The sequence below is a fragment of the Tenrec ecaudatus genome, chromosome 4 (genome assembly GCF_050624435.1).
Source record: "Tenrec ecaudatus isolate mTenEca1 chromosome 4, mTenEca1.hap1, whole genome shotgun sequence".
NCBI classification, from domain to species: Eukaryota; Metazoa; Chordata; class Mammalia; order Afrosoricida; family Tenrecidae; genus Tenrec; species Tenrec ecaudatus.
This window is the reverse complement of record NC_134533.1, coordinates 80339453-80483631: the sequence shown is the minus strand read 5'-3', so window position 1 is coordinate 80483631 and position 144179 is coordinate 80339453. Positions and strand designations below refer to the sequence as shown.

General features: G+C 41.0%; 2 protein-coding genes, 1 long non-coding RNA gene, 1 other non-coding gene and 1 pseudogene across 15 annotated transcripts; 2 read left to right on the top strand and 3 right to left on the bottom strand.

Annotated features, from left to right (window-relative positions):
* Nucleotides 1-46828: 46828 nt before the first annotated feature.
* LOC142444965 (uncharacterized) lies at nt 46829-51135 on the bottom strand. Its single transcript, XR_012783944.1, has 3 exons — nt 50903-51135; nt 49256-49426; nt 46829-46897 (listed from the first exon to the last, which is right to left on the bottom strand). It is a non-coding gene; the product is annotated as an uncharacterized LOC142444965 (long non-coding RNA).
* Nucleotides 50850-68328, top strand: CCDC90B (coiled-coil domain containing 90B). 3 transcript variants are annotated; one of them, XM_075546387.1, is made up of 9 exons: nt 51026-51297; nt 53956-54075; nt 55350-55453; nt 60139-60240; nt 61098-61139; nt 61232-61303; nt 61404-61457; nt 64418-64532; nt 67882-68323. In XM_075546387.1, the coding sequence occupies exons 1-9, from the start codon at nt 51201-51203 to the stop codon at nt 67935-67937; spliced, it is 762 nt and encodes a 253-aa protein (XP_075402502.1). In that variant the 5' UTR covers nt 51026-51200; the 3' UTR covers nt 67938-68323. The 3 variants fall into 3 exon arrangements, with proteins under 3 accessions (XP_075402500.1, XP_075402502.1, XP_075402501.1); XM_075546386.1 differs by lacking the exon at nt 51026-51297 and adding an exon at nt 59540-59741 and having other exon boundaries at nt 54058-54075; nt 67882-68328; XM_075546385.1 differs by lacking the exon at nt 60139-60240 and having other exon boundaries at nt 50850-51297; nt 67882-68325.
* ANKRD42 (ankyrin repeat domain 42) lies at nt 55350-141497 on the bottom strand. Of its 10 annotated transcripts, none has more exons than XM_075546380.1 (15): nt 140820-141490; nt 135300-135466; nt 132225-132332; nt 124588-124707; nt 122974-123109; nt 116645-116845; nt 113478-113603; nt 98458-98563; nt 96826-97001; nt 92586-92712; nt 89615-89768; nt 88803-88831; nt 86024-86068; nt 76077-76159; nt 55350-55573 (listed from the first exon to the last, which is right to left on the bottom strand). In XM_075546380.1, the coding sequence occupies exons 1-14, from the start codon at nt 140854-140856 to the stop codon at nt 76114-76116; spliced, it is 1578 nt and encodes a 525-aa protein (XP_075402495.1). In that variant the 5' UTR covers nt 140857-141490; the 3' UTR covers nt 55350-55573; nt 76077-76113. The 10 variants fall into 10 exon arrangements, with proteins under 10 accessions (XP_075402495.1, XP_075402491.1, XP_075402498.1 ...); XM_075546379.1 differs by lacking the exon at nt 55350-55573 and adding an exon at nt 68777-74260; XM_075546376.1 differs by lacking the exon at nt 88803-88831 and having other exon boundaries at nt 55364-55573; nt 140820-141489.
* LOC142446967 (DNA-directed RNA polymerase II subunit RPB3 pseudogene) lies at nt 94413-95331 on the bottom strand (annotated as a pseudogene).
* Nucleotides 119102-119208, top strand: LOC142447522 (U6 spliceosomal RNA). The gene has a single exon (XR_012784219.1). It is a non-coding gene; the product is annotated as a U6 spliceosomal RNA (small nuclear RNA).
* Nucleotides 141498-144179: the final 2682 nt, after the last annotated feature.

Below are 144179 nucleotides of genomic sequence, written 5' to 3'. Positions count from 1 at the left end.
ATATTGAAAATTGGACTCAAAGTATTAAATTTGTCAGCACAGAGTCACAAAGATAGAGTACTTAGGTCAGTCTGGCCACAACACTTTTGTCCTTGGTGAGAGGAGATGAGTAAAGTAGTGAAGCTTTAAGATAGCAGGTAAAGTGCTCCCTGCTTCAGATCTCTCCAGTGGCAAATTGCCAGCCATTTCAACCACCTGCGTACCTCCAATAATCACTTCAGAATCCACTTCTCCCAAAGATGCAGTAAGAGTAGAGTACAATTTTTGAACTACAGTCCTTTTAGATGGCCACTTATCTCAGGTGAGCCACATTTCTGAGAAGCACTCCTAATGCTTCCCCACAAATCATTTGTAACTTCCAAAGAACCACCATACAGTGACTCTGGCTTCAATAAAATGATGTAAACTCATGATACGATGGAGACTTTTATGACTAGTGGGGGTTATACAAACACACCCCACTTTCTGTACTACATAAAGAACCTGCAAAAGGAAACCTGGTAGTGCTGCGGGTCAGGCGTTGGACTGAAATAAAAGGTCAGTGGTTCAAACTCACCAGCCACTCATTGGAGAAAGATGAGGTTGTCCACTCTCATAAAAGTTTACAGTCTTATCTGTGCTCCACTGTTCATCGTGGCACAGTTCACAATTGCAAGCAGTTGGAAACAACCCAAACTTCCATCAACAGACAAATGAATCAAAAAAACTATGGTATATAAAGTATATATTTGAGGATAAACTGACCCGAATATCAGCTGAGGCACCTAATTTACCACAAAAAATGGCATTAAAAATGAGCTGAAAAATTCAGCTTAGACATGAGTATATATAATACATACAATGGAGTACTATGTGTCACTAAAAAGCAGTGATGAATGCATGAAGCACATTGCCACATGGGAAGAGCTGGGGGAAATCATGCTAAGTGAAGTAAGCCAAGTACAAAAGGACAAGTACAACATGAGTCCACTGAGGTAAGCTTAAAAATGCAAAAGGGGCATAGGGAAAAAGCTACTGTATACATACATTTGTTGGGTGAGGTCCAGGTAGTATGGCAGGGGCCAGACCCAATCCGGGCATACATATGGTATCCAACTAAAAAGGAGAGGAAAAGAAAAAAATAAAAAGACATGGGTAGCAGGGGACCAGGGCACTAACCTACCCAAGAGGAGGGTGTTGTTTATATCTCCACAGGAGAGGGAGAGAGGAGCCAGACTTCAACCAGGTGCGCCAAGATGTACATACAACATACCAGCATGTAGCAGGGAACCGATAGAGAGGTCTGAGGGGCTGGACCCAATCCCAACTATGTGGACACTCCTCCCCTTCCCCCAGAAAAATTCACTTCAGAGGACAGCACTGAAGCTGCAGCTCAGGGAGAGGGGCATGTCTGATCAGAGCGCAGGGGAGCAAATGAAGGAGGAGGAAGAGAGAATAGAGCACATCCCGGTCCACCAAGCCTTGGGAATGATATTCCAGCCAATTCACAGAGAGGAGCATAGAGCCGGCCCCACCATGAGAAATGATGTCCCTCACTGACCCTTTGAGGGACAACACTAGAGTCACTTTGAGGGACAACACTAGAGTCACAGTGTGGGAATTACGCCTGATCTGAGCACACCACACTGGGGTGAAATGCTAAGGGCATGCAACAGAACATCAAGGGGAGCAAAGCAATGAAGTCCCCTGGAATACCAAATGTCGACTTTGTGGCCAGGGCATGGCACCCCATCAGACTGAACTGGAAAACACTCCTAAAGGTCAACAAACAGATCTTGAAATATTTATAGGCTTTTCATTTTTTTGTCCTCGGTTTTTGTTGTTGTTGTTGTTGTTTTGCTCTGTTTTTTGTGTGTGTGTGCTTATTATTGTCTCTACATGTCTATCTAGATAAGTGGGGTAAATAATCCAGAGAAGAAAACAATGAGACCAACAGTTTGGGGGGACATGGGAGAGAGGAAGGCATGGGAAAGGAAGTGAGTGTTAACAAACCCATGGGCAAAGGAACATGTGATCTAAAATCGATGGCGAGGAGGGTGTAGGATGCCTGGTAGGGCTTGATCAAGAGCAATGTAACCTAGAGGAATTACTGAAAGCCGAATGAAGGCTGAACATGATAGGGGGCAAGAGGAAAGTGAAAAGAAATAGAGGAAAGAACTAAGAGGCAAAGGGCACTTATAGAGGTCTAAATACAGGCATGAACATATGTAAATATATTTATTTATAATGAGAGGGAAATTGAGATATATATATATATAGGTTTCATATTAAGGTAGCAGATGGACATTGGGCCTCTACTCAAGTACTCCCTCAATGCAAGAACACTTTGTTCTAATAACCTGGCATTCTGTAATTCTCACCATCCCGACACAATCGCTGAAGACAAAATGGGTGCATAAGCAAATGTGGTGAAGAAAGCTGATGATGCCTGGCTATTAAAAGATAAAGCATCTGGGGTCTTAAAGGCTTGAAGATAAACAAGAGGCCATCTAGCTGAGAAGCAACCAAGTCCACATGGAAGAAGCACACCAGTGATCACAAGGTGTCGAGGGGGTCAGGTATCAGACATCAAAGACCCAGAACAAAAAAATCATATCACTGTGAATAAGGGGGAGTGCAGAGTGGAGACCCAAGGCCAATCTGTAGACAATTGGACATCCCCTTACAGAAAGGTCACAATGAGGAGACTAGCCAGTCAGGGTGCAGTATAGCACCAATGAAGCATACAACTTTCCTCTAGTTCTTTAATGCTTCCTCCCCTCCCCCACACTAACATGATCCTAATTCTACCTTACAGATCCGGCTAAACCAGAGGATGTACACTGGTACAGACAGGAACAGGAAACACATGAAATTCAAGACAGATGATCTCTTCAGGACCAGTGGTGAGAGTGGCAATACCAGGAGGGTAGAGGGAAGGTGGAGTAGAAAGGGGGAACCAATTATAAGGATCTACATATAACCTCCTCTCTGGGGGATGGAAAACAGAAAAGTGGGTGAAGGGAGATATCAGTCACTGTAAAACATAATAATAATAATAATAATAATTTATAAATTATCAAGGGTTCATAAGGGAGGGGGTGGAGGGAGTAAAAAATGAGAAGCTGATACCAAGGGCTCAAGTTGAAAAAAATGTTTTGAAAATGATGACAACAAATGTACAAATGTGCTTGACCCAATGGATGGATGGATGGATTGTGATGAGTTGTATGAATGCCCAATAAAATGATTTTTTTTTAAGTTTACAGTCTTAGAAACCCTAAATAGGATCACCACGAGCTATAATGATGGTGGTGGTGGTGGTGGTGGTGGTGGTGGTGGTGGTGGTGGTGGTGGTGGTGGTGGTGGTGGTGGTGGTGGTGGTGGTGGTGTGTGTGTGTGTTGTGTGTTTCTCAAAAGTTTATGTAGGGGCAGGAGGAAGGTAAAAGGAAACAGATGAAAGATCTAGGAAGCAAAGTTGCGGATAGAGGTATAAACATAGGTGTGCACTTATGTAAATATATGAATTCATTAAAATAGAGGTATTGGCCTATGTACATATATGTATATGTCAAGGCATTAAGGAAGTGGACAGACTTTGGGTCTCTGCTCAAGCCCTCCATCAACACCAGAACACTTTGTTCTAACAACATGGCATTCTGTGATGCTCACCCTCCTGACACAACTGCTGAAGACATAATGGGTGCATAAGCAAATGAAGAAAGCTGATGGTGCCTGTTTATCAAAAGTTATATTGTCTGGGGTCTTAAAAGCTTGAAATTAAACAAGCAGCCATCTAGCAAGGAAGTAACAAGCCCACATAGAAGAAGCACACCAGCCTGTACAATCATGAGGTGTTGACATCCTCTCACAGAAGGGTCACAAGGAAGGGATGAGTCAACCAGAGTGCTGATAGCACCAATGAAACACACAATATCCCCCTGGTTCTTTGAGGCTTCCTCACCCCCATTATCATGACCCCAGTCCTGCCTTTCCGTTCTGGCTGGAGCCAGAATGACTTTGACTGGAGCATGCACACTGGTACAGAGAAGAGCTCACCATACATGGACTCCAGGTCAGATAAACCCCTCAGAACAGAAATGGGAGCAGCGATACCAGAGGGTAGGGGGGAGGAAAGGAAGAATGGGGATCCGATTGCAATGATGGATACATCACCATCACCACCCCGGGGGATGAGCCACAGAAACATGAGTGAAGGGAAAGGCGATCAGTTTAAGATATGAAAACAATAATCATTTATCTAGGGGGTCTGAAAGAGGGGTGGGCAGAGGGGAGAGGAGTTAATACCAAGGGCTCAAATAGAAAGTAAGTGTTTAGAAAAAGATGATGGCAACATATGTACAAATACACTTGCTACAATTAATGTGTGTAATTAGAGCTGTAAGAGCCCCCAACAAAATGATTTCAGTTTGTATAAAAATTCCATTATCTTTTTATTCCATTTCTCCACAGTCGTAAGCCTCCTTGCACAAGAGAAGCCTGGAAGGAGTAATGTCCAACAACACAAACAAACAAATTGATGAGACACCATATCCACTGACATGGACAATAGACATAAGCCCTCACGTTCTCTTTTAAAACTTCTGAATAGTTGCTTAGAAAAGCAGTTCTGAACCACAAACATGAGTAAAACAGAAATCTTCTTATATTCCAAATCTCCATAAATAACAGTAATATGTGACCAACTGCCGAAATCAGAAACATAGGAGCCAACCCAGATTTTTCTCATCTCACCTACCTGCACACTCAAATACTGAAAATATGAATTCCCAATTATTCCTAGATAAGTTTATTACTCTTCACCCTTGTTCTTACTGCCATGATTTATTAAAATAATTACATGGATTATTTAACATAACCACAAACAGGTCTCTTTGCCCTGAGTCTTATCCTCCTCACATTTCAGAATCATCAAACCATTAAATTAATTTCCTATCCTAATTGGAATGAGCCCTGATAGTGTAGTGGGTTACCCATTTGACTGCTAACTACAAAGTCAGTAGCGGGAAACAAGCCACCCTAAGGGAATCACAAGAGGCTTTATACTCCTGTGAAAAAAGTTCAAGTCCCAGAAACCCAAAGGGACAGTTCTACCCTATCCTTTGGGTTGCTATGGCTCAGAATTGACTCAGTGGCAGTGGGTTTTGTTTTTTGTGTATCCTAATTAGTAATTCTTCATTATTTACTTTGGGAATTTTTCATCAGTGAGTCTTCACTGTTTATTAAATAAAATCTAAGCTCCATAAAGCCTATCATGATGTGGCCTCACTTGCCTTTCTAGTTTTATCTCCTACCACTTAGCCATATTTATATCAAGCGTAGACCACTACTACATTCACTAAACATCCTGTGAGTTTTTAAAATGATGATTGTATTTTTTACTTTATACATCTTGGTATCCTCAGCTTAAAAGCCAAAACACATCATTTAGTAAATACCCAATAAATGTTCATAACAGTCTATTTAACATATTTCTTCAAACGTAAGCCCCTTGGGAAAATAATGTTGTCTATTTGGTGTATAAAGTGGCTAGCATAATACCCGGCATACAGGAGACAGTAACACAGATTTGTCAAATAAGGGAACATCTTCGCAATTAAACTCAATCATCTCAATCTGAATTATCCTCTCAATTTTTCTTGTGCTAAAGGTTTCAGCTAATTAGAAAAGTTATCCTGGTCACAGACTAATCTACTTTTTTTGATTAAATGATGAATAGGTTTTACATTTTATGCATTCATTTGGCTGAATCAGAGCTTCCTTGTGTCACCACTTATCCCTGATCCGATTGTGGTGAACTGTGGAAAATCAGGTTGAGTGAATCTATCCAGCTAGGTCAACTCTGCCCAGGAGAGATGGAGTGCATGTAGCTTGTAATTAACCTGTACACATCTCAGGGAGGCACTCATATTCTCCAGGAAGAGTATCTCGTCCTGATGATCGGATAAAGGATGAAGGCAGCAGGAATCAGAGTGAGGAAAGCCACTGGAGAAGAAACGAATTCCATGTGTGTAAACTGAAAAGAAAATGGAGCCAGAGCTAACTGATGTTAATTAAGGCTATGAAATGTGGGCTTCATCTAAAACCAAAAGCCCAAAACACACCAGGCCACTGGGGTGAGGAAGCACCCGGAAGGTGAAAAGCAAAAGCTCTTCTCATGGAGTGCCCATCAGAGTCTGGGCCTCCCAGCCCTATTCACAGCTGAAGTCCTGGACTTCCACGTCTCATTCCCACCTCTGCTCCTCACTTCTATTCCTTTTGGCTGGATCTTCTCTCATGAGGCCCAAGGTCGACTCTCCTTAAAAAACAAATATTCCTTATGCAGCGTGACCCTGAATCCTATTTCTTGGATATGCTTTTATAGCATAAGTGTTGTAGGTGAACAGAAAAAGCAGGAACTTTGCAAATCTGAACTTCAAACCCATTCAGAGGGGTGACCTTGGGAAAGCACCTTAATGCCCCTGAGCTTCTGTTTCTTAATGCATTAAAACAGATTTAATAATGTCTACATTGTATGGCAGCTTTCAGAAGAAAGCCAAGGCTTTGTGCCCTCCTAAAGAGTCAGTCTTAGAAAAGCAGAGGAGCAAGTCTACCCCGACTTACGATGGGCCAGGAATGGCCTGAAGGCAATGAGCCTGATGTTTGGAGCCGGCTCCTTTGTGTGCTAAATGAGATAAACAACATTATTAGCATTGCCAACATTATCATTCACGGTCTCTATCTGTCTCTGTCCTGCGGTAGTTGTCAGTCCCCGCTTGGCTTCAGTTCCAAGGATGCAAACCTATGTTCCCAGATCCCCCTGAGATTGTTACTCTGTGCCACCAAGTTGATGCCAACTCACTGTAGGTCAGAGGAGAAAAGAGTTGTTGTTGTTTGTGTTAGGTGCATCACAATCCTCCCAAATCAGTGACTCTATGCACAATGCAGTGAAGCACTGCCTGGTCCCGTGCCAGCCTCATGATTGTTGATAAGTTTGGGACCAGTCACAGCATCAATCTCCTTGAGAGCCCTCGTTTTTTTGGCGGACATGTCCAAAGTACATCAAAGTCTCACATCAAAGGAACGTTCTGGCTGTACTTCCAAGATGGATGTTTATTCTTCTGGTTGTCTATGGTGCTTTCAATATTCTTCACCAACACCATAATTCAAATGTATCAATTCTTCAGTGGAATTTCCTGTTTGAAAGCCTTATGCAAAGAGTAGAACCAAAACAAACAAAAACAGTCTACCAGGTCTCCTTAGAGTAGAGTTCACAAAAACCAAACTCACTGCCATCAAGTTGATGTCAACTCATAGCGACCCTGTAGCACAGAGTAGAACTGCCCCTGTGAGTTCTTGAGACTGTGACTGTTTACGGGAGTAGAAATCCCCTCTTTTTCCTATGGAGCAACTAGAAGTTTCAAACTGCTGACCTTGTGGTTAGGAGTCCAACACAGAACTACTTTACCATGAGGGTTCCGGGGGGTAAATGAGACAGCACATTTCTCTATTCACATCATTGTTGGTTCCCTTGGATGCTGTGGTTATGCGTTGGACTGCGATCTGCAGGGTCAGCAGTTTGAAACCAACAGTAGCTCCTCAGGAGACAGACTGGGCTTTCTCTCTGATGACTTTAGGCACTGACCTTACAGGCAGCATAGCTTCCCCCAATGGTCCCACCAAAAGGACTCAACGTGGAAACCTAAATAAAGGGCCCTACCTCAAAACTACCTGTACCCCCCCCAAAAAAAAGATATAAGTGTGTGTATGTATATATATGTGTGTGTATGTATGTGTATGTGTGTGTATATGTATATATGTATATATATATACATATACACCATATTAAATGAAGGGGGAAGCGCAGAGTGGAGACCCAAGGCCCAAGTGTCGGCCAATGGAGATCCCCTCATAGAGGGGTTTAGGAGAGGAGATGGGTTAATTAGGGTGCGAGGTAGTACCGATGAAGAACACAGCTTTCCCCCAGATCCTGGATGCTTCCTCCCCCCAACTACCATGATCCGAATTCTACCTTGCAGGGCTGAATAGGGCAGAGGCTGTACACTGGTACATATGAGGGCTGGAGGTACAGGGAATCCAGGGTGGATGATACCTTCAGGACCAAGGGTGTGAGGGGCGATGCTGGGAGAGTGGAGGGTGAGTGGGTTGGAAAGGAGGAACTGATTACAAGGATCCACATGTGACCTCTTCCCTGGGAGAGGGACAGCAGAGAAGGGGGGAAGGGAGACTCCGGATAGGGCAAGATATGACAAAATAACGATGTATAAATTACCAAGGGCACATGAGGGAGAGGAGAAAAGGGAGGGAGGGAAAAAAAAAAAAAAGAGGACCTGATGCAAAGGGGTTAAGTGGAGAGCAAATGCCTTGAGAATGATTGGGGCGGGAAATGTATGGATGTGCTTTATACAAATGATGTATGTATATGTATGAACTGTGATAAGAGTTGTATGAGCCCCAATAAATTGTTTAAAAAATTAAAATTAAAAAAAAAGTAAAAGACCCAAAAAAACAACTACCTGTACCCTTGGACTTAGGACTGAAGCATTCTGAGGGGGGAGGAAGAAAAGGATGACCACTCCAAGCCTGTGGAGATGTCTCTCAAGGGACTTGGGTGAGACCCTAGCTTAGGGAGTATCTAATGAAAGTACCTTATATTTAGTACCTTAACGCTCCCCTTTCATTAATATGACAGGTTTTAATCTAATAGGCCAGGGTCTGCGCTTGTAAGAAATGATACAGGAAAATTTCCATGAGCACCAAGTCCATGCTCAATCAATTAAGAAATTAATCTGTATATAGAAGGCAGTTGGACTATAAACTCCACATACCAAGAGTATCTTAAATTCTGTCATTGGATAAATTATTGATATTATCAATGCAATTGCCTTAGATCCCAGGAAGATGATTGACCATATTTCTCTTTTTTGTTTCTTTGTTTCTCTGCCTTTTGTTCTTGTTGTTGTTTGTTGTTGTTGTTGTTGTTCTTTTGGTTACTGTTTTTGTCACAATATGACCACCACAGAAAACTAGAGTTGTTCATAACCTGTAGACAAGCAGATGGATTCTGGGCTCCCACAAATTCTAGCCTAATCCAAGAGCAGTTAATTCTTATAACATGGCCCTACTCAATATTCACCTTCATGAAGAGATCATTGACGGTAAGGATGCTATAGCAAAATGTGGTGAAGAAAGCAGATGATGCCCACTTGTGTTAGTCTGAGTTGACTGGAGAAACAAAATTCATATACACTCATACATGTAGAAGAAAGAGCTTTACACTAAGAGGTGAAGAAGGGGGAACAGGAATGCGAATAGAGATGACAAAAGGGTAGAGGGAAAAGGGGAGACTTGGAGAGGGAAGGGGGCACCAATCGAAATGAATGGTAAATAACCACACACCCCCATCCAGGGGGAAGAACAACAGAAACCAGAGGGGAAGGGAGACAGTGGTCTGTGTGAGATTTGAAAATAATTAACAATCTACAATCTATCAAGGGGCCACAAGGTGTGGGGGGTGGGGAAGAGGGAGGGAAAAAAAGAGGAGCTGATCCCAAGGGCTCAATGGAAAGTAAATGTCTAGAAAAGAAGGATGGAATATATGTAGGAATATGTCAAATACAATTGATATATGGATTGTAACAAAAGTTGTAAGAGCCCCCAATAAAATGATTATTTTTTTAAAGAGCTTTATATAAAGAGTAATTATATATTAAGAAAACATACCAGTCAAATCAAGTCCATAAATCTGATATTAGCCCATATTCCCAATACCAGTCTATAAATTACTCTTCAGATTTATGCAGCCATGCAATGATGCCAAAGGTGGGAAGATCATAGGGCAGTAGATGAAAAGTTTTGTGGATCTTGTAGTGGTAGAAGCATCTCAGCACTGGTGTGGGTCACCATGTAGCTCCTCCAGCTCCAGGGCTCTGGCTGCATCAGTGTAGCTCCATGTGGCTTGTCAGCAGGAAAATGAAGCAGAGTTGTGTGTATCTGGCCTCCAGGGAGCTATTTTTCTCCCGGGCACCTCCAAATGAGGCCATCATGCTGCAACCTGATTGACAGGCTAACCTCCACCCATTCACAAGTTGACACCAGATTATGTAACTACCACACTGGTTATCAATTGAAATTGTGTCTGGGGTTTTAAGGTTTGAATTCAAATAAACAACCATCTAAGTGAGGCTTCAACTAGTCCACATCAAAGAAGCACACACCAGCCTGTGTGATCCAAAGATGACATTAACAAAATGCACATATGATGAAAGGTACAGTATCAGAGCTTAAATTGTGGACAACCAATTTATAGAAGACTATAGAGGACCAGGAGAGCCAGATTAACCCTCTGCCCAGTCCCCTCTAGCCACAGGCAAGGGACTCAGATTTGCTATCAGACAGAGAATATTGTAAAACTTGATTATGGTGGATCAAACCATGGTAGAATATGATACTTTAGCCAACTTGAATTTGCTCTAGCTCAAATATTTCTTGCTTGTTCCACTACAGAAATTTCTTCTCTGACTTTTAAAATATTGTCGGTGGTCTTTTCTTCCTTACTCTTCATTTTTATTCTTATCTTTATATTGTTACTATTTTCTTCTTGCTGTTTCATTATGATTTTGTCTTTTATTGTTTCTGTTGGGTCTCCCAGTTTGGGAAGTACAGAAGGAGCAGATACACAAAGACAATAACGCATGCAATGGTTTACTGGTTACATGGGAGTGGGTGGGGTAGTGAGGAGGGTGAGGGGATTGGAGAAGCAAACAATGAATGCCAGAGGGGGGACAAGGAGCATTAACACTGATTATATATGTATATATATATATATGTATATATGTATGTATGTATGTATATGTATATATATATACACACACACAACTCTTTAAAAAAGCAATGTAACAAAAATGCATGATCTGTGAATATTATATCAAGAAAACTACTAAAAAGAAAGACTGGAGAGAAGTAATCTTTGGTTCTATTTTTAGCTTTCTGTTGTGAACAGGGTGAAGGTTACAGAGTAGATCAGTTTTCCATTCAACAATTCATACACACTTTGCTCCATTTCACTGATTGAAATCCTTACAGTGTCACTTTACTTATCCCACTTTCTCCATTGTTCTCCCTGTGGTTCCTATTCCCAGTGCTCCTTCTTTCCCAACCCTTCTGAACTTGGTCTGGAGGAAGTGCTGCCCTTTTTATCTCAAATGGTTAACTATTCTAAATTGTGGGTTCTTCCCCGGCATCATTGCTCCCCTTAGAGACAGAGCAATTGTTTGGCTGAAAATTGAGCCATGTGGGTTAGTTTATTTCCCAACCTAAAGGGTGACTAAGGTCCAGAGTCTTGGGAGTTCCATCAGCCCCTCTCCAGCCAGTAAGCCTGGTCTCTTTTATGGTTCTGAGTTTTGTTCCACATTTTTCTCTCACTCTATGCCCACATAGGAGAGGCTTTGAAAACATGAGTGTTTATTGTGTGCCTTAGTGGACATTCCCCTCTGCTTTAGACATTGATAAGTAAGAGAAGGTATCCTGGCCCCAGGTGGGTGAGAAAGCCCCACCTTCCCAGACAGCAACTGAAAGCCCAGACTGACAATCTGCCTGTGGGCCAGATTGATTGACAGAGATCCAAAGGCTGCCCTCTCCCTTCTCCTTCCCTGCTGTTTCCATGACAACCCAGAAAGTATGACCTTTGAGCTCTCCAGTTTTCTGGTTATAAATCACAATCCCTTAGAAAATCAGCACCCTAAGGGGCATCAATCATTTCTCTTTGATTAAATGTTGTCTGTACTGAGCCTGAACAGAAAACTCTCTTTAAATTTATCTGTATTGTAAGGTGATGCCTTTTCATTTTCAGTTTCATGGAAATGTCTTTTCACCCAGGGGTGCAGCTTGAATTCTGGGTATTTTCCATTATTTACTATGTAATTCAGAGATTCATAGAAATTTCAGAGGACAGCACTGAGGCTTCAGCTTGGGGTGAGGGACATGTCTGATCAGAGCATACGGAGCAGATGAAGAGGGAGGAAGAAAGTGGAGCACATCCTGACCCACCCAAGCCTTGATGATGAGAGTCCCACTCGGGACAGCCAATCCACAGAGAGGACCATGTGGCCGGCCCCATTATTATACACGACATCCCTCACTGGCCCATAGCCCTATAGGAGACAACACTGGAGACACAGTGTAGGAATTGCACCTGATCTGAGCCCACCACACCGAGGCAAAACACTGAGGGCGTGCAACAGAACAGCAAGGGGAATACCAAAGTCCCCAGGGAATACCAAAAAAAAGACTTCGGGGCCAGGGCTTGGCACCCCATCAGACTGGACCGGAAAACACTCCTAAAGGCCAACAAACAGTCCTTGAACTAACTACAAGCTTTTCTTTCTTGTTGTTGTTGTGTTGTGAGTTTCTTTTGGGCAGGTTGTCATTGGCATTTTATTGTTTTGTTTTATTTTGTTGCTTGGTTTTTCTCTGTCTTGTTTTTGTGCATGTTATTATCTCCGCAGGTCTGTCTAAATAAGATAGGTTGGATGAACAATCTTGAGGAGAAAACAATGGGACCGACAGTTCCTAGGGAGACATAGGAAAGGGGGGTGGCGGGGAAAGTAGTGGTGTTAACAAATCCAGGGACAAGGAAACAACAGGTGATCCAAATCAGTGGTAAGGAGGGTGTAGGAGGTCTGGTAGGGCGTGATGAAGGGTAATGTAACCAAGAGGAATTACTGAAACCCAAATGAAAGGCTGAGCATGATAGTGGGACAAGAAGAAAGTCAAAGGAAATAGAGGAAAGAGCTGAGAGGCAAAGGGCATTAATAGAGGTCTAAATAAAGGCATACACATATGTAAATATATTTATATATGAGGTTAGGGAAATAAATCTATATGCATATATTTATAGGTTTAGTATTAAGGTAGCAGATGGACATTGGGGCTCCACTCAAGTACTCTCTCAATGCAAGAACACTTTGTTCTAAGAAACTGGCATTCCATTTTGCTCACCTTTCTGACACAATTGCTGAAGACAGGGTGGGGGCATAAGCAAATGTGGTGAAGAAAACTGATGGTGCCCAGCTATCAAAATATATAGCTTCTGGGGTCTTAAAGGCCTGAAGGTAAACAAGCAGCTATCTAGCTTGGAAGCAACAAAGCCCACATGGAAGAAGCACACCAGCCTGGGTGATCACAAGGTGTCAAAGGGATAAGGTATCTGGCATCAAAGAACAAAAAAAATCATATCATTGAGAATGAGGGGGAGTGTGGAGCGGGGACCCAAAGCCCATCTGTAGGCAACAGAACATCCCCTTACAGAAGGGTAGCAAGGAAGAGAAGAGCCAGTGAGGGGGCAGTGTAACAACGATGAAACATACAACTTCCCTCTAGTTCCTAAATACTTCCTGTCCCCCTAGCCCCCCATCCACTATCATGATCCCAATCCTACCTTATAAATCTGGCTAGCCCAGAGGATGTACACTGATATAGATAGGAACTGGAAACACAGGGAATCCAGGACAGATGATCCCTTCAGGACCAGTGCTGAGAATGGCGATACCGGGAAGGTGGAGGGAAGGTGGGGTAGAAAGGGGGAACCAACTACAAGGATCTACATCTGCTCCCTGGGGGACGGACAACAGAAAAGTGGGTGACGGGAGATGTCAGACAATGTATGATAAGACAAAATAATAATTTATAAATTATCAAGGGTTCATGAGGAAGGGGGAAGCAGGGAGGGAGGGGGAAAATGAGGAGCAGATGTCAAGGACTTACGTGGAAAGCAAATGTTTTGAGAATGATGAGGGCAATGAATGTACAAATGTGCTTTATACAGTTGATGTATGTATGGATTGTGATAAGACTTGTATAAGCCCCCAATAAAATGATTTTTAAAAAGAAATGAAGAGATATTAAAAATCATGTAGTTCAACTTCAACATTCCAAATAGTGAGAATTGAACCTCAACTAAAGAATGAAAAACAGAGGCTCAGAGCTGGAAAAGAACATGAGCCAGAGACAGAGCTTGAATCTATCCAGCTGCCCATCCCATCAGAAAAAGGCAACCACCTATTTGCAAGATCACTGATCATATAACTTAGAATACGTCAGATGTTGGGAACTCATACAGCTCTTATCACAATCCATACATCCATCCATTGTGTCAACCACATTTGTACATTCATTGCCTCATCATTCTCAAAACATTCTCTTTCTACTTGAGCCCTTGGTATCAGCTCATTTTTCCCCTCCCTCACATGTCCTCCCTCTCTCATGAACCCTTGATAATTCATAAATTATTATTTTTTCATGTCTTACATTGACTGATGTCTCCCTACACACACTTTTCTGTTGTCTTTCCCCCTGGAAAGGGTTATATGTAGATCATTGTGATCAGTTCCCCCTTTCACCTGCCCACCTTTCCCTTACCCTACTGGTATTGCTACTCTCATTGTTGGTCCTGAGGGGTTTATCTGTCCTGGATTCCCTGTGTTGGGAATTTTTATCAGTACCAGAGTATATGCTCTGGGGTAGCCGGATTTGTAAGGTAGAAATGGGGTCATGATAGAAAGGGGGGTGGGGGCAATGGGATGGGAGGAAGCATTAAAGAACTAGAGGAATGTTGTATGTTTCGTGGGTACTATACTGCACCCTGTCTAGCTCTTCTCTTCCTTGTGACCTTTCTGTAAGGGGATGTCCAATTGTCTGCTGATGGGCTTTGGGTCTCAACTCCACCCTCTCCCTCGTTCACATTGATATGATTTTTGTCATCAGCATCACCTGCGAGCTGGTTCAAAGGGCAGAATCTTGGACTCCAACAAAACCTACCAAATCAGAATCTGAATTTCACAAAAGCCCTTGATGACTTGTTTATTCATTAAACTTTGTAAAGGGTTGACTTAAGTTACCTGAACCTCAATTTCTTCATTTCTTAAATGGGATAAGAACACTTGTTTTTGCAAGATCTCATTCCTAAGAAGCACTCAAGGTGTACTTCTCTCAAAATAGATTTATTTATTCTTCTGGCATGGTCGAATATTACATGACAAAACCTCACTGCCACAGAGTCGATTTGGCAAAGATGCCATGAGGGGCAGTGAGTTTGGCCCCTGTAAGACAAAGTAGAACTGTCCTTGTGAGTTTCTGAGCTGTATATCTTTAGGGGAACTGAAAGTCTCCTCTTTTCCCCCTGCTGAGCAGCTGGTGGATTCGAACTGCAGACCTTGCTGTTAGCGGCCCATTTTATAACCCACTATTACACCTGGGTTCCAGAGAATTACTGATAGGATATGAAATAATCTTGGATTTTTAAAATTTAACTTTCATTCTCATTGTTGAGAATATGCACAGCACAACATACATCAATTCAAGAGTTTCCGTTGTTCTTGTTAAGTGCCGTTCAGGTGGTTCTGACGTCCAGCCACACAGTGGTCAACAGAATGAAACACTATCTTCACAAAGCATTGCTGTGTCTGAGCTCATCGTTGCGGCCACTATTTTCACCTAAGTGGAAGGGTTCCTCTTTTTCCCTGCCTTCTGCTTTACCAAGCAGTATGTCCTGCCCCAGGGACTGGGCCCTCCTAATACTATGTCCAACGTACTTAGGATAAAGTCTCACGCCCTCGTTTCTAAGAAGCATCCTAGCTGTACTACTCTCAAGATAGATTTACTCATCCTTCTGGCAGTGACAGGGTAGAATGTTGCAAAACCAAGCACAGAATCATTGCACGTGCCTTTTTCTTTCTTTTTTTTTTTTAATTTTTTTTATTATCTGTATCTTTTTTTTTTATTTTAACAATTTATTGGGGCTCCTACAATTCTTTTCACAGTTCATACATATACATACATCAATTGTATAAAGCACATCTGTACAGTCTTTGCCCTAATCATTTTTTTCTCTTTTCTTCTTTTACATTTTATTAGGGACTCATACAACTCTTACCACAATCCATACATATACATACATCAATTGTATAAAGCACAGCCATACATTCTCTGCCCCAATCATTCTCAAGGCATTTGCTCTCCACTTAAGCCCCTTGCATCAGGTCCTCTTTTTTTTTTTCCCCTCCCTCCCCATTCCCCCCTCCCTCATATGCCCTTGGTAATTTATACATCGTTGTTTTGTCATATCTTGCCCTATCCGGAGTCTCCCTTCCCCCCTTCTCTGCTGTCCCTCTCCCAGGGAAGAGGTCACATGTGGATCCTTGTAATCACTTCCCCCTTTCCACCCTCCACTCTCCCAGCATCGTCCCTCACACCCTTGGTCCTGAAGCACGTGCCTTTTTCAACAACATAAACATCTAGGTAATAGATCTCACTAAGCGGACTACACCGGAGTTAAATTGGCTATCTGCCAAAAGAGATGGTGTGGTTCTCAACCTTCCTAATGCTGCGACCTCATGTTGTGGTGACCCCACATGTGGGAGTATCTGCATGTGGGCAGACTTGCCTGGAGATAGCTAGAGGAGTGGTGTCTCGGTTCCTAAGACCATCAGAAATATGGTATTAGGTGACCCCTGTGAAAGGGTCTTTCAACCCCCAAAGGGGTTGCGACCCACCAGGTACGAACCTCTGGTATAGAACTTCCATATCAGGTTTACAAGGCTGTATATATTTATGGAAACAGACTGTTAATCTTTTTCCTATAGAGCAACTAGAGCAGTGGTTCTCAACCTGTGGGTCGAGACCCCTTTGGGGGAGTCAAGCAACCCTTTCACAGGGATCGCCTAAAACCATTGGAAAACACATATTTCCGATGGTCTTAGGAACCGAGACACCACTCCTCTATCAATCTCCAGGCAGGTCCGCCCACATGCAGATATGCTGATCTGGTGAGAAAGAGGCTGTTTCAATCGTTGCACTGACATTGGCTTTTTTACGCATACTGTCGCAAAATGTAACAATGTAATTGACTGTTATATTAAGACTGTTATCCATGCTACACCATGCTTCAAGACAAAATTTCATTTATTTTTAATTAGAAATAAATATTTCACAATATGTAGTTACATAATGTTTTCTTGATTAATCACTATGCTTTAATTATGTTCGATTTGTCACAATGAAAATATATCCTGCAAAAGAAAAAAGAAAATATATCAGATATTTACATTATGATTCATAACAGTAGAAAAATTGCAGTTATCAATAATTTTATGATTGGGGGTCACCACAACATGAGGAACTGTATTAAAAGGTCACAGTGTTAGGAAGGTTGAGAACCACTGTTCTACACTATCTTACAAGGTCCCTATGAATCATAAGTAAGCTGACAGTAGTAAGCTTGCAAGAGCACAGTGTTCAAAAAAAAGTATTAATCTAAAAACTCAGAGAATCAGTTATTTAAACTTTTATTGTGAATTGAGTGAAGGTTTACAGATCTTATCAGGGTTCCATTCAACAATTTATACATGTTTTGTTGCCTTTCACTGATTGCAGTTCCTACAAGGCAACATCAAATTTCCTACTTTCTCCCTGTGGTTCCTGTTTCCATGCCTCCTCCTTTCCCAGCCCTTCTGAACTTTGTCCTTAAGTAGATGTTGCACTATTCATCTGAAATGGTCATTCATTTTAAGGTGTGCTTCTTTCAACAGTGTCTTTGTTCCCTTATAGACATCTCTACAGTTGGGCTGAAAATTGAGCCAGAGGGTAAGTTCATTTCCAGACGTGAAGAATGACTAAGGGTCATTGTCTTGAGAATTCTACCTGTCTCTGTCCAGTAAGCTTGGTCTCTGCTATGATTTTGAATTTTTTTTGCACATTTATCTCCCACTCAGTCCAGAACCTTCTAGTATGATCCCCTTCAGAACACTTGGTAGTGGTAGCCAGCCACTTCAGATCTCAGACTCCCAGAGACTGTTGAATGGTCATTATTCCACTGGACTAATTGTTTCCCTGTGTCTTCAATTTTTATCATTCTTCTTTCTTTCACACAGGAAGAGACCAACAGGTGCACCTTAAATGTGGATGGTGAGCCTTTAAGACCCAGTCACTGCTCACCAAGTAGGATGTGGAGCATTGTCTGCGTGGATAATCTTATGCCAATTGATGTGGTGTCCCTAGAGACTGTGACCTGAGCCCCAGCCCAGCAACTCATTCCCTCAAGGTATTTGGCTTTGTCTAAGGAGTTCTCAAGAAACCTTTGCCCCTAATGACTCAGCTACATTCATGGATATATTTGTAGCAAAAGTAAATACCCCTGTCTGTCAAGGCTCTCTATCTATCTATCTATCTATCTATCTATCTATCTATCTATCTATTTATATATATATATTCCCACTCTCCCTCCTATGCCATTTCAGCTTGTGTGTGTCCATAAAACTACGTGTAGGATTGTGTACATCAGAGTATTTACCTCTGTTGCCTCTCTCTCTTGCACCCCTCCCAAGTCTTCCTCCCTCTTATTGTAACTTGCCTTCGCCTTCACCCAAGGGAACGAGTCGGTAACTTATCCTTTATGCTTCTTCCACCCCAGGTAACCATCAAAGAATCCTTCTTTTAGTTAGTTAGTTAGTTAGTTAGTTAGTTAGTTAGTTAGTTAGTTAGTTAGTTAGTTAGTTAGTTAGTTAGTTAGTTAGTTAGTCTATCTAGTTATTTATCTTCAAAAGGTTTCTTTTCCTTTTATTATTTTCCCCCTTTCAAAGAATAATGAAATATCACTAAATTGAACCTAAACTTAGAAAGCTGTAATTGTGATGCGGCAGAGGACACCTCCAAATATATTTCAATTCCAAAATGTATAAGTAGCTTTTACATTAGAAATTTCAAAGGACATTTTTACTTAAGACTAAGATAACGGAGAAAGGGGACAGAATCCTTCTTGTAGCTGGAAACCTTTTCTTGACTTTTTATAACAATGGTGTCCTATAACATTTGTCCTTTTGTGGTTAACGAAGTTCACTCAGCATAATCTCTCCACGTTCATCACACCGTGAAGAGTTTCACAAAGGCACCCTTATCCTTGCGAGGCATCCGTGTGTGCACCTTAGTTTGTTGATACATTGTCCCTCTGGTGAGCATTTAGGTTGTCTCCTCTTTCTTTCCCCGCAGTATTGTGAGTCGTGCTGTGGCTAACAGGATTCTGTGCAATCTATTGCTCTTCTGTCTCTAGTTTCCCAGAGATTCTTTTAAAGGAGATTTAAAACTCGGTGATCTAGAAGCAATAAAATAAAGGAAAACTCCGTAGTCTGCTTCAATTTAATGCAGAACAAGAGCAAGAATGTAACTCAGAATTAAGAGCTTCTGTATGTCTGTGGGCTCTAAGGTGCCGTCCACTTACTGGCGCAGTAACCTTGAGCGAAGCACACATTTACCCTTCTTTAACGTCCCTTTCTGCATGTGTAAAGAGAGGATAACGAGGCAAGATGCGTCGATGAAAATTCAATGAGATATTCCATGTGAAGCACTTATCTCCGCCCCATGGTACATTCCCCGTGAAGATCAGCTCCCATTGCAATCACCATCGTCTCTGTGACCATTCACAATCACGTTCTCCATTATGTCACTGGAGGCCTTCGGCTTGCAAAGATCACAGCACAATGGCTTCTGATGAGGGACAGGACAGAAGCAGCTTCCTCTTTGAATCATCAATCCAAACCTTTTATTTTCCCCTTGATGAAAATGACCCTATTGGATGGCAATATGTAAAGCAGACTTCTCAAACTATTTAATAATTCACTTTTTCCTATCTAATTAAGTAAAATATATTTTTGCCAAACGTTTTCTTGGGGAGAGCTCAACATGGTCACATAGAGCCAACAAAATGCCTTATTTATCTCCTCGGACAGAGTACAGCTGACGACATTTCAGCTGGTGAACTGCTCCATGCATTTTCAGAATTAGAGTTTTTCTCCCAGCAACTTTTCTTCCCATCTGCAAAGTGACTTCGCCATAGGACTCTGTTGATTAGTAGAATTCTACTTGTTTAATTGTTCTCTCTTTCGATACTGATCTCAAATTTCATGAGGTATGTCACTGGATAAGTATTCATAATATAAATGTGAAGACAATAATATGTCTACCTTTGTTAGGTTCTCTAATATGAACTGCAACTCATTAGCTATGCAAGCTGTAAACAAGTTACTTAGAAAATATCTGAAATTCTATAACATAGAAACATAGAAGCCTGTGAAGTATGTAATGAATGTAAACAACTGTTTTTTAATCATTTTATTGGAAGCTCTTACAAATATTATAATAATCCATAGTTCAATTAGATCAAGCATAATTGTACCATTACTGTCACCATCATTTTAAAAACATTTTCTTTCTTCTTGAACTCTTTGATATCAGCTCCCCTTTATTCCCTTCCCTCCCCCACCCTGTCCCCAGGAACCCCTAATTCTCATAAAAAAATTTTTTTTTGCCACATCTTACACTGTCCACTGCATCCATTGACGTAGAAAAGACTAGAGGTAACACACCTTTCTCTTCAATCTGTCATTCCCAACATTGCAAACAATATGATTTTCCTATTCAAAATGGCAATACCAGTCCATTTCAGCCCACCAACACCTAGAATATCTGTCGGGATGTGTGCCACTTTGTTATTTTACAACTTCCTATCTTTCTAGATTTGGAATGCTTCGTACATTCCAAATTCCAATTATTAATTAACGTTTGCAGCTGTTCCTTCCCTTTCTCAGTAGTGCCCCATCAGCAAATGAAGGCCCCGCAGGCTTCACTCCTGCAGGCTTCACTCCACCTATGTCATTATGATCCATTCTCCTTTGAAAGGGCAGGTCCTCCTCAGTCCTATTGTGAGTTCCTTCTGACGAGAGGGGCTCATCTTTGAGCGCTGTCTCTGACAAAGTTCTGATGCTATTCATGAAGTTTTGGGTATCCGACAATGTTTCAAAGCTACCCACAAGGTTTTCAGTGACTAACTCCAAAGTGGCCAGCCTATTCCTTCTTAACAGTCTATCCTCAGTCAGGAAGCTCTGCGGAAACCTGCTCATTGTGGGTGACCCGGCTGGTATTTGAAATACCGGTGACATAGCTTCCAGCATCACAGCCACACAAGGCAGCATAGCAGCACAAACTGACAGACAAGGGCTGGAACTGAAGCCTAGAGACCCTCAGACCGTCCGCACACAGTAGCTGAGTGACTGTGGTGGCATGCACACGGCCATACAGGTAGGCAGGAGGTACAACAGCCAGCTCTCCTGAAGTGTCTTCTTCAGCAGTACAGTCCATTGTCTTCCCATCCATAATGCAACCTAATCTCCCCTGCTTTAGTCCAAGTCCATTAGTTCACCCAATGCTGTCATTAAGTACTTTCAAGTTGATTGTAGCGACTCCATGTGACAGACTGAAACTATACTATACAGTGATGACGGTGATGCACAGTTCTGTCTCCAAGCATCAGAGAGCATGCCCTATTGAGTCTGCTTGACAAGTGTCAAGGCGTTTCTATGTCCTATTGAGTTTCAAACCCTCCCAAGAAGAGGAAAAGGCAGGAATTCAGATGCCTCATATGTTCAGCCTAGTAAAATAATGCCCAGGAAAGTTAAGTGATTTTCCAAATATCACAAAGTTAAGAATCGGAATGAGAACAGAAGTGAGACCAGCTATTTTTCCCAGGGCCTTTTCTCACACATTAGAAAAGAAAGCTCACAATAGATCATGCTCTAAACTATTATTAGAAACCCTCTGATCATCAGTTGATGCTTTAATGGGAATGATCTTACAGTGTGCTGAGTACAAGATTGGTACACAAACCCACAAATCACACACACACACACACACACACACACACATTTTATGGAGAAACCTGGGTGGGGGGAGAGACTAGGATGAATTAAAGGGGGCAAGGGGAAAGCTCCAAGGACAAATGTCTCAAACAACATTATTTTACTGAAGGCAAATTGGACCTGCCAGGCCAAACCATTTGCAAGCTCTTCTTTATATACAAGAGCAATTGAATATTGAGAAAACATCCCAGCCCAGTCCAAATCAAGTCTGTAAGTCCAATATTAGCCCATATGTCCGATAACAATCTATAAATTGCTCTTCAGACTCATGCAACACAAGCAATGGCACCAAATGCCGGAAGATCACATGTCAGTGGGTGGAAAGTTTTGTGAATCCAGTGGCAGTGGAAGCATCTCAGCACTGGCAGGGGTCTTGATGTGGCTCCTTCAGCTCACAAGACTATGGATGCTCCCAGCATAGCTCCATCAGGCTTGTCGTCAGCAATGTTTTGCAGAGAGTGTGTGTGTGTCCCACCTCCAGTGAGTTATTTATCTGCCTAGTGCCTCCAAATGAGGTCATCAAGCTGAGACACAATTGACAGGTTAAATTCCACCTCTTCACTTTTAAGTCTCAAATTGACAACAAATTATGTAACTACCACACACTTACTAGTGAAGATCAAAGACTACAGCTTTCATATGAATTAGATCTCAACATAAACGAAATCTTCCCAACTGGACTAACAAGGAACATCATGATAAATGAAGGAAGAAACCTGAAATTGTCAAGTATTTCATTGTACTTGAGTCCACAGTCAGTGCTCACAAAAGCAGCAGTGAAGAAATCAAATGATGTAGTTGAGCAAATCTGCTACACAAGTCCTCTTTAAAGTAGCAAAAGGAAAAAGGCCCTCTGGAGTATGAAACTGTTCCTAACTGGAGCCATGGTATTTGCATTTACATTTGCACGCGGATTATGAAAAAGACTAAATGAGAATTAATGCCTTTGAATGGTGGTGTTGGCAAAGAAAATTGACCATATCACAGAACTGGAAACCCTAAGAATAAGTCTACTTTGTCCTATAGGGTTGCTATTAGTCACAATGACTTGACTGCAATGGGAGTTTGGACTGCCAAAAAAACAAAGAATTTGTTTGGAAGAAGTACAACCAAAGGGTCCCTGGAAGCAAGGGTGATGAGACTCGGTCTAGCTACTTTGAACGGGTTATGAAGAGGATCTAATCCTGAATGAAGACATCATGATAAGGAAAACAGAGTCTGAGAAAAAGAAGCCCCTCCACAAGAAGGACTGACGCAGTGGCTACAGCGATTGGCTCAAAAACCATGGCGAGGCTGGTGGAAGACGTGGCAGTGTTTCACTCTGCTTTACATAGGTCACTACGAGTTGGAACTCACTTGTCAGTGCAAAACAATATCACAACATGCTAGATTTGCTCTTTCTCAGATAAACTTGCCCTAGACTCAATTTCACCCAACTCGGGCCGATTCTGAAATAACGAAGAGATGCTTTCTATGTTCTCCAATCCCTCGATCCTCTCTCCTCTCTCCTAAGCACCAACATCATACTGTAAACCATGCCTCTCGCCACTGCTTACACTTCTGCATGAGCTCTTAATCTCTCTTCAGGTTCCAGGCTCTGTCATTTAGCCCTCCCACTTCCTGATCTGAGTTTTTCTACTTTATAAGACGGGGCTTTCTACTCTCGTAAACAGTTAGTCTTGGAAATTCACAGAGGCAGTTACACCCTTCCCTACAGGGACACTATGAGTCAGTATCTACTCGATGGCATTGAGACAATGGAGTCCTGGTGGCATAGTGGTTATGCAAGTTGGGCTTCTCGCTGCAAGGTCAGCAGTTCAAAACTGCTGCAGCATTCAGCCCCCTTGTTAGTTTTTCTTGCTGTGATAGTTTGCATGTTGCTGGGATGCTGGGAATTCTGTCAAAGATCAGCAAGGCCTGGAGTTAGAAAATCAAAAAGGAAGGACACACTTGCCATTTCTCAAGCTGAAAGAAAAAGAAAGAAAGCTTTGAGCTGCAATGTGAAAGGATTCTATGGTCAAAGCCCCGGTGGGTTCTGGAATGCGCTAAACACAAGTTAGCAGCTGGAAGCCAGCAGCCATTCGATAGGAGACAGATGAGGCTTTCCACTTCTACAAGGATGCACAGCAGTGGTTCTCGACCTTCCTCATGCCACGATCCTTTAAGACAGCTCCTCATGTGGTGGTGACCCCATAAAAATATTTTTGTGGCTACTTCATCACTGTAATTTTGCTACTGTTATGAATCGGGCAACTCCTGTGAAAAGGTTGTTCGACCCCCAAAGGGGTCGTGACCCACTGGTTGTGATTTGAGACTGCTGATTTGCAGTCTCAGAAACCCACAGGTCTATTCTGTCTAATTGGGTCACTATCAGTCAAAATTGACTCAATGGCAGTGAGTGGAGTGGAGTGATGGGCAAAACACTGAAGATTGCAGGGAGCCTCAACAGAAGAGAAAGTCGCCGTACCAAAAAGAAACCATCAATATTCAGCCATTCCAAGAGGTAGTATATGACCAAGAGCTGATGGCTTTAATATCTTACCTTTTGTTTTTCCTTTTAACTCATTTTCATCTTATTTTAGTTTTTATTACATTCTTCTGTGTTTGGGATTGGAGTTCTATGTTTTATTCTGTTGTAGTTACTAAGTTTTCTTCTTGTTTCATCTCTCTTTTTTTACTTGAATAATTTGCTTTATATGAAACAGGATAGATAAGCCTATAGAAACAGCAACTAGATTAATAGTTTCTTAGGGTTATGACAGGGAAAGTAGAGAAGAAATAGGGAGCTAATAATAATAAATACAAGAATGAAGAAAATGTTCTAAAATTGAGGTGAGAATGCTCAACTTTCTTTAATACACTTTTATGCTGAATTGTATTATATATAAATTATATCTCCATAAAACTGTTTCGTTTTTGCTTTTTAAGAGAGAGAGAGCTGATGGTAGCAAAAGAAGAAGTGTAAGCTGCACTAAAGTCACTGGTAGAAAAAGGGGCTCCAGGAACTGACAGAATACCAATGGGAATGTTTCAAGCTGAAGAAGCACTGGCAGCACTCAGAAGTCCATGCTAAGACATCTGGGAGAACGCAGCATCAGGACTGGAGGATGGCTCACTCACAAGCTGTGATATGCACATGACACAAGCTTGCTCTCTGAAAGCTAAGAGGGTTTAAGCACTTACCGATGATGAGCAAACACTGCAACCTTCAGTATGGATTACATTTCGATGTAAATAATAATAATAACAAAAAATCCTCACAACCAAGAGACAACATCATGATACACAGGAAGAAAATTTACGTTGTCAGGGATTTCATTCTCCCTGTATCCACAATCAACAGTCATGGAGACAACACTCAAGAAATCAAATGGTGTAGTGCAGGAGGCAAACCTGATGCACAAAACCTCTTCGATGTGTTCAAGAGCAAAGTAACACTTTAAGGACTGTGGTTGGAGGGGGTGCCAGTGCCAGCTCCCCACCACTAATCACAGGTTCGATAGGCACGATTGTACAGTTAGGATATATAAATATTATCTTAAAGTCATAAGGAGCGTGAGAGATAAAAGAAAGACTGAAATAATCGAGTCAGAGACATTTCATGGTAGCTATGCTCACTTCAGCCCCGCTTGGTGGTCCACGTGGACAGAGGGAGAGGGGAAGGAGGACAAGGGGAAAGGGAACAGGGGAGGAGAGAGGGGTGACGAGAGGCCAAGGGAGGAAGAGAGAGAGAGAGAGAGAGAGAGAGAGCTCTATTGCTAACCCAGGCCTGTATATCTTTGGCGGGGAGAGCAAGGCCACTAATTACAGGTAAAGACATACGTCACAGGAAGGGGTTGCACTATAGGTTGTACAGCAATGAGAGGGGGACAATCTACAGATATACATGCAATAGGAAGAGGAGGGATTGGGGGTATACATGTGACAAGATGGGCGGATCCTAGATCTAGGATGGCAGCTTAACTTTGGATGCCATGGAGCCAGCCCCTTTGACCTGTTCCCTGGCACCATTATCAGTAGGGTGTAAACTCCACCTATAGGAACCAAATCCATGACTGCAGGCCTCTAGAGAAGTAGCCCATTGTCCTTAACAGCAGGGAATGGGGTCTACCTGTCTGATGACTGACTGTCTTCAGGGAGGATGTCTCTAAGCATCTGACCTCCCACCATATGCTGGCAAAAAGCTCCTAAGGTTTGGCATGTTTTGAGGGAGACAAAGATGAGGAAAGTCTCTTTATAATCCCACAACGGATGAAGGTGTGTCTGGTACAAGCCATGTGGTATTTTCAATCATCTCCTATGCGTGTGAAAGCCGAACAATGAGTAAGGAAGACCAAAAAGGAATTGATGCATTTGAGTTATTGAATTGGCAAAAATACTGAATATACCATGGACTTCCAGAAGAATGAAGAAATCTGTCTTGGAAGAAGTACAGCCAGTTTTCTCTTTGAAAACAAAGACTTTGTCTCATATACTTTGGACATTGTCATGAGACTAGTCCCTGGAGGAGGACATTACGCTTGGTAAAGCAGAGGATCATCCAAAAAGAGAAAGACCTTCGATAAGATGGACTGAAACAATGGCTGCAACAATGGCCTAAAATACTGCGAGGGCTGTGAGATGGTCCGAGACAGGGCAGTGTTTCATTCTGTGGGAGCTGGAACTGTCTGGAAGGCACCTAGAACACAATGCCACTCATAGTCCGTCACGATAGGACCTGAGTCAGTTCTCGCTCACAGCCTTCTTAGCCAGCACATAAATTTGCCCCCTCAAAGCCTTTACCCATGCACGTTTCCCCGCCTACAGTACCTTTCCCTACTTTTCACTAGGACACCATCTACTCAGCTTTTAAGGCTTTCTTCTTCTGCAAAGCCACCCCCCCCCTCAAAGGCCACAAAGGCAGGTTCTTTTTGTTTACTGATTTGTGTATCCCATCTGATGAGTATGGAATCATACTTTAGACGGCACTGAATACCCCAGGCAGGCCTATCATAGCTTCAGTGCCAGGCATGTTGACCTGCACATAAAGAGCTATTAAAGAGTGCTCAAACCTCCGGAGAACTCATAAGCTACTAATTCAGGTCAATCAGATGCTACCTGCCCAGAAAAGCTATTGAAACTTATGAAGCACAGTCATGAAAGTACAGAAATTTAATAAGACATTAGTTCAGTAGAATAATAGGATGCTTCAACATTTTAAGTAAGTAAACTCCTCAACTCTACAGCTCTCTTCCTTGGAATTTTCCCCACAGGCACGCAATGAGAACTAGTCTTCCCTGCAAGAATGTGCATTGCAGCCTAGTCTCTAATAACCAAATAAAGGGAAGTGGGGGCGGGTATCCATTTATAGGAGCACCAGTTACATCGCATGCTATTCAATCTCATGCTATCCAGTCACTAAAAAGAATGAACTGGGGTGCACTGACCTGGAGAGATGTTCACAATAAATAATAGTGATACATGAAAAAGGCAAGTTACTGTACAGGGGAAAGAAAAGCACCACACTGTTAGCCAATAGTTACATGTGTTCTTGCTATGTGCCAACGAGTTGGTTACAACTCGGTACTATAGAACTATCCCACAGGATTGTCCAAGCTGCAATCCTGCAAGGAAGTGACCCTGGGGGCACAGTGGTTAAGCTCTTGGCAACCAACAGTGAGGCTAGTGGTCCACACCTACCAGCCCTTCTGCTCCATGGGAGAAAAATGATGCTGTATTAAGATTTCAGTCTTGGAAATTCTCGAGGGCAGTTCTACTCTTTTCTATATGGTCACTATAAATGGGAATCCACATAATGGCAATGGGTAACCTTTACAGGAGGAGAGCTTCAAATCGTTTTTCCCTCACAGGGTAACTGGAAGGTTTAAACCATTGATCTTTGGTTACAAAGATGGCTTAACCATGGGGTAACCGGATCATCTGAAACTCACTCTCACAGAGTCGATGCTGACCCTCAGAAGCCCTGCAGAACAGAGTAGAGCTACTCCTGTGAGTTTCCAGGGTGTAAATCTTCACAGGAGTAGAAAGCCTCATCTTTCTCTGAAGGATCGGCTGGTGGCTTCAAATTGATGACCTTGGTGAGCAGCTCAACAAATTATGGGGAAATTTCACTCTCAACTCTCTAGACTTCAACGTTTTGTTTTTTACCAAGGCAAGCAATATATTTACAGTGAAATATATGCATTTTTGTAAAAACCAGAAGCTCCCCCAGCTTCGTTCCTGGAGGCCGTGGACAGTAAGCCTGCAGCTAATATCAGGTGCTAGCACCTGCTTTTTTCCAGGTTTCCACGAGGGAGGCACAGCTCAGATTGCTACCCCCTCCCACCGATCAACCACACCCCTCCACCTCTGCTGATGCTGGAGGCAGGGAGGGGGGATAAAAAGATGGGAATGAGACAAGTAGGTGGGAGAGCTCTGACATCAAGAGCTGTCTCTGCTTCTCTCCCTTTTACCCTCAAAGGCTGCAGAACAGCAAGGAAATGAAGTACAGGTACATCCATTAACTGCAGAAACAACCCTCTACTTTTCAGTGTCAACCCATGTCCTGGCAGGCTCCTGCCTAGCAAAGTTCTACAGACACACAGACTGACCAACCCAGACCTACCCAGATGGTGACAAAGCTCTTGGGTGAAGAAAGAAGAAGACTACCACCCCCTGCCCCCCCAAAAAAATCATATATAGCATCTGGGGTATTAAAGGCTTGAAGATAAACAAGCGGCTGTCTAGCTAAGAAACAACAAAGTCCAAATGGAAGAAGCCCACCAGCCTGTGTGATCATGAGGTGTCGATGGGATCAGGGATCAGGCATCAAAGACCCAGAGCAAAAAATCACAATGTGAATGAGGTGGGGAGTACAGAGTGGAGGCCCAAAGCCAATCTGTAAACAATTGGACATCCCCTTACAAAAGGGTCATGGGGAGAAGACGAGCCATTAAGGGTGCAGGCTAGCACCAATGAAACATACAGCTTTCCTCTGGTTCTTTAATGCTTCCTTCTCCCCCTCCTGCCCCACTATCATGGCCCTAAATCTGCCTTACAAATCTGGCTAGACCAGAGCATGTACATGGGTACAGATAAGAGCTGGAAACACAGGGAACATAGGACAGATAAACTCCTCAGGACCACTATTGAGAGTGCCTATACCAGGAGGATTAGGGGAAGGTAGGAGGAGCAAGGAGGAACCAATCACAATGGTCCCTATAACCCTTATAATTCCTTCCCAGGGGGATGGACAAGACAAGGGGGTGGGGGAGACACCGGACAGTGCAAGACACAAAAAAGTAATAATAATTTGTAAATTATCAAGGGTTCATGAAGGAGGAAGGGAGGGGGAGGAAGGGAAAAAAATGAGGAGCCAATACCAAGGGCTCAAGTAGAAAGAAAATGCTTTGAAAACAATGATGGCAACATATGTACAAATGTGCTTGACAGAATGGATAGATGTATGGATTGTAATAAGAGTTGTATGAGCCCCCAATAAAAATGATTTTAAAAAGAAAAGAGGCAGAAAGAGCTTAACAAACGCACCAATACCAAGTGGATTCTGACTCACAGCAATCCTACGAAGGGTTTCAGAGGTTTTGTAAGGTTTTACAGGAGCCATGTGGCTCATCGTTTTTCACAAGGAGTGACTGGTAGCTTTGAATCACCAACCTTTCAATGGCAGAGCCATCAGGGATCCATAAATAATTGAATTAAAAAACAAAACACCAAACTCATGAATAATGGAACCATTATTCTTGCGTCTCGGAGGGTTCGTCTATCTTGACTACCATGTACTGAGCAATCTTAAATGTACAAATGAACATACACGTCTAAAATGAACAATGGATCATAATAGTAAAAGAAGAAAATCTTAAAAGAACTAGAGGATGGTGATGTGGTTCATCAGAGCCACACCGCACCCTGGATTTATCCTCCTTTCCATGGGACCCTAAGAGGGGCTGTCCAATTGTCTTGCTGGTGGACTTTATCAATTTGGCTTTATTGTTTGGTTGTTTGTTTTGAAACATTTTATTGGGGGATCTTACAGCTATTATAATAATCCATAAATCAATTAGATCATATGTACATATGTTGCCATCATCATTTTCAAAACATTTGGATGCCTGTTTTTGAACTTGTAATACCTTTTCCTGTTGACACCTCATGATTACACAGCCTGATATGCTTCTTCCGTGTGGGCTTTGTTGCTTCCCTGCTAGATGGCTGCTTGTTTAACTCCGAGTCTCTAAGACCCCATACCCTATAGCTTTTGATAGCTGGGCTCCATCAGCTGTCTTCACCACATTTGTTTATGCACCCATTTGTCTTCAGTGTTTGTGTCAGGCAGGTGGGCATCATACAGTGCCTCATTATTAGAACAAACCATTCTGGTACGGAGGCAAGATTTAAGTAGAGATTCAAAGTCCATCTGTTTCCTTGGTGCACATTCATATATACATATATATATACACAAATATACACATATTAATATATGTATATTTATGCATGCATACACACATATAGGGTTTGGGTTTTGTTTTTCCTCCTACCCCACTTTGTGCTTGCCAGTCATTCACCTTTCAGTAACTCCTCTCAGATACAATTCGATTGATCAAGCACACCCAGAAAATCTATACCCTCCTCATGGTCCATTTTAGAACTTACTATTCCCCTGTACCCATCATTGTTGGTTCCCCATTCACCTACACCACCACCTCCCTTCTCCCCTCAAATGGCCCCTAAGAACCATGGGTCTGGCTGCTGTCTCTGGACAACTGTCCATCCTGCTTTTCTTGTATAGATCAACAACAACAACAAACTAATAATAATAATACTTTTTTAAAACCACCAACATACAGATAGCCACCAGACTAACAGGGTCATAACCATAATATTGAGCCACATTATGTCTAAAAGGTGAGTTTCCCATAGGTTCACGTTGACATTCCCACAGTCCATGATGGAATGTCCCATGCCCCCCCTCCCCTGCCCATTTATGCCTTGACTTTAGGTGTGCTCCCCTTGTAAGTAACCCCAATCAGTCTGGTGGGGTGCTAATTGCTGCCCCTCCAAATCAGAAGTCCACACTTGGGGTTCCTTGGGGACTTGTGACCTTGCTCCCATCACTGTTCTGTTGCACTCCCCGCCTAGTCTGCCCCATGTGGGTGGGTCAGACAGGTCGCTCTCCCAGCTATAGCTTCAGGGCTGTCCTCTGTGGTGCTGTTATCTAGGGAGAGGCCTTCACCTCTCCGGCTGAGGTCAGCCCTGTAGTCATCTCTGGGACTGAGCTGCTCCACTCAGGAACCTTGCTCTCATAGATTGGTGCCAAAATGAGGTCCATGTCCGCTCTCCCTTGCCAATGGAGACACAAATACCCTCCCCTTGGGTCGGTTGGTGCCCTGACTGCCCATTGCCTCCGTTTTCCTCCTCCCGCCCCTGTGTGAGCCTCAAAGGTACATGAGGGGAGGGCAGGGGGAGAAGATGCCTTTCATCACAGGTGCTCTCCACATGTGTTGTTGATGATGTATGAACCTTTGGGTTTGGTCTGGCACTTGGCATGCTATCTGGTCATCAGCCTGGGAATTGTTATGTGCATTTCCACTTATGCCCATTCTGCTGTTTGAGCTTACCTCAGGGGACTCATGTTGTGCTTGTCCTTTTGTGCTTGGCTTACTTCACGCAGCATAATATCCTACAACTCTTTACACAAGATTTCACCACTATTTTTCAGGGATGTGTAGTATTCCATTGTGTGTATACACAAGAGTTTTTAAGTCCATTAATCTATTAATGGAAATGTAGGCTATTTCCAATTTTTTGTAATTGTGAACTGAGCAGCGACAAATACTGGGGAGCAGTTTCTTACTTCTTGTGGGTATACGCCCCGTAGTGGGATTGCTGGGTCGGATGGTAACTTGATTTCCAACTGATTTGGGTATCACCAAATTGCTTTCCACGGTGGCTGTATGTATCTACATGATCATCAGCAGTGAATGAGAGTTTCTATCTCACCACACCCCCTCCAACATTTTTTGCTTTTTTTAAAATTGGGATATCTTTGAGTGTGTTAGGTGGTAATTCATAGTTGTTTTGATTTGCATTTCCCAGATGATAGTGATCAGGTACATTTTCTCATATGTTTTTATTGGCCATGTGGATTTCCTCTTTTGTGAATCTTCTGTTCAAGTCTTTGCCCCACTTCCTCCATAGGCTATTCATTTTTTTCTTGTTAAGCCTGCAGGATTCTGCAGATTTTAGTAATAAGCTTTTTATTTGATCTGCCTTTACTAAATACTATTCTCAGTCTCTGGGCTCTCTTATGACTCTCTTGATAAAGTCTTCCAATGTGTTTTCTCTTTAGAATATCCCCACTCATCTATTTTATCCTTCTCTGGGTGTGCATCCTTCCAAATTTCTGATGGCCCATGTCTTCCCTGTGCTACGGTTCTTACCTTTGTCCCAATCCTCTCATTGATGATCCTAATAGCTTGGGGAATTTTCCTTGAGGTCTGTGATCCACCTGGAATTTGTACTTGTGAAAGGAGTGAGATAAGGGTCTTGTTTCATTCTTCTGCAGGCTAATATCCAGTTTTTCCAGGACCATTTGTTGGGAAGGGCAGCTGCTTCCCATTTGATATTTTGGGGGCCTTTGTCAAAGATCAGTTATCTCCATGATGCTGTTTTTATTTCTGAATATTCTGTTCTTATCTAGTGGTCTGAGTATCACATGTATGGTATGACAGCCTTCCTTTTTCCTTGACTGACTGATATTCATGAAGCAACTGAAAATACCACGACTTGGTTCGAGTGCATCTTAGTCCTCAAATGACCTCTTTGCTCCTCAGTACTTTAAAGAGGTCTTCAGTGTCAGATCTGCCCAATGCAGAAGTCACTGGATTTCTTGACTGCTGCTTCCATGAGTATTGTCTGTGGATGGAAATATAATAAAATCCTTGACAACTGCAGTCTTTTCTCCATTTGCCCTGATGTGGTCTGATGGTCTGCTTGTGCGACTCTTGTCCCTGCACATGGAGTGGCAATCCATCCTGAATGCTGTAATCTTTGATCTTCATCAGCAAGTGCTTAGAGTCCTTCTCACTTTCAGCAAGCAAAGTTGGATCATCTGTCTATCTCACGTTGTAAATAAACCTTCTTTTGTGTTTCTCTTCACATGGTCCAAATTCTCAAAATATCTGTTCTGTTGTGCACAAGGTCACTATGAATCAGAACCAATGAGATGGCACCTAGTAACAACAGCGGCAACATGGCACTGATCACACCCAGGGAACTTATCTGGAGTTCCTCAGGAAACAATTCTTATTGATGTTTGATTTGCCAGTTTCCGCAGCAGCAATGATACATAGGAAAGTATCAGAAACCGCAAGTTTGGGCCCCATTATTACAAAGGAATTCCCCCCCACCCCGCCGTCTTATGGCTGCACACCTACTAAGTTCACCGCTTCAAATATCTGATACATTAACTAAGCTACGATGAGAGCACAGCTCTTATGAGTCTGTGATGCCCTGAGTTTATTAACATTTGTAAACAGCCTGTTGCTTCCTACACCTGTCTGCATATTTTATCTGTGAAGCAACATTCCACAGGGTGTGGACCTATAAAATAAGAACCTCAAAGTCAAAAATAGCCAAGAGTCTGGATAAAGTACAAAATAATTGTGAGCTTCCTTTAGAGATGCTACCAATAATGGGCCTCGCACTGAGTTTCTAACCACAAGGTCAGTAGTTCGATCCCACCAGATACTCCATGGGAAGAAAGATGAGGCTTTCTACTCCCATAAAGAGTTATAGTCTCAGAAACCCACAGGGACAGTTCTATCTTGTCCTATAATATTGCTATGCAATGAGAAGATCAGGAAAGACGTTTGTGCTATCACCATAGGGGTTGGTCTAACTAAGATCCAGGTTCCTTCCAACTCTAAGAAATTTAAGTGCCTTTGAATAATGTGTTATCATATTCTGGAGTACCAAGTTTCATTCATTGCCACTGCCTGTACCCCATATCCTCCAGTGTGGGGTGCTATTTAATTCCTACTTTCTGCCATCTTCACCCAGTATCTGGAGTTCATCAGGTCCTGAAGTTAGTGTGTTGTCTCCTAACATATTTTTACTGTTCCTTTGGATTATCAATGCCTCAAAAGTCTCTCTGTTCCTCTTCTGCCTCAATATGTAACCACAGCAGGTTTTCAGTGAATGTTCACTGAATGACTAAGAGAACGCGGCTCCTGCCTAATTCATAAATGGTCCCATTGTGTGTTGCTTGTTCCTTTTGATGGAGGTTCCAAAACTGAAAACACGATCTCCCAAATTTCTAGTTACCCAGTTTCTAAATGTGATTTTGTTCCTCTACTTTAATGTGCTGTATGAAACTTAAATTCAGCACTAATCTGCATGGAGAAAGAGATAAAACACGAGGCATCAATTTTGGGGTGTAGACAAGAGCACAGCAGACTTGGCTCTTGGGTCAACAGTTGTGTCAGCAGCTTCAGATTCTGCACCTCTCTGATTTGGGCAGAAGACGCAACTGCAGTGTGATTTGGGGAGCCATCTTAAGTACTCAATTTAGATTCTGTTTCTTCAGTCTTCCCAACAATTCTGTAGCCTTAAGTGCTTTAATAAGTACCGCTTAACCAGATATAATACTTTTCTACTTAACCAGATATAATAGACCCTGTTATTGCTAATAATAAGCTGTAACTAGCCCTTTCATGCTTTCTCAGAATGCTCCTGACCTTACTGCTTCCAAAATCATTCCACCAACTGTGAATCCTATCCTCTTTGACAACAGAGAGTACTTTAGGCACCTATTTTTCTCTGAGTGCCTGTACTAGATGCTAGCATTACTGACACAAATATGGCCCATTTTCTGCCTTCCTTAAGGTAACAGTCCAGTGAGGAAACAGTGTAAAATAACCCATTGACAGGAGATTGGTTTTAAATGGGAGATACTTACGTTTGGGAAAGATCCTTTGAAAGACCACTCATCTTCATCCTATAAATATCCATTGAGCATGACCCTCCCATCTCTTTGGGAAGTGAAACAAGGACCCAAATCAAACCAAAACCGCAGTTGTGGAGTTGATTACATTGCAGCAACCCAATAGAACAGAGTGGAACTGCCCTCAGCCTGTTTCCCCAACTAAAAATCATCACAGCTTGGCCAAGCTTTCAGTTAGCATCGGAGAGCTTCAACCACTGAGCCACCGGAGCTCATAGGAACGAGGACAAGTAAAAGTTCTGGGTGGTGATCCCAGACCCACTGCCATGGAGTAGAGTCCAACCCACAGTGACCTGAGAGAGAGCTTCTGAGGCTGTAAATATCAAATCAGAGGAAAGACTCATGTTTCTCCTGATAACTGGTGAGTTTGAACTGCCGATCCTGTGGTTGGGAGCCCAACACTTAACCCAACAGTACCCCAAACAACACTTCCTACTACAGAATCAGGCTGATTTTTCAAGGGGCAATGTGATACCAATATCCTATATCTTTCTTTAAAAAAATAAAAAAAGATCCCCACTAATTGCTTACAATGGTACAAGGGATGCTGAAAATCTTACCCACATGAGGCTGCTGAGGCAAAAAAGTGGTTTGTCTTGGTGGGGTTTGGGGGTGTCTTAAGAGTTTTATACCATTCCAACCATATCTCCATTCACCTTGTTCTACCATTCCTAAAATGTGATCTGATTTCTTCCCTGATTCCATCCTCGCTCTGATCTTCCATACTGCAATCGGCCTTGTCAAACTCTACCCCTCCTGGTCCCTTATACCAAAGAGCCTTGAAGCAAACACTAGCGACAGAGCTGGTAATTTGTCCCACATCCACTCAACAGACCCTTGACTTGAATGGATGTTTAACAGTCTCCATCATGACCATTTTCAAACCACTCTCTGAGTGCACTAATTCAGAATTTTATTGAGCTTAGAGAATTTCAATCGAAGCTGCTATGAGGCAGACATACAGAGAAATATCACAGGGAATGAGGGTGGCGAGGCTTGGTATAAATAGGAACCCAAAAACTAAACAAGACAAGATAGCAAAGCTTCCTATTTTCCATCCTTACCGTGACACCATCCAGTTAAATCAGAAAAGGTTAGTAAAGAACTGGAATCATGCCCCAGTGAAAGCATCTGGGACTATCGGGAGGTACAGATCAGGTCCTATAATAAGGAAAAGGCAGCGGCTGTGCAGTGGGAGTGGCCTAGAACCAAAACAACCCAACTGAAGCACTGCCAATTAGGCCCCTGCTGTCGAATAGGAGCCCGAGGCCTCAGTCGGAGAGCTGATATACCTTCTCTATACTCCATATTCCACTGATGGAACCTGATGGGTTCACAATGTTTTTGTTGAAATTTTTTCAGCATTCTGTGAGGGAATGTGTAGCTATAGAGGAATCCTTGAGTGTGGCGTTCACAAAGGTCTTGAGGCATGTTTCTGAAATGCAAAAATGTACTGGACTTGGTGAGCGCTTCCACCGCTTGGACAAATTTGGGACCTTGCCTTCTCAATTAAACCGGTCAAGAACATTGTCTAATTGATGAGGGCAAAGAATATACAGATGTGCTTTACACAATTGATATATGTATGGATTGTGATAAGAGTTGTATGAGTCCCTAATAAAATGTTTTTAATTAAAAAAAAAAGAACGTTGTCTAACAGTCCTTGTGTCTAAAGGGGCCTTATGTCGGACATATGTCACCATATTTTTCTGGGACTTTCTACCCTGATACCTACCTGCTAGTTAGGCGTATCCAGGGTTTTAAATGTTGGCCTCCTGATCACTGATCAAACTGGACTAGTCATCTCCTGGGTCCACCTGACCTTGGTTATTGGTCTAGGACTGAAATGTTTTAAACTGGTTTATTGTGAGAACAGAACTGGGAAGAGAGTGTATGCAGGCACACTCTCAACATTTATACATTGTCTGGAAGGCCAAGGCTCCCAGGAAGGGAGCCTTCAACTTTGTGGGTTGGAAATGGGGCCCACTCATATTCTCCTAAGTAAAAATTATTCCCCTCAATGTCCCCATTTAAGGTGCTACTTGCAAGCACATGGCTGCTAATATATAGTCTTGAAGGTCAATGGCTTGAAGGATATCCGCCTAAAGTTTGTCTGCCATCAAAGGCAATCAGATCCTTTTATCTGTCCCTCCCTAAGTAGGGCCCACTTCCTTCTAATAAGGATCATAGATTGTTGTCCTGGCTGGAGAAGAGCTCAATTACACCTAAGGTCAAACCAACTCAGGGATGACCAAGGTTAGGCTGCCATACTGACTCTAGAACCCTCCCATCTCGTCATGTATGTGCCTTCTTGTCACATGTGTGCCTCAAGTACCACCCCTTCCTATTGCATATACACCCTAGCTCGTCCCCCCATGTTATGTGTATGCCTCTTATACAACCCCTTCCTGTTACATACATGCTTATCGTGCCTGGCTTGCTTGCCCGAGATTATATAAGTCTGTGAGTCAATAAAGTACCCCCTCATTCTGGTTCCGGTCATCATGGAGAGGTGAGCCCTTGCATGCTTTGTCTGAGGTCTCTTTAATTTATCCCTCAATTACACAACTGCCCCTTGGGCCCATTCGGTTGAAGGGAAGCTTGTCCCCACAGTTCATGAGTCATTTCCCTTCTGGCTTTGTTGTGTGTGTGTGTGTGTGTGTGTGTGTGTGTGTGTGTGTGTGTGTGTGTGTGTGTGTTGATTTGGTTTAGTTTGGGGATTTGTAATTATAAAAAACTCTGTATTCTGGCAGAGGTTGTTTGCCAATCACATGGGGAAAATAATCTTCAATCAAGTAATAAAAAGACTAATACTATATGCCACTTTGTGAGCACCTTTAATTTAGTTGGCACTACTCACAATCCTTTACGTCTATCAGTGTATTTCATTTTCACAAGTACCCTCAGAAGATAGCTAATATTATTTATCCTATTTTATAGATAAGGAAATTGAGACATAGCTAGGTTAAGTAACTTGCTCAGTGTCACAGGGCTAGGAAATCACAAACCCTAAGGTAGTGTGGCTCCAGAGTCCATCCTTTTAACCACGGCTCCCTGCCTCATAGAGCTGGCAAGCAGAGGATGGCAGAAATGGCCATGTTCAAGCCCTCATTCCACTTTTTCCTGAAGCCAGACTGTATCTCAAACCATGTAGCCATGTGTTTCTTCAACACTTTCTTGGGAGGAGCAGTACATTTTCCTTTCTATTGAAGTCAGTTCAAAATAAGTTTCCATCACTGGCTCTGAAAGAAATTCCTGCGAAAGACATCATCTCCTACGAATGTAACATAGCATCTCCCCATGAGCCTTTTACTCCAGATGCCCCTCTCCCTCTGCACTGGACAGCCCCACTAGGGTTCCAATTCTGAATGCAACCGCAGCATTCTTCATCATTGGCTTTAGTGGTCAATGTGTAACTTTGAATAATAGTGGTATCATCTTGTTCTTCCTTGAGGACACATACATATTTTCCTATCACAGATAACGTTGTACTTCTTGATAGATCTTGAAATGTTCTCTTTGATGATGAATGTGATAGAAATCCTCTTGAATTTGTAAATCCTGGCAAAGTAAACCATGTGACTGTCCAAGGCCATTTCAGCTCACTAGTGCCTATATTATTAGTCTTTTGTGTTCCACTTCATTTTTAATGACTTCCAATCTTCCTAGATTCACGCTTTATTTCTTCTCATTTTCAGTCTTACCTCATATGAAAGTGCTAAAAGCTTTGCTTCATACACACAATTAAGATCGCATCTTCTTTGAGGAGGATGGTCTTACTCAGTTGTGTATTGAATGTCTTCCAGTGTGAGGGCCTCATCTTCCAGCATTGTATCAGGCAATGTTGTGTTGCTATTCATAAAGCTTTCAGAAGCTGCGTATGTGAAGCACATACTAAAGAAGATAAAAGGTGTCAGCCTAGATTGCAACTCAGTGTAAAGAAGATAAAAATTCTCACAACTGGATCAATAGACAATAATGAGATAAATGGAGAAAAGACTGAAGCCATCAAGGGTTTCATGTTACTTAGATCCACAATCAATGCTCAGTCGGGAAATCAAAGGGCACATTGCATGGGGCAAATATGCTGCAGAAGAACTCTTAAAAGTGTTAAAGAACAAATTTGTCACTTTGAGGACCAGGGTGTGCCTCATCCAAGCCATGGTATTTCCAATAGTCTCATAATCATGTGAACACTGTACAGTGAATAAGGAATCCTTCAGAAGAAATGATGCCTCTGAATTGTGGTGTTAATGAAGGGTATTGACTGTACCAGGCAGTGCCAGAACAAACAAATCTGACTTGAAAGAAGTGCAACCAGAATGCTCCTTACTTTGGACATATGATCAAAAGGGATCAGTGCCTGGAAAAGAATATCATGCTTGGTAAGGTAGAGGGTCAGTAAGAAAGGACGACCCTGGATGAGATAGATGGGCGAAGTGGCTGCAGCAATGTGCTGGATCATAACAATTATGCAGAGGACCAGTGGTGCTTCATTCTGTTGTTTATGGGTCAGAATGAGTCAGAACTAATTGGACAGCACCTTCTTCCTAGTCTGTTCTTGTTTGGGCTGGGTCCGGACCATGCAGCCGCCTCCCCTAGCTCTCCCAGTCAAAGATGGCCTGCTGGACTATGCGGCCCCTTCCCCCCACGCCTCAAGGCCAGAGCTGGACTGTGCAGTCCCTGCCTCCAGCATTCCTAGGGGCTTATCTCTCCAGGCCGGGTCTGTACAGCCCCTTCCTTCAGCATTCTGGGACCATTTACTCACAGACCACATCCTGACTCAGACCCTGCAACTGCAGCACCAGAAGGCCTTCCTTCCCCTTACCAGTATGTATGACCCTGGCTCAAGCCCTATATATGTCCCACTGCCTAGCTGCCAGGCACGATTTCCCTGACCTTGGGTCGCAGAACCCACCGGGGGCTCAAGATGCCCCGTCCTCTTCTCTCCCTTCCCTCCCGGGAGTTCTTTGCCTGCCTCAATAAAATCTTTCTCTACTTCACATTCCTGGCTAAACTCTATCTCTATTCCGCTCCTCCGTCTCCAACATCTCATCATGGTTCCAAAACCGGGGACTGACAGGAGGGGCCTCTGTGGTGCCCTGGCCTTCCTCTGGCCAGTGCACAGCCCCATCCTCCATTTCAGCCTCTCAGTTCTCAGTCTGGAAGCTCCGCTGAAACATGTCCATCAGGGGTGACTCTGTTGGCATGTAAAAGATCAGCAGCCCAGCTTCTAGCATCACAGAAGCATGTAAGCCGCCAAACTGACAGACAAGGGCAGAGCATGTCTACTAAACAGTGATATTTTTCTCCATGCCCCTCTTCTTTATGGTAGCCATCTCAGAATGTTTCTTTAAGTGAATAAACCTTTTCCTAACTTTTTATAATAGTACTCTCATATCTGTACTTTTGTGATCGAGTTATTTCACTCAGCATAATCTCCTCTGGGTTCACCCATTGCGTGAGTAGTTTTATGGATTCACTGGTATTCTTCAGTTTTGTACAGTATACCACTGTATATGTGTGCCATCATTTTCTATCTTTTTGGTTTTACAATTTATACACATTTTATTTCAATCCTAATTCACTTATCCAACAACTTCACTGTGTTTCCTGCTTTCTTTTTTTAAATCATTTTTATTGGGGGCTCATACAAGTCTTATCACAATCCATACATCCATCATGTCAAGCACACTTGTACATCTGTCGAACCATCTTTTTCTTATCCATTCATCCATTGATAGCACAGGTTATTTCCATCACCACTATTATAATTTCAAAATGAACATACATGTGCATATACCTATTGGTGTTGTTACTCTTACTGCTCTAGGACAGATACCTACTAATGGGATCATATGGTATCTCTGTTTCTAACTCTTTACGGAAGCGCCATACCATATTCCACAGTGGCTGAGCCATTTTACAATTCCATCAGCAGTATATGAGGGTTCTGTTACTCCCATGCCCTTGCCAGTATTTCTTGTTTCCTGTTTTGTTTTAATCACTGGTATTAATGCCAGAGTGAGACAGCTCCTTGTTGTTTTTATTTGTATCATCTCTCTGACTTGTGTCTGTATTTTTTTATCTATGTTGAAGGCACTGTGTCAAGCTCTTTTCATATGTCAACTCAATTAGGTTTGGGTGTCAGCGCTTTAACTGACTTCTGTTACTCCCTATTCCAGGGGTAGGAAACCAAAGACTGAAGTTCTCAGCATCATAGTACTATCAGATAAAAATTACTCACCTGAAAACTTCCAAATACTGCCTACATATTAACCCATGACTTCTGCCCATTGTGCTTGAACTACCTGGCATTCTGCTACCTGGCTGAGACTCCCTAATTATACTGCTACAAGTGCACAGCAGCACCTCTGAAACTAGCAAGTCACCTAATCTGGGATCTGACAAGAATGGATTCAATATGAGCTATAATAAAAAGACATATGCATACCCATGTTCATTGCAGCACTATTCACAATACCAAGAAGATAGAAACAAACTAAAGGCCCATCAGTAGAAGAAATAATGAAGAAACTTTGGTACATAAATAAAATGGGAAACTAAGTATCATTAATAACAATGATGATACTATGAGGCAAATCATGGCACCCATGGAGATCATTATGCTGAGTGAAGTTAGCCAACCACAAAAGGGCAAATATTATATAAGAGATTATCATGATAAGGGGGAAGGAGAATGTTCATACCAAAGGGAACAGACCTTGGAGTTCTACAGGGGCTCAAGGGGAGGAGATGAGGAAGGCAAAGGAGGGAAGATAAAGCAGTAGACTTGACAGTAGATGGGTGTCAGCTTGGGTCAAGTGAGGGATGGAGGTCCACAAGAGGAAACAGAAACAAGGAGCTGGGTAGGGGTGAATTATGGGGGGATTTGATTGGTAGTTTAAATTGTGGAATCCAAAATGGACTATCTGAAATGTAAAACTCCACCTAATCTACAATTAACAAATTAAAAGGAAGGGTTTTTCAGTCCTAATACCTTGGATCAAGGTGGGTCCGTTTGGGTCAAAGGGTCAGTCCTGAGGGCTGGGCGTGTGACTGCCAGTGGATGTCAGCAGGCACAGCTATGACGAGGAAGCGCTTCAGCGGCTGACAACCCAACAGCCCCTGCAAGGCCAGCCCACACAGCACCTTTCCCTGACCCTGGATGTACCATAAAAAGAACGCACTTGAAGCAAGCTGTTCTAGAAGCACTGTTCCGTCTTTGTGGCAATTCTATTTGTGTCAGCAAAAGAAAGAGGGGCTGGAGCAACACATACTGCTACAGTTGGAACAATTACCCCTTAAATGTGATAATTGCAGCTTGATCATTTTGTAGGCAAAGGAAAGATTGGTTCCAAAATTTTTCTCCACGTTAGAACTCTCTGTGAAGAAAATGCTTATGTTTAAAGGCCACTGGCTTCATATTTCAACCAGATGTAAATGTCTTCCTGTGTCTACCTTTCCACAAAGACATACGTAGTTCTGGAATTTCCCATTTGTGCTGTGCTGCTAAATGTAGGGGTACACTAGGGCAATTTGCTGGATAACTTAAACCAGGAAGACTAGACCCTTTGCTTGTGTCCATATACTTTAGGACCTGGCTGACTTCTCACAAACTATGCTGACATCTTGGCATCTCTTTGACCAAGGTGGCAATGTAAATAGTGCTCAAGCTCTGAATACAGAAAATACCTCATACAGATCCCATTTTGTATGGCATGCTACATCAGAGGCTGATAATCTGTAAGAGTCATGATGTAGAGATTTATAAACAGGCTGCAAAAGATACTATTAAACAAGCCCAACCTTTGGCTATACGCAGATTACGATGCAAATTATTTAAGCATGATTTTATACAAAACTAATTCTAAATACCTTCCAGTGAGATAGGAGGTCATCTTCACATTTAGTCTTGCTAAGGGATGATGAAACCTTTTGCTCCACAGCCAGGTATGTCAACAAGAAATGCTCCTCCCTTTGACCCTGCTCCCACCCCCACTCCCACCCACCCCCCAAAAAAAAAACTCTACTTGGTATCCCTGTAGGTTCATCAGTCCTGGGTTTCCTGTATCAGAAAACATTTAACACAACTTCAAGAGCATGACCACAAAGGGCATAACACCTCTAAGATATACCTTAATATAAACAAACACAAACAAAACAAAAATACAGAAAATGTTGAAAGCCAGATCAGGTCCAGCATGCATCACAGGGGGAATCAAATGGCAGAGTTGTAACTGTTCAAGTCCAGAAAGAAAAAGAATGTTTGGAAACTGACTGTGGCAATTCTGCTTGACGTGATTGAACTATGGAATGACACGATCTATATATGAATTCCAAATAATAAATTATTTAAAAATAATAAAAATACTGGGGGGAAAGGTTTCTCCCCTGCTCTAGTCAGAATGTCTGCATTTGTCACCTTGAGTCTGCACTCAGCGTCCACAGGAGTCAAGTCCCACCCAAGTGAGCCTTTAATAGCCATCTCCGAGTTGGGAGGTTTAGAGAACTTCTCAGTCTATCTTCTGCTGTTCCAAGTTCATGCCCTAAGCACTGATAGAGCCCTTCTAGCAGTATCCTTCCAGTTCTACTTGTCATTATTCCTAATTTGCCACTACAGCTATCTACAAAATGCTCAAACACGAGGAGGCTTGGAAGCCTGCTGGTCTCTCTGCTGCTGCAGTGCATGTGAGAAGCCATGTATGTGCCACTTGGGTTTCTGGGAAGTAGAGGAGGGAAGAACACCGCTTCCAAATGAGAGCCCACCTTGGAGCATCTCACACCAACCCAGAGGTCCTCTCCCCGGGCTACTTCCCCTCTCTCACAAACATCCTCTCCTGCCTATAGCAGCTCGAAGGAATGCTGGCTCTTCATTTCAAGTTCATCCAAGTCTGTCTACACACGTTTTTGCAAATATGTAGAAGATATCGTGGCTGAGTCTTCCACAAATAAACACCCACCCATTTTAGAAGGAATTCTCCATCCACTCCCCTCCACATTATCTCAGGGGACACAGGGCAACTTTGCCTATAAAGTCATAGTTGTCAAAGGTTCCCTTCTCTGGCAATTTGAAATTGCAAGTAAGAGATTCCACTCACTGGGCTGATCTCTTGAACAAGGGAGACACAATAGAGGTCTTGTGGCATGGTCATTTTCTGTCCTGTGCACTATCGGGAAAGCCTATCTATGTAGAGAGATAGACACAGAGAGAACTAGGCACAAGAGATGGGAAGAGAAAGAATCCCTCCTAGTCCTGGTCCAATCCTTCCTGAGACCCCAAGGGATCACTGCCCTTGGTTTTCCTGTACCATCGCCATACATTCCGTATGTTCTTCTTTTTGGATTAAGAATAGCTTCAGGGGATTTCAAAACAGTCTTCGTAAATACTTTGTCTTTTAATGTGAAAAACAAGGCTCGATTACACTTACTTCCAACTTTTGCAAATACTATTGACTTTTGTACTTATCATACTCCACAGAAAACTCAAAAAAGCAAACTCACTACCATCGAGTGGATTCCGATTCATAGTGACCCTACAGGACAGGGTAGAACTGCCCTATGGGTTCCCAAGAGAGTAACTCTTTACAGGAGTAGAAAGCCTTGTCTTTCTCCCAAGAAGCAGCTGGTGGTTTCCAACTGCTGACCTTACAGACCATAGTCCAACAGGTACCAACTATGCTACCAGGATTCCTATATACCCCACACTACCATCTATAAAATCCATGTAACTAAACTCTTTATAACTCATTCTCCCAAACTAAAATCTTCCCAGAGCTCCCCATTTTTGGAGGTATAATACTCTGTGTTCCCTTGGCAGCTTGTACTTCCTTCATCATAGTTTTTATTACATTACACTAAGGCCAACGGAGGACTGTTATCTTTTTTTTAAGGACTTATATCTTATCATTCTTTTATCTGTTCTTTTATCTGGCTTGATAATAATCACGCAGTAAAGTTTAGTTGCAAGAATAATAATTAACAGGAGGAAGGAGCATTAGGATTGATTGTGATGATGTATATACAACTATTTTTTAAACTATTTGAAAGTATATAATATGTGAACATTATAGCAAGAAAACTACTTTTAAAAAAAGAAAGAAAAAACCAAAACGAGCAATGGTTACCATGGGTTAAGTAAGAATAGTTTCTGCTTAGGGGGCATTGAGCTTATGTTAACGGTGATGAAATAATTTGGAAAAGGATATAAATAATGATTGCATGACATGACGAATATAATCAATGCTACTGAATTATAGATGTCAAAATTATTGAATTTGGGAATGTTTTGTTGTGCATATTTTTGTCACAATTAAAAAATAATTACATGAATAGCAATGAGCACAAGGAAGAAGAAAATGTTCTAGAATTGCTTGCTTGTAGTGGTAATTGTAAAACTCTTCTTGATATAATTGAATTATTGAATTATATGGCATGTGGTGTGCCAATAAAACTGTGGGGCGGAAAAAAATAAAAAAAAAAGAAAGAGCAAAAAAAAATTATACCTACTCAATTTATGTGTATAAAAATAAAAACTGTGGGGCAGGGGAGAATAATAATTACCGAGAGACAATACAAGGTACTGCATAGTACATTATGCTCCAACATTTTCGTCTTTTTTGAAAACTCATGCATTCAGTCCTTTGACTCACCGTCATCAGCAGGCACATTGGGGTACTACTGCTAGCAGCGCTAGCGCAGTCAGAAAAAAACTTCTCCCCAGATCTGTCAACCCATAGAAATGGGATGTCACCATAAGAAAAAAATATTTAGAAACAGAGTTTTTTGTACCAATGGACACCTCTTGCTCAAGGATTACAAGCACACACACCATGAATATCCAGAAACAAAAGTGGAGGCTGGGCTCTATTCGTTCCACACACTCCCCCTAGTGTCAAGAACTCAGAGTAAACTAAGGAAGAAGACCAAGTCCACTGCTCTTTCTTCTTTGCACAATGCTTCTTCACCTGCTTGAAAAACAAACAAAACAAAAGATAGAGCATCTGGGGTCTTAAGGGCTTGAACATAAACAAGCAGCCATCTAGCTCAGAAACATCAAAGCCCACATGGAAGAAGCACACCAGCCTGTTGGTTACCGAGGTGTTAAAGGGACCAGGTATCATGCATCATCACAACAAAAAAGCATATCATTGTGAATGAGGGGGAGTGCAGATTGGGGACCCAAGACCCATCTGTAGGCAACTGGACATCCCTTACAGAAGAGTTGCGGGCAGGAGACAAGCCAGTCAGGATGCAGTGTAGCAATGATGAAACATACAACTTTCCCCTAGTTCTTAAATGGATCGAGCTGTATCTTGTCTTCTTGAAATCCAGAGTCACAGAGCTGGGTGGCCTATAAAATCATGCCCAACCTGAACCCTCAGACCCTGTGATTCAGAGAAAAGCGTGTTGGGGCCTGGAAAGTGCTGCGGTATTTCAAAATGCCTCAGGAAATTATGAGGAGGCCTGACGGTACTGCGGGTTCAGCATTGAATTCCCATCACAAAGTCAGAAAACAGATGAAGCTCCTGGAAAGATTTACCATCTTGAAAATACAGTTCTACTGTGTCCGACTAGACTGCTAAGAATCAGAATTGACTCAACGGCAACAGATGGTTGGATATATAGTAGCATTATAGTTATTTTCCTGGCTCTAAAATTATTTCTCAACTCTAATACCCAATGATTGTATAATATTCCAACTTGGCACATTTCTTCAAGTTATTAAATTTTTTTAGATTGAGATTAGTACTTCCAAATACTTTTACTAGTATAAAAACCACCGCAATAGTTATTTTTATCCATCTTAGCTACCATTGTGACTGTTCTCTTAGAAGCAGAATTCTGGCTATTTGCTTTTTGAAAATCTATGTATATTGCTAAATTATTGTTCACATATATTGTATAATTTACACTCCTGTTAACTGCATAGTTGTTCCTATCTAATTACATATTTGTAAACATTGAACATTATCTTTTTTTAAACGTTTGATAAGTGAATATGACTCACTTATTTTTAAATGATATGTTTATCTTTTTTAATACTTGTGAGATTAAGCCTTTTTTGTATTTTGAATATCCACTTACCTGTTTCTTCTCCATGAATTGTCTATTCAAGTCTTTGCTGGGGAGAACCATGCTTTGTTCTTCTTGCCTGTGCATGACAGTGAAAGCCCAAGTCATTGGCAAGGTTCTCAGGAGGGTCAAGCCCCCAGTGAGTCCCCTCTGACCACTGAGCAGGATGTGAGTAGTCATGCTATCAGATGGAGTGCATTGGAAAATAGATTCTTGCAAACATAGCTAGCTTAAAAAGTTAGGGTCATATATATTTTTCAATATGTGAAATCCAGAATAGCTAAATCTCTAGAGAGAGTAACTGGATTAATAATTTCTTAGGGGGTTGGGGGGGAAATGGAGTTTTTTGGGGGAAATGGGAGCTAATAACAATGAGTACAAGAGTTTTTTTTATGTTCTAAATATCACGGTGGTGACGATTCCACTAGTCATTAAATTACCGAACTATTGAATTATATGTGATTTGTATGACAATCAAACCGTTAAAGAAGAGGAATCAAGCTTCCCTGGTGAAAGGATAGGAGCCCTAATCGTGCAGTGGGTTACCAGGTGAGCTGCTAACCACAAGTTCAGCAGGTCAAAAACACCAGCTAGTCTTCAGGAGAAAGATGAGTCTTTCTACTGCCACAAAGAGTTACACTCTTACCAGGACTTTAGATCCTGTTATTTTGAGGCACACTACATCCTTCATAGCCACACCAGGAGGACTCTATGTGGAAACCCCACTAAGTGAACGAGGCTCTACCTCAAACTCCCCTGCAGCCCTTGAGCTTAAGGCTGAAACTTCCTAGTGTGAGAAGAAACAGATAGCTGTTATACAGCAGGCACAGAGCTAGTCATCAGATCATCAGACCTTGGCTCATATCTCGTGCCTTGAGGTGCCCAATGAATGGTGGCCTGGAACTACCATATACTTGCTATTTTAAAGGCCTCCTTGCTTTATTGAGATATTTATTAATCTAGTAGGCCAAGTTCTGCCACCGTCGATGAATATTATAAAAAGTGTTGCCTGATTGCCAATCCTGATTGCTTAAATAGTATCCAGTTGCTTAAGAGTTTAATCTGTACAAATCAATAATTCATGTACTACAGTTCATAGCCAGGTTATATTCGTAGAATCTTCTTTTTTCAACTGTACTTTAAATTCAATACCAGTGGTCGCAAACTTCAGCTCTCGAACCTTTTGGTACATACATGTGATGTGAATTAAAACTGAAAACTGTTAAAGGGCATTATTCAGATAGTGGTGATTTCATTTGTTTGTGAGTATATATTTATGGCTCTCGATTTTTAAATTGTTGTGAAGGACAAGATTGGCTCGTCTTTCTCATAAGTTTAACGACTCCTGTTCTAGAATATTGACTAAATTAAGGACACTATCAGTGAAATTATGTTAAAACCAGGGAAATGATTGATAATATTCTGATATGAAATGACAATGATGTCTATAAACCAGAGATATATATAAACCATAAATATATGAATGGGGGGGAGCGGGGAGGGAGGGGGGAAAAAAAGAGGACCTGATGCAAAGGGCTTAAGTGGAGAGCAAATGCTTTGAGAATGATTGGGGCAGGGAATGTGCGGATGTGCTTTATACAATTGATGTATGTATATGTATGGATTGTGATAAGAGTTGTATGAGCCCCTAATAAAATGTTTTAATATATATATATATATATATATATATATATATATATATATATATATATATGAATGGACCTTGGGCTCACAGTTAAATTCTAACCTTAATCTAAGAACAATTAGTTCTTCTGACATAGCTCCACTTGATACCTTCATGAAGAGATCACTGAAAATATAAGTGCTAGAAAAAAGTGTGAAGAAACTAGATGGTGCCCAGCTAAAAAAAAAAGAATAGTGTCTGAGATCTTAAAGGTTTTTCTCCAAACAAGCAGTCATCTAAGTAAAGCTTTAAAGTCCACATTAAAGAAATACACCAGCCTGTGTAATTGTAAATAATACCACTCAAATCGATAGGAGGAAATGGAATCAGAGTTTAAATTGTGAAGACCTGTTTGCAGAAGGTTCTGGATGACAATGAAATCCCAAGTTCATGTGCAGAGTCCACATATAGATTAGCCTCTGGTGGTACCCTCAGACCAAAACTGAGGGATGTAAATAGCCTTGTCAAGACAGAGTACAGGAGTATAGTAGAACCCCGACCCTGGACACTAATCTGTTCTACAAGGAGCATCGAGATGTGATGCAATCGAGTTCCAAATCAATTTTTCCCATAAGAAATAACTGAAAACAGATTAAACTGTTCTTGACCACCAAGTTTTTACTCTAATCTTGCATTTTTATACACAACATTACACCGAAATTTCAAAGGAAATAAGTTCGGAGTGGAATAATATAATTTAAATAAGAAACACAACATTAAAAATGTTTTTAACAACCACAGTATGGCCCATACCTTGAGACAGATGAGGATGTGGATCTGTGGACACTGATGTGGAGAGGAGGGAGGGATGGAGAGTCAGTGTTGAGAAGGGGAATCCCCTTCCATGACATCAACTGGCAGCAGATTTTCAGGAGGTTTTTTCCCCTTCTTTGCCTTCTTTCACTAGGGCCTGGCTGACTTTCTCTAAAAAAAAAAAAAATCTGTCTAATGTGGTCTGCTGCTGCCATTTCCTTCACTGTTTTCTAAAATGGTTTACTAAATTATCATCGACAATATCGATAACATGGTTATCATGATGTTTCTTTACAAAAAACTCTTTCCTGTGCTTGACACAATGGATGGATGTATGGATTGTGATGAGTTATACGAGCCCCCAATAAAATGATTTTTAAAAGGAAAAAAAAGCTGTAAGAGCCCCCCAATAAAATGATTTATTAAAATAAAGTTTCTAAAACGCTTCAAAAAATATTTTTCTTAGGACCCATGTTTTTTATCTAAAAACAGTACAAAAAGCCACAGAAACTAAGAAAATTGTAGCAAAACACTTGGAACCCAACTGCAAAAGATTTACACAACTGCGTACTAACAACGCCAACTAACGCCAAGTGACCGAAACACGAACTGCTTTTGCTTACAGAAATCGCGTGCGTTGGGTCGGATCCCGATTTTTTTTGTTCAGGCTCCGAGGCAAAATTTTCTCGGCATTTCGCGTCGAAGTCCAATTATGTTCTACTGTATTAAAAAGCTTTGTTATCACACAGAATATTGTGCAGTCCATTAAAGTTGACATAGTTAAAATGTAACATCTTCCTTGATCTCCCCTTCGACCCATTAAATGTAGATCAGTTTAAAAGGGAAGGGGAAATGGATGCGATTAAGCCTCTTCTGAACACAGAACTGGGGGTGAAGCGCTTGGCTGTCAGAGCGCACTGCAAAGTGGGAAGGCAGACACGGCTAAGGGAAAACCTGCTATCATTTGGTCTCCCTTTTAACCCATTTTAAAGCTGTTCTAGTTTTTAATAGTTTCGGCTTTCGTTTGGATTGAAGTCGTCCTCTATTTGTGTGACTGTTGTTAGCGGTTTCCTTTTTTGCTTTCGGTACATGCTATCCAGTATGGTCGACTCTACAGGCAGCTGGTACTGGACTTACGGTTTCTTAAGTGCACGGGAGGAGAGGTTGGGGGAAATGAGGAGCTAATAACCAGGAGTACAGGGGGGAAGATATTCTTAATTTGATTGAGGTCCAACTCTTCTTGATGTGATTGAACTATCGAATTCTATGATGTGGACTGTGTCCCAATAACATGCTTTATTTATTTATCTCTTTTTAAAGTTTTTTTTTTTTTAAGAGAGAGTCTTGGAACCCCACACGAGCAGTTTTACTCTGTCCTCCAAGATCCGTGTGAGTAAGATTCGATTTAGGGCAGTGAGTTTGGGTTTGTACTGCGGGAGGAATCTAGTCCACTCGCAATGCCCCTCCAGTGCGCCGGAGGGCGAAGTAGCCGAATGGTGACACAAGGCGGCGGCCTACCGTCCCCAGAAGCCTTGGCACCGCCAGACTACAAAGCCCACACTGCCCGTGGGCGCTCAGCCCCCCTCGCCCGCCCCACGCGCGCCGCCGTCGGCCCTTCCCTGACGGGCTGCTCGGTGTGGTACGCACTTCGTTGCCGAGCCACGGGCACCGGGAAGGTCTCCAACGAGCTCCGTTGTCTCCGCGCGGTAACGGCGTGCCCGGGTCGGGAAGAACAGTGGGAGAAGCCAGAGAAGCCCCGCCATGCTGAAGAACTCCGGCTCCGTCCGTGAGGAGACCCCGGTTTCGAGCCTGGGCTCGCGTTTGCGTGGCGGGCTGGAAACTACATTTCCCAGCATGCCCGCGGCGACCAAACCGTCTTTCCCGAAAGCCTGAGCGTGTGAGCCGTGCAGACTTCCGCGTCCCGCCCGCGGGAGACTGGGACGGGATGAGTCGCTGGGCTTTGCAGTTCCTCCGCTGTGAAGGCTGCGGGGGCTACCGGACTTTCTCACCCCGCAGGCGTTTCTCGCCGGCCCTGCGGAGAGGTGAGAAAAGGCGGCGTGTCACGGACACCCGAGCTGCGCTGTCGGGAAGTGATACCCGCGCGGCGGGCCGTTCCCGGGGATCCCGGGCCGGGGTGCCACGCCCTCCTCTCCAGACCGGGGGGTGGGGAGGGCCCGAACCGAAATGAGGACCGCGGGGCTCAACTGAAAGCGAGTTTCTGAAGGCCGGGCGTTCCCGCCAGGCTTCTTCTGTGTCCCCTTTCTATCAAATGGGACCCATAGCCCTTCCCTCTTGCAAATGTCAAGTGTGCCTCTTTCGTGACCCGGTCAGACTTCATTAGATGCCACCCACTTGGCTAACACATGGTTGTTGTTGCATTGTGTCCTAAAGAACATCAGGCTTTAAAAGATGTTTCTGTGGTCTTTATTTTCGAAGACACACACACACCTGCTAAACATGTACAACTTTAGCATTCCTGAGTCCTTTTAATTCCTTGATGCTCCAATCACCAAATGAACAGCATCCAAACGCATCTGCAGCTCCCCAGCTCCACCTTTGATTGTGCCATTTTAAACTTTGTGTTTCACTTTTCTCCAGCCAGCTCCAGGCAAGGAAGGCTGCAGAGGTTGACCTCTGTCTGCACAACAGCAGTTTTGCTGCTAGCATTCACAAGGCCTTTGGTGATGCCATTGCTTGTTTAACCTAAGTCCACATTACAGTGGACTTTTTTAAGATTCTAAAACCACGTGTAACTTCCGAGGTACCTCTATGTAGACTTGAATCTCCCATTTCTGGGCTGATTGGAAAGATGAATAGGAAGGAATCACATTTACTCTATGGTAGACTAACAGAAAAGTAGTTATGCTTATGGTTGCAGCTATGTCTTCTAAGTACCTGGATGAATACATTAATTGGTTCTTGATCAATAGGAGACACAGCATAGGGTGACAGAGATCATAAACTGAACCAAACACCCCAAGGCAATGAGTTACAGCACCTGGGGACTCAGGGCCATGGTCTCAGACACCAGGGTTAGCTGGCAATGGAGTCCACCACAAATGTTCTCTCTCCGTCGTTCTTCTTTGAGTAGAACATGACTGGGGTCCATTGGCAGCCATGTTAGGTGTAACTTTGGGACTCGGTAGGAAAGAAGAGTCATGGAAGCTGAAGGTGCATGGAAACAATTAGACTAATGGACCATGAGATTGGCAGTCAACAAGACCCTGTGTCCAAAAAACTAGATGTCCAGCTACCACTACCAACTGCTCTGAACGGGATCACATTAAAAAATCTTAGATAGAGGGGGAAGGAAATGAACAAAACAACATACAGACCAGACCTACTGGTTGGATTAAGACTGGTAGAACCCTGAGACTGTGACCCTTAGCCACCAGTCAGGTCTGAAACTGAACTTACCCTTGTGGTTCAATTTTCAGACATACAATAGGAGGCTTCAAAAAGTTCATGGAAAAATTCTACCTTTTCCATTTTTCCACCAACTGAGGCCCTCGTCTAAGGGAAATGGTAACACCCAGGAGGTACACACACTTTAGAATAATCAACCATGGTGACCAAAGTTAAGTATTAGGAAAGGAAGAATGGGATGAAGTGGGGACTGCATTCAATGACGTGTGTGAATTGAGTGGCAAACTGATTTGGTCTGTAAGCCTTCACCCAACCACAGTGAAAGTTAGTAAGGGAGAGCACATGAACTTTGAAGTCAGATGTCTCGCTCAAAAGTGAAAAATTATTCCGTTTCCTGCATTAACACCAGTAAATGATTTAAGAGTTAAAATTAAAGTCTTAGATTGATTCAACAGTAAAATACTGTGATCCTACTAAGTTAAAGGTGGAGAAACAATAGTGAAAAGAAATTCAAGGCCTGGCAGCACATACATTCTGGTTCAGAGACAGCAAGCAAGATAATGCCAGATTAAAGCTGAGAACTATGGGAAATAAACTAAATGTGTAAGAATGGGAGTGGAGAAGGCTACTTTAGGTAATGGCAGTGAATGAATGAATGAGCTTTACAGAAGATTGCTCCTGAGCAATGAGGAGATGTGGGCAGTAATAGGAAATGAATTAGTGATACCAAAGCATTTGAGGTTTATGGTTTTACACTGGTACCCTGGATTACCTGTTAAACTGCTAACCGGAAGGTCAGTACTTTGAAACCACCTTCTGCACTGCTTGAGAAAGATGAAGCTTTCTGTTCCTGTATAAACAGCCTAAGAAACACAAAGGCGTTCTATGCCCTATGGGGTTGCTATGATTCAGAACTGACTCAGTGGCAATGAGCTTGTTTTTAGGGGCAGGAGATAGGTGTTTGGAGAGACTTTTTCAGATAGAAGGAACACCGAGTAAAGTTGCTTGAGAAACATGGAACTAAGTGTTTAGTAATCCAGTAGAATCTAAAATGTGATTCCTCTCCTAGTTGCTCCAATAAGAAAACTATTGTCTTTTTTTTAATTGTGAGGTTGTCAATTTTTTTTCTTTTAAATATCATTGTATTGGGGCTCATACAACTCTTATCACAATCCATACATCATCTGTGTAAAGCACACGTATACATTCATTGCCCTCATCATTCTCCAAACTCGCTTTCCGCTTGGGTTGCTGGGATCAGCTCCTCAGTTTGCTTTTTCCCTTGATAATTTGTAAGTTCTTATTATTTTGTCGTGTAACTGTTGTCTTTTCAGACTTCTTAACCACTACAACCAAGGACGGATATGATGTTAGGCAAGTGGACATAACTCCTTTAGAGCAAAGGAAGTTAACCTTCGATACCCACGCACTGGTGCAGGACTTGGAAAGTCATGGTGAGAAAAGGGGCGTCTTGAGAGTAAGCAGTAGCACTACTACCACTAGTAGGAACAGCCGAACGGGTTTAATAGGGGCAGAATATTTTAGTCATTAAAAATGGTGTTGCATAAAGAATTTTTGCTAAGAAATGCTCAAAATGTACTAAGTGAAAAAGTAATATAAATGTGTATGTGCAGAGTACTTCTAGTTACCGGTATGTAAAAATGAAAAGAAAAACTAGTTTGCAAGTAATATTAAAATCCACACGGAAGTGCACAATGTGCAAAAATTATTTTTTTTAATTACCAGATGTCAAAGCAGCCATTTAAGTGAAATTTATTGGTACAGGAATAGAAAAGTAGATTTAACAGAAAGGAGTAAAATTCAGAAACAACATAAAAGAGAACTTCAAAAAGTTTGCATAAAAATTCCGGTGTCTTTCAATTCCTTCTTTCCACAAAATTTTTGAAGCCTCTTCATGTATATGAATAAATAAATATATATGTGTATGTATGTATACCAGGGAACTTCAGAAAGTTTATGGGGAAAAATCCACTATATCTTAATGGCATTTTTCCAACAAGACTGAGCCTGTATGTGAATTTAGCATGTGAAAAGGCATTTCAAATTTAGGGAAGGCTAGCTAGCCGATTCCATAACTGAGACATGATAAATGACTAGTCATTACAAATAATAATAATGCAGCTTCATTTTTTAAAAACCCAGATAAATTAAAAACTAATATAAAAATGAAAGACAAAATTACAAAATACTAGGATGCAGACTATATCCTCAAAGCGAGGAAGACATAAAATTCCAAAGTAGTGACAGTAAAGGCTGACAGGTGACAGACCCATTTAAATCTGCATATCAAAATGTACCATACATAAAGTTTAAAATGTTAGCACAAATGACATGAACCTACTTCATTTATATAACAAGAATTCTTATTAATGAGTAAAGGTTATAATCACAGAAAATAAACATATAAGCAATAAATATATGTAAACATGGTTGACCTCACTACCAACCAAGGAAATACAGATTTTATGTAAAAATCAGAATACAATACTATCTTAATGCTAGTTATATATTAACTAAAACAATAGCCAGTTTTGATATAGTAAGAAACCAGTAAGAACTGAAAGTTAAAATACTAATTTAGCATTATCTGCCAGTTTTTTAAATTAGAAACACTTGCAAGAGTAAATTTAACTATTGAGGAAATTGACTCCATCCATTCTCATAAAGATGTGCACTTTAAAAACAGACAAATATTTGCTGCTTACAGGATTTGACAAAGCACAAGCAGAAACCATCGTTTCAGTCCTGAGCAGTTTATCAAATGTCAGCTTGGACACTATCTTTAAGGAAATGGTCACTCAAGCCCAACAGGTAATGCATTCTTTCTTTTCCGTTCTGATCCTTTCCAGGGAATAGTCTTCATAAGCAGATCTCTCCCCACTCACCGTCTTCCTTGCTGGGCTCCATAAAAGAACTCAAAACATGAAAAGCCTGCATGGATGGTTATAAGAGCTTTAAAAGCCCCCAATAAAATGACCTTTTAATAAAAATTTTAAGACATTTTAAATTAAAAACCTTTAATAGACAATGTAAGATATGGAAAAAATAATTTATAACTTATCAAGGGTTTGGGAGGGAGGGAGAAGAAATGGGGAGCTAATATCAGGGGCTCAAGTGGGAAGAGAATGCTTTGAAAATGATGGTGGCATATGTGTTCAACACATTGGAGGAATATATGGATTGTGATAGATGTAAGAGCCCCCAATAAAAATATTTTTTTAAAAAACCCTTTAGTAAAGGGAAAGACTTGGGAGTTAGAACAGTCATAACAGCATTATGATACTGGGATTTTGCAGTCTTTTTTAAGTACATGAGATTTTTACTGTTCGAATCATGAGATGATGGTATTGTTACTCCAATAATTTAAAAAATTCCTATATCGCAGTCATAGTTATGTTCTGGTTAATTTTCAGACTTGAAAAGCTAAAAGAGACTTTACAAACACATCACATATGGCTGTTAGGCTTTGACCAAATACTTGAATCCTTAAGGTCATATTTAATGCCATTTGCCAGTCGCTTGGGAGAAAGATGGGGTTTTGTACTCCCATAAAACCTTACATTCGTGGAAACCCACAGGGGCAGTTGTACCTTGACCTGTAGGGTCACTATGACTTGGCATTGACTTCACGGCAGTCTGTTTGGTTTGGACCACGCACTTAAGATTTAAGGGTCACAGTGCTGACTGTTTTTCATCAATGATCTCCTTCAAACCCTCTAATAACTCTGAAGTGGTTGGACCCTACCTAGCTTACCACAGTGACCCATTTACCTTGCAACTTCTCTGAACCTCACCTCCTGAGAGGCAAAACCGAGTAATTCTAACTCTAGAACTTTTAGGGAAGCTTCTGCTCCTAAAAACTTCCCTTTTCCTCATTATGCCATAGGAATTTCTATTTCACAATTAGAACAAAAATCAGTGAGGTTATATAAGGGATTTGTTTAGCTAATTAGCATTTTAAAAACTTGAATATGGAATAAAAATTCATAGTCTCCATCTTGAATTAATGTACCTCTCAAACAGAAGTTAAGATTTCCTATATAAAATCTCACAAATTTTATTACTTTCAGGGTCAAGGAGGATTCTAAAGCTTTTTTTTTTCTCTTTGAGAGTGAGTCAGTGAATGAGAATGAGTGAGTGAGCGAAAGAGTAAGAGTGAGTCAGTGAGAGTGAGTCCGTGAAAGACTGAGCGTGAGTCAGTGAGACTGAGAGTGAGTGAATGAGAGAGTGAGTTGATTCTAAAGATTTTTATTACCATCTCTTAATTCAAGATTTAGAATTATAAGCATTTAACCCCTAAATTTAAGTTACTTTAAATTCTGTATTATTTTGCCCTATTTCAGCTTTACCCATTCAGGATCATAGCAGACTACCAAATTCACTGAAGAAAAACAGTCATCTAATTCCCCCAAAGCTATTCTAAAAGAGCTATAAGGACTTACTGAAATTTTCAATGATAGGATTTTCTCTTCAAATTTTAAGGTTTTCTATAATAATACAAGGAGGCTTCAAAAAGTTCATGAAAAAAATTCCATTATCCTTTCATTCATTTTTCCACTCTTTGAGGCCTCTCCTGTAAGTAAGGTACTGTGGAGTCACCGTAGTTAAGTGCTCAGCTCCTAGATCAGTGGTTCAAACGAGCCAGCAGCTCTGCAGGAGAAAAGGCTGGAGAGCTGCTTCCATAGTTTACCGCCTAGCAAACCTTCTAGGGGCAAAGTCGAACTCTTGCACTGGGCTTTCAGGCCTGACCTTTTGGAGGCAGATCTCCAGAGAAGTCTTCTGACACACCTCTGGGTGGAGGTGAACCATCACCTTTCAGCTGATAGTTGATTGTGTTATTGTTTACACCACCTAAGGTACTTTTATTTTACTTTTACAGACAAAAGCAGGCCAGTACTGTTATATACCTTCCCCAAGTCTCACAGGGTTTGGGATTCAAACCTAGACAGCCTGACTCTAGAACTCACAGTTTGAACTAGTACTTTCTGTAGCTTTGCCATCATCTAAAGATTGTTCTTGGGGAAGATGGATGCATACCAAACTCTTTAAAGATTGGGTCCTTTCTTGATCACGTGTCTGGAACTGCGATACCCTCTATTTTCTAAAACTTCAAGTCCATTGGAAACAGTTTTTCTCACCCAGACCAGACAGTGGGAGCCTCAGCCATCCACCCCAGCCACAGTGTGACTGACAAAGTAGGAGTTCCAGCTTAGGATCCCGTTCTTGTTCTGTGCAGTGAGGGAGGGAGGGAGTTTCCAAACCCTGTACAAAGGTTCTTTTTAAGGTTAGATACTCAACTTTTTCTTTTGGTAAAGAAGAATAAATGATAGTTTACAAGCTACCTAATTTTAAGAAGTTTAATGGTACTATTTTAATTTTCTTTTTAAGGCTGCCTTAATATTTCTACAATAATATCTCTAGCAAAACAAAAGTTTATGTATCTTATCAGGAAGAGACCAGCTATATTTTTGTCACATATTCTTGGTAGTGTCAACTGTAAGAAAAATATCTAAGGATTTCAGCCAAGTTATTACTGTATATACTCGTGTATAAGCCAAGTTTATCAGCACATTTTTTTCTTTTTCTAATTTTCTTTTCATTTTTACATTTTATTAGGGGCTCATACAACTCTTATCACAATCCATACATATACATACATCAATTATTTAAAGCACATCCTTACATTCTTTGCCCTAATCATTTTCAAAGCATTTGCTCTCCACTTAAGCCCTTTGTATCAGGTCCTCTTTTTTCCCTTCTCTCCTCCCTCCCCCCTCCCTCATGAGCCCTTCCTTGATAATTTATAAATTATTATTTTGTCATATCTTGCCCTATCCGGCGTCTCCCTTCACCCCCTTTTCTGTTGTCCGTCCCCCAGGGAGGAGGTCACATGTAGATCCTTGTAATCAGTTCCTCCTTTCCAACCCACTCACCCTCTACTCTCCCAGTATCGCCCCTCACCCCCTGGTCCTGAAGGTATTATTCACCCCCTGGATTCCCTGTGCCTCTAGCTCCCATATGCACCAGTGTACAACCTCTGCCCTATCCAGTCCTACAACTGGATCATGGTAGTTTGGGGGGGGGGAGGGAGCATCCAGGATCTGGGGGAAAGCTGTGTTCATCGGTACTACATCGCACCCTGACTGACCCATCTCCTCTCCTAAACCCCTCTGTGAGGGGATCTCCAGTGGCCGACAATTGGGTTTGGGTCTCCACTCTGCACTTCATTCACTATGGTATATATATATATTTTTTTTTTTTGCACAATGCCTTTGGCACCTCGTGATCACACTGGCTGGTGTGCTTCTTCCATGTGGGCTTTGTTGCTTCTGAGCTAGATGACCGCTTGTTCACCTTCAAGCCTTTAAGACCCCAGACACTATCTCTTTTGATAGCCGGGCACCATCAGCTTTCTTTACCACATTTACTTGTTCACCCGCTTTGGCTTCAGTTGTGTCGGGAGGGTGAACATCGTAGAGTGCCAATTTAATAAAAGAAAAGTATTCATGCATTGAGGGACTAGTAGAGGCCCAAGGTCCTTCCACCACCTTAATACTAAACCTATAAATGTAGACACATGGATCTATTTCCCCATCCTCATATATATATTTGCATGTACATGTCTTTGTCTAGACCTCTATAAATGCCCTTTGCCTCCTAGCTCTTTCCTCTATTTCCCTTGACTTTCCTCCTGCCCCACTATCATGCTCCGTCCCCACCTGGGTGACAGCTATACCTCTTCTTTATGTAACCTTACCCATGATCATCCCCTACCAGGCCTATCAGCACATTTTTATGCAGTTTTTTGGGTAAAATTGGGTGGTTCCGCTGATACTCAGGTTGGCTTATTCTCGAATATATACGTTATGGTGTACTGACAAAGAGTCGTAATTTCAGATCCAAGAGTCAGTGCGTTTGAATTATGAAAGTACATGGACTGCCAAAAGAACACATCTGCCTTGGAAGAGGTGCACCCAGAGTGCTCCGTAGGGGCAAGAACGGCAAGACTTCGCCTCACATTCTATGGACATCTTGTCCGGAGAGACAAGTCTCTGGAGAAGGATATCATGCGAGGGCAGGGAAAAGAGGCCGACTCTCGGTGAGCGAGATTGACAATAGTGGCTGCAACAGGGCTCAACAACAATTGTCGGGACAGTGCAGGACCGGGCAGTGTTTCTGTTCTGTTGTTTACTCAAAAGGTGTGTTATGTTGACTCAGGGGTCACTAGGAGTCGGAACCAACTTGACAGCACCCAACAAGCATTTATTTCATTAGGATTCTTTTCATTACAAAGTTTACTTCTCTTCTTTGGAAAATACTTTGTCTTCCTTGAAGCTTAGTTTCCTTTTCAATTTGTTATTCCACCTATATAGGCTTTATAAGTTTTGTTGTGGTTTTTAACTTAGTCACCAACAGTTAACATTGCATCTTAGAAAAGCATAATTCTGCAAAAGAAATGGCATTCCATAGAGTACTAAGTTATTTTTCTTTTCTAGGAAATAACAGTACAACAGCTAATGGCACATTTGGACTCCATTAGAAAAGATATGGTCATTCTAGAGAAAAGTGAATTTGCAAATCTGAGAGCTGAGAATGAGGTGGAGCAAGTTTTAAATTATTACTAATAAGATAACTGATTTCATACGCATCCTACTTTGTTAATAGACTCAAATAGCAATATACATGGTTATTAACAGGTTTTAGATATACTGTCTATTTAATCATATCCAGTCTTTTTAAGAATACATTATACATTATGTTTTGCATGCCGAATAAGTTGTTCCTTAAACAAATAAAATTCATAAAAAAGGAAAATCTCAGTTACATATTTATATGTAAGTTTTATTATAACTCATTCTTAGAGCGGAAAGTAATATAGTATTTTGTATTTATTTGATCCTGTACTTTGGTCACTTAAGATATTTTGTCACTTAGATAAACATATGTTCTTAGAATTAAATCAGAATTTTAAGTTACTAAAGTTGTAGGCTTAAAAAGTAATAATTTATAAATAATCAAGGGTTGGGGAGAGGGGAAAAATGAGAAGCTGATATCAAGGGCTCAAGAAGAAAGAAAATGTTATGAAAATGATGATGGCAACAAATGTACAAATGTGCTTGACATAATAGATGGATATATGGATTGTGGTAAGAATTTTATGTGCCCCTACACAAAATGATTTAAAAGTATTTTTTTTAATTCAGAAAGTTATTTTTAAGAAAATTTAATACCAGAACTTAAATACCAGAACAGTATTTTCTACTGTTTTGGTCATAAAAATTATTTTCTGAATATTCGGGTTTGGGGCAGCTTTTTTTGTTATTTAACTTTTCTTTTTAAATTCTGCCTTGGAAATCTAGAGATGGTCAAAATTTTGCCAATTCAGGCCTTCAGCATTTCTGAATCTATCATAAGAAAGTCTTTTAATGTTAATTGTGATATCTTTTATACCTAGAAAATGAAAACTGAATTAGATCAAGTTAAACAGCAACTAATAGTAAGTAAAATTTTTTCCCACCTCAGAATATTTTATTGATTGCAGAATATTTTTAAAATAGCATTTTTTAACCTTTTCCTTTTTCTTTAAAGAATGAAACCAGCCGAATCAGAGCAGATAATAAATTAGACATCAACCTGGAAAGGAGCAGAGTAACAGATATGGTAGTGTGCTTTTGACCTGACTTTCTGAGTTACTGAGTCCTTTTATCATGCCCTACGTTTATTTACTTATTTTAACCACCTACTGTCTCATATCCTTTAGTTTACAGATCAACAAAAGAAACTTATGGAAGTAACCACAGAATTTACAAAAAAAGTAAGCTACTACATTAAAAATGTCTCTCTTGAAGAGCTTTTTTGCTTCATATTTTTATTTATACCATTTTTTGGACTTAGAAGCTAACCTGCCACATAGAACCCATGGTTTCCACAAAGCTGTTACAGTCAACTTGCTTAGGAGGCTGCTACCAGGTAGCTTAGTAGTAACACTTGACCTCTAAGTCAGAAGCACACTTTCCATATACCATTTAAATAAAAAACATCATTGCCACTGGATGAACTCTTAATCGACCCTGGAAGCCAAATTAGAATTGCCCCTGTGCATTTCTGAGACTGTAATTCTTTACAGCAGTAGAAAGTCTCCTCTTTCTCCAGCTGGTAGTTTTGAACTGCTAACCTTATGGTTACTAGCTCAATAGGTAATCCACTATGCCACCAGGGCTCCCTCTACAGAGCATACTTAAGCAGGCGGGGGACTATTTTCACATAGAAAATAACTTTCAAAAACAAGGATTCACTATTCCTAAAAATGATCTACAATTGGAATTTAAATAAATGCTTTCTTAAATTTTTAAAATAAGAGTACTGTATATACTCATATATAAGCCAAGTTTTTCAGTACTTTTTTTTTATCGTTTTATTAGGGGCTCATACAACTCTTATCACAATCCATACATGCATCGATTGTGTAAAGCACATTTGTACATTTATTGCCTTAATTATTCTCAAAACATTTGCTCTCCACTTAAGCCCCTGGCATCAGCTCCTCAATTTTCCCTTCCCTCCCTGCTCCCCCCTCCCTCGGGAACCCTTAATAATTTATAAATTATTATTTTGTCATATCTTGCCCTGTCCAACATCTCCCTTCACCCCTTTTCTGTTGTCACATGTAGATCCTTGTAATTGGTTCCCCCTTTCCAACCCACCCTCCCAGTATCACCACTCACACTACTGTTCCTGAAGGGATCATCTGCCCTGGATTCCCATTTCAGTATATTTTTAATGCAGTTTTTGTTGTAAAATTAGGTGCTTTGGCTGATATTCGGGTAGGCTTATATTTGGTTATATACGGTAATTACATACTGAGTGCTTATTATGTATTCTAGATTTTACTTCAGTCTATTAACACATTGAGTCCTTAAATCAGCTTCTATGAGGTAGGTACACTTATTTCCATTTGGAAAAGGAGGATCCGAATAATTAAGGTCACCCAGTTCTAAGTGGTAGAGGGGGAGGGAGTATGAACCTAGGTTTCTCAACTCCATACTCATCATACCTTCTCAAGAACCCTAAATTGTAATCATTGCTTGATCTCTGTGCTGGAACTAAAACTCCACTTTCTGACTCAGCCTAATCCTTTGCTTAAAAGTTAAAAGCCATTTGCTCTGTAGTGTAACAGAAAAAGCATCCTTTTTGGGGGGCTTATAATGTGATAGAAAGGAAGGTCTCATTTGCCCTGAAGATCCTGTTCTCTCACTTCTTGACCAAATACAGGAGGTAAAACAAGAAATCAACAGTTTCTCTCGTAAGTAGTTTCTGAGCACCAGGTCCCATCTACTAATTTCTCCTACCCCTCAGCTCCTATACATATAGCCGTCATGTTGCCCATCACATATTACAGCCAGCTCCTTTGGCCATATTATAAACCTGGCTATTTTGCAGAATATATTTCAAATTTGAGCTGTGATAGCCCCAGGACTTTAGACACGTAAAGTAATAGTTCTGAGAGTAAAGTTTGTGCTTGCCACCCCCCCCCCCAAAAAAAAAGGCTAAACTTCATGAAATTAACATCACAACCGTTTGCAACTACATTCAGACAAAAGGTTATTACAAGCTGAAAATTAACAATGTTATTGTTAACTGAAAAACTGACTACCATGGAGTTGATTTGACTCATAACACCCTACAAAACAGAACTGCCTCCCATGGGTCTCTAAGACACAGTCTCTGGAGTAGAAAGCCTCTCCTTTATCCTGAAGAACCTTGCAGCTAGCAGCCCAACTTGATGGTCTGGTCGGTTACCCATTGTTGTGCCATCAAATCTGCTCAACTCAGAGAATCTTTTAAGTATAACAGAATGAAACATTGGCCAGTCCTGTTCTATCCTCTTGATTTTTGTAATGTTTGATGTGCTTCTTGTTTTATCCACTTGTGTACATTACACTGAGGCTTTTTATTAAGCATTTTAATGGGATGTATGTATGAATCACAATCCATACATACATCCATTGTGTCAAGCACATTTTGTACATTTGCTGTCATCGTCATTCTCAAAACATTTGCTTTCTACTTGAACCCTTGGCATCAGCTACTCCTTTTGCCCCTCCCTCCCCACTACCCCCTCCCTCAGGAACCCTTGATAATTTTAAATTATTATTGTGTCATGTCTTAATACTGTCCGAGGTCTCTCATCACCCTCTTTTCTGTTGTGTGTTCCATAGGGAGGAGGTTATATATAGATCCATGTGATCAGTTTCCTCTTTCTACCCCATCTTCCCTCCACCCTCCCAGTAGCGCCTCTCTCACCACTGTACACACTGAGGCTTTTAAGGAACCCTGATGACACAGTGGGTTAAGTGTTAGGCTACTAACCAAGAGATTCGGTCCCACCACCCTCTCCACATGAGAAAGTTGAAGCCGTCCTATGTCCACAAGTATGTATGTCCTCAGAACCAAACCCTATGGAGAAGTTCCGTTTTTCTGTAGGACTGCTGTGCGTCAGAATTCTGTAAACAACAATGGTTTGTTTATAAGGCTTGCAGTTGAATGTTTATGGTATATAGTCAGCCCAAGAAGTGGTCTCCAAATATCAAAGTAGAAGGATTGTGTTTGTTAGTTTGTAGTGTTCATTTAATGTGAATTTTTTATACCACCTTGTTCCAACTGTGCTTGCCCAGTTAAGACTTTTGTGACACATAATTATCCCATAAGTATTTATAATATAAAAATGTCTTGTTTGTAATACAGAAGGGAAAATTCTATTATTATTTTCTACAGGATAACCAAACCAAAAGTGTTATTTCAGAAACCAGTAATAAAATTGACACGGAAATCGCTTCCTTAAAAACACTAATGGAGTCTAACAAACTTGATACAATTCGTTATCTTGCAGGTAAGTTATTTGTCAGAAAGTACTGCTGTTTAATTTTCAGATCTGTTAGCTCCTCTGTCCCAAGTAACTCTGTCAGCACAGCAGGACAGAAAAAGGAGGCGCTATCACAGCTCCTTTTTAGCATGGTCCCATAGAAAGCGTGAAGTATATCATAGGCGATTCTGCAACTTAGTAGAAGAAAACAACATATGAACAGCAAAGAAACAAACACAAGTACAAAATGATGTAAGAATACACCTGGTGTTCCACAAATGAAAAAGTGAAATTACTAGTTTCCATCCAGGAAATTGGCTTAAGAAAATAATATCTATTCAGAGACAAAATATACAATTCTAACAATCCCTACCCTTCCATAATTCAGTTGGAGTAAGTAAATTCCCTTTTATACCTAAACTAGTTCAAGTTGCATGTATACTCCTAAACAAAGAGTCCTGGCGGACTGATACATACTCAGAATCTTATAGCCAAATTAATTAAGATTTGAGCAAAGATTTCTTCTCCAGGGGAAATACAGGGTCTTTAACTCTAGGACTTTGAAAGCTAAACTGGGAATTTTTACACCCATTTTTTGCTCATGACTGTAAATAGTCTGAATTTTACTTAAGTGGGGCACTTATAAGCGTTTTTCAGGCTGTAAATCTCCAAATTAGAGCCTCAGCTTTCACCTAAAGAGTGGCTTGTGGGTTCAAACTGCTATCCTTAGAGGTAGCAGCACATGCGGCAGCCCCAAGCCCCATTCCAGTTTGCACAGCCAAGGGACATTATCCCCTTAGTTCCACTTCCAAAAATCCTAGAAGGCATCTAAATGGCCCCCATGGGGTCACACAGGAGGCAGTTATAAGACATTGTATTATTGCCAACACCTCAGATACTCTAGGGTCCCTTGGATCCATTTATGACATTAATTAAATCTGTAAGTCCAAAACCCACTGGTACCTAGCCTAGTCCGACTAAGAGCAATCCTTTTTAGGGTTTCCATGACTGGAAATCTTTACAGGAGCAGACATGCATGTGAAGCAATTGACAGCTTCAGTCTTCTCGCCATTTATCATGATATCACCTACTGATCTAGTTGTGAGGATCTTTGCTCTTCATCAGCAGGTCCTTCAACTCCTCACTTTAAACAAGAGGTTGTAACATCTACATATTGCAGGTGGTTAAGCCTTCCTCCAATCCTGACGCCAAGTTCTTCATCTAATCCACTTTCTCTGATGACTTGCTCAGCTTACAGACTAAGTATGGTGAGAGGAGACAAGCCTGACACACACCTTTCTTGATTTTAAACCCTCTAGTGCTCCCTTGTTCTGTTCACAGGTGACTTTGGTCCATGGACAGGTTCCACATGAGCACACTTGAAGTGTTGAAGCCTTGGGATAGTCGATAAAACACAAGTAAACATCTTGCTGGTATCTGCTTTCAACCAAGATCCATTTGATGTTAGCCATGATATCCCTTGTTCCACATCCTTTTCTGAAGCTGGCCCGAATTTCTGGCAGCACCCTGTCAATATACACCTATTGTTGTACATTTTGTTGGATCACCTTTGGGGTGGGAACCAATAAAGGATTTTTTCCACTCATATATTCATGAAAGGATTTTAAAATCAAAATTGGCCAGGTAGCTAGCTGTCATCCAAATGTTTTGGCATAGACAAGTGAGTGCTTCCAATGCTTCATCAGCTTGTTGAAACCTTTCAATTTGTATTCCATCAGTTCCTAGAGCGTTTGGTGAGGGGAGGACATGGGGAGGAGAGTGAAGGCTAATGACATCAGTGCAGCTTGAACGTCTTCCTTCAGTACCACTGGTTCTCTATCATATATCCCAGAAAGACTTCATGAGAAATTTGCTTTGGAAGGAAGAAAGATGAGGCTTTCTACTCCCTAAAAAGTCAGAGTCTCAGAAACCCCCAGGGGCAATTCTACCCTGCCCTACAGAGTCGATATGAATTGTGATCAACTTGCTGGCAGTGAGTTAGGTCTTTGGTTACTCTGTAAAACGTAACTTCTCTGTCTTTAATCAAACGAATTTACTCAATCTCCCAGATTCTTTTAAAAAAGCTTTTCATGACTATTTGAAACTGGAGAGTTCCTAAAAGCCTCACTCATTTTTGGCTTCTTAAAGGACACCTATCCAAGGTGAGGTAACATACAGAGCAGGTGATATAACTATTAAAATCTGATCTCCTTTCTGCTTTTTAACTTCATTTGTTTTTCGAAGAGTTTCTATTAAAGCTCCATATTTTATTTTATTTTTTTTCACTTTTTAAAAAGTTTTATTGACATATAATTCACGTAGCATACAATTTAATAATTCAATAATATTAAGAAGAGCTGTGATTGCTATCATCACAACAATCAATTCTAGAACATTTTATTCCCTCTTGTGCTCATTGTTGTTAGTTGCCCATTTTCTCCCAACCTTCTTGGGAGAAAGAAGGTAATTATTCCATGCCACAGGTAATTATTAACCAAAATTTTAATCCAAGCAGGGACCCTGAAAATGGATTTGGGACTTTCACTTTTGCCTTCTGCAAACAGAGTGCTCAGAATATAAACTCTAATACCATTCCCTTCTCTGATCTAGGATTTTATTATTTCCAATCCTTGGATCACACAGGGTAAAGCTTCATATTTTAATTTGTAAAATGTTGGTAGACATATTAAATGAAATTACCTTTAAATGTACCCAGAAGAAAAAATTATATTCTATGCAGGATACAGATATCTGTTTACTACCCTGAAATACTGAACGTAGGCAAAGAAGCCTTTCATTTATTAGAGGCTCTAAAGTTTATACTTATTTGAAATTGTCATTGTGAAAAGTCCTAATGCTAAGGACTTTAAATGCTGTTTATAGATTCTAACAGACAAACTACACGTTGTTCTTAAACACAGAAAACATTTGAGAATTAGCAATCCCGTCCTTATGGATATCCATTGTTTTTAGTTGTATTTTCTAGAGCAGGGGTTGCAAACTTTCAAGAAGGAAGAGCCAAACCTGTCCCTCACAACAATTTAAAAATTATTCGAGAACCATGAATATATTTTTACAAACAAAATCACCATTATCTGAGTCATCCTTTCAGACTTTTATAAATGACACTATGATAGTTTTATTTTCATGTTGAATTTTACTTCAGAGCCACATGTACATACCAAGATCCCGACATAGAACTTGAGAGCCGCAGTTTGCCAACCCGTTTTAGGGGCATGAAAAACCTAGAGTTAAAAAATGGTCAAATTTCCCCTATTTTGCTCTCATTTTAACATTGAAAATTGACGTTATTCTTTTTATCTCTGCAAAATTATCACAAATACATGACTAGTGGTGTAACTTCTTCTGTCCACAGCCTCGGTGTTTACTTGCCTCGCAATAGCCTTGGGATTTTATAGAATCTGGAAATAACAGCAGAACTACTATATTGTTCTACCATTGCTGCAGCTCTTGGCTTCTTAGGACACTACATCAAGGATTGGTAACAAGATTACTTAAAGCATTATGGACGGAAAAGAACTGTTTCAGCCTAAGATCTATTTACTTTTGTGATGTTGAAAAGCTATTGTTCAAAAACTGATTGGTTTATAACAAGGCTATTTTGTCTCCTTTTGATAGTTTCTACGTCATAGAAACTGATCCAAAGTTTCGTTTGCTTAAATTCAATACTGGACTTCTTCATGCCACAGATAATGAAAACATGTTCCAAGCCTGTATACTCCACATTGCATTCAACTTTCAAGACAACTATTGCAAGCCTGCATTTTCATATATAATAAAAGTTTGGATGTTAAAAGTGACATCATAGCACAAGTTTGCTTTTGTTACTGTTTTTGTTTTGTGTTTGGCAATGAACTAAAACAATACATTTTAACATTCAGTGTGGGAACTGTAGAGTTGCTAAATACTGTGTTCTGATTAGTGCATGAGTTTTCCCAGTTTACTTACAAGCACCAGTTCACCAGCACTTCTCAGGAACCCATCCTAAATTTATTATAAAAATCAAGGTTTTAAAGACAATTCACATAAATTCAGCAAATATCTGTTGAAACATGATCTTTTTCCCCCCCTCTGATCCTACCTTTTTTTATTAAATATTTCTATTGGGGGCTCTTAACATCTCTTATCACAATCCACACATTCATCCAGTGTGTCAAGCACATTTACACATATGCTGCTGGCATCATCATCTTCCCACTTGAGTCCCTGATATCAGCTCCACATTTCTTCCCTCTCCCTCCCACACCTGCCCTCCCTCATGAACCCTTGATAAGTTATAGATTATTATTTTCATATCTTACATCGTCCTCCGTTGCCCTTCACCCACCTTTCCGTTGTTTGTCCCTGAGAGGGGGTTATATGTCGATCCTTGTGATCGATTCCCTCTTTCTCCCCCCACCCTCCTCTAATCCTCCTGGTATGTCTACTCTCATTGTGGCCCAAAGGGGTTCATCTATTCTGGTTTCCCTGTGTTGCGGGCTCTTATCTATAATGCTCTGGTCTAATCTGATTTGTAAGGTAGAATTGAGGTCATGATACTGGGGTGAAGGAAGCACCAAAGAACTAGAGGAAAAGTTGTGTGTTTCATCGGTGCTAGACTGCACCCTGACTGGCTCATCTCTTCCCTGTGACCCCTCTGTGAGGGGATGTCCAATTGTCTACAGATGGGCATTGGATCTCCACTCTATGGTCCCCCACACCCCCATTCACATTGGGTATGATTTTATTCTGGGTCTTAGAAGCCTGATACCTGATCCCTTCAGCACCTCGTGATCACACAGGCTGGTGTGCTTCTTCCATGTGGGCTTAGTTGCTTCTCAGCTAGATGACGGCTTGTTTATCTTCAAACTTTTAAGACCCCAGATGCTATATATTTTGATAGCCTGGCACCATCAGCCTTCTTCACCACATTTGCTTATGCACCCATTTTGTTATCAGCGCCTTTTAATGCAGATCAGGAAATTATGTTTATTTTTGTCTTATTCTACTTGGTTATTTATTAATATCAATAATGCACGTGTCATTTCAGAGGAGCTCTGGTGGCACTGTAATTGGCATTGGGCTGCAATCCACAGGTTGGCAGTTCAAAATCACCAGTCCACAACTTGAGATGAGAGGCTGTCTGTTCCTATTAATATTTACATCCTAGAAATCCTACATAGGGTTGCTGTGAGTTGAATCAACTCAATGGCAGTAGGATAAATTTCAGGAAAGTTACTAAATATTTCCATCTTCAGTTTTATCCATAGGATAAGGCCAAAGATACCAAACATTCAAATACCTAAATGAGAGAATTCTAAGGTAAAATTTTATATGTAATAATGTTAGAATATAGGGAGACCACTCTCTTGACTATTCTTTATATATTTTGTTTCTAGAACTAAACAAGTGACAAGGTTATTTTAAATAACTGATGACTCATTATGATTAGCACAAGTTTTTTATTGAAGTATTAAAAGCAGCTCATATGGGTTAAAGCTCGCTGTACCGTTTGTTCACTCAAACATGAATGCCATTTTGTGCCAGGCACCATGCTAGTCGTTATGTCATTCCCTTAGAACTGCTAGTCTTACTGGGAACCCTGACGCTGTTTTTGGTTCGGATTTAAAATGGACTAAAATGTTGAAGGAATGTTGTATGAAAGAAACTCCAGTTGCATAGCATTTTTTTTTTGCATAGCATTTTTATCACTCGTGGTCTCTTTACTTACTCTGCCTGTGGTGAAGTAAAGTAACTTACCTAATTGTAAATTGAAAGGAAAAGAAAAGACCCAAGTAGCCCAGCTCTTTCTCCCCGCTGCTATTTGGGACCATCGTATCTGCAGAGAACACTCATTCTGCTCTGTTTCTATGGGTCAGGTGCTGCCGCTGCAGGCTGAGGCCTATTTCCCAGCACAGTGATGTATGGAACAATCAATGTAAGTGTAGATTTCTGGAGTTCAGTGATAAGCTTATTGGCCTAAAGATACTATAAAGTATATTCTCTAATAACAGTTTAATCAGTAAAGTACTATATTTTATGTGCCAATGTCTCAGCAACCTGTGTGCAACAGAACCAAACATGCCCAGTCTTGCACCATCCTCACAGTCATTTCTGTTTAAGCCCACTTACGTTGTTGATAAAATACTAAGGGGTAACACTCCCCACCCCCACCCAAAAAAAGCAAAGAAAAAAGCTCCACTTTGCAGAGCTTTCAGAGTGCATTTTTCCTGTTAGGCGAGCATCAAGCCACTTGCTCTGAGTTAGTGCCCCAGCGTGTCTCCTGGGAAGGTTCTCTCAGGTCACAGTGAACTTTTTCACAAAAGCAGTTTTCACTTGAACCCCCCCTTTTTTTTGATGGCCAATTTCAGAGAAGAGCCTGAAGCTATGAAATTTTGTTTCCTGCTTGGGGGGAAATGCCATAGAAACTGTTGTGATGTTGAACACAGCTTACATGGGCAGTGCTATGGGAAAAACTCAAGTGTATGAGTGTCATTCTTGTTTCAAAAAAAGTGAAATGCTGATTGATGACAAACCTTGTTCTGGGTGTCCATCAACTTCCCGAACAGATGAAAATGTCAACTTGTAGTGCATTTGGAGTCCATTCCACCAGACCAGACTGTTAATCAAGCTTTCCATTTAGAGGTTCTGAAAAGATTGCATAATAGTGTGTAACAAAAAAGGCCTGGGGATTGGTTTTGCCACCACAACAATGCTCACACAGCAATCTCAGTGCACCAGTTTTGGGCAAAAAAAAGAAAACCAGCATGCCTCCTGCCCCTGCGTCTTACTCACCTGACCTCGCTCCGTGAAACTTCTTATTTCCATGAATGAAGAGGGACATGAAAGGACAGCGATTTGACGACTTAGAAGAGGTGAAGATGAAAACTAGAGAAATGCTGTCAGCTATCCAAACAGATGAGTTTTAAAAATGTTCCAGAAAATTGAATTGCAGATTTGGCAAATGCATTAAGTGTAATGGAGTACTTTGAAGGTGCTAATGTGATTTTGTAAAAAAAAAAAAAAAAAGTTGAATACATAGTTTTGAAAAAAAATTCCATTTTTTTTGTGGAGAGACCCCGTCATATAATTACCTGATAGAATTGCTGTGAAAATTATGAGATTATGTACACAAATAAGTCAGACACAAAGGGTGAATATTGATCCCAATTATAAATGAATAGACCAATGCAGAGAAACAAGTTTATTTGTAATTACTAAGGACTAGAGAAAAGTGGTAAATGATTGCATAAGATTACTGAGTTTCCCTGGGGTAATGCAAAACTTTTAGAAATGGTGGTAAAAATGGATGGTAAACCCAGGGATAAGGGAAGAAGTGATCCAAAATCAATGTCAAGGAGGGTGTAGGAGGCCTGGGTAGGGCTTGATCAAGAGCAAAACAACCAAAAGGAATGACTGAAATGCAAGTGAAGGCTGAACGTGATAGTGGGACAAGAGGAAAGTCAAAGGAAATAGAGAAAAGAGCTAGGAGGCAAAGGGCATTTATAGAGGTCTAAATAAAGGCATGTACATATCCTATGTGCATATATTTATCGATTTAGTATTAAGGTAGCAGATGGACATTGGGTCTCCACTCAAGTACTCCCTCAATGCAAGAACACTTTGTTCTATTAAATTGGCATTCCATGATGCTTGCCTTCCCAGCACAATCGCTGAAAGACAAAGTGGGAGCGTAAGCAAATGGTCAAGAAAGCTGACGGTGCCCGGCTATCAAAAGATATAACTAACGTCTGGGGTCTTAAAGGCTTGAAGATAAACAAGCAGCCATCTAGCTCAGAAGCAACCAAGCCCACATGGAAGAAGCACACCAGCCTGTGTGACCACAAAGTGTCAAAGGGATCAGGTATCGGGCATCAAAGAACAAAAAATCTTATCATTGTGAATGGGGAGTGAGGAATGGAGACCCAAAGCCCATCTGTAGGCAACTGGACATCCCCTTATAGAAGGGTTGTGGGGAGGAGATGAGCCAGTCAGGATGCAGTATAGGACCGATGAAAAATACAACTTTCCTCTAGTTCTTTAATGCTTCCCCCGCCCACCCCACCCACACTAGCATGATCCTAATTCTACCTTACAAATCCAGCTAGACTAGAGGATGTATGTTGGTATAGATAATTAGGTAGAAACACGGAATCCAGGACAGATAAACCCTTCAGGTCCAATAATGAAAGTAGCAATACTAGGAGTATAAGGGGAAGGTGGGGTAGAAAGGGGGAAACCAATGACAAGGCTCTACAGATAACCCCCTCCCTGGGAAGTGGATAACAGAAGAGTGGGTGAAGGGAGACATCAGACAGTGTAAGACATGAAAAAATAATAATTTATAAATTATCAAGGGTTCAGGAGGGAGGGTGGGGGAGGAACAAAAAATGAGTTAATATCACGGGCTCAAGTAGAAAGCAAATGTTTTGAGAATGATGATGGCAACAAATGTACAAATAAACTTCACACAATGGATGGATGGATTATGATAAGAGTTGTATAAGCCCCCAATAAAATGATTAAAAAGAAAGAAAGAAAAATAGTGGTGTTGGTTGCACAACTTGGTGACTCATGTGGTGAATGTATTCTAACTCGATGACATTCAAAATGAATACTGTTCAGCAATGGGCTTCCACAAGCCAAGTAAAGAGACCACCAAGAGATGAGAAAACTTGAGGGACCATGTATCAGCAGATAAGGATTAAATACCAGAATTTATAAAGAACTTACACAACTTAACTAAAACGTAAACCAGCTAACCAAAAACATGGGCAAAAGATTTGAATAGTCATTTACGAAAGATGATATATAAATGGCCAATAAGTACATGAAAAGATGCTGAACATCCTTAGCAATTAACCACACACACAAAGTTGCCGTCATATCGATTCCATGTCATGGTGACCCCTTGTGGCTCACAGTAGACTGCATTCCATAGGATTTTCATGATCATGACCTCTCCGAAGCAGAGCAGATCTTTCACAGTGCCTCTGAGTAGGTTCAAAGGGCAACTCTTTCTTAGTACCCCAGCGCTTAACCAGGTGCAGCACTCAGGGACAAGTAGCCAGTTCATTAGTCGCTGTCAAGTCAATTCTGATTCATGATGACTCCATGTAGGCAGAGCCGCTCCACACATTTGGCAAAGCTTCCATTTGTGTTTTTAAAACTTCATTGCCATCAAGATACTATAAACCATACTAATAACTGATTTCTCAGTAAAGATACTCTTTGTTGTTATCTGTCATTGACGAGCAACTTTGTGTATAACCGAACCAACCTCAGAGTGGCTAGTGGGTTCATCTCCAGCCTTCTGGTCAACAGTGGGGCACTGAACCACTTCCAGCGCTCCGAACCCTGCGTTAGTTCTGGCTCAGCGACCCAGGGCACAGCACAACAACACTGCCCGGTCCTGCCCGTCCTCACCACGGTTCTAATGTTTGAGCCCAAGCCAGAAGTCTGCGTGACATAAACAGTTAAGTGCTTACCCAAAAGTCACAGCCTTGAGAGAGCCTATTTAAAAAGCTACCATTTCACCCTTACTAAAATGACTTGTTTTTTAAAAGGGAAAACAACAAATATTGGCAAGCATGGAGAAACGAGAACCTTTATCCATTGCTGGTGAAAATACAAAAATGATACAACTGCTGTGGGAAACAGTTTGGTGGTTCCTAGAAAAGTTGATTGTAGAACTTTTATATGACCCAGTAATTCCACTCCCAGGCATATGCCCAAGAGCTTAAAAGCAGCAACACCTGTAGACAGAATACATGTATACCAGTGTTCACTGCAGCATTAGTTACCACAGGCACAAGGTAGAAACAACCAAAATGTCTGTCAGCAGATGAACAGATAAATGTACATAAAAGGAGACTTCAAAAGTCTGTGGAGAAACATTCTCTCTCAATTTCCTTATCCACAAACTTGAGGTCTCCCTGTCCATACAATGGAATGTTAGCAACAAAGCTTAATACTTACTACACCATCAATGAACCTAGACAATATATTAACTATCACACAAGGACAATAATTATTTGTGCGGAATGTATAGAGAGCAAGCACTATTAGTGGTATCAGGCAGGACGTAGGGAGAAAGGCGGACTTATTACTTAAGAAGCATGTTTGTGGAAATACCTATTTATGGTGCTAGAAAACTTGACAACAGACATTGGTATGGTTGTATGACATAGTTATTGGTGTCAGTGAATTTAATTGGCAAATGATAGTGATATAATAATCAAAAAAAGTCAAATGAGGCTGTTTGCTCCCATAAAGATTTACAGCCTTGGACTCTATGTGGGTTGCTGTGAGTCAGAGTTGGCTTTCTGACAGTGGGTTTGGTTTTCTGGTTAGTATTTTTACCTTAGCTTGAAAGCCTATGTGAAAACCTTACAGACACCAACAACAGTGACTATAAAGTTTATCTATCAGGATCAATAAGCCATTTTTTAATCACTAGCTTACCAACCTCTGAGTGGCCTGAACTAGGCTCAGTAATCAAGTACACTCCTGCCAGCGGAACTGGTGCTGGTGGTACTGGGTCCAAGTGGCTTTTTAGGTGGCTGCCGGGGTCCGGAGGCTAGGCAGTCAGATGTGGGGGGAGAAGGCTGCCGCCAGTGATGCCCAGGGCTAGCCATCAGATCTTCAGCAGGAGGCAGGCAGGATCTAGTCATCTGCCCCAAAGAGTGGAATCTTTGCTGGATCACAGAGTAACAAGTGAGGATGGAAGGTAAAAAGATGTGGGAACTGAAGTAGGGAAAAAGCTGAAATGTCACCACCAAAATACACTGGATTTTTCAGTTCAAGAGGAAAAACAGGAAGAATCATAAACCATGTGTTTCTTATCTTCTCCCATGTTGGCTCCTCTATATCCTGTCTTATAAAGCTTGCAAGACAGAACAATGGCTAAATTCTGAGACTTTTTTAGTGGATATTCTTAGCAAGCATACACTATGTGTTTTTCTCTTTATAGAAGAACTGGTTTTTGTTTTTATGTAAAAATTTCCTGAGGGTGAGATGTGGCTGTCATTGTAAAGTTGTTCTTTTTTAATATGTATCCTCCTTCTGACGCTGCATTTTCTCCCAAGTCCATACCTGTTTTGAAAGTGAGGCCATTCAAAAAATTTTTTCAAGAAATAAACATATTCACTCTAATATTAGTATATGATACTCTCTAGAAAGTGAAAGTAGTAATATTCTACTAGGGAGTAACCTTTTCTAAAAGCTGAAACGGGCGTGTGTTTTGATTAAACTTACTATCTTTTTTTTTAACTTACTATCTTACAAAGCTTATGAGAATGCTCTTCAAGCTCCTGACTCATGTTAATCTGCTCTGGAGTCTTGGCATGCCCATGAAGATGCAATACCAAGTGTCTTGGGAGGAGGAATACAACTGAGTCCACGGCGTTTTTTAAACCCGAGAGATTGTATAACACACTTCTGCCTTCACAATTGGAATAACAACATCACAGTGATTCTGAGAAGAATCCACGTAGATTTACATTTCTATTCATTTTTGAAACGAAGGAGAAACATCAAATGTTTACTGCAAGAAATCTCCCCCTTCAGTACCTTCTCACAAACACGCCCCTAGAAGGCTCCTTTTTCTTCACTGCCCTCTTCTCTTTGCCAGAGTCACATGAAGAGTTGTCTTCCTATAAACAAAGCAAAAGGGTAAAATACAACGCTGCTAACACAGAGATTTGCCTTTCTAGATTACCTGTAGCCAAAGACAAAAATGAATCATGCTAATATTTCCAACTGTGAGTTAGCTTTCTTTTTAATCCTTGAATAAGTAATGTCCCAATCTAAATATCAGTGCATCCTATAGTGCTGAATCATAAGCCTCAGAGGCACCTTAAGAAATCACTTAGCCCTATCTCTACCTAATAAAGTCCCAAAAGATAACATCTTGTTATTTCTGCCCTAGGGGTGTTGTGGGTCGGGTATTGGGCTGCTAGCCACATGGTCAGCAGTTCAAACCCTCCAGCCTCTCCACAGAATGATGCTATCCTCTCCCGTACAGATTTACAGTCTTGAGTCACTATGACTCAGCACCAACTCAATGGTAGGGGGTTTAGTTTGGGGACTTAGAGTAACATTTAACAAAGATGTTGATGAAGTGCAGGAGGTGCTAGTATATCATCCTCTGGAGTGTTTGAAGGTGCCATCATGTAGGAATCTCATTTCCTGGCTCTCCAGTTCCCTCATCTGTGTTCTCACAAAACTAGCCATCCCTCTCCAGCTCTCATCTCATTTTCCATTTGCCCTGTCAACTACTCACTCTGAATATTTCTCATCCTTGCCGGTATTCTCAGAGTCCAGCCCAGAAAAGTCATTAAATAAATACTGCAGAAGGGGACCAGGGTGGGGTGGGGGCACGAAGAACATGATGGGTGGTCACTAGTAGATATTAACCATCTCTAAAGAATTCTTGTGGTTAACAATGTGCTGTCCCCAGTTACACAGGACAGGTCTAAACATGGGGACTTCAATAGAACATAGGTCCATGTCCATGGAAAGAGCTCATGTTCATCATGGTGCTCCTGCTCATGAACTCTGTATAACTCACATGAGAATAAATTCAACCCAATAATCAACCCAATATCCCCTTGGGAAAAAAAACAACACCTAATCTACCTGCTCCCACTTCTCAGCTGCAAACTCAAGAAAGAAATAAAGAAATCTCCACTCTTCCTCATAAAAGAACTGGTACTGGTAAACAAAGGGTGATAGCCAAGGTCTCTTCTCTTGAAAAGCCCCATAGCTAGGCTGACTACCAGTATTAGCAAACCTTGTATTGGTCACTTCAGCAGGGGCAAACAATCAGGATTGGAGGAAGACTCACTAACAACCAGCAAAATGCAGATAGCACAAGCCTGCTTGCTGAGAGCAGGAAAAGAACGTGAAGCACTTCAAGATACACAGCCTGCAACATGGATTATTCCTCAACAGAGAACAAAAACCAGAGCTATATTACCATAAACAAAAAAGACTGACATGATCATTGATTTCTATTTTACTTGGATCTACAACCAACGCCCGTGGAGATGCAGTCTGGAAAGTAAAAGATGAATTGCACTGAGCAAAGGTGTTGCAAAAGATCCAAATGTTAAATACCAACGATTTCATTTTGAAGACCAAGGGGCACCTGACCCAAGTCATGGTATCTTCAATCACCTCACTGGGCAATGAATAAGAAAGACACAAGAATTAACACCTTTAAATTATGTTGCCGACAAAGATTACATACACCATGGCCTTCCAGAAAAATTTGTTTTGGAATAAGGATGACAAGACTTTATCTCAAGTACTCTGGACATATTTTTTTTTATCTGTTTTATTTTTATTTTCACTTTTTATTTCTTTTAAATTTTTTTTATTTTAACAATTTATTGGGGCTGATACAATTCTTTTCACAGTTCATACATATACATACATCAATTGTATAAAGCACATCTGTACAGTCTTTGCCCTAATCATTTTTTTCTCTTTTCTTCTTTTACATTTTATTAGGGACTCAAACAACTCTTACCACAATCCATACATATACATACATCAATTGTATAAAGCATATCCATACATTCCCTGCCCCAATCATTCTCAAAGCATTTGCTCTCCACTTAAGCCCCTTGCATCAGGTCCTCTTCCCCCCCCCTACTCTGGACATATTATCAGAGTGACAAGGTTGGGGAAATAGATCTATGTGTCTATATTTATAGGTCAAGTATTAAGGTGGCGGAAGGACCTTGGGCCTCTACTCAAACACTCCCTCAATGCATGAATACCTTCTTTTATTAAATTGGAACTCTATGATGCTCACTCTCCCGACACAACGGCTGGAGCCAAAGTGGGTGAACAAGTAAATGTGGTAAAGAAAGCTGATGGTGCCCGGCTATCAAAAGAGATAGTGACTGGGGTCTTAAAGGCTTGAAGATAAACAAGCGGCCATCTAGCTCAGAAGCAACAAAGTCCACATGGAAGAACACACCAGCCTGTGTGATCGAGTGGTACCAAAGGGATCAGTTACCAGGCATCAAAGAACAAAAAATCATATCATTGACTGCACACCTCCATGATAGGATCGCTGAAGACAAATGGGTGCATAAGCAAATGTGGTGAAGAAATCTGATGGTGCCCGGCTATCAAAAGAGATAGTGTCTGGGGTCTTAAAGGCTTGAAGGTGAACAAGCGGCCATCTAGCTCAGAAGCAAAAAAGCCCACATGGAAGAAGCACACCGGCCAGTGCGATCACGAGGTGCCAAGGGACCAGGTATAAGGCATCATGCAAAAAAAACAACGATATAAGTGTGTGTATGTATGTATATATATATATATGTGTGTATATGTATATGTATATATATACCATATTAAATGAAGGGGGAAGTGCAGAGTGGAGACCCAAGGCCCAAGTGTCGGCCAATGGAGATCCCCTCATAGAGGCGTTTAGGAGAGGAGATGGGTTAATAAGGGTGCGAGGTAGTACCGATGAAGAACACAGCTTTCCCCACATATCCTGGATGCTTCCTCCCCCCAACTACCATGATCCGAATTCTACCTTGCAGGCCTGGATAGGACAGAGGCTGTACACTGGTACATATGAGGGCTGGAGGTACAGGGAATCCAGGGTGGATGATACCTTCAGGACCAAGGGTATGAGGGACGATGCTGGGAGAGTGGAGGGTGAGTGGGTTGGAAAGGGGGAACTGATTACAAGGATCCACATGTGACCTCTTCCCTGGGAGAGGGACAGCAGAGAAGGGGGGAAGGGAGACTCCGGATAGGGCAAGATAAGACAAAATAACGAGGTATAAATTACCAAGGGCACATGAGGGGGGGGGGAAGGGGAGGGAGGGAAAAAAAAAAAGAGGACCTGAGGCAAGGGGCGTAAGTGGAGAGCAAATGCCTTGAGAATAATTGGGGCAGGGAATGTATGGATGTGCTTTATACAATTGATGTATGTATATGTATGGATGGTGATAAGAGGTGTATGAGTCCCTAATAAAATGTAAAAAAAGAAAAAAAAGGCTATCATGCTTGGTAAAGTGGAGGTGCAGTAAAAAAGAGGAAGGTCTTCGATAAGATGGACTGACACAGTGGCTATAGCAATGGGCTCAAGCCCAAAACCAGCATGAGAATGGCACAGGACCGGGAGGTGTTTCCTTGTTTTATATATAGGGTCACTATGAGTTGGAACCCACTCAATGGTACACAACAAGAAGTCATTGAGGATTCTTTTATGGACTTCAAATCACCTGAACATATCACATAAATCCAAAACCTCTACAAAAACCAAGTATGTAACTTAGTCTCTCCAACCAAGCCTTTATCATAACATTAATTCAAAAGAAAAGATGTGCTTTGCATTCAACAGGTCTCCAGTAAATGATAAAAAGTCCCAGATTTTGAAATCCCAGAAGTTTGTGCATATGGGACATATTTTTCACCAACCTTCCTAATTTTGCTATGCATGTCAACATAAACTCTAGCCAGAAGTGTATTTCTCCCTACTAGGAAGAGTTCCTTCTACAACTAGAGCCAGAGCGGGAGGGAGGTGGGAACATAGCTAGCTATGTATTGAGGTACCAAATATATGCAACAAGATGCTTCGATACCAAAACCAACATTAAATATAAATACAGCATATTACTATATCAAAATTAAATAACTCCTGTGTGAAAATATATTTTATAAATAACCAGTATATTTTGTTTTTAAATAATGTATAACCTTGTTGAAGGGATTAATGATTCTATACATGAAATTGTTGAGATTATTTATCTATAAATTATTAAGAGACATGGAATTTGTGGGGGGGTTAATTTACATATAATCTGAGAATTTCTGTGCAGCATGTAAAATTTAAAAAGAGACAAACTCACCTTCTGGAATATCTGCAACTGTTTACTAGAATAGACTATTCTTAACAGAGTGTCAAAACAACATAACAGAGAGACTGCTCCAAGAACTCTTTTAGGCCCCATAGGCTTGAAGGTCAAAGGACAGAGAGAAGCATAGAGATCAGATGAAACTTCAGACTAGTCCCAAGTGCTTGTGGGTAGAAAACTAGGGTAAGTGAAACATGGAAGGTAAGCACAGGTTATTATTAGGTTCAAACAGTCATTCTGACTAGCAAATATGGGTCTAAGCTGGAGACAGAAATTTATTTTGGAGACAGAAATGCTGAATAATTCAGTGTGACATAGATCTGTCTGTGGACAGACATCCCTGCTAAAGCTATGATAGCTCCAATATACTTTAAATTTTTAAGTGAATACATAAATGTACAGCTTGATGAATTTTTACAAATTTATATGACATTTTAAACCAATAAGTTGAATATTCCCAATATGCAATAAGACTCCCTCTGCCCTCTACTGGGCACGATGGACTTGATTATTTGGGGCTGCATGGAATTATACAGCATGGCCTCTTGGATCTATTTTCTTTTATCTAACATTATGATTGTGAAACTCATCCATGATGATGTCTACAGCACTAATTCACACATTTTCATGGCTATAAAACATTCCATTGTATAAACATAAAATCTTTATCAATTCTTACCACTGAGGGAATACTTGGGTTATTTCTAATTTTGAATATAAGATTAACTATCACTGAACATTTTGTATAGCATTTGCCCTATGAGCACCTAATTTATGGTGTAAGCTTTCATCAAAACACAATTAAAACTTTCAAAACTAGTAATAATGAGTCAGAGGTATGAGTTCAGCTTTAGCAGATAATGGCAAACAATCTCTAATTACTAAGCCACCAGTGGCACGGAGTTACAGTTGCTCAAGGTGCTCGCCAACACTAGGAATGGCCAGTCTGTTTGAATGGTTAGTCGTCTTCGTCATTCTAGTGGCATTTGTTTGTGATGTAATTTATATTTCTGGGAGCTAGTGATTTTGAGTACATTTTCAGTTTATGGGTTAAGTGGGTATTCTCTTTGGTGAAATGCCTGTTAAGTCATACTCAATTTTTTCACTGGCTTGTCTCTTTCAAAATGATTTATGTATTTTTGAAAAGCGGATATGAATTCTTCCTCAGAAGGAACAAAAAATATATTCCCCAACTCCATTAGCTTGCCTTTTTAATGTGTTTCAATTTGCTCAGCATCCTTATTTAAATTAAGTCTAACAATATGTTTCCTCTTCCTGAGTCATGAAGCTATATGAGGGGTTACCCCCACCAAAATGGAAAACAAGGGAAGACAGCACTGCTGTTTTCGTACCACGCATTTTCCCTGCTCATTTTACCTGCTCGGGGAGCACCAAGCAACTCCTGAGTTGGTGCACCCAATGGCGTCACTTGGGAAGGCTCTCTTTAGTCACAGTGAAATTTTTTCAAGAAAGCAATTTCACTTAAACCTCATTTTTTGTGATGGCTGATTCAAGAGAACAGCTTGCAATTGTGAAATTTTGTTTCCTGCTTGGAAAAACTGCTTGTGATGTTGAACACAGCTTACAGGGACAGCACTAAGGGAAAAACTCAGTTGTACAGGTGGTTTTCTGGTTTCAAAAAAGGTGAAAGGTTGATTAATGACAAACCTCATTCTGGACGTCCATCAACTTCTCAAACAGGTGAAAATGTCAACAAAATTTGTGCAGTAGTGCTCAAAGACCCATGATGGACCACTGAAGAGATGGGGAAGTTAGCTGGACTATCTTGGAGCTCAGTTCAGCGAATTTTAATGGAAGATTTGGGAATGAGCAGGATCACTGTGAAATTTTTGCCTCAAACCAAACAGGAAAAAGAACGCAGAGAGAAAATAAGCTGTGCTTTGAAAGAACAGCTCAAAATAATAATAACAGCTCCAAAGCAATCAGGTTGTTTTTCCCAAGGTCATTACTGGTGATGAGACATGGTACTAATCATATGACCCTAAAACCAAACATCAATCTAGCCAGCGGAAGATACCACCATCACTTCACCCAAAATAAGTTCATCAGGTGATATCAAATCATTTGATTTTTTGATGTGAGGGGGTAGTGTATTTGGAGTTTGTTCCACCAGGTCAGACTGTGAAGTAACCTTTCCATTTAGAGGTTCTGAAAAGATTGTGTAACATTGTAGGATTAAAAAATACCTAATTTGTGGCAGATGGGAGACTGGTTTTGCCAAAACAATGCACCTGCTCATCCAGCCATCTCAGTGCACTAGTTTTGGGCAAAAAAAACAGCATGCCTCTCTTGCCCCATGCACCTGACTCACCTGACCTTGCTCTGTGCAACTTCTTTTTGTTTCTGAGAATGAAGAAGGTCATGAAAGGGCAGAGATATGACGATGTAAAAAAAAGAGGTGAAGAAAAATACGAGGGAGATGCTATTAGCCATGGAAACAGATGAGTTTGAAAAATGTTCCCAAGAATGGAATCTCAGATTTGGCAAATGTATTAAGTGTAACGGAGAGTACTTTGAAGGTTGTTTTGTAAAAAAAAAAAAAAAAAAAAACGGGCTATAGGAGAAAACAGAGCTAGTCACGAGTTTAAGATTCTTAGCGGATAATAGAGAAAGCAGTGATACCACTCATTTAAAAACAAAGAGCAGGAGAAAAATTAAAACCTAGTCTTGAGGGGAAGAGATGGAACTTGGTTCTGGTCATCTTTAAGTAAGGCAGCACCAGTAATTGCAGGTATCAATGTCTAAGTGGCAGTAAGAAATACAGGTTAGGAGATTGGACGTGATAGTATTTACAGAGTGTTGGAAAAATATGATCCAATGGCAATACTCCTAGTTTTTCCCTGCTTCACACTAGCTGTGTGATACAACCAACTTCTCTTGCCTCTACTTCCTCACCTATAGCATGGGAATTTTATATATATAGTTTTCTTCATAGTTTAGACTAAGTTCAGGCAAAAGGTGAGGAAGAGCTATAGAAACATGTGAATTGGCTTTATTATTTCAAAAAACTATTAAGTGCTTTATATATTCAAATTATCCAAATAAAACATCTCACACTTTTTTCCTGGATAAAAATTATACTATTGTAGATGCTTGGGGGTGGGGGGGGTGGGGGGGGGGAGGGATCGGGAAGTATAATTGTATGCAATCATAGATTCTGACCACAAGATGGCAGGGCAGAGCTTAAAGAAGCCAGTCATAAAAAAGTACTAAATGAGTTCATTTTATTTCTATTTTATATATCCTGAAAGGGAGCCCTAGTAGCACTAGGCTATTACACTAAAGGTCAGCGGTTAAAAACCACCAGCTGCTCTGGGAGGAAAATGTGGCAGTAAGCTTCTGCAAAATGCACAGCCTTGCCAACCCTTTGAGGCAGTTCTGCTCTGTCCTATAGGGTCACTTTGGGCTGCAATCAACTGAACGGCTCGGGGTTTATATGTACTGAGAGTCCAAATAAACAAACTCCTCTTCTCCTAAAACTGCACAGACACCTACATTCACTTCTCCACTGGCTACATCTGCTTGCTCTAATAAGCAAAATGAAAAGGAAAGGATACAGCTATGGGGGAGGAAATACTTCCATGAAAACTAGTTGACGAGTATTTCGTTTGTCAGTGACCAAGCTTGGGATTTCTACATGGGAGTTCACTTACCTTCCATTTGATTTCATAAGTAAGTGTGTGTGCCCCCGAGTCAATTCTGATGGATAGTGACCCTATCGGACAGAGAACTACTGCATGGGGGTCCAGGATGTAATCTTTTGGAAGCAGATGGCCACATCTTTCCCCCATGCAGCATCTGATGAGTTTGAGGTGCCAACTTTTTGGTTAGCAAGTGACCACTTCAACCACTGTGACACCAGGGCTCCTACAAAGTACCTTCTACTTTGAAGAGCACAGAGTTGAGACTGAGAGTAGAAATACCAGGAGAATTAGGGGAGGGGAGGAGGAGAAAGGAGGAATCCATCACAAGGATCAATCTAGAATCCCCTCCCAGGGGGGACGAATAACAAAGAAGTCAATGAGGGGCTACGGTGGACGATGTAAGATATGGAAAAAATAATCTATAACTTATCAAGGGTTTGTGATGGAGAGAGGGTGGGAGGGGGGAAATGGGGAACTGGTATCAGGGGCTCAAGTGGGAAGAGAATGCTTTGAAAATGATGGCAGCGTATGTGCAAATGTGCTTGACACAGTGGAGGAATGTATAGATTGGGATAAGACATGTAAGAGCCCCCAGTTAAAAAAAAAAACTTATACATAAAAGGAACTAAGTACGACGCAGAGTTGCAACTTCCATAAAAATCTGTGGCATCTGCTCATTTGCAAAAATTGGTTGTAGTTTAAAGCAGAACTTTGAGTGATGAGCTCAGAGTATGGAGTTAGCTCCCCTAAAAACCACACATTGTTGCTAGAGACAGAGGTTTTAGGAGGCTGCTGGGAAGCGAAGCACGGAATCAAATCCAGCTCTGAGAAGGTAGACTTCTCAGCAAGAAAACTTAATTTTCTCCCTGAACTAACTACAAGCTTTTCTCTTGTGAAAAAAAAAAAAAAAAGAAGAAAACTTAATTTTCAAATAGCCTTTTAGAAAAAGAAAGAACTTCTATGGAGATCATCAATTTGCCATGGCTCAGAGGATGGTGTGTAGCTTACAGAACCTCCAAAGGCAGTCCACCATACCCGCTAGAAAAGAGCCACATATTCTTACCATCTGTGAACACCATCAGCATCCACAGAAGTCCTGCCACAGGTCCAGAGGTACCAGATTGAGTGTAAAGAAAGCTCTTACTGTTTTATTAAATAATATATATAGAGATTATGGTCCAATAAAACTGTTTTTTTAATCTGATGATCTGCTCTGTAAACTTTCACCTGATTTATAATAAATTGCTTAAAATAAAAATGGTTTGTCTTCGCTAGTCACCCCCACCTGAGGCCACAGAGTGTTGACGAAATGAAGAGAATGGACAGATTATTATCACTCTATCCTTGGGAACAACCAAGCATTGGTAAAACACCATATCGTACAGAAGCTGGGAAAGTCTATTTTTTTTTAGACCAAAGTTTTTCTTTTATTTTTTATCATTTTTTAAATCATTTTATTGGGGGCACGTATAACTCTTATCACACTCCATACATTCATCCATTATGTCAAGCACATTTGTACATTTATTGACATCATCATTCTCAAAACATTTGCTTTCTACTTGAGCCCTTGATATCAGCTAATTTTTCCCCTCCCTCCCCAGAAAGTGTATTTTCATATGCATATTTATGGCATATCTCAGAGATATTGCGAGCTTGGTTAAAAAAGACCACAATAAGGTGAACATCAAAAACAGAAAGAAAATGTTTAGAAAGTAATGTTGGCCACATATGTACAAGCGTGCTTGATGCAACTGATGTATGGATTGTTGTAAGAGCCCCCAATAAAATTATATTTTTAAATAAAGTGAATATCATATAAAAGTGAGTCGTGTGATTTTTTCCCCTGTATACTGGTACCTACAAAGCTAAGTGTACACAACACAGCAGCCTATGAAGTATACAATAGCATTCTGAAGAAACCGAGAATTATGAAAAGATGAAGAGGCATGGCGTGAGCACTCACCCTAAATGCTCGCTGTCCTCGAGTCTGCTCCTTTGCACAGCAACTCTGTAGAGCAGGACAGAACCATCCGTGTGATTTCTGAGACTACAACTCTGGACGTGAGTAGAAAGCCTCATCTTTCTCGTGGAGCAGCTAGCGGTTTTGAACTGCTGACCTTGAGCTTACAACCCAAAACATAATCACTACACCATCAGGGATCCAGAGTGAGCACATGCTATTGAAAAAACAAAATGGATCCAATAGACTTGACACAAGGTTCCCATAAACCTTCCGTTTGTAAAAAATGCCATTTCTGTGACGTGCAATCAAACACAGTAAGCCAGGCATGCCGGTACACACCTACAAAGGAGTCCTGGGGGTACAGTGCTGTTAGACAAAGGGTGAGTTTCGAACCCAACCAGCAGCTCTATGGGAGACAAAACCTGGGGATCTGTTCTCATAGAGCACTCGGCCCACGACATGCCACAGGGCCGTTGTACTCTGTCACATGGTGTCTGTATGAGCTACAACGGACCTCTTGGCACACAACAGGCAACACAGCAAAGGGTGATGGTGGTCTCTGAAGAGTGGAACTTGGTGAGAGGAGGAATGTCTGTTCTACAACAAGCATGTATATTACTTTAATATTTTTAAGTCTTTTTAGAGAGCCCACGTGGGCTGTTGGGTTGCTAACCTCAAGGTCAGCAGTTCAAAACCACCCATCCCTCAACAGAAGGATGAGGCTTTTTACTTCTGTACAAATTTAGCCTCAAAAACCCATCAAGGGAAGTTATACTCTGTCCTATTGGGTTGCTATGAGTCAGAATCAACTAGATGGCAGTGAGTGAGTTTTTAAAGAAATTATTAACTGGCTTGTGCAATAAAAAAGGCAGTATAAAGAGTTTACATTGGAAAAACAGATAACAGGGAGTCAGTGAATGTTTTCAGTAAACGAAATACCAGACTGATCTGATATCGGGATGAAGGAGATGATGAGAAACTGGAGTCTTGAAGTAGCCAGAGTTTGTATTAGAGAGCAGATGGGAGCAATAGGGTCTGTAACGGAAGTAATTCATCTATGGTGCCTGAGGAAAAATTCTCTGCAAGGATCCAAATATAATTCCTTCAATCCCTATACTATGTCAAGATGAGCTGTAGCCAAAAGCCACATCTTAGCCATCTTCACTCACAGAAGAGAGTCAATTTTCCCCCATTTGCTGCCTATTGTGCTCTGAGATTAAACAATGGGAAAAAATCCCAATCGTCCTCAAGTAGATTCCAACTCAAGATGCTCCCATGTGCTCCAGATTTTTCAGAAGTAGATCACCAGGCCTTTCTTCTGAGGTACTTCTGGACAAACTCGAATCACCAACCTTTCAGATAGCAGATAAGCGTGTTAACCATTTGCACTGGAGACTAGCTGGCCTGAAAGACATCATCATTTGAGGTATCGTGCCTTCATTTTCACTGTTTTCTGTTCTCCTCCTGCTTTGCTTTACAGGAGTCCCTAGCTATTTTAGAATTCTGATTAAGAATTCTACTTATAAAAACATTTTCTCCTTATATGGAGTAAATGTGTATGTGTGTTGTATATGCAGGCATGTATATGTAGAGAGAGTTTGTAGAGTCCTAGTCCATTATACATTTGCACTAAGTGAAGTTATTGTTACTAATGTTGGATACATACAAACAAACTCACTCCCATTGGGTTGATTCTGACACATATTGATGTCATAGGACAGAGTCTGCCCCTTTGGGTTTCCAAGGTTTTAAATCTTGATGAGAGCGGACAGCCTCATGTTTGTGGACCTTACAGTTAACAGCCCAGCATGTAACCCACTATACCACCAGACGAAAAACAAAACAGTGTAGTGAGTTGCACATTGGGCAAGTTCCACAGTTCAAAACCACCAACGGATCCATGAGGAGAAAGATGAGGCTTTTTTTCTCCATAAAGATTTACAACCTATGAAGCGTATAGGGGAAGTTCTCTGTGTCCTGGTGGATTTCTGAGTCAAAATTGATTCAGTGGAAGTAAGTGAGTGAGCAATCGTCCTATGTATCTGTATTTCTTTAAAATATGTTCTAACCTATCTGTATACGTAGAGACACGTAAGTAAACATATAGCTATATATGAGGGGGTACCCCACCCCATGCCCCAAAAAAGGGGGAAAAGCTCCACTGGATGGTGTTTTTATAGTATGCATTTTTCCCAGTAGGCGAACATCAAGCAACTCGCTCTGAGTTAGAGCACCCAGTGGCGTCACCTGGGAAGGTTCTCTCTAGTCACAGTGAATTTTTTCATAAAAGCAGTTTCCCTCAAACTTGTTTTTTTGTGATGGCCAATTTAAGAGAAAAGCCTGCAGCTGTGAAATTTTGTTTCCTGCTCAGGAAAAATGCCACAGAAAATGTTGTCATGCTGAACACAGCCTACAAGGACAGCACTATGAGAAAAACTCAAGTGTTCGAGAGGTTTTTTCGCTTCAAAAAGGTGAAAGGTTGATTGATGACAAACCTGGTTCTGAAAAAAACAATACAACCTTGTTCTGGACATCTGTCAACTTCTCAAACAGATGACAATGTCGACTCAGTGCATTAGGAATTAATTCCACCAGGTCAGACTGTTAACCAAGCTTTCTATTTAGAGATTCTGAAAAGATTGCGACAAGAAAGACCTAATCGGTGGCAGTCAGGGGACTGGTTATGCCACCACGACAATGCACCTGCTCACGCAGCCATCTCAGTGTGGCAGCTTTTGGCAAAAACAACATGCTCTCTTGCCCTCCAGACCTCACTCACCTGAGCTCACTCTGTGCAACTTCTTCCTGCTAATGGAGAGGGACATGAATGGGCAGCGATTGGCCAATGTGGAAGTTATGAAGGAAAAAAACAAAGGAGACGCTGTCAGCCAGCCATCCAAACAGATGAGTTTGAAAAATGTTTCCCAGAATGGAATCACAGATGTGACAAATGTATTAAGTATTATGGAGAATACTCTGAAGATGATAAGATTGTTTTTTTTTAATTAAATACATAGCTCTGAACAAATTACACTTTTTGGGGGGTACCCTCTCATATATACAGTTGGTTCTCATTATTCAAATGGTTATGTTCTATAAAGTTGCTATGAACACTAAATAAGTGAATACTTATTGTTCCACATGAAAACACAAGGTTAGATTTCTAACCTTTGTTTCTGAGGCTTTGGTAAAATCATGTTCGTGAACACATCAATACATAACCTTGCTTTCTATGTGTTTCTGTTTAAAGATGCCTTACCTTTTTAATACGTACTGTTGATACATTAGTATCCAAGTTATGGCCAACAGCACTCATTAGCTCATTTGGAACTAAGCTTATCAAACACATAGTTTCTCCACTAAGGCACATCCTATTAAGCTTTTCCATACTTATAAACATTGGAAAACACATTTCAGCACTGTTGGGGGGGGGCAGTGAATGAGCTCTAGTTTACAACTGAGGCACAGATGGGCGAAGGCCAAAAAGCGCTAGGGCCAAGATTCAAACCCAAGCAGCCCCAGTCCAAAGTTGTACTCATAGCTACTCCTCTATGTCTGAAGACAGATAAAGATGTTAAGAAGGACACCAACCATAGATGGAGACCCCACAGAGGTGGAGACCTGGCTTTTCTCCAGCATCTCCCTGAGCTGATCCACCTCTGCACGACAGGCATCCAGCTGACATTCTAGTCCTTCTCTGCGCAGTCGCTCATAGTCCAGTTGGCCCTGGAGCTCTTTGATGGTCCTGTTTTAAAAAAAAAACAAAAAAAACCAACCTCCAATATCAACCAACAATTATTTTTGGTAATGATAGAAAGCATCCATGTACCGTATATACTCCAATATAAGTCGACCCAAATATCAGCCAAGACACCTAATTTTACCACAAAAACTGCATAAAAAAGTGTGCTGAAAAACTCAGCTTATACACGAGTAAATACAGTATTCAATTTGAGGTACTCATAATAAAGAAATAATGTATTCAACAAATACATATTGTCTATACTGACCCAGGTACTGGGGACACATCAGTGACCAATCTAGATCCAAAATCTCCCCTCATGAAGCTTACCTCAGGTAAGGGAGGAAAATAGTCAACCAAACAAGTAAGTAAAACACAGAGTGCATTGGAAGGGATAATTTCCATGAGCCGGGGGTGGGGGGGGGGGGGACAAAGCCGGAAAGAGGTAAAAGGAGTCTTAGAAAAGTCCGTACAAAACTCTACTATCTTTTAAAACCGCCCTTGCGGTCTAATTATGTCAGTAATTTTGTACCCAAAGCGGTACATTGTTTTGCATAAAATTTGTTGTTTCATATTGTAGGCCTGTAACTCTTAAGAAATTACTCATTTTAATCTCTCTAGCAGACATTCCAGGTATGATAAGCTTTAATATGCAGTTAACATTTACCCTGAGCCACACTCGGGATTACCACCAGGGAGGTTAATTCCATTGTCCCACAAACTTTTTAAAGCCCCCACAATATGGAAAATGTTGTGGAGAAGGTTAACATTTCATCTATAGGTCAGGGAAGATCATACCCAAAAAGGGGGCTTCTTAGCAAAACCCGAAAGAAAGCTGGATAGATAACTATGTAGAATAGTGGGAAGAGTGTTCTAGACAGAGGGAACAGTAAATGCTAAGAGACTCAGAGACAGACGTTTGCCCAGTGAACTGGAAGAAGACCCTAGGCCGATGTAGCTGGAGTAGTTTGAGAGAGTAGTAGGTCAGCAAGGCGACAGGAGCCAGAGCAAGGTTACAGTTAGGATTTTGTCTTTATTCAGAGTGAAATGGGAAACAAAACAAATATTTCTGTTCAGAAATCCATTGAAATGAACTTGGAATCTTTAGTGTCAAACAAGCTCATCTCAAACAAACAAATAAAATCTCTTGTATCAATAGTAGCTACATGACAGATTATTACACTCCTACATAATCTTAAGTATCAGTTGGAGTCATACAGGCTCAAACCAAATCCTTATTTGATCCCTTCCACAACTGTAACTTGAGACAAGTGATTTAGCTTCTGTGTTACATCTGGGATTCCTAATCTGTATGGTGAGAAAAAGAATAAGACCTCGGAGTTGTGTAGATTACATACAATGCAGGGAAACCTGTGAGAGTCAGAACTCTGTGGGCCTACCATACTTTGTTTTTGCAAGTCTCACAAGTGTTCCACCTTACCCCAGAGGGTACAATCTGACCACTTTTCTAGCACTTATTTTTATGGAAAATATTTTCATTTTCCTTCTCTGGTGGTTTCCACTGCACACAGGTTCCCAAAAGGAGTCTATCTAGAAAATGTCAGTGCTCCACTGTGAAGTACTTTTCCATTCTATCAGGGACTTAAGAACTTTCAGCTAGGCTCTTTAGGTAGTGGCAATGCTGAAATGATTCCACAGCTCAAAATACTTTAAGCAATCTCTAGGTATTAGACAGTTACCTAAACAATATGATCTCTTAAGACACCAAGGTCTCCTGATTTATTTTTTAAAATGTTTTGCTTTAGTTTCCTGGTGTCTAAAATCCAACTAAGAGATAAGAGTATCTTTGTTTCTTTTTCAAACTCAAGAATCCATGGAAGGGTAACATACTAATCTTTATCAAGATTAGGGACTAAGTCTGAATACATGTACTTAGTCTTACTAAGGGTTGATTGAGAAGGCAGGAAAGGCAGAGGAAGGAGGGGTGGGGGGTGGGGTAGGAGGAAGGAAATGTTCACACCCAAACCAAACTCACTGTCATCGAATCAATTCCGACTCATGACGACTCTAGAAAATGCTTCCCCACCCCCGCCCCTCCAAACAAGACAAAGCAAACACCTCACTACCATTGAGTCAAGTTTGATTCCTATGAGTTTCCAAGCTCTAACGGTTTACTCCAGTACAAAACCCAGTCTTTCTCCCAAGAAACTGCTGCTGGTAGTTTTGAAATGATGACCCACAGATCACAGCCCAACTCGTAACCACTACACCACCATGGTAGGAAATATTAACAGTCTTTAATTAGCTAAGAAGAGGTGTCAGATGTTCACGGAAGTGAAACGTGAGGGCAGATGGATGACTTACTGCCCCTGACCCAGGAACATTCTCTCCTGAGGGTACGACTGTCAGTGAACATGGGATGGGGTCTCAGACTGAGGAACGGACAGTCCAATCTGGTGGGGATATTTGGAGACTATGTTATCTGTATTGGGGAAGGGTTTCAAGTAGTGATTGTCTCAAAAAAATCTTAAATTCTCCATCTGGAGACAGGAAGGAAACCGATGGACGTTAGTCAATTCCAACTTATAATGACCTTACAGCACAGAAGAGAACCGCCCCACAGGGTTTCCAAGGCAGCAAATCGTTAGGGAAGCAGACTGCCACGCTTTTCTGCCATGAAGTGGCTTCAAATCACCAACCTTAGAACCAGCAGCCAAGGACACAGCCACCACTTGATTATCAGGACCCCTTCGAACGTGTTTTGGTGGGAATAAAAGAAAAGTTGCTAGTCCACAAATTCTCATGTAGTTTTAAGAGGAGTAACTAAAAACAAGCCCATTAAAGTGTTGAGGACATTACTTTTCAGCCTCCAGCTTTTCTTTCTTCTGCTTTAGCTCTTCTTCTGTTATTCCTCCCAAGAGTTTATAGTTGCTCTCAGCAATTTCTAGGAGGTGTCTCAATTCTACAATTTTCTTGTAAGCTCTCACTGCAAGACAGAGTTCAATAGGAACCTCGTTAGATTGATGTGCTAACAGGGTACTACTGGTTCTCTGGAACATATTCTGCCTCTAAAGGCAGAGAAAGGTTTGGGCTGGGGAGGTGAGCTAGATGCAAAAATGGAGAAATATCAATAACAGTATCAGAAGGATCAAGTAACCAAATAAATAAATAGATGATTTTCCCTGTTATTAAAGTATATGCTAGATTGCTATGATTATAAATATACTTTTTAAAATCTACTGTATGTCAGGAAATTAGAAAACTGAAATTACTTGTCATTTAAAATAAATCAGATTGAAGATCTAAATTATACTACAAGGATGAACTTTGAAACTATTACCTATAAGCCAACCTGAATATCTGCCTAGGCACCTAATTTTACCACAAAAACTGCATTACAAAATGTGCTGAAAAACAGCATATACTCATGTACATATGGTATGTAAAAGGCACATATGGTATGAAATAAGGCCACTTGGGGCATGCATGACTCCTTTCATATATAAACCATCTAGAATCAGCAAACCTATAGAAGCAGAAATGACATTAATGGCTGCTTAAGTCTGGTGATGGGAAAAAACTGCGCAATAAAGAGCAGCTACTAATGAGTTATCCCACTGCCATCGAGTCGATGCTGACTCATAGCAACCCCCTATGGTTTCCGAGACTTTAACTGTTTACAGGAGTATTTCTACTCTTTTTCTTTCTCCCTTTGACCTGCTGGTGGTTTTGAACAGGCAACCATGTAGATCACGACCCAACTCATAACCACGAGGGTGGTAGAAATGCTCTACAATGATTTATGGCGATGGTTGCATAAGTCAGTACTAAAAATCAATATTAAAATATGTAACGTTACTAAAAATATATACTATAAAACCTACGGTATATTGAATTCACATTAAAGAAATAAATTACTATATGCTATATGAATTATAAGGAGCAGTTCAAATTCTTCAGCCACTCCAAGGGAGAAAGATAAGGTGATCTGATCTCATTATAACTCTGAGCCTCACTATAAGGCTGTCTGGGTAGACTTAGTTGGGAATCCCAGCTGTCAACATCTCCAGGGCTTCCTTAGCTGCATTCACCAAGGAAGAGGTAGGTGTCCACTCACCCCTGGAGAGTGAGGTTCTCCTTTCCTTTTCTTTTTTTTTTTTTGATGTTGTGCTCTTTATTGCCAAAAATTAAAAAAAACTTTACAAAAACAGTGGTGACTCAGTTGCTAGCCCTTCCTGATTGCCTGCTCTGAACAGGTTGCTCCCTGGAGCTGGTGTGACGGACCAGGGCCAGGCTCCAAGGGAAAGAGACCTGAAAAGGGGCAGAGCGCCTCAAGCTCTCGGCAACAAAGGGACTTGTTACTGACACAACAGGGCCATGAGCTTCTTCGCTCTGGGGAGGGACAAGGAGGGTCCCCCTCTTCCAAGGGTTTAGGACCTGGGAGAGGACTAGCAGGGCCTGCAGGGAGGTGGCCTGAATGAGTTCTAGCAATCAATGGGAAGAGGGTCCAGCTGGGCACCCTTAACGGGGTGCCCCAGGGGCATGGGAGGGGGCGAGGAGGGGTGAGATGTGGGGTTTCTAGTAGCATTCCTGGCACCCTGAACATAGACCGGGATGCCAAACATCCGAGAGCAGGTCTGCCTCCTTGGTATCCTGCCTGCCAAGGAAGGACGGTCCCCCTGCCCAGGTGGGGCTACGGCCTGCCGGCAGGTCTGGCTGTCAGGAGCCTGGCCACCAGGCGCAGGGCAGCTAGTTGATGGTCAGGACATCACTCTGGATCTCGCAGCTTAACTGGGTCTGCAGATCACTCAGCTTCTTCTTCAGCTCAGACAGGGCTGAGAGGACGATGGTTTCAGGGCGCAGAGAGCCACAGGACTCCACGTTGTAGTAGAACCTCTCTGGCTTGCCATTGGGGTCGTAGAGCGCCTGGGACTCATCCTCATCCAGCTCCGAGTACTCGCTCTTCGGCCATTCCTCTGGCTTGGGGTAGACCGTGTGCCTCAGGGCAATGTCAGGATCGTACTCGAACGCCACCCCTGCGGTAGGGTTCCACTTGGCGTGCTCCTTGCCAAAGCCCTTCTTGGCATAGGCGCGCAGTCTCAGCTCCTGCCCCTTCCTGAGCTTGACGATGAGGATGTCGTCCTGCTCCACGTACTCGTTGGGGTCACTGTCACGGTTTCGGGATGTCACCGGGATGACACGGGAACTGTTGGAGATGAGGTCGCAGGAGGTGACATGGCGTGTCTGGTCCTCGTTGCAGCGCACGTCCAAGGTGAACTCCACTGAGCACTCGGGGCAGAACTCTTCACAGGAGCACTCCCGCGAGTACTTCAGCTTGTCCACAATGTCGTCGCTAATGAGGGGACTTAACCCGAGTCTGTGAGCAATGAACTCGTCGTGCAGGACGGAGGAATTGGCGTCAATCCGCACCCAGTCGACGGCTATTATGGGTACCTCGGCGATGAAGACCCTCCGGATAGAATTGGCCACCGCTAAATCCGTATTCTCGATGATGAACTTGACATTCTCGTCGGTAAGCTCCATGACCCGCACAGTAGGCTGGTTAGCGTACGGCATGGCGTTACTACGCGGGCTCGCCTCCGCAGTAAGCCGTGAGGTTCTCCTTGACAATGTTTGGGGAACTGTTTTAAAAATGTTTTAATTGGCTCTAAATTAAAATTTTTTACTTACAGAATACAGTCTTAATTAGTACAGCTAGTTGTTTCTGCTAGAATAACCAAAAACACTCTGTAAAGAACATTTACTGAGCATCTACTTTGGAGCAAGGTGGATCCTGCATAGTTTAAAATCAGGAACTTTGTAGGTCAGGGTGGTATCTTTTCACCATAGTCAGTCAATCTGTGTCCTGAGCAAATCATCTGAGAAGCTGAGCATGGCATCAGGATTGGAGGAACGCTCATTAATAATGTGTGTTATGCAGATGACAAAACCTTGCTGCTGAAAGTCAGAGGACTCAAAGCCCTTACTCGAAGATTAATGACTATAAAATTCAATATTAATTACATTTTAACAAGAAGAAAAGACAAATCCTTACAATAAACTACATGATAAACAGACAAAAGATGGGAGCTGCCAGGGATTTATTGCTACGTGGGTACCCAAGCATCTATAGAAGCAGCAGTCAGGAAAGTAAACCACCTCTGTCCTCAGCAAAAGCCCGCCAAAACATTCTTTACAAGTGTTAAAAATCAAAGATGTCCTCAGAAGACTAAGGTACATCTGACCCAGGCCACGGTATTTTCAATCACCTTATCTGCACATGAAAGGTGAACAGGGATTATGAAAGATGAAAAATTGATGCCTTTGAATCATGATTTTGGCGAGAAATATTGAGTATTCCATGGCTTGCCAGAAGAGCAAACAAACTTTATATATACAAGGTACTCAACAAAGTCATATCAAATAATACGATGGTGACAACAGCTGATGAAGCACGATGTCAGTAAATTCCAGCACTGGATTGGGTAGATACAGAATGTTTTCCGAATTCCAGAAAGCAGAACTGTTTCGGATGTACTGCCATAGCCCTGAGCCTAAGAATGAACAATTTAAACTCATGAGAATTCTTTTAAAAGTTTGTAGAAAAAAATGGAATATAAAGATAATGGAATTTTTCCACAAACTTTTAAAATCCTGCTCATATATATTAAATGAATGGAATGACCTCTTTACCTGTTTACCTTTTTAAATTCTGGCTGCCCTTCAAGGCAAAATCCACATTCCACTTATGAAAAGACTTTCTTACTATTCCATCTGGAGTGCACAGTCCTTTAAGATGGGATCCCCCCACCCTGACTAACCATTATTTCTCAACATTTCCATCATCTTCACCCTAGTGCAAACCTACAGGCCCAGGAAATCTGCAGATGCATTCTGCATCTATTCTGAAAGCATTCTAATTCAGTAACTTTGACAAAGTTAAATTATATCAAGAACTTCAACTAGTCTTATATTTGTAAGTTCTCTTTCCAACCTTTATTGGTACAATTTTCTTTAGAATAATTTCTACATTGTTGCTAACAACCGGCCATGGCATTTTTTAAGGAAAAAAAAAACACAATAGAAGAGGCACACTTACTTCGGGCATCTGCTTTATCTGACTCACTCTGACATAAATCACCCTTGGCATCAGTGCTTCCCTCAACACCATGTCTCATAAAAAAATTCTTATTGTTTTCATCAAATTCACTTTCATGATCGATGTCATAGTTCTGTAATCCCTCTAGTAGCTTTACTGCTGCCAAGTGGGCAAACCTGTAGAAAAAAATCAATAATTATTGCAATTTACATTGTCTTCTACTAGAATCTAGTTTCCCCTTGACTCGAAATTTATTTTATGTAAACTCTGCACCAGAAACACAGTGGTTAACACAACTGTGAATCAAAAGATCAGGGGTTCAATCCCACCAGTCTACCAACTACCAGAAGTAAAGTTCTTACAAAGAAAATAAGGGAACTATATATAGCTATCCAACTGTTCTATATCTATTTTATTCAAAAGATTTCCCTTCCTCCAGGATACTATTATGGATTTATTTCTAGACTCTCACTTTTAATCTATCAATGCGTCCTCTTTACACGAGTATCACATGGATGATTTAGTACTATGAATGTACCTGTATTTAGCTATAATTCCTTCTAATTCCTGCATCAAAATGCTTGGTGTGAGTGTGGTGTTGTCACAGAAACACCCTTGACTGTGGCATAAAGCCACTACCAAGGAGGAGTGTAAAAAGATAAAAACAAAGGATTCCTAAGTTGATAAGGATTCCAGGTGCTAGATCTAGTAACACTACTCCTCAAGGTTTCAAAGAAATCTCTCAGACAAATGTTCAGAAAACAAGAGCTTACAAACAAAAATGGCACTGAAGTTTAGAGGCCTACCAAGTTTCATTGGTAGTTTCTTTACAAAGCTTACCATCATCTATGGTAATTATTCTCCCTGGAAGGCTTAGGTGCCTATTATCCTAGTTCTGTATGTACTCCATAACATGGTATAAAAATTATGCTCACATGTTTGCCTCTCCACACAATCTTAAGCAACTTGAAGGAAGGAACTGAATTTTTTCATCATTTTAACCCTAAGACTTACTACAGTATGTGGAACATGATAATTAAATGGGAATTTGAATAAATGAACAAATTAAGGAACAAGTGAGTGAACTAATATTCTTTGGGAACCTGGCCTGAATGAGCTGACGGTGTTCAATAATAAACACTATATTTACGTAATTCAAAAGTAAATACCAAAATAAGATTACAAACCCATACAGTTTGTTTTGCTTTTAATCCATGTTCATAATTCCATTTCATGAGTCACAAAATGTTTCTCACCAGGGATGCTGCAAATATCTGGGCGGACAAGTCTCCATTGTGCAGCACAGTTCTGAGCACCACCGAATGTTCAGTATTCCTGGACCTGACCTCATAAATGTTGGTAATGGTTTCCATTCACTGTAACAGCCTCTCACACACTACCTGTTCCTTGCCCCCCTCACAGAGAAAGAGGCCAACAGTACTTTCCAACTGAGACTCACTGCTTTAGAGAGAGAAGCTGATATCTGGACAAACTACAGTTCAGCTTGAACATTTCCATCCTATCAGTATTTAGCGGAGTCCTGTAGATGCATTAAATCCTGAGAGTTCTGAGTACAAGCGAACAAACAAGAACTTAAGAAGGCGAGAGGAAGAACAAAGCAGAGAGCTTTACCGCTTAGCCACATCACTGGGTTTCTCCTCAGCTTTGTCGGTGATATTGCTGTCGGCTCCCATTTCAATTAACCACTGCAAACATTCTATGTGTCCTTGTCCAGCAGCTGAAAGAAAACCAAAAATACACGGGAAAATATTAATTTTCTAAAATGTTGGACAGTATCAAAATTATGGAATGAGTACCTTTAGACAATCTCTCTTTTTAAAATCATTTTATTGGGGGCTTGTACAACTCTTATCACAATACTTATATCCATCATGTCAAGCACATTTGTACATTTGTTGCCATTATCATTCTCAAAACATCTGCTTTCTACTCGGGCCCTTGGCATCAGCTCATTTTTCCCTTTCCTCCCCAACCCCTTCCCTCATGAATCTTTGATAATTTATAAATTATTATTTTGTCATATCTTACACCGTCTGATGTCTCCCTTCACCCACTTTTCTGTTGTCCATCCCCCAGGGAGGAAGTTAAATTTAGATCCTTGTAATCAGTTCTCCATTTCTACCCCATGCTCCCAGTATCACCACTCTCACCACTTGTCCTGAAAGGATCATCTATCCTGTATTCCCTGTTTCCAGTTCCTATCTGTACCTGTATACACCTTCTGGTCTAGCCAGATTTGTAAGGTAGAATTGGGATCATGATAGTGGGCAAGGAGGGGCAAGGGGCGGAAGCATTTAGGAACGAGAGAAAAGTTTTGTTTCATCAGTGCTACATCCACCGACTGGCTCATCTCCTCCCGACAACCCTTCTGTAAGGGGATGTCCAGTTGCCTTGGGTCCCCAATCTGCACTCCCCCTCATTCACAATGATTTGATTTTTTGTTCTTTGATGCCTTATACCTGAACCCTTCAACACAGGCTACTGTGCTTCTTTCATGTGGCCTTTGTTGCTTCAGAGCTCGATGGCCGCTTGTTTACCTTCAAGACTTTAAGAACCCAGACGCTATATCTTTTGATAGCCGAGCACCATCAGCTTTCTTCACCACATTTGCTTATGCACCCATTTGCCTTCAGTGATCATGTTGCGAAGGTAAGCACACAATGGTATGATTTTTTGTTCTTTGATGTCTGATAACTGATCCCTTTGGTGCCTCACTTTGTTCCTTCTGAGCTAGATGGCCACTTGTTTACCAACAATGTCTCTTCTGATCCTTATAATAGCCAAAAAAGTAGTTTGGGCAGATGTTATTTTCCCTATTCATTCATGAGACATTTAATCAAGTATCTACTGTGATCAGGCCCCAAAGAGGTTAGTTAGTATCACTCAGCTGGTAAGCAATAGATATAGAACTAGATATAAAACTAGAACTGCAGTTTTTCTTACCTTCTGCTATATGTACGACATATGACCAAGCTTGTGTTAGACTGCGTGTGAGCACATCTCAGCCACAGGGACCTACCACAGACTTTGAAAATATTGTTCCATCTTATATCAGGGGGTACCTCACCCCCCAAAACAAACAGAAAATAGCTCTGCTGGCCAGGGCTTTTATAGTACACATTTTTTCCACTAAGCAAGCATCAAGCAACTCACTCTCAGTGCACCCATTGGCATTGCCTGGAAAGGTTCTCTCGAGTCAGAGTGAATTTTTTCATGAAAGCAGTTTTACTTGAATCTCATTTTTTTAATGAACTATTAATTTTTTTCCATTCAATCATTTTTAAAATTTTTATTTTATATATATTTTCATCATTTTATTGGGAGCTTATACAATTCTTATCACAATCCATACATCCATCCATTGTGTCAAGCACATATGTACATTTGCTGTCATCATCATTTTCAAAACATGTGCCTTCTACTTGAGCCCTTAATATCAGCTGCTCATTTTCCCTCTCCCTCCCATCTCCCTGCGAACCTCATTTTTTGTGTGATGGCCGATTTAAGAGAACAGGATGCAGTTGTGAAATTGTTTCCTGCTCGAGAAAAATGCTGCAGAAATGAGTGTTGTTGAACACAGTGCTGTGGGAAAAACTCCAAGTGAAATGTCGATTGATGACAAACCTCATTCCGGACCTCCAACAACTTCCCGAATAGATGAAAATGTCAGACAAAATTCATGCACTTGTGCTCAGTCAGATACCAACGACACACCATTGCAGAGACAGGGAAGTTATCTGGACTATTGTGGAGCATGGTTTAGTGAATTTTAATGCAAGATTTGGGAATGAATAGGGTTGCTGCAAAATTTGTGTCTCACCTTCTGAATGACCAGAAAAAAGAGTATCAAACATGCTGTGCTTTGAAAGAACAGCTCCGAAGAGACCCAGACTTTTTCCCAAGGTCATTACTGGTGACAAGACATGGTGTTATTCTTTAGAATTTTAATTTAATAAATCATTTTATTGGGGGCTCTTACAGCTCTATAATAATCTATACATCAATTGCATCAAGTACATTTGTATATATGTTGCCATCATCATTTTCAAACTATTTTCTCTGTTTGAGCCCTTGGTATCAGCTTTTTTCCTTCTCCCCACCATATATATATAAATGAAATCTCAGCTCTGCTATAATTATGTAGACCTATTGGCTGTGAAGCCTCGGGTAATGAATCTGATCTCTCTAGACCTCAATTTTTCACCTTTTAGAAAGATTATTTTCATATTTATAAGGAGAGCCTACTACTGCTTTAAAAATTGCTATAAGAAATACCTTCAGGACCAAGGGTGTGAGAGACGATGCTGGGAGAGTGGAGGGTGAGTGGGTTGGAAAGGGGGAACTGATTACAAGGATCCACATGTGACCTCTTCCCTGGGAGAGGGACAGCAGAGAAGGGGGGAAGGGAGACTCCGGATAGGGCAAGATATGACAAAATAACGAGGTATAAATTACCAAGGGCATATGAGGGAGGGGGGAATGGGGAGGGAGGGGGGGGGAAAGAGGACCTGATGCAAGGGGCTTAAGTGGAGAGCAAATGCCTTGAGAATGATTGGGGCAGGGAATGTATGGATGTGCTTTACACAATTGATGTATGTATATGTATGGATTGTGGTAAGAGTTGTTTGAGTCCCTAATAAAATGTAAAAGAAGAAAAGAGAGAAAAATGATTAGGGCAAAGACTGTACAGATGTGCTTTATACAATTGATGTATGTATATGTATGAACTGTGAAAAGAATTGTATCAGCCCCAATAAATTGTTAAAATAAAAAAAATTTAAAAAGAAATAAATAAGAAGATAAGGGGTGTGCACTTTGCTAAATGTCACTCAGACATAAGCATCATTAAGTCCCTAGCAATGTTTCACAATACTACAGACCAATGTCCCTTATGAACATCAACATATAAATTCTCAACAAAAACACAACCAACAGAATCCAACAATATAGAAAAAAAAAGCCGCATGGTCAAGTAGGATGCATACTAAGTACAAAAGAACTGGTAAACATTAGAAAAATTATCAATGTAGCCCCGATGACAATGTTCCTGCTCAGAGCATACAATGCATGGGGAGGACCATAGGGCTGCCCCCACCATGGGACACAGCATCCCTCGCTGAACCTTGGCGCTGTGGGGAACAGCACTGGAGTCACAATGCATGAATATTGCATGATCTGGCCCCATCACGCTGGGGCAAAGCACTGAGGGCAGGCAGCAGAGCTGCAGAGGGAACAGAGTGATGAAACTCCCAGGTAATACCAAAAATAGACTCAGGAGACAGAGTGTGGCACCCCATCAAATGCGACTGGAAAACACTCGTAAAGACCAACAAAAAGAACTTGAACTATTACAGGCTTTTCCATTTTTGTCAGTGCCTTTTTTTTATTGTTATTTTGTTCTGGCTTTCTACTATTGTTATTGTCTTGTTGGTTTTGACTTCCTTTGTTGTTTTATTTGGCTTTGCCTGGTTTTTGCACTTATTAATGTATCTGTATGTCTATCTAGATAAGATAGGCAGGATAAATAATTCAAAGTTGAAAAGAATGGGACCAATGGTTCTGGGGGGATACGGGAGAAGGGGTGATGAGAGAAAGGAAATTGGGGTGTGAGGGGAAACCAACCCAGGGACAATGGAACAACAAGTTAACTAAAATCAATGGAAGGAAGGTCGTAAGACGCCTAGTGGGGCTCAGTCAAGGGCAACGTAGCAGAGAGGAATTACTAAACCCAAATGAAGGCCAAACATGATAGTGGGACAAAAAGGAAGTAAAAAGGAAAAGAGGAAAGAACCAGGAGGCAAAGGGCATTTATAGAAGCCTACATATTGGCAGGTACATGTGTAAATATATATATATATATATATAATAAGAGGGGAATAGAACTATGTACTCATATTTATATGTTAAGAATTAAGGCTAAAAAGAAAAAGAATTAAGGTTGCAGATGAACATTGGGCCTCAATTCAAGTACTCCCTTAACACAAGAACACTTTATGCTAACAATTCGGCATTCTGTGATGCTCACCTTCCTGACACAATCGCTGAAGCCAAAGTGGGTGAACAAGCAAATGTGGTGAAGAAAGCTGACGATGCCTGGCTATCAAAGATATAGCGTCTGGAGTCTTAAGAACTTAAAGACAGATAAGCAACCATCTAGTTCAGAAGCAACAAAGCCCACATGGAAGAAGCATACCAGCCTGTGCGATCATATGTCGTTGGGATCAGGTATCAGGTTCAGGCATCGAAGAAGAAAAATCTTATCATTGTGAATGAGGGGGAGTGCAGAGTGAGGACCCAAAGTCCATCTGTAAGCAACTGGACATCCCCTTACAGAAGGGTTGCGGGAAGGAGACAAGGCAGTCAGAGTGCAGTACAGCATCAATGAAACATACAACTTTCCTCTAGTTCTTTAATGTTTCCTCCCCCCCACTATCATGATCTCAATTCTACCTTACAAATCTGGCTAGACCAGAGGATGTACACTGGTACAGACAGGAACTGGAAACACAAGGAATCCAGGGCAGATGAACCCACTCAGGACCAATAATGGGAGTAGAGATACCAGAAGGGGAGGGGAAGGGGAAGGTGGGGGAGAAAGGAGGAACGGATCACAAGGATCTACATATAACCCCCTCTCTGGGGGACAGACAACAGAAAAGTGGGTGAAGGGAGACGTCAGATAGTTTAAGACATGAAAAAATAATGATAATTTATAAATTATCAAGGGTTCGTGATGTGGGGCAGGGAGGGGAAAAATGAGGAGATGATACCAAAGACTCAAGTAGAAAGAAAATGTTTTGAGAATGATGATGAGAACAAATGTACAAATGTGCTGACACAATGGAGGGATGTATGGACTGTGCTAAGTGTTTTATGAGCCCTCAATAAAATGAATATTTAAAAAAAAAAGATATAGCATCTGGGTCTTAAAAGCTTCATGATAAACAAGCGGCCATCTAGCTCAGAAGCAACAACGCCCACATGGAAGAAGTACACCAACCTGTGTGATCACTCGGTGTCAACCGGATAAGGTATCAGGCATCTAAGACACAAAATAAAACCACACCCAAAGTGAGTGAGGGGGAGCATGGAGTGGAGACCCAATGCCCATCTGTAGACAATTTGACATTCCCTTTCAGAGAGGTCACAGGGAAGAAATCAGCCAGTCAGAGTGCAGTATAGCACCGATGAAATACAAAACTTTCCTCTAGCTCTTGGTGCTTCCTTCCTCCACTATCATGACCTCAATTCTACAAGTCGTATTAGACCATAGCATGCACACTGCTACAGATAAGAGCCCGAAACACAGGGAATCCAGGATCGATAAACCCCAACAAGGAGTAGAGATATCAGGAGGATTAGGGGAGGGTAGGGGGAGAAAGTGGGAATTGATCGCAAAATCAACCTAAAACCCCCTCCCAGGGGGATGAGTAATGGAAAAGTAGGTGAGGGGCACTAAAGATGTAAGATATGGAAAAAAATAACCTATAACTTATCAAGTGTTTGTGAAGGAGGGCGGGCAGGGGCGGTAGAGGGAAGAAATGGGGAGCTGATATCAGGGGCTCAAGTGGGAAGAGAATGTTTTGAAAATTATAATGGCGGCACATGTGCAAATGTTCTTGACACACTGGAGGAATGTATGGATTGTGAAAAGAGAAGTAAGAGGCCCAATAAAAGTATTTTTTAAATGATCAATGAAATATACCAAATGAATCACACCAAAAAATAAATAAGAACCAAGGGATCATATCAATCAACACAGAAAAGTCATTTCACAATATCCCACATCTATTCCTGATTTCTTTTTAAAAAAATAATAGAAGGGAAATTTCTCAACACAATAAAGGCCACATATGAAAAACCAACTGCCAAAATTTTGCTCAATGAGGGAAACAAAGCATTACCCCTGTGAATGGGAACCAGACAAGGAGGCCACTCTTACTTAACATTGTGCTAGAAGTCTTGCCAGAATCATTAGACAACATAAAGAAATCAAAGGAATCCACATATGCAAAGAACTGAAGCTCTCACTATTCATAGATGATAAGATTTTATACTTAGAAAATTCCAAAGACTTTACAAAAAGATTTCTGGAAAGAATCAAAAGACTCAGCAACATGGCAGGACACAAGATTCACACTCAAAAATCTACTGGGTTCTTGTATACTAAAAAGAAATCTCTGGGGGGGGGGGGGAATCAAGAAAACCATACTATTTAAAATATTCACACAAAAGATAAAATACTTCAGGAAAACCCTAACCATAGAAATAAACTTATACCAAGAAAACTACAGAACACACACACACAAAAAAAGAAAACTACAGAACACTAAAGCAAGAAACCAAAACGGACCTATATAAGTGAAAGAATATCCCATGTTCCTGGGTTACTGTTGGTGTAGGTGCCACTGAACCAGTTGACTCATAGTGATCCAATATACAACAGAACAAAACACAGACTGCCAGGTCACCCCACAATTATTTTCATCTTCAAGCCCATTGTTGCAGCCATTGTGTCAATCCATCTCATTGAGGGCCTTCTTCTTTTTCCCTGCCCGTCTACCAAATATGATATCCTTCCCCAGGAACTGGTCTCCCCTGATAACACGTCCAAAGAAAGTGAGACCAAGGTTAGTCATCCTTGCCTCTAAGGAGGACTCTGGCTATATTTCTTCCAAGACGGATCGACTTGTTCTCTAGAATGTCCATGGTGCTCTTAAAATTCTTCACCAGCACCATAATTCAAATGCATCGATTCTTCTTCAGTGTGCCTTGTCTGATGTTCAACTTTCATTGACTGAAAATACCATGGCTTGAGAGGAAAGCTTAATATTGTGAAAATATCAATACTATCCAAAACAATCTATAAATACAATTCTGATCCAGAGCCCAACTTCATTCTTTAAAAAAATGGAAAATTAATGGATAATTTTATATGGAAAGGGACACAACCCAGAATAAGCAAAGAACCTCTTAGGGAAAACGACATAGTAGGCAGCCTCTCACTACCTAACCTTAAAACCCATTATAGAGCCACAGTAGTCAAAACAACCTGGTACTGGCACAAGGATAGGTACACAGACCAATGGAATAGAACACAGAACCTAGAAATAAATTCAGGCAACTGATCTTTGACAAAGAATCAAAAAACATTTTTAAAAATTAAATGGGAGACTCTTCAACAAATACAACTGGCAAAATTAGATCTCTATCTGCAAAAGACTGAAATAAGACCCAGGACTCACTCCAATTGAAATCAAGATAAATCAAATACCTAAGTGTAAATTCCAGAACAATAAAGATCATCAGTGAGAAAGTAGGAACAAACTTAAGGGCCCTATTATAATTTACTTACATATTAGCAAACATAATAAAGGAAGCGCCCACAGAAGCTGGGACCTAAAAAATAAGATACTTAAGTGCACCAAAAGATCTCATCAAAAAGGTCAGAGGGAGGAAAAATCTCAGGAAGCCATACAAGAGACAACGAATGAATCTATAAAATCTATTTTAAAGACTGTAATACTTGATGTAGACAGTTCACCTCGGCGTGAGTCGCTGGAGTCGCCGCCATGGCCAGCCAGTCGCAAGGCATTCAAGCTGCAGCTGCAAGCAGAGAATAGGGCTGCGGAGAAGGTGTCCGAGGCCCGCAAGCAAGAACCAGAGGCTGAAGCAGGCCAAAGCAGCATCTCAGGCTGAAATTGAACAGTGCCGCCTACAAAGGGGGAAAGAGGTCAAGGCCAAAGAAGCTGCGGCTCTGGGATCCCACGGCAGTTGCAGCACGGAGGTGGAGAAATTCGTGACATCCACCCAGAAATCCACGAAAACTACCGCATCAGCGGATAGGGAAGAAGGCCGAGCCTGCTGGCGTGCATTGGCAACGTAGATGCTGACGTGGAACAAGCAGCTTTCCCAGAGCCAGAGCGCTATTGCAAAAATGCACTACATTATTTCTGTACAGATAGGAGAGCTTCCTTCTCTTTTATCAGAGAAGCAAACCAAGTACTTGGTGTAGACTTAAAGAGTTATCCAAAGCTTTTATCTTTTTACCTCGGATTTCTTATGAATTTAATGGTCTAAACGGTTTTCCTATGCTTTTTAGCTGAAGCAGCAAAACTTTTCTTTCTTAGATATCTAGTACAAAAAATTTTCTTTGAAGAAAGAAATGGTTAACTATTTCATTTTCCTAAAACTTTCTTTGAAGGTCAGGGGCTTTATCAATGAAAAAAGTAGTGAGTAGTTAGTTAGTGTGTAACCTGTGTGGACAGCAGCCAGCCTTAAAACAAGCCTCTGTGTTTCAGGGTTAGAGCATGAATACAGGTTTCCCCTGCTGTCCAAAAGGGCAGCTTTCCAGGGAAGGCTTTGCAGTGGCTGAAAGCGGAGAAGTATTTCATGTTAATTTATGGGGGAAATGGTTTTGAGCTTTCCATAAAACAAACTCACCAAGCCATACCAAATGACACAAAAGAGCATTAATTCCCGGTGTTCACAGGCATGGTTCCAAACCACCCGCTTGATGCTGAGGGAGAGCCACCGGCAAAGAGCTCAGGGAGGCCACTCTGCTGTTTGGGGTGCGCACTGCAAGCCACCTTCTACTGTGTGCCTTTTCTCACACAAGCAAAAACCCCGTGGGTTTCTCTCTGTGAGCGGAAGCAGGCCCATATGGAGGGCTTTGAGAAATGCAAACTGGTGGAACTCGAACTTTTAAAAAGCTAAGGAATACCTGTACTCCTCTAGTTTGGGCTGCTTTTAGTTTATAGAATCGACTAGATGTTAACACATAAGAGCTATTACTTGTTACTGATGTAATGGTAATCATCACTTAAAAATAAAGATTATTTGTAATGGAAAAAAACTGTAATACTTCAGTAAGAAAAAGATGAACAACCCAATTAAAAAGGACAGAAACACATAGTTCACCAAAAATCGTATCCAAATGGCTAACAAGTATATGAAAATAATGCTTACCATAATTAGCCATCTGGGAAATTTGAATCAAAGTAATAAGATATCACCTTAAACTGACAATGATAAGCCCATTTTTTAAAAAGCTCAAAAACAGTAAATGCTGGAGAGAATGAAGAGAGACTAGGAGTGTCGTACACGGCTGATGGGATTGTGAATATGCACCACTTCTGTGGAAGGTGACAAGGCACTTCCTCAAATAACCACGAACAGAAAATCCGTAATACCCAGCAATCCCTCTGCTGAAAAGTCATAGCACAAACAGACACATGCACGCCCATGTCCATCGCACCACTAGTCACAAAAGCAAAACTTGGAAACAGCCCAAATCAGTAGAAGAAAGGACAAAGAAACTTTGGTACATACACATAATAGAATACTAAGTATCAGTAAAAAAACAATGATGAAACCAGGAAATATCTCATTATAAGAATCAGAATGCGGAGTGAAGTTAGTCGATCACAAACGAACAAAAATTATATGATACCACTATTATAAGGATAAAAAACAAGACAAAGACTTGCACACCAAAGGGAACAGACTTTGGAAGTTACCAAGTGAGGTAGGGCAAGGGACTGAAGGTGAAATAATGGACTAGAGGTTTGGCAGGCGTTGACTTGGGTGAACTGAATGGGAAAATGGAGGACCACACAAGAAATCAGAGGAGTAGGGTGGGGTATGATTGGAGAGGGGGGCATTAATGAGTTTTTTGAATTGTTGAATGCAGAGTTCATGGTCTGAAATGCAAACCACCACCACCCCCCAATATGTTTATAACAATTTTTTTGTTTAATTTTTAAAAATATTTTATTAGGGGCTCATACAACTCTTATCACAATCCATGCATATACATACATCAATTGCATAAAGCACATCTGTACATTCTTTGCCCTAATCATTTTCTTTCTTTTTCTTTTCTTTTTTTACATTTTATTAGGGGCTCATACAACTCTTATCTCAATCTATACATCAATTGTATAAAGCACCTCTGTACATTCTTTGCCCTAATCACTCTCAAAGCATTTGCTCTCCACTTAAGCCCTCTGCATCAGGTCCTCTTTATTTTTTCCCCTCCCTCCCCGCTCCTCCATTTATAACAATTTTTAAAAGGATAAAAGAAATGGAAACCACCATTTGTCTACTAAATCAAAACTAATAAATAATACATAATAATGAGGAAATATTATTAACAAAAAGGAAGATGCACACAGATTAACAAAATGTGGAAACATGATTTAAATATGTAATTGACACATCTAAGTGGTCCTCCAGAAAAGGATAATGTCCACACAAGCATTCCTTCCCCATGCTGCAGCCACTTACCAAACCCTCCCCACGCCATCTGATACATCCCAGGCACAAGGCATCCTTGATGCACATACTCACAAAGAAAAAGTGAGGGGGAGATTTCTGGTTCCCTCTTACTGTTGCTTCTTCCCATCCACTAATAACACTTGTATCCAAAATAGCCTATAGCTCTTCATAACCCTCTTGAAATATATTTTCCAAATCCTCATTTCATCTTAGTTCAAGTGGTAAAGAAAAATGGGAAAGATTAGAAATAAGTCATCAATGAACCCTGAGACGATCCATCATTTATTACTTATCTAAATAACACATGTAATAATAATCAGTTATAGCTAAGATATGCAATAAGGACTTTGTTCCAGGGCACCGTCTTTTAAAAACCGAATGTTCTGTGCTATTGCTGGCCTTTCCCACTCATGACTTTCACAGAGAGAGATAACCCTGGCCAGTGAGCAGTGCTGGCTGGAGCAGGATACTCCAAATGCAGGGAGAGTGCATCAGTCTGGGAAGTGAGCTATATGAGCCAACTCTCTCCCATTCTCCCATTCTTTTGTTTTACAAAACCACTGATATATAAGAGGTGCTTAGATTCTGTATTTTTGATATATTACTAATTATACAGTCTAATCAATAAACTAACACCCTGGCCAATGAGAGCATAATCTGTGAAATAAATAACATAGATTGTGCAATAAATCCTAAGTCAAATACATGATTATATTAGTAAGCCTACTGCATTTTCCTGACTAGGAGTTTTAGAGAATTGCTTGTCATCAGATCATGAAGAAACTTTTAATATAATGTGTTCGTCTGGGTACTTTAGAGAAACAAATCCAGAGAAACTTATGTATAAGAGAGAGTTTTATATAAAGGTTAAGTACGCATCAAGGAAACATCCCAACCCAGTGCTGCCCAAGCCCAGAAGTCCAACATTAGCCCATGTCCAACACCAATCCACAAAGTCCTCCTCCATCTCGAAAAACAGACGCAATGATGCCAACTGCAGGAGGAAAGCTGAGTCAGTGTATGTGTAAACATCTCAGCACTGGCAGGGGTCTCCATACCGGTGCTCCAGCACCCAGGGTTGCATCGGGGTAGGTCCATGTGGCTTTTCCTCAGGGATGTCTTGCAGGAAGTAAGCCTTGCCAGCTAAAGCAAGGAACTGGCTAAGGAAGCTGCACCCTGGTTCAACCATCAGAAAGCCAGAGACCCGAGAACTAGAAAGGTGAGGCTCACCGAGCCATTTATCCCTCTGCCCTTCAATTAACTCCACATGTTTTATCAGCCAGGTTGACACAATAAACTTTAACGACCTCATATAATATTACAATAAGCATAATGGAAAGTTCACAGGCAATAAGTTAAAGACTTGATTTCAGTTTGGGTTTTAAAAACATCAAAGGAAAATTGGCAAGGTTAATTCATAAGAGCATATACTCCCACTCCCAACAGTGAGCCAACAAATTCCCAAAGTCAAGTTAAAAAGCAATAAATAAAATGAGACCAATAACACTGGCCCAAAATAAGTTTATGAGGCAAGAAGGTGCAGGAAAGAAGGCAAAATGGAAATGAGAACTCAGGGAGGAAGTGGGAAAAATACCATCTAATTGAAGAGATCTCAACCAATGTCACAATGTGTATAAATTGTGGAATAAAAAACTAATTTGCTCTATAAATTTGTACCCAAACCACAATAAAATATTCTAAAAAAAAAAAACTAGAGTGGGAGGGTAGAGGAAGGAGGGGAAAAAGAGGAGCTGATACTAAGGGCTCAAGTAGAAAGAAACTGTTTGAGAAATGTTGATGGCAATATATGTACAAGTGTGCTTAATTCAACTGAATGATGGATTGTCATAAGAAAAAAAAGATGAAAATATTTAGAAATTGTTGATGCCAACAATTTTACTTTTCTGCTTAATAAAATGGATGTATCAATGGTTATAATATATATGAGTCCCTAATAAAATTACTTATTAAATTTAAGAAAAAAATAAATAAGTAAATAAAGCTGATCATTGTAGATCATCAAGAAAGGAAGATGAGGGGCAAACGTTCTGAAAATTTTGAAGTCTAATGTTCATTGATACTTCTTGAAGGTAAAAAACATTTTTATAAAGCAAAAGTTCCAAAAAAAGAAAATCCTGCATTTTTATAAGAGATGGGTTTTCTAATTTAGCATGACAATGTCATTTTGAGTCCTACAAAAATTCTTTAGCAGGATGAACAATCTGGAGGAGAAAACAATGGGACCAACAGTTCCAGGGGGACATGGGATAGGGGGAGGTGGGGGGAAAGGAAATTTTGCTAACAAACCCAGGGACAAGTGAACAACAAGTGATCCAAAGTGGTGGTGAGGTGGGTGTGGGAGGCCTGGTAGGGCATGATCAAGGGTAATGTAACAAAGAGGTATTGCTGAAACCCATGTGGGGAATGAGCATGATAGTGGAACAGGAGAAAAGTCAAGGGAAATAGAGGAAAGAGCTGGGAGGCTGGGTATTTATAGATGTCTAGATAAAGACATGTGCATATGCCAGTCAGGGTGTGATGTAGCACTGATGAAAAATACAACTTTCCTCTAGTTCCTAAATGCTTCCTCCCTCCCCCCACCCCCCTCTCCCCCACACTCAGTATCATGATCTGAATTCTACCTTGCAAGTCTGGATAGAGCAAAGGATGTACACTGGTGCATATAGGAGCTGGAGGCACAGGGAATCCAGGGCGGATGATAACTTCAGGACCAGGGGTGTGAGTGGCGATACTGGGAGGGTAGAGGGAGAGTGGGTTGGAAAGAGGGAACCGATTACAAGGATCTACATGTGACCTCCTCCCTGGGGGATGGACAACAGAAAAGTGGGTGAAGGGAGACGTCAGACAGGGCAAGAAATGACAAAATAATGATTTATAAATTATAAAGGGCTCATGGGGGAGGGGGGAGCGAGGAGGGAGGAGAAAAAATGAGGACCTAATGCCAAAGGCTTAAGTGGAGAGCAAATGTTTTGAGAATGATGAGGGCAATGAATGTACAGATGTGCTTTACACAATTGATGTATGTATGGATTGTGATAAGAGTGGTATGAGCCCCTAATAAAACTATTTAAATAAATAAATAAAATAAGTGAACATGTAAAAAAAATTCTTTAGCAAACTTCACATTTTTTTATGTTAGTAGTTTTATTGGTATACAATTGACATATCATACAATTTAACAGTTCAGTCATATGATGAAAAGCTGTGCCCCTTAATATTTCCCATCGTAAGGAGTCCTGGTGCCACAGTGGGTTACATGGCTGCTAAGCACACGGTCAGCATTTTGAACCCACCAGTTGCTCTCTAAGAGAAAGGTGACGGTATCTGTTCCCATAAAGATTTACAACCTTGGGAACCCTAGGAAGCCATTCTATCCCACCCTGTAATAGGACTACTATGAGTCAGAATGGATTCGATGATAGTGGGGTATTTGTGTTGGTTCACATCTTAACTACACAATTAAATTAACGCAGTATGATTTCCCACTGGAATTACCCTCAAATCTGAAAATGTGTGAACAGCTGATATCACAAAAGGTAGGCTGCCATCCTTGATTTTCATCAGCCAGTACTTCAAGTCCTCACTTTCAGCAAGCAAGGTTACGTCATCTGCCTATCACAGGTTAATAAGCTTTCCTCCAATCTTGATTCCATATTCTTCTTCACACAATCCACCTTCTAGATTATTGGCTCAGCCAAAAGACTTTTAAAAGATGGAGAAAGCACTATGGACTTCCCAAAGAACAAAGAGATCTGCCTTGGAAGAAGTATAGCCAGAATGTTCCTTAACGGCAAGGATGGCTAGACTTTGTCTCGTGTGCTTTGGACATGCTATCAGGAAAGACCAGTCCCAGGAGAAGAATGCCATGTTTGGTAGAGCAGAAAGACAGGGTAAAAGAGGAAGGTCCTCAATGAGATTGCTTGGCACAGTAGCTGCAGCAACGGGCTCAAAAATGAGGATGGCACAGGACCAAGAGGTGTTCTTTCTGTTGTACAGAGAGGGTTGCTATGGGTCAGACCTGACTCTACAGCACCTAAAGACAACAACAGAAAAGGAACGGCATACTTGAATTAAAAAGTAAGCACTCTATGTACAACTCTTCTTAATATGATTGCACTGCTGAACTGTATATGTAAACTATTTGTCAAAAACTTTAAAAAATAACATTAAGCACTCTATGTACCATGTAACATGGACTTATATTCCTAATAGCATCAAAAACAGTATTTCCATTTTCCTTTGCTTCTTATGGGTACTTAATATAGAAGGTAAATAAGTCACCAGCTATAGCATCAAAACTAAAAATCAAAGAAGGAATCATAGTAACTCACCTTTATGCATCAGAGTTGATCCATTATGGTCCCGCTCATTAATATTTATAATGCCATCTTCTATTAATTCCTTAAGTGTTTCCAAATCACCCTTATAGGCAGCCACATGGCCTGGAAATGCTAAAGCTATGAATAAAAAAAATCAATACCTTAATAAACCAATGAACTCATTCTTTCTCCTGCCTTTAAGCAGTCACACATTTTGAGTTTTAATATTATCTCAAGAATGTGGTTGATAATGCTGGAATCACTTCAGTTGATACAGTGACAATTAATTTGAGAATTGCTAAAAGAAGATTGAGATTAAGTAGCTTCCTTCCCTCAGGACTTTAAACATACCAGAAATACTGTACTAGAACTATTTCTAGCCATATTCTATTTATTCCTATACTACTACAAAAACCACACACACACCTTCCTGGTATAGTGATTCGTGGTGACTGTTTAGGATAGTGTATAACTAACTCCACATAGGATTTCCAAAGCTGTTAATCTTTACAGAAGCAGAATGTCATATCTTTCTCCTATGAAGTGGGTTGGTGAGTTTGAACTGTCAACTTCTTGGCTTGCAAATGAACATTTTAACCACTGTGCCACCGGAGATCCTCCAAAACATAAAGCTAAGTTAATTTTCAACCCTGTATAAAGATAAACTTGTTCGTAAGTTATGCATTTCCACTGACCACTTCTCTGTAGGCAAGGAAATGAAGGAAATAAACTGGAAGCAGGTAAGTGTATGTGTGTACTGGACATGCACATAGTGTCATAGTTACACATTGGGCTGCTAACTGCAAGATTAACAGTTTGAAACCACCAGCCACTCCATGGGAGAAAGACGAGACTTTCCAATCTTGTAAAGAGTTACCGTCTCGAAAACCCACAGGGACAGTTCTGGCCTGTCCTATAGGGTGGCTATGAATTGACTTGATGGTAATGAATTTTTAGTTTATATCAGAGTAACCCAGTACAAGCTACTCTTGGCTCTCTATTAGCACATACCCAGAGCCGAAGAAACCAGTTTACAAACTTGCTCTTACAACTGTCTGCTTCTTGCAAGAGGCTAAATGAAGTTATGTCTGATCAGTCGGGGTAGCCTGCCCCAATCAGAAGCCCTTAAGGACAGGACAAAGCAGAGTGGCTGGAAGTCTGGAGAGATTTGCAGAACGGCTGAGCAGGGCATGAAACCGCATTAGCTACAGAAGCCATAACGACAACACAAGGGGATTGATTGCAGGCTGTTCTGTCGACCGGGAGGCTACCGCTAAGCCAAGTCAGCCATAGTGTACACACTCCACTGCTGAACCCACTCCTAGAGCCCGGCCAAGCAAGCCCCCCTCCCTAACCCAAGGATGGCCATGTGGTCAGACAGGCACAGGGGACTGTTTCCTACAGGGTTGCTATGCAGTACACAACTGTAATGATGGTAAAGTTAAGCGAGGACAGGTAATCATCCATTTATCCACTGCGCTCCAGTCCCTTCTACCTCATACCAACCCTATATAGGGGTTTTAGGCTATACATTCTTATGAGAGCAGACAACTTCATCTTTTTCCTGAGCAGCAGCTGGTGGCTTTGAAATGCCAACCCTGGGGTTCGCAGCCCAATGCCTAACCACAGTGTCACCAGGGCTCCTGGGACAGGTAAACTTTTTTAAACAGCAATCCACTGCCGTCAGGTGGATTCCAATTCAAAGGACCTGTACATCTTCCCAGACACAGACAGCCTCATTATATTGTGCCATACAAACATTACCATTTTTATGTGGCTACCTGTGAAAAAGGTGGGAAGTGCTGCTCTAAAGGAACTCCTGTGTATGTACACAGAGACCCAAACAAGAACACCGTTAATTGTAATAGTGAAAAATTGTAAGCAACTTAATTGACATATTAGTGAAGAAATAAGCAATGGCTATTATAGACTAATACTGTATTATACATTTCAAAAGAACTAGGATATATCTATCAAGCTAGTAAATCTCAAATACATAAATATGTTGAGGGGGCGGGAGGAAGCAAGCCATGAAAGGATATGTACTGTTTTCTGCCATTTTTATAAAGTTTTTTAAAATGTCACAAAGTCTGCTAGCTGTCCAGCAAACTGCTTTCTAGCTTGGTGTTAAATTCTCCATGATTTCTTGTACCTAGTTATGACCATGTGACTAAATTCCTTCCAACAGAATGTTAGCAAAAGTGCTAACTGCAACCTCCACTTTAGAAATCTCTCATGCTGGACATAAGACCTTAAAGGCTTCCTCTAGCTGCATTAGCAGCTACTAGGAAGTGCTGAGAAGATAAGTCAATGCTTTAATGACTACACAGAACAGATTCATTTTCTAATCTGGGTGGTCACATAAGAGAAATACAGTTCCTGATGTATTTATGGATTATGATGAGTTGTATGAGCCCCCAATAAAATGATTGTTTTTAAAAAAGAGAAATAAAGTTCCACACCATTCAACCCACTGGAATTTAGAATTTCTTTGTTATCTCTCTTACACACACACACACACACACACACACACACACCCATACACACCACTATATATTTTCTAAGTGATTTTTTTTTGCGGGTATATGTATTATGAGGGTGCTTCAAAAAGTTCGTGGAAAATGGAACAGAAAGACAATGGATTTTTCCCATGTCCTTGAAATGCCTTTATATAGACTGCCCTAGTACATAAAACCAAAGAATGGAATGATAAATCCAAAATGATAGTAATCTCTAAGAAGAAAGAAAAGAGAGCAATATTAGGGCGAGATTATCTAGGAACTAAAACTCAATCTAAACAATAAATTATAAACAGTTTTTAATACGCTGATTTCTCTATACTTACTAAGGTTGAAACAAACCACCCTGGTGGCACTGTGGGTTACACACGGGGCTGCTAACCGCCAGGTGTGTAGTTCGAACCCACCAGAGCCACTCCTTAGGGGAGGGGTGAGGCTGTCTGCTCCTATAAAGATTTGCGGTCTCAGACATCCTTCACAACCTTGCTAGGAGTCAGCATTGATTCCATGACAGTGGGTTTATGGCTGAAACTTTTCAAAATAAAGGAAAGGATCTGGATGGATGTGTGCACAATGACACAAAGTAAATGTTAATACTGCATTTGCCTTATAACATTCTATGTATAATGCTGCTAAAGCAATTTACGTTTCACAACTCACTTTCCTCATCTTCAGGAGCATATCCTTCATATTCCGCCCCCTGGATAAACTGTACAATGTTCTCTTTATAGAACCTCTGGGCCAGGTCCAGGACATTTTCTCCATTATCATTGAAGGCTTTTAATGCTTGTGTTCCATTGCTCATTCGACTGAGTAGGAATTTGAAACAGTGCAGGTGGCCTTCCATGGCTGTTAAATGAACTACAGGTAAGAAATGGGGTGAGGAGGGAGTAGAATTTTAAAACAGAAATTAAAGGAACATAAAAATAAGTAACACATTTCCTCTATTTTTATCAGGACATGACTGTCCGTGCCCCCATATAACTGGGTCTTATCCCAACCAGGGACAACAGACCTTTTCCCTGCTGCATCTTTCTATCACCTCTAACATCTAAACTAACTTGTGGGTTTGGTTTTAAAAATACACACCAAACACAATGGCGCCTCACCACCTTTGCTTTGGTTCATGCTAAATAGTAACCTAAATTATTTCATTAGGCTTCTATCACTTCCCCCTATTTCTGACCTTGTCATCCCAACACCCTCACTGCTCTCTATGATCAACATAACAGCCAGAATGACCTACACAGTTATTAGTCAGACCCTGGGCTCAAAACCCTCCTATGGACCACTGTGACCAGTCCGACCTCATTGCTCACCCCTAATTTCTTCTGTTCTAACCTCACTGAATTTGTGAGAATGCTCTGGTCCAGAGAGTGATCCTGCAACTCCTTGAGGTCAATCACGCAATTGTCACCTTCCCTGACTACAAGATTTGAAACTTCAATCCCTGAAACACTTGCTCAGGTTGTCTCTACTTTAATTTCCAAATACATATCACTCTTTAAAATAATATGTATTATAAGAACTCTCAACACATGGAATTCAGGACGGATAAAACCCTCAGGAACAGTAGTGGGAGTAGTGATATCATGAAGGTAAGGGAAAGGTGGAGGAGTGGGGTGAATAAGCAGGACCCATCACAAGGTTGGATATATAGCCTACCCTACCCCTCAGGAGAATGAATAACTGAAATGTGGGTGAAGGGAGACAATGGATGGTGTAAGATAGAAAACAGCAATAATACATAATTGATCAAGGATTCACAAGGGTGGGGGGAGATTAGCTGATATCAAGGGCTCAAGTAGAAAGAAAATGTTTTGGAAATGTTGATGGCACATATGTACAAGTGTGCTTAATACAACTGAATGATGGATTGTCATACAATTTATAAGAGCCTCCCAATAAAATGATTAATAAAAAATAGATAAAAAATAAAATTACCAAAAAAAAGAATAAAATAATATGCATTTCGGGGGTTGCTAATCACAAGGTCAGCAGTTCGAAGCAGCCAGCTCTGCTGTAGAAAGATGAGGCTCTCTACTCCCATACAGAGGTACAGCCTTGGCAACCCAGAGGGGTGGTTCTCTCTCTACAAGGTCACTATCTGTCAGCATCAACTTGATGTCAACGAGCTTGGTTTGGCTTTGAGTAGACTTTCTCGGAACCACAGACAGAGTAAATGAACCCCTGAAACTATCAGCCTGAGAAAACCATTAAACTGTAAACCAAAAATATTCTCTAACACCTTCCTAGTAAGAAAGAGCTACCTGGAGGATCAGTCTCTTCCTAGGATCACACTGACAGTAACAACTGGAAAGAGTATACAGCAATCTAAGGGGCAGTGAGCTTACGTTAATGAGGAACTCAAAATAAGGGTGAGCATGGTTGCACATCGCAAAGACTGTGATCACGGCTTCCAAATATACAGGCAAAAACTGCTGTATTGGAAGATCTTTTTGCCGTGTACATTCTCAACAATAACAAAATAAATAAACCCCACAAAAGGAAAAAACTTAATGTATTTTACTTATTCACTTTATTCTCTGTCCCTGCCAACACCATTACACGATGACAGGGGCTTTGCTTTACTTGCTGTGAAATCTTCAGTACCCAAGAGAGTGACTGACATATAGTGGGTGCTCGAAAATATGTCAAATGAATTTTTTCTTAAGAAGGTAAGATTTGGAACTAAAAAGCCTGTCCCTCAGGCCACACTTTTTTACCTCTACGTTAAACTATTTATAAAGAATACTATGCAAAACAAAAAAATGGAAAAAAACACTGTATGTTTATAAACTAATTATATATGTTTAAAGAAATTAAATTTTTTTGCTTTACATGAATCCAATAACAGGGATGAGAACAGTGATACTAGAGGGATAGGGAGAAGGTAAGCAGAGAAAGGAAGGAAGGGGGAACCAATCGCAAAGATCCACACATAACCATACCCTCACCCCCTCTCTAGGGGGTCGAATAACGGAAAGCATGGGGGAAGGGAGACAGCAGTTGGGGTAATATATGAAAGTAATAATAATTTATCAAGGGGTCAAGGGGGAGAGGTTGGGAGAGAAAAAAGAGAAGCTGATCCAAAGGGCTCAACAGAAAGTAAATGCCGTGCTTGCTGCGGCAGCACATATACGAAAAATTGGAAGGATACAGACAAGATTAGCATGGCTCCTGTGCAAGGGCGACACGCAAATTGTGCAGCCTTCCGTATTTTTCCCAACACAGGGAACCCAGGACAGATAAACCCCTCAGGACCAACAATGAGAGTAGCCATACCAGGAGGCTAAGGGGAAGGCGGGGGAAGAAAGGGTGAACTGAGCGATCGACATATAACCCCCTCACAGGGTGTAACCCCCTCGCAGGGTGACAGACAACAGAAAAGTGAGTGAAGGGAGACAGTGGTCAGTGTAAGACATGAAAAAAAATTATAAATTATCAAGGATTCATGAAGGAGGGAAAGGGGGAGAGGGTGAATGAGCTGATTTCAAGGGCTCAAGTAGAAAGCAATTGCTTTGATAATGATGATGGCAACATATGGTTAAATGTGCTTGACAAGATGGATGGATGTATGGATTGTGATAAGAGCTGAAAGAGCCCCCAATAAAATGGTTAAAAATAAAAAATAAATTAAAATCCCTTGATCATAAATAAATTTAAAATTTTAAATCATTTTATTGCAGGGTGGTACAACTCTTATCACAATCCTTCTATCCATCCATTGTGTCAAGCACATTTGTACATCTGTTGTCATCATCATTCTCAAAACATTTGCTTTCTACTTGATATCAGCCCTTGGTATCAGCTCCTCATTTTTCTCCCTCCCTCCCCACTCCCTCTTCCCTCATGAACCCTTGATAATTTATAAATTATTATTTTGTCATATATTACACTGTCCAATGTCTCCCTTCACCCACTTTTCTGTTGTCCGTCCCCCAGGGAGGCAGTTATATGTAGATCCTTGTAATCTGTTCCCCCTTTCCACCCCACCCTCCCAGTATCTCTACTCTCACCACCGGTCATCTAGGAAACGGCTGTAAACGTCAATTAATAATTAGAATTTGGAACATACAAAGTATGAATCTAGGATATTGGAAGTCATCAAAAAAGAAATGGAATGCATAAAGACTGATATTCTAGGCATTAGTAATCTGAAATGTACAAATTTGCCCATTTTGAATCAGAAAATCATGTAGTTTACTATGCTGGGAATGATATCATCAAGGGGAAGAACGGTACAGTCATCTTCAAAAAGGACATTTAAAGATCTACCTTGAAGTGCAGTGCTGTTGGTGATACGGTAATTTCTGTCTGCATACAAGGCTATCCAGTCAATACAACTAGTATTCAAATTTATACACCCAAAACTAAAGCTAGTGATGCAGAAATTTGAAGAATTCTACCAACTTCTTCAGTCTAAAATGGATGACACTTGCAATTAAGAGGTACTGATAATTAGTGGTGATTAAAATGCAAAAGTTGGAAATGAAAAAGAGCAGTAGTTGGCAAATAGGGTCTTGCTGACAGAAACAAAACTGGTGATCTCATGATAGAATTTTGCAAGACCAACAACTTCCTCATCACAATATCTTTATTCAACAACACAAAAGGCAACTATATACATAGACTTCTCCAAATAAAATACTCAGAAATTGAGTTGACTACATCTATGGGAAGAGACAGCAGAGACGCTCAAGATGAGTGAAAGACTGGCCGGAACCAACTGTGGAACAAATCTTCAATTGCTCATATGAAAGTTAGGGTTGAAGGTGAACACACTTAAAACAGTTCCACTTGAGTGGAAACATAACCTTAAATATATGCCACCTGAATGTTGAAAATATCTCAAGAAGAGATTTGATCCAGTAAACATCAATGACAAAACACCTGGTAATCGGGGGATGACATCAAGGACACCATACAAGAAGAAAGCAAAGAGAGGAAAGAAAAGATCAGCCTGAGTGTCAAAAGGGACTCTGAAACTTGCTCTTAATCATAGAGTAGTTAAGGCACAGCGAAGAAATGATGACGTCAAAGACCTGAACAGGGAAGCTCACAGGGCAGCTCTAGAGGGCAAAGTAAAATATCATAATAAAATATGAAGGCCTAGAGTTAGAAAACCAAAACTAAAGAACACACTTAGCATATCTGAAACGGAAAGAACTCAAAGGAAAAATTACAATATTGAAAGATTCTATGGGAAAACTACTGAATGATGTCACAAACATCAAAAGAAGATGGAAAGAATAGAGTCACTGTACCAAAAAGAATTTCCAATAAATTCAACCATGAGTAAGAACCAATGGTAATGAAGGAAGAATTTCAAGCTGCACTAAAAACATAAGCTAAAAACAAGGCTCCAGGAATTGATGGAATACCAATTGAAATGACTCAACAAGATACTGAAGCACTGGATGCACTGGAAGCACTGACGAACTCATTCATCTATGCCAAGAAATTTGGAAGAGAGCTACTTGCCCAACTGACTGGAAGAGATCCATATCTGTACCCATTGCAAAGAAAGGTGACCCAACTGAATGCACAAATTGTAGAATATTATCTGATACCACATGCAAGTAAAATTTTGCTGGATATTATCTAAAAGCAGTTACATAGTTGCCAGAGGTTAAGGTCAGATTCAGACGAGGATGTGTAAACAAGAGATATCATTACAAAAGGCAGATGGATCTTTGATCACAGAAAAGAATACCACAGAGATGTTGCTGAAAGCAAAGATGACATGAAGCACTTTCTGATGAAGATCAGTCTGCAGTATGGATTACCACTCAATGTAAAGAAAACAAAAATTCTCACAACAGGAACAATAGATAACATCATGATAAACAGAGAAAACATTAAAGTTGCCAGGAATTTTACCTTGTTTAGACTCACAATTGATGCTCATGGAAGCAGCAGTCAAGAGATCAAAAGACACCTTGCGGGGTGGAGATGAGCCAGTCAGGATGCAGTGTAGCTACGATAAAACTTACAACTCTCCTCTAGTTCTTAAATGCTCACCCCCCCAGCCACTATCATGATCCCAATTCTATCTTACAAATCTGGCTAGACCAGAGGATGTCCACTGGTACAGATAGGAACTGGAAACAAAGGGAATCCAGAACAGATGAACCTTTACTGTGAGGGTGGAGGGAAGGTGGGGTAGGGGGAGCCGATTACAAGGATCTACATATAATCCTGGGGGACGGACAACAGAAAAGTGGGTGAAGGGAGATGTCAGACAGTAATAAGACATGCTAAAACAATAATAATTTATAAATTATCAAAGGTTCATGCAGGGGGGCGGAGAGGGAGGGGGGAAATGAGGTACTGATTCCAAGGGCACAAGTAGAAAGCAAATGTTTTGAGAATGATGTTGGCAACAAGTGTACAAATGTGCTTGACACAATGGATGGATGGATGGATGGATTGTGACAAGAGTTGTACGAGTCCCCAATAAAATGATTTTTTTTTAAAAAGACCCCCCGCATTAGTTAAATCTGCTGCACAAAATCTCTTTAAAATGTTGAAAAGCAAGATTATTTTTAGGACTAAGGTGCACTTGACCCAAGCCATGGTGTTTTTAATTGCCTAATATGTATGTGAAAGTTGGACACGAAATAGGGAAGCTCAAGGAAAAAATGATGCATTTGAACTACAGCGCTAGCAGAGAAAACTGAAAGTGCCACAGACTGTCAAAAGAGAACACAGATGTCCTGGAAGAAGTGCAGTCAGGATGCTCCTTAGAGGCAAGGAGGGCAAGACTTCGTCTCACGTATGTTACACGTTATCAGCAGAGACCAGGCTGGAGAAGGGCATCATGCTTGGTCAAGTCGAGGAGCAGAGAACAAGAGGAGGACTGACACAGTGACTGCAACAACAGGGACAAACAGAATTGTGAGGCTGGCACAGGACGAGGTGGTGTTTTGTTCTGTTGTACAGAGGCTCTCTCTCACTGGACAGCAGCAAACAACAACATTGCGTACCTGGAAGGTTTCCATTGTAATCCACATCTTCTATGCCACATCCCCATTTAACAAGAAGTTGCAAACAGCCAAGCCTCCCATGAAAAGCTGCATAATGCACAGGTTTCCATTCTCTCTTATCATTCACTCTGGGATCCTAGAGGTAACATTCACAAGGTCTCAGTTTCTCCCCATTGTGTAAAGGAAACACTAAGACCAGAGGTTGATTTCTCCAAATGAGAAGTGGAGGTTATGCCTACAACTTTTTAAGTATAATAGAAGTGGAATGAACAAGAAAATGGCAACCATTAGCTTGAATGTGAGACTAGTAAAATTTTATAAAGTTGCCTTTTTAAAAAGCATGTATTTAGTCACATAAAATAGCTTTGTAAAAAAGAAATCTTCCAGTCATTTTGTAGGTCACAGATTTCTGACCCCCAAGGAGGAGCTGGATTAAGTGACCAAATCCTATCTTTAAGAGTAAAAACAAAGAGTTATGATAAAACAGTTACGAGGGTCGTCACTGTTTTTCTAACTATAGAAGCATCAATTGTTAGCATATTGTCCTCAAAATTGGTAGTCTTCATCCTTAAAAGCTATTTTTCCCCAAAACTAGGCAATATTATAAATATTGTGATAAATGAAATTTCTAGAGATATAATATACTAATCAGCATATGCAATATTTTTTAAAACAGCCCAAGCCACAGAATATTGTAAAGATTTGCAATTACTTTAGTTAAAATGCATTTGGACATTTGAGAATTTTCTTATTTCAATTCTAAACCTGACACGAAGAACCCAAAGCCCCTGAAATGTTTGTACTTCCAAGCTCCCTGCTTGGGAGATTAATCTGTTTGAAGTTAATTAGAATTATTACTCTATTTAGGATGAAAATCTGGAGAATTGCGTATTTATTGATAAAGGGCAGGGCAATTTTATATAACCAGGAGTAACAAAGAGAAAAGAAAAATCTAAAGAGAGTTGTTGGAGGTTTTCGTATACTTCTCTTTAGATGGTATCCTAAATGCACTTCCAGTTAGTCGAGTCTGACTCACAGTGACCCTAGCTGGAGGGCAGAATTGTCCCCTTCCCTGAGGGTTTCTGAAACGCCAACTAACTCTGACAGGGGTGCAAAGCCTCGCTTTCTCCCTTGGAGTGACTGGTAGCTTATTGCTGGTCAACTCGTAACCCACTGCACTTCCAGGGATCCTTTTATGTGGCATACAGGATAAGTAAACTATTAAATCTAGTAACTATCCCTATAGATTTACATATGATATGACAAGTAAATTGAGAAAGAAACTAGATTAACAGTTACTTAGGGTCATGGCAGGGGAGGCTGGGGAGAAATGGAGAGCCCATAAGAATGTGCAATAGCATAAAGAAAATGTTCTAAACTTGGTTGTGGGGATTGTGCAACTCCTTTTTAATATATTTAAATCACTGAGTTATATGGTACGTCAACTATACATCAATAGAACTGGCTTTTAAAAAGGCTAAAGAGAAATATCAAATTACTTCTCCAAAGTCATATAAAGGATTTTAAAATCGGGAAGGGGTGTCACAGCAGACTATCCGGTGCTATTCCATCTACATAATTACATATCCTCACACAGCAATAAGAACCCCTTACCACTCCACTTCGGAGCATTATTTGTAAAGAGAAAGAATGTCCATGAGCAGCAGCAAGATGTAAAGGATTGCATCCACGATCATCCTGTGCTGACAGATTTGCTCCATTCACTATAAGAGCCTAAAAATAAAGAAAAGAAACTTGTGTTTGTGTGAGTATAACTATTGGATTATAAATACAGGTATGGATTATTTAAAGGCAATTTATTACTGTATAGCTAAACTATAACATATATAATATATATATATATTATATATATATGCTAAGAGTCCTGGCGGCATAGTGGGCTATGAGTTGGGCAGCTAGCCACAAAGTTAGCAGATGGTAACCACCAGGTGCTCCACAGGAGAAAAGATGGGGCCTTCAATTACCACAGAGCTACAATCTCTGTACAACCATTGTGGAAAGTGATATGGAACTACCCAAAATCACTGGAACAGAAATACCGTGTGACTCAGCAATACTTCTTCTGGGTATAAACCCAAAAGAAGCAATAAACAGAACATGAACAGATGTCTGCTCTCCCATGTTCATTGCAATATACAATAGCAAGAAGCTGAAAACAGCCCAAATGCCCATCCTCAGATAGCAACATATAGAACTCTGAGACATGCACACAAAGGAATACTGTGAATACACAAAAAATAGTGATGAAACCATGATATACCTCATGACATGGAAGGGGCTGGAAATCATTAAGCTAAGCGAAGTTAGTCAGTCACAACAGGGCAAATATTGTTTATTCCATTACTCAAGGAATACACGCCAAGACAAAAACAAGCCTGTTTCCAGGTCATGTACTATTCTAACCCAATTTCCCAAGCCTTCTAACTGGTAAATTACCCTCCCTTACCTTTCTACTCGATAACCCTGAGTTAATATGAAAACTGTTACCGTCTAGCGGTATGGACCTGCAGTGAGTGACAACCTGGAGAAAGAGTGGCTGGCCAGTGGACTGAGGATCCAAAGGCAAAAAGTACAGCTTTATATATTAAGGAGGCAAGGATAAACAACTTGCATAGTGTAAAAACAATATGATAAAATTTCTCTAAGCCAGTGGTCTCCACCTTCCTTATGCCGCGACCCTTTAATACAGTTCCTCATATTGTGGTGACCCCCAAACACAAAATTATTTTTGTTTTTACTTCATAACAGTAATTTTGCTACTGTTATGAAACAAGTGACTCCTGTGCAATGGTCATTCAACCCCCCCAAAGGGGTCACGACCCACAGTTTGAAAGCCACTGCTCTAAGCACAAACAATTCCTCGGGACTAATCTTACCAAATGCACCTGTGTTCTCAGTGTACACGGGGCCTCTCAGAAGATGGGAAAACATATGACCATCGTCCCAGCATTCCAGGTTACTGTGTCCCCAAGTACCCGAGACGCCAATACACTTCAATTAAAACTTTTTATAACAGTGACCTCACGCATTATTTGTTCTTTTGTGACTGACTTGTTTCACTCAGCATAGGTTTCAAAAATTCAGTATTCTTCTTCAATGTTGCATCCAATACACGTACACATCATAGATTTTATCCATCCCACTGCTGGGCATTTAGGATGTCCACTTTTTGCTATTGTGAACATGGGTACCTGTGTCACAGTTCTTATTTCCCTAGCTATATACCACCAGTGGATTGCTCAGTCATGTGATATTTCTATGTCCAACTTTTTAAGGAAGCGCCCTATCGTTTTCCATCATGGTTGCCCCATTTTACCGACCCACCAGCAGTGTGTGAGGATTCCAGTCTCTGCACACCTTGTCAGCACTTGTTTTCTGGTTGTAACTTTGCTACCAATACTTGGGTGAAACGAGATCTTATTGTTTTGATTTGCGTTTCCCTAAAGGCCAATGATGGCGAACCCTTCATGTTTGTTGGCCACCTGAATGTCTTCTTAGGTGAAGTGTCTATTTATGATTTCTGCCCATTTTTTAATTGAATTGTCTTTTCTTTATTTCAGTATTAAAGTTCTTTATTCATTTTAGAGATTATCTTCTTGTCTGATATATCCTTTCCAAAAACTTTCCCAGTCTGTAGTTGCCAGCTCTAGGGAAGGCTTTCTCTGTCTGCTCCCTTGTCTCCTTTCAACATCTGTGGGCCCAGTGGGCCCTGAAGCTCTCCGTGTCTTGGCATCAATCTTCCCTGCGTCTAACAGATACTCAGCACAGAGAACCTGGGACCACAGGGCACACGCTGCTCCCAAGCTCTTCTTCCTTGTTTTTAAAATTGCTATACATTTATTGGCATATACTTCATATATCATACAACTTAATCATTCAGTCATATTAAGAAGAGTTGTATAAACATCACTAGAACGAATGTCAGCACATTTTCTTCTCAGGTTCATTGTTGTTAGCTCGCCATTTCCCTCAGTCCTCTATGTCATGCCCCTAGGCAATTATCAACCCAGTTACTGTCTTTATAGATCTGCCTGTCCTATATTTCATATACAGAAAATTATACAAAATACAAATAGGAAGCAAACTATCACTGCCACCTAGACAAAACAGAAGAATCTCAATTTAAAAGAAAACAGAAAATAATAAAAACAGAAGTGATTTAAAAATGGGTCAAAAGGGAAAAAAAGGTCAAAAGAGAGATCGCCCTAATCCCAACTACATGGACAGCTGCCCCTCCCCTCAGAAGAATTTACTTCAGAGGACAGCACTGAAGCTACAGCTCAGGGAGAGGGACATGTCTGATCAGAACACATGGGAGCAAATGAGGAGGGAGGAAGAGTGTGGAGACATCCTGGCCCACCAAGCCTTGTGGATGATATCTCTGCTCAGAGCAGCCAATGTACAGAGAGGACCACTACGAGACATGACATGACATGACATGACATCCTTCACTGACCCATAGCCCTACAGGGGACAACACTGGAGACACAGTGTGGGAATTGTACCCGATCTGACCCCACCACACTGAGGCAACTCACTAATGGGCGTGCAACAGAACAGCAAGGGGAGAGCAAGGAAATCCCAAAGGAGTACCAAAATTAGACTGTGGGGCCAGAGGGCGGGACCCCTATCAGACTCGACCAGAAAACACTCCTAAAGGTCAACAAAAAGACCTTGAAGTATTTACAGGCTTTTCTCTTTTTTTGTCATTGGTTTTTGGTTGTTGTCATTGTTTTTGTTTTCTTTTGTCGCTTTGTTTTGCTCTGTCCTGTTTTTTGTGTGCATATCATTATCTCTGCAGTTCTATCTAGATAAGAGGCTAGAAAAACAATCTGGAGGAGAAAACAGGGCTGATGGTTCCAGGGGACACATGGGAGAGGGGTAGGTGGGGGAAAGGAAGTGGTGTTAACAAACCCAGGGATAAGGGAACAAGTGATCCAAAATCAGTGGCAAGAAAGGTGTAAGAGGCCTAATAGGAACTGATCAAGGGCAATGTAACTGAGAGGAATTACTGAAACCCAAAAGAAGGCTGAGCATGATAGTGGAACAAGAGGAAAGTAAAAGGAAATAGAGGAAAGAACTAGGAGGCAAAGGGCATTTATAGAGGTTTAAATATAGGCATGTACATATGTAAATATATTTATATATGATGAGGAGGAGGAAATAGATATATGTGCATATATTTATAGGTTTAGTATTAAGGTAGCAGATGGACATTGGGCTTCCGCTCAAGTACTCCCTCAATGCAAGAACACCTTGTTCTATTAAATTGACATTTCATGATGCTCATCTTCCCTACATAATCAGAAGATAAATGTGTGCATAACCAAATGTGATGAAGAAAGCTGATGGTGTCTGGCTATCAAAAGAGATAGCCGTCTGGGGTCTTAAAAGCTTGAAGATAAACGAGTGGCCATCTAGCTCAGAAGCAACAAAGCCCACATGGAAGAAGCACACCAGCCTCTGGGATTCAACGGTGTCAAAAGGATCATGGATCAGGCATCAAAGAACAAAAAATATCATTGTGAATGATGGGAGTACAGATTGGGGATCCAAAGTCCATCTGTAGGCAACTGGATATCCCCTTATAGAAGGGTCACGGAAAAGAGAAAAGCTATTCAGGGTGCAGCGTAGCACCAATGAAACATACAACTTTCATCTAATTCTGAAATGCTTCTTCCCGTGCCCCCCCCCGCAACTATGATTATCCCAATTCTACCTTACAAATCCAGCTAGATCACGGATGTACACTGGTACAGATAGGAAATGGAAACACAGGGAATCCAAGGTAGATGATCCCTTCAGGACCAGTGGTGAGAGTGGCAATAAGGAGAGGGTGGAGGGAAGGTGGGGCAGAAAGGGTGAATCGATTACAAGGACGTACACATAACCTCCTCCCCCTCTGATTTTGGATAACTTGTTGTTCCCTTATCCCTGGGTTTGTTAACACCACTTCCTTTCCCCCCCTCCCCCTCTCCCATGTGTGCCCTAGAACCAGAAAGTGGGTGAAGAGACGTCAGACCATATAAAATATGACAAAAAATAATAATTCATAAATTATCAAGGGTTCATGAGGGAGGGGGGAGAAGGGAGGGGGAAAATGAGGAGCTGATAGCAAGGGCTCAAGTAGAAAGAAAATGTTTTGAGAATGATAAGGGCAACAAATGTACAAATGTGCTTGACACACAATGAATGTATGTATGGATTTTGATAAGAGTTGCACAAGCTCCCAATAAAATGATTTTTTTAAGGGAGAAATCAAATGATAAGGCTACAATGTGGAGGGGCAGGGGGAACAATAGGTCTATGTTATATTTACTTATTTATTATTTAATCCTTTTATTGGGGGTTTGTACAAATCAGATTTTCATAATTTAGCTCTGATACCATTCCCTTCCTTTGAATTTAGATTTTATTATTTACAATCCTTGGATCACACAGGCTGGTATGCTTTTTCCATGTGGACTTAGCATGACCCCAGGGCAGCTTCTCAATTCAGACAGAATATGCACACAGGTATAGAAAGGGACGGGCGCTCACAGCACACAGAATCCAGGAACAGGAGTGGGAACAGTGACACCAGAAGGGTACGAGAAAGAAGGGAAGAAGAAGGGAGAAAGGCAGAACCGATCACAATAATCAACACATAACCGTACACCCCTCTACAAGGGGAAGAGCAACCAAAAACATGCGGAAAGGGAGACAACGACAGGTGTGAGAGATGAAAATAATAACAATTTGCAATCTGACAGGGAGTTATGAGGGTGGGGAGCAGGGGGCGGGGGAGCTGATACCAAGGGCTCATAGAAAATAAATGTCTAGAAAGAAAGATGGGAACATATGTAGAAACATGCCTGATTCAATTGATGCATGGATTGTGATAAGTGTTGTATGAGCCTCAATAAAATGATTTTTTTTAAAAAGAATTATACTACAATCAATTTTAGAGCATTTTCTTTTTCTCCGTACTCATTGTTATTCATGTAATTTTTTTCAAATGTGGAAAAAATACACACAATAAAACATTCACCAATTTAACAACTTCTAGATGCATAATTCCGTGCCATTGATTCTACTCTTCATGTTGTACAATTATCATTGTCATGCTTCTCCAGATTGTTCCACTGCCATTAAAACGAGCTCAGTGCCCCTGAGTCAAAAGCCCCGTCTGGTTGCTTAGCCCACTTTGCAGTAGTGTCCATATCGTCAGTGATTTCTTCAGGAGGGCACGGCTCTTTGTTCTTAGTGACACTGAAATCCCTCCTTCTCTGCTCATTTCTCCCTCCTTTTCTGTCTAGTAAGATAAAAGGCAACTCAGTCTGTGATCCAGGGAAACGCTTACACTGAATCAGGGCTGTGACCTGAGTCAGAGTGTTGTATCCCACCTCAATCCCCTTACAATTGATTGGCTGATCACATCATGAGGGTGACTGCATTGTTACATAACTACCAGATAACATCCTTACATAACCACTAAACCACTGAGAATCATTGCCCAGCCTAATTGAAACGTGTTTGTGGAGGAACACAATTAAATCCATAACGGAAAGTATAAGGTTGAATTTCATTTGAACCAAAACCAAACCAAACCCACTGCCATCAAATCAACTCTGAGTCATAGTAACCCTACAGGACAGAGAATTGTCCCATAGGGTCTTCCAGGGTATACATCTTTATGGAAGTGGATTATGTCATCTTTCAGCTACAGCTGACAGCTTCAGACTGATAACCTTACAGATAAGTGCTTTAACCACTGGGTCACCACTTCATTTGAATGCTGCCCTCTAATGTTACTATTGTATTTTCTCATTCAAATTAATACATCAATACCCCAACATCAAATCCACCTGCCAACTGGTTGCTATCCTTACTACTGCACATTAACACACCTAACCTCCCTCCCCGTAGTGAACCTCATCTATCAAGTTTAATGGTCTTTTTACAAAGTTACTGCCTTAGATTTAGTATCTTGCATCTCATGTTTTACTTACCTTCTTAATAAATGCCTCCCTTCACCTACACTTCCATTATTAATACTGGTTCTATAAGTCTACTGTTCTGACTTATATTCTTCAACATTCAATCTTCAACTCTAAATCTTTCTCTATACTTTCTTACTTAAAACCTTCTGAAATCTTTGTCTTCAACCCTCTTTCTCAATTGCCTGTACTACATTTACCTGGATGATCTAGAGCAGTGGTTTTCAACCTTCCTCATGCCGCGACCCTTTAATACAGTTCCTTAGGTTGTGGTACCTCCCCCCCAACCATAAAATTATTTTCACTCCTACTTCATAACTGAATTTTGCTACTGTTATGAATTGGGTGACCCTGTGAAAGGGTCGTTTGACCCCCAAAGGGGTTGCGACCCACAGGTTGAGAACCACTGATCTAGAGGCACCCTGATTTCAACATGTGCCAAATTGAACTAAACATCTTGTTCTTTAAACCTCTATAACATTTTTTATTTTCTATTCCTATCCATGGAGGATGATGATCTATCATTCTTACTCACACTTTAAATTTTCATTACACTCCGTCAATGCCTGTACTGCAAATGTCTTGAATCATTTTCTCTCTTTCTCATTGTCACTAGATAACTTCACCCAGTGATTAAAGCAAAAGTCTCCCAACTGGTCATCTTGCTTCCAAATTCTCTCTTATTCCCTGGTATATGTTATTTCAACTGAATTCTGAAACACTAATGTAATTAGCTCTTTTCCTGCCCATTGGTACATGGGTGTGTATTTATCTGGGGACCAGGAAATTGGTTTCCAAGCACCCACAAAGTAGCACTGTGATTGTCCAGAAGCAGGTCACCGTGTCTTTCTCTGAGGCCCCTCTAGGTAGACTTGGCCCTCCAACCTTTCAGCTGGCAGCCAAGGACATCTGCACCATGGAATACATCCATAAAAACTCTCTTTCCTATGATTTCACCGCCACAAGGGGTGGCAGGCTTTCAGACATGGTGTGCTAGAAAGAAGACACTGTGGAGATTTTCCTCATGTGTAAAATAAGAAATGCGGCATTCCTCAAAATGACCCAAATGAATACAAAACTACTTCACCACAAAAATTATTCAAGTATATAGTTGGTATATGCTTAAAAGCAGTCATGGAATCCAATACATTCTCTAGAACACATAACTTAAACAAAGGAGTCCAGTAATAATGTAGCCTAAGCTAAAATAAATGTACTGAATAAAAAAAAGGAACCAAAGTTAGCTTTTACCTGAATGCAAGCATCCTGACCCCTGATTGCAGCTATGTGAGCTGCTGTCCAGCCTCGCTTAGTTACTTGTGTGATATCAGCTCCATGCCAGAGCAGCCAATGAAGACACTAAATTGAGAAAATAACCATATTAACACAGCCATAAGGCAGGAATTTTAATCCTTCAAATTTCATTTGTCATTAAATGCCCAGTACAGCTCGAAAGGGATCATAAATGGGGAGAAGGGCAGAGCAGGTCTCTGACTGCCACCACGATGTCAGTGCTGACGCATCATGATGCCCTGTGGGTTTCTGAGACTGTAACTGTTCACAGGAATAGAAAGCCCACTCTGTCTCCTGAGGAGCTGCTGGTGGTTTCTAACTGCCAATCATGCCAATCACAGCCCAGTATAACCACCACACTATCAAGTATCATGAAAAGCAGCGCACCAAGTGGTTCACAAGGTACGGATACTGCTGCTCAATTCTAACAATTTGTGGCTGTGAAGAGAATGCAGATTCAATGTTGGCAAGTTGGCGTGACCAATACCTTGCGGACCAAATGAAGCACATCTATGTATTCTACATATGGTGTTACCATCTTTATGTTATACTTTTATGATCAATTTGTAGATTCTACCTTCAAGAAGTTTCTCTTTTTTTAAAACAAGTGATTGTGTCAATGGAATACACTGTCATATTAGTCAAAACCAAAAATAAAATGTAGAAAAATTTTCCTGTCATGGAAATTAAAATTCACTGGGTCAATTCTGATTCATAGAGATCCCACAGAACAGGGTAGACCTGTCCTTGTGAGTTTCCAAGACTGTAACACTTTATGCGGATAGAAAACCTCATCTTTCTTCTGCAGATCGGCTGATAGTTCAAATCTCTGATCTTGTCATTAGCAGCCCACTTAGTGTAGGGGGAGGTCAGATGCTCACAGGCATCTTCCCTGAAGGCAGTCCCTGCCAGACTGCTGTCTCCCCACACCACAGGGGTGGGAGCCTGTGACCATTAGCTTGGTTCCTGTAGGTGGAGTTCATACCCCACCAATAACGGTCTCTATCAGTTGAGCCAGGGAACAGGCCAAACCGGCTCTGTGACATCCTGTATCTAGGCTGCCATCCTGTATCTAGGATCCGCTGATATTGCCACATGTATACCCCCAATCCCTCCTCTTCCTATTACGTGGATACCCCTAGATCACCCCCTCCCATTACTGTATATACCTATAGCACAACCCCTTCCTGTGACGTATGTCCTCACCTGTCATTACGGGGCTTGCATGTCCCCAGAGAATATAAAAAGCCTGGGCTAGCATTAAATATCTCTTTCTCCCTCCAGATAGACCATGAATTGTGTCTGACTCCATTTATTTCAATACTTCTATCTCTCATGCTCTCTATAACTTTACTATGATCTTTACTTATTATCGCTGTACAATTGTGCCTACCGGACCCATAATGACATGTTAGGGGCTGGCTTCCCCTGACAACTTAGGGAGAATAATAGGAAAAAATATGAAGAACAAATTCTACTTTACTAATAATCATAACAAAGCATTCATTCAACAAATATTCTTAACAAGCCTACAATGTGCTAAAAATTGTCTTATGCGTTGGAAACAAACAAAATTTCTATCCTCCTGGTCATTTTTTTAGTTAGGCAAGAAAAGCAGTGGACAAATAAAATATATATTACTATATTAAAAGTTATGGGGGTGGGGGAAGAGGAGCTGATACCAAGGGCTCAAATAGAAAGTAAATGTTTAAAAAAAATGATGATGGCAACATATGTACAAATATGCTTGATACAATTGATGTGTGGAATATAAGAGCTGGAAGAGCCCCCAATAAAATGATTTAAAAATAAAACTTAAGACAGAAAATACATATATGACACAATATAAAATAAAACAAAACAAAAAAATTATGAGGAAAAATAAAGCAGAGTAAAAGGAAATAGATAACAATATGGTTAGTGATGGATCTAACCACTGGAAAACAGAATTTTTTACCTATGAATGTAAGGTCAACAATATCCAGGGATGATCAGGTTGAGAAGGAATTGTCATTCTTATATACTGGAGGTGGCAAACAGGACAGTATTTTTGCTATTCAAAAGAATCCACCAAATTTTAAATATATACATACCTATATTATTTGGTTCAGCAATTCCATCTCAGATACCAATTATAAAAAATGCTCTTAAGGACACACAGGTATATATCACAATGATGTGAAAATGGCAATTTGTAAATAACAGTGGAAAGTTCAAAATGAAATAAATGTCCATCAATATGAAGAACTCATTTAAAAGAGATTATACATACAATGGAATGAAAAATATCTAAGAAAGTAGTTTTAGTTTCTTTTCATTTTGCAAAAAGAAATTGCATCATCTTACAGATAATGTGATATTAGCTCTATTTAAAACAAAGCTCTGTGTACATGGAACCACTTATATGTACTTTATTCCTAACTTACACATCTATATTTACTAAATTTGAATTAGATAAGTGACAGATGTTCTCTCTTGATTCTAGGTGGTACTAATCTGGCAAAAGTGACAGTGCATGACTTCTGATGCCAAGACATAGAAGGCGAAACAGCTTCAACCAGGAACCTGGCTAACCATGCTTTGAGGAAGCACTTGGTGCATGGAAGACTACATGAATAGGTCCTATGGGTAAGGAATAAAGGTGCTCATCCAACTGCATCAACCACCAGACATCTGACTAAACAAGCCTTCAGAAGATTCTAATAATAGCGCAAACACCAGACATTAAGCACAAATTGCCATCTCAAATTTCAGGTGTAATGACAAGTATAAAGAATTATTGTAAGCGACTGAGTTTTGTGATATTTGGTTATAAAGCCATACTCGCTGTCATCAAATCAATTCTCACTCATAAAAAGTCACAGAAAAAAAAAATTTTTTTTAAATCACAGAAACAAAAAATCCAAACATTTGACTGAACTGAAATGAGTAACTGCATTGAATAAAATACAGTCTCAGGGTAGTTTGCTGAATGTACAAACCTGCTACACCTGTAAACTTACCTAAGTCTGATCATTTATTAAAGCTTCTTACCTCCAAGCTTCCAGAATGTGCTGCCCAATGTAAAGGGCTAAACTTATGGAGAGCATCCACTTCATTAATGTTGGCTCCATGTTCCACTCTTTCCGAGAGCTGCTTTACATCTCCAGCCCGCACGGCATCGTGAATACTGCCCAGATGAACCTTCTTCCTGACAGCTGCTAAAAATCAAGTTGCGTAAAATATATTACAGAGCTGTGGGGGGGAAAGACTGCAGCAATAATTTAATAGAAGCACGGGTCATGTCTTGCAAGTAACATCTCGGTCTTTCCGTGTCACCTCCCGCAAGCAAAGAGCATGGGAATTGACACCTCTGACAAGAAAGAAAACTCAACCAAGTGGAAATCAACACCTTTTCTTGGACTCAGAGAATTGAAGTCTCAGAGCAAACTGCCACCATACACTCCTGAGAGAGGGGGCAGTATAGAGAAACACAGCGGAGTTCCACTTAGCTGGAGCAGAAACAGCTGAAAGCCACCAACTAACTACCTCATGGAACACTTATATGGTCGTTTTGATGAATTTCGCAGGCTGAGCATTTCCTAGCCTCAGAGGAAGAAATTCCTGGGTGTGGCAATCTTAGGGAGCCCCTACACCGTCACAGATTTTCCCTCCCGAAACTCTACCAGGCCATCACTCTGAGGAGGCGAGAAAAGTCACTTTGCTAGATGAGAGGGAAAGTAAGCCTGCCGAAGTCTGTATGCCCTGCACATTCTCGAATGCTTATCTCCAGTGGCTACGAAGTTATCACAAATGTATCTCACATAGAGAAAAAGGCGGTTACCCAACTCCAGCTCCTCCTCGTCTTTCTGTCTCACCTGAGTGTGGGAGGCAAAACAAGAAAGGTTACATATGGGAAGGTCACCGCCCAGGAAATAACTACATGGTCAAAGCCGAAGATTTAATCATAAACTCCGAAAATGATACTTTTCTTCCTCTTCTCTACACGTCAACAGAGCTCTAGCACAACACTAGATTAGTCTCAAACTCTTTTTAAGAAGGCATTCAGAGCTAAGGCTGAAGACAACAAGGGCGACAAAAACAGGAGATTTTGAAACCCCCAACACCGATGGCTACAGCAGATATTAAACTCGGTCCAAGAAGATAACGTCAAACCTCTCACGGAGAGAGGACTTAAGGTTGCCTCAACCCCTTATTACCCAATCTATCGTGTTTACTTTTTGACAATGTAAATGTCAAATGCAGGTAAAACTAGTTTGACAAGAAAAAGCAAGCATCAGAAATCAGACTCGGAATTATCAAGACAGAATTTAAAACTACTACAAGGAGAAATGGGCAGACCCGTGGCTCCAACAATGGCCTCACACATAAGAACCATTTTTTTTTAGCGCTTGGTATCAGCTTCTCCTATTTCTCCTCCCCTCTACCCTCCCACCCTCGTGAACCCTTGGTTGTTTATAAATTATTTTAAAAATCATTTTATTGGGGGCTCATACAATTCTTCTCACAATCCATACATACATCGTGTCAAGCACATTTGTACATTTGTTGCCATCATTCTCAAAACATTTGCTTTCTACTTGAGCCCCTCCCTCCCCGTGGCCCTCTCCCTCAGGAACCCTTCATAATTCATAAATTATTATTATTATGTTCTGTCTTACACTGTCCAACATCTCCCTTCACCCATTTTTCTGTTGTCCATCCCCCAGGGAGGTTATATGTAGATCCTTGTAACCGGTTCCCTACTTCTATCCTACCTTCCCTCCACCCTCCCAGTATCGCCACTCTCACCACTGGACCTAAAGGGGTCATCTGACCTGAGTTCCCTATAAATTATTTTTATTTTCAGATTTTACACCATCTCCCTTCACCCATGTTTGTTGTCCATCCTCCCAGGGTGGGGGTGGGGGTTGTTCGTCTATCATTGCTATCAGATCCCCCTTTCTACCCTTCTCCCATTTTCCTCTTACCCTCATGGTATTGCTACTCTCATTACTGTTCCTGAGGCGCTTATCTGTCCTGGATTCTGTGTGTCCAGAGCTCTTATCTGTATCAGTGTACATGCTCTGGTCTACCCAGATTTGTAAAAAACTGGGGTCTTGATACTGGAGGAGAGGAAGCATTAAAGAACTAGAGGAATGTTGTGTGTTTCATCGGTTACACTGCACCCTGGCTGGCTCGTCCCTTTCTTGTGACCCTTCTGTGAAGGGATGTCCAATTATCTACAGATGATCTTTGGGTCTCTATTCAGACCCTCCTCGTTTGCATCAAAATGGTTGTTTTTGGGTCTTTTGATGCCTGATACCTGATCCGGTTGATACCTCATGATCACATGGGTTGTTGTGCTTCTTCCATGTGGGCTTTGCTGCTTCCCTGCTAGAGTCGCTTATTTAACTTCAAGCCGTTAAGACCCCAGACACTATATCTTGTAATAGCCAGGCACCATCAGCTTTCTTCACCATGCTAGCTTATGCACCCATTTTGTCTTCACCAATCATGGCTGAAAGGTGAGCATCACAGAATGCCAGGTTATTAGAACAAAGTGTTCTTGGGTTGAGGGAGAACTTGAGTAGAGGCCCAAATGTCTGTCTGCTGCCTTAATACTTAACCTATAAATATATGGACATAACTATATGCCTATGTTTCAACCTCTATAAATGTCTCTTGCCTCCTAATTCTTTCCTCTACTTCATAGGAACAATTTTAAGGATGGCACAGGACTACATGGTGTTTTGTTCTGTTGTGGATAGGCTTGCAATGGGTCATGACTCGAGGGGCCCTGGTGGCTTCAGAAAAAGCCCTGATGGCAATTCAGAACCAGCAACAGTTCCACAAGAGAGAGATGAGGCTTTTTATCCCTGTAAAGAGTCAGTCTCAGAAACTCACAGGGGCAGTTCTACCCTGTCCTATAGGGTTGTTATGAGTCAGCATTGACTGGGTGGCATAATGGGTTACCCGCTGAGCTGCTAACCACAAGGTCAGCAGTTTGAACCCATTAGTTGTTCCTGATGATACCTCTATGGCTCACTCCATTTACTCACATGTCACTTTTCAGTGAGAAATTCACTGACCTCTCATTTATAACGGAATCCTCTCATGTTCTAACACTCATTTACCTCTGTTCTATGCTTTATTCTTCTTCCATAGCACTTATACTACCTTCTAATGGGGCTATATTTTACGGTTTTAGTATTAGCTGCATCCCTCCACTAGAATTAAATATCTATGAAGGAATTTATTTTTCTCTTTTGTTCACTGCAACTGTCTACGTTAATATTTGATATTTAAGTGTGTTGTGGAATAATTGTGCCACAGATAAGATATATCCAAGTCCTAATGCCCAATATCTCTGAATGTGTATGACCTTATTTGGAAAGGGTCAATCACAAAGTCTGAATTATTTATACTGTGACATATTTTCATGCGCTCTGAGAACCAGAAGGCAAGAAAGGTTTGTTACGCAGAACTGACAACTGTCAGAGGGGGATGTGGTAGGGTGGAGACAGGGGTAAAATTAATTCAATTGATGTATTTCCCAAACTAGAAGTAAACAAATAAAAACAAGCAGTTATGAATCCTGATCTCAAGTATCTCATAATTGTATTTTTAATTAAGAAACCACACACACCATAAAGCAGTGCATGTGTGTTGTGCGTACACAGAGCATATCGTGCAGAGAAAACACTCAAACTAGGTAAGAGACTGGCAGAAGTTGTTGAAAAAAATTGGATTTAAGCAGAGGATGAGGAGTCTTGGATGGATTTTAAATGGAAGAATAATAAAGATCAGATTTGGGGGAGGGAGGCAATAAAGGGAAGCTGATATCTAAGAGTTCAAGAAGAAAGAAAATGTTTTGAAACTGATGGTGGCAGCAAGTGTACAATTATGCTTGATCTAATTGAATTATGGAATGTTATATCTGTAAGATCATCCAATAAAATAATAAAAGGAAAAAAAAGCAAGTAGGGCATTGTGTATGAAGTAAATATTAATACATCTAAAATAAATAACTAAATAAAAGGTCAGATTTGTAATGCTGAAATGATGTCGCTGGTTGCAGTGAAGTGAACTCATTGGCCAGGGAGCAAAAAAGGCAAGCCTAGAAAGTCAGAGAGAGCATGTAGAGGATGCTGCAGTAGTCTACACTGGAAAGGTCTGAACTCCCAAATCAGTTGTATTTGGGAAAAAGAGATAAGAGTGTGATTATAGGAATAGAATGCATACAGACAAGGGGGTTTCAGAAAGTTCACGGTAAAATTCCATTATCACTTACAATTAATTTTTCCATGGAGTTTTTGAAGCCCCCTCTTAGTGGAAGAAATAAAGAGTTCCAGAGCCATTAATTCAGACAGAGAGCACTGAAGAGCAAAAAGAATGTACAATTATAAAATAACATTTGGACACGTGGGGCTTAAACTACTTCAGATTTCCAGACTGGAAATATAGATAGGCGTTTGCAGCTCATAAGACACACATATGGAGTTCACGCTTCACAGTCAGGGAGTTTTTCTAAGTCCAGCTCACTCTGTATGGGAATCAATGGCATTTTCCTCCAGAATACTCATTACACTGTAATGATTTCCTCAGAATTGGTTTTTCCCACTATACAATACAAAATGTGTTTGTCTTCTTTACTACTGATGGTGTATGCTGAAGACATAGTATATAGTAGGCACACATTAAACATACATGAGGCTTCAATATGGCCATGGAAGATTTTAATTAGAAGATAGTGTTTTCTATAACTTTTTTCAAACCCCCTTGTATACTGGATGTTTGTATTAATAACATAGTCACCAGTACAGTTGAACAACAGAAAAGAGACACAAGTTAAAGAAGGCTAAGTAGTGATGACACTGTCCAGGGAAAATGACAATTTAAGGAGAAACTGGGAGAAAAGAGGTCAAACAAAAGAATCAGTCTACAAAAGCAGAAGGAAGAAAACTAGGTAAGTCTAATGGAATCTCCACATGACCAAAGTCTGCAAAAACCGCCAAGAACTTAACATTGAGTCCATAAGATTTGGCAAGAATTGGTGTCAATGTGGGCAAGTAGTGGGTTATGCATTGGGCCTGCCAACCCACAAGGTCCAGCAGTTCGAAGCCACCAGCTGCCCACGAGAGGAAAATGAGGCTTTCTTTTTTTTAATGTTAATAAATTTTATTGAATGAGTTTTACATGTCTTTGTCATCCGAAAATGAGATTTTCTTTTCACTAAGATTGACCGCCTAGGTAGGCCACGGGGTTGGACTAGCGGTTAGGCGTAGGGCTGTGAAGCGCATGGTGCGCGGTTCAAAGCCAGCAGCAGCAGCTCCGCTGGAGAAAGCCTGCGCTCACCATTCCAGTACACAGTTACGGGCTCAGAAACGCACAGCAGGTCGCATGGAGACAGCGCGGACGCCATGGCTCACTACGAGTGGAAACTGATTTTAGAGAGACCAGTGAGGGGCAAGGAGACGGACTGGAGCATGGGCGAGAAATGCGCTTAAACACCTGTGGCTGCCGTGCAACGGGCCGTGGCAAGGCCGAACCCAGTGGGCGTCGTGTACTCACTCGGGTTTGCGGCCATCGGAGAGGAGACCCCGGGCATGGTGCAACCTCCTGGGGCTGGGGAGGATTGAATTCGGGCCCTCGCTGCCGTAGCGGTGCTCACTGGCTCCCACCCGCTGCAGCGGCCATCTCGGTGGTCGCGGTCGTCGTCGCTGGGGAGTCCCCGCTGGCAGGCCCACGTGGCGGGAATTGTTGTCTTCCCTTTCTCCCAGAAACCACTGCGGTGACAAGTGTCACCAGAGTGCCTCTGGCCGCATAGTGGAGGCCGCCGCTTAGTCCCTTGCTGCCCTCAGAGCGCCGACGTGATGGCCGCGCACCTCACGCACTCACTCTTTCACTCAGCCGCTGCCGCGGAAGCCTCGCTGGCCCTTTCTCCCCCGGGTGACGTGGCGGTGCCACTAGCTCTAGTTCTCGCCCCGACGCGCTACGTGGGTGGTCTTCACTTCACTTCCTCTCACCGCTCGGGCCCTGCAGCGGTGGCCGCTCGCCGTCCGATTCCTTCCCCGCCGCCGTCGCGGCGGCTTCAAAAGCCCCGGGCTTCGCGCTTTCTCTGGCCTCGCCCCTTGCCCTCAGCACCCCCCGCGAGGCCCCGGGGCGGCCAGAGCCCTGGGTGCGACCGTCGCTCCAAGCGGCTGCCCAGCTTCCGGACCCAGAGCCGCTGTCGCCGTGGAAACGAGTAAACTACCGGCGTGCTGCCGTCATTTCCAGTTCCTTGCGGCACGCGTCACTTCCGGCTTCCCAGCCTGGCCCTCCCCCGTCCCCCGCCTTTTTTTTTTTTTTTTTTTCCTTTTTAATCCTTGGCCTGAAGAGAAATCGCGGGTGGTGATATGGGACAAATTTCGGTGAAATTGTGATCGGTGTCACCCGCACCTTCTCTCTCTGTCACTCCTCAGCTCCGACCGCGTCCTGCCCCGCTCAACGACCAGCCGAAGGCCCCAGGACTGCACTCGGCGTAGGTGACCTGTGGCGCCGGCCGGCCGGCCGGGGCCTTTCCTCTTTTCGTCCTTGGCCGACTGAGTATAATTTTTCAATGCTGGATGCAACATTGGAGACTCGCTGTTAACCCTGTCATTTCACAGCATGGAACCAGATCGAAAGCAGTTAGTCGCCGCCGCTGTGATCATTAAGTGCTTACTAGAACCAGGCTCTTTGATTTTCGATTGTTCTTTAATTTTCACAATAATTTTGCAAGGTAGGTGCTATCCTCGTTTTACAGGTAAGGAGATTCATGAAATCTGTAAATTTCCCAAGGCCAAATAGCAGGTAAGTGATACAACCAGTATAAAAACACAGATCTCCACTCCAGATCCCAAGTTACTGTAGCATGTTTCTTTTCATCATTTTAGACCAGATTTTTACCCCCAACCCTCTTCCTTAACATATATATGCCTTCTACCTCCACTTTTTTTTTTTTGTAGACATAAGGTTCAGGCTTTGTATCGGCAACTAGTAATATGGAAATTTAATCAGCATTCTCCACCTTCTCAATAATCACCCACCTTGATTCCTCTCTTTTCAACCCGTCCATTCTTTTTACCTTGCAATACTTATCTTTGCCCTGTGAAAGCATGCAGTACTGTTTTACGTCTCTGCTTTTGTGAAATGCTGTTCCTCCTACCAGGAAGCCCCTCTGCTGCCACTCGGGGAGTTCCTCTTCACCTTCCTTCCTGAGGTGCAATCAGCAACCCTTGAACTTGATTGCATCGCCTTTTAAAATATGCCCTTGCATTTGTTATGTTCATATAATCAATCTAAGTGCTTTTTATTAGTTTTCTTACTTAATTTGTCAGTGTTACTTATTAATGGTTTGTTTTTGCTTGTGATTCTTACAGATAAATAGGGCACAAAAGTTAGTTCCTGCGGGTACACAAGTACTAAGTACATGAAATAGGATTCCACCAAAGACTTTATTTTATATGTTGTTCAAGGCTTTTGAATTCCCACAACTTTTAATAGATTGTAGTCACTTATTTACCAGTTGATCCTCTGCCCTTCACCCCATGGACTCTGAGCTTCTTGGCATTCTGAATATTCAAGCTGTGGGGCATTGATTGGCTGTTGGACAGGAGGGTGAACTGGTAGGTAGGCAACAGTCAAATTTTTCAGAATTGAAAAAGAATTTTGGAATTAGTGATCCTAACTCATTTTAGGAGCCCGGTTGATTTTGTGGGTTATACCTTGGACTGCTAACCTCCAAGTTGACAGTTCAAAACCACCAGCTACTTTATCTGGGAACAATAAGACTTTCCACTCCCATCAAGAGTTAGTCTCGGGAACCTACAGGAACAATTCTACCCTGTCCTAAAGGGGTGCCGTGGGTCAGAATTGACTCTATGGTAGTGAGTTTGGGTCATCTCATTTTGAGGCCTTTTGTTTTATCAGAGTTCTATCAAGTGATTAATGTAGACCGATTTCTAGGGTACGTGGCTTGCAAGTCTTGACAAATTTAATATAATTGTGTCTATTTTTACAGATGAAGAAACAGTTCAGATTTGGTCAAGATCTCAAAGTGGGAAATGGAAACCCATTTTTGACTGACTACATTAATACGGTGCTTGTAGCTACATAATGATAAAGGCTTTGTTTTCTTTGCTGTATGGAGTGCATAAACTCAGTAAGGAACTATGGTAGCACATGCTATATCCTTAAAGTACATACACGTGGCAGGAATGACCAGAAGTGGCAAAATAAATAGGCAATAGAGAACCAGAAAAGCTACAATCTCCAAAACAAAACAGAAGTTAATGAAATGGAAAATACAATAGATCAAAAGGATAACTTATTTTAAAAGAACAATAAGATTCTCCAGAAAATTGGAGGAAGATTAGAGAAAAAATATTGGGGTTTATTAAAAATATTCTAGAGACTTTAAAATCTGAATATGAATTACTATGTATAACCTTATGCAGGTAATTTTGAAAATCTTAGAAAATACCAACTTTTTAAAACTGACATAAGTGTTAGCAAATCTAAATAAGCTAGTCATAAAGGAATCTGTCCCCCACAAAGGTTGCTAGGAACAAATCAAAGAATAGACTAGAGACCTTCCCAACTATGACGATAGCACAACCTTAACAGAATCTAAACAAAGATGCAGGCTGGGGGGCTGGAGGTGATATAGCTGGCTCATTCAACATTAGACTATACAAATAGAATGGAAAGTTAGTGCATTAACAACTAAAGAAGAAACACCATATGATTTTAGCTGACATGGGAAAAGTGATTGAAAATTAGCATCTCTGATTCAAGAAGAAAGGGGAAAATGCTCATAATAAGACAGTAATGAAAGAAAACTCTTCACTGGGTGAAGGATATCAACTAGAAGTGAACAGCGTACTTATTGTCATGGTCCAAAGTATGTTT

Coding starts and splice junctions, on each gene's coding strand:
- CCDC90B (XM_075546387.1), top strand. CDS start 51,201: ATGAGTCGCTGGGCTTTGCAGTTCCTCCGCTGTGAAGGCTGCGGGGGC. Junction 54,076..55,349: donor GCAGGACTTGGAAAGTCATG/GTGAGAAAAGGG, acceptor TGCTGCTTACAG/GATTTGACAAAGCACAAGCA. Junction 55,454..60,138: donor TGGTCACTCAAGCCCAACAG/GTAATGCATTCT, acceptor TTTCTTTTCTAG/GAAATAACAGTACAACAGCT.
- ANKRD42 (XM_075546376.1), bottom strand. CDS start 140,856: ATGCCCGGGGTCTCCTCTCCGATGGCCGCAAACCCGA. Junction 92,713..96,825: donor AGATAAAGCAGATGCCCGAA/GTAAGTGTGCCT, acceptor TCTGTCTTGCAG/TGAGAGCTTACAAGAAAATT. Junction 86,069..89,614: donor CTGTGGGGTCTCCATCTATG/GTTGGTGTCCTT, acceptor CCTGCTCTACAG/AGTTGCTGTGCAAAGGAGCA.